The following is a 144,179-nucleotide window of genomic DNA, read 5'->3' on the forward strand; positions in this document are numbered from 1 at the left end:
ATCCACATAAAACGACGCCCTGTACTTCTAGAACTTTAAAACTCTTAGACTCAGGGCTACGGTGTCGCGTCTCAATCCACATAAAACGACGCCCTGTACTTATATAACTTTAAAAACTCTTAGACTCTGGGCTTAATACGGTCTGGCGTCTCAATCCACATAAAACGACGCCCTGTACTTATATAACTTTAAAACTCTTAGACTCGGGGCTTAATACGGTCTGGCGTCTCAATCCACATAAAACGACGCCCTGTACTTATATAACTTTAAAATCTTAGACTCTGGGCTTAATGCGGTCTGGCGTCTCAATGCACATAAAACGACGCCCTGTACTTATATAACTTTAAAACTCATAGACTCGGGGCTTAATGCGGTCTGGCGTCTCAATCCACATAAAACGACGCCCTGTACTTATAGAACTTTAAAACTCTTAGACTCTGGGCTTAATACGGTCTGGCGTCTCAATCCACATAAAACGACGCCCTGTACTTATATAACTTTAAAACTCTTAGACTCGGGGCTTAATACGGTCTGGCGTCTCAATCCACATAAAACGATGCCCTGTACTTCTAGAACTTTAAAACTCTTAGACTCAGGGCTACGGTGTCGCGTCTCAATCCACATAAAACGACGCCCTGTACTTATATAACTTTAAAACTCTTAGACTCTGGGCTTAATACGGTCTGGCGTCTCAATCCACATAAAACGACGCCCTGTACTTATATAACTTTAAAACTCTTAGACTCGGGGCTTAATACGGTCTGGCGTCTCAATCCACATAAAACGACGCCCTGTACTTCTAGAACTTTAAAACTCTTAGACTCAGGGCTACGGTGTCGCGTCTCAATCCACATAAAACGACGCCCTGTACTTATAGAACTTTAAAACTCTTGGACTCAGGGCTTAATACGGTCTGGCGTCTCAATCGTGATGGCAATGCCATACAAATTGTATGCATGTAAGGACCGGAAACTTCGATGCAATCTTGAGTTTGGAGTTTTCTTTGCCATGGGGCCTGGTATAGATTTGAAACCCACTAATGATGTGATGTTTTCTTTGCCAGGTGGCTGTATCCTCGTGCTGAATGAAGTCTTCTCGAAGAGCACACAGCACGAGAAGCGGCCCACGGATCTGCAGTTGGCGGGAGAGTCGCAGACGTCATACGGGTACTCGTTTGTTTTCTCCTGGATGGTCTTCGTTGTCTTCATCATCGTGGGACTGATATTCTTGTTTACGTCGCACAAGCGGAAAGCGGAAATGGCGGACGTTGATGATGTTCTGGCTCAAGAGGACGAACCGATGCAGTTGGGTCGTGTGTAGCAGCACGTGCAGCGTGGCCGAGTCTACAGGAGCTTTCAAAGACCCAAAGGATGGTGTGGTGCACGTGTCACTGCCTGAGCGTTTTACAACCTTAACACCGCACATTGGATACTGTCTATGGATCGCGATCGCGATCGATTTATATATAGGCAGGTCAAACAGCAGCAGTGAAGGGTGTCCAAGTTACCAGGAGATTTGAAGACATTAAACCTAGATCGTATGGGTAATGGTATACGAAAAGTACCATAAAACCAAATCAGGTTCTAAAATGAACCGTTTGGCTCTGCGTGTTATATTAAACATCCCAAAATGTTTACATAGTGTGTCAAATTATTTTATTTTATTTTTTCTCCACATTATTCCTTGCTGGAGGCAAATAATTCGCCACTGAGTTTCCCAGACCTACGTCAGCAAACATTATGTTGTCAGGTTCCTTTTCAATACATTATTGTTTGTGTTTCGTTTCAAAGGTAAATTTTGGTTTCCAGGCTGCATCAGTTTGGAATAATACTAGTATTTATTTTCTTTATATATGTGCAAATCAATCTTTCCACACATTTGTTGTCTATATTTCAGTATCACTTGAACGAACATTGTTTTAATTGTGTAAACTTTAATTAGTTGATGATAGACAGCTTAACAAAACAGAGCGAATGTAATATCACATACATAGGTACCCATAACCAAGGTGTAATTGTCTATCGATGCCAATGGTTTGTTTTGTTGAGCAGTCTTAAGCCAGTTGCGTGTTTAATAGTCCGAATTCTTCATTAAACCGGTACTGTTGTCAAATGGGCTTCGAGAAAACAATGAGAAACCAAATGAGCCAGATAGTTGTCCATGTTTCATTGGTTATTGGGCCAGGTCCATGAGACAATATTAAGAATGTGGTGCTTTTGAATCGTTGACCGACACAATATAAACATACACATACATTGATCACATACACATGCATGCACGCTGTCCTGGACATAGGTTTCAGCTCAACTGGGCTGTCTGTACAAGAGTGAGATTAATACGTATTGGAGAGACGTCGATGTGTGACCAGACCCCTTCCACCGACCTGATACTCCCGTCCAGTAGGTACTTTCTACTTCCAGTCTCGGAGGTTTGCGAAACGTTTTTAAAAACATTCTCTTTCGCGTCATTGTTTCGTTTCATTGTCTCAGAATGAAAATCGATCGTCAGGCTTTGCTGTACGTAAACACAAAATAGTAAAGAATGGTAAATCAATTTGCGAGAACATAATGTTTCTTTGCATTCCTGTAGGGTTATACATAGAGTAACGTTGTCGGATGTATCTATATGGATGTACTTGTTCACGTGTACTTTGAATACTTTCAGTAGAACGGCTTTGCTTTAGATTGATACATAATATTCAAACCTACTTGACAAAATGGTCGGTTAGTTCATTATTAATCAATATATTATGTACTGGTCATAATACCCTATTAACGTGTGTTTAAAGAACAGTACTATTAGGCTCACGTTCAATGCAATAGCAATGTTCGTATTAATACAGATGTCTCCGATTTCTAAACAGAACCAAAACCATTTTGAAACGGGTTGTTTCTTGGTTGACTGTTATTTAATATTGTTATCACACATATATATAATATAATCTGGTGCTAGACTTGTACGTAGACATCGAATGTTTAGATGTTTAGAGACAGATACCAGGTCTGATGTGAAGATACAGTTGTGAACGTTCACTACTGTCAGAAAGTTCTGTCAGTTGTGGACTTTCATTGCGTGTATTCCGGGTATATAATCCAGCAGCTCGAAGGTCGTTGTTATTAAGAGAAGGGATTGTTTCGTTATGGATGACTAGGGGATAAGACATGCTCCATGGGGCGATTTTCTATAACATGGTTTAAATCAAGATGAATTAATATCGCAATCATTTATATTAAAACTATCATACGGCATGGCGAGATCTTGAGCCATTTAAAGGTCGGGTTCCAAGTTATGAATAGTAAGTGAATTTCTAAAGTCGGGATAATGGTCAATACATTTCACAAAAAGGCATAGCATTGTTTCGACATCATTGTTTTCTTGTTTACTTACTAATCACTTAATGCAGAAATTACTACATACATTGAGATTATTAACAAGTCCAATACTGGCACTCATCTACAGCCACGCTATTCGCGTACCGATGTTAGTACAGAAGTCCCAAGACAAAGCACAGTGGTTATGTAGTACGGGGACCGCTCTATTGTCAGAAGGTTCAATGGTCCGAAGGTTCAATAGTCCGGGGTTAGGTCTATAAACCTTCGAACTACTGAACCTAGGGTTAGGGTTAGTGTTGAACCTTCGGACCACTGAACCTTCGGACTATAGAGCTGTAACCATGTAGTACAAACAATGCGCATTGTGTAGCGCGTGCATATCATCTTCTGTTTGCGTATTAGTAACACAAAATATTGAGAGGACATAAATGATTGGCTTTCGGTTGACAAGCTAAATCTGTTATCGCTCAAATTCCAACAGCAAATGTTGCACGCAGCTAAAACTAATATTTGTTTTCTATGCAAATTTGAGGTTTTTAATATGTTGAATTATACATGTACTAACTGTGTTTCCAACTAGTTCCATATTCATGTTTTATTGCCTGTAACTTGATACTTTTTGGGGTGCAACGTTTGGTTTTTGTTCTGTACATATTTTATTTTAATGATGTTTGCTTGTTTGTTCTCTACATTAAGAACATGTACATATTAAAATGTTGAACCTCTTTGAAAATAGTGCACGCTCTGTTTATTGTGTTGTAGATTTTAGAAACAATACTTGACTTGTAATGCTATCATTTATTCTGTATTCCATGTTTGAACATTGAAATACAAAGTAATGGTTGATATTGGTATGGGAAGATCTGTTTCAAGGAGACAAGGTGGTATGGTCCCTGGAAGGTTGGGGTGTGTGTGTGTGTGGGGGGGGGGGGGGTTATATCTTAGATGCAGCTCTTTTATCGGCTCCATGGTCACATTTAAATTCAGGTGGCGTCATGGCGGTGAATGGCTCTGGCCTCCTCCCAGAGGCTTTCGCGGTTTTCAACAAGCCATTGTTAGCTGAAACTGTAAACACATTTAGGGCCGAATTTACGAAGCCTGTTTTTCTTAAACGCAGGTGTTCAAGCATTGTAAATGTAGGTAGTTACAAACGCAGGTGTTCAAGCATTGTAAATGTAGGTAGTTACACATAAACAGGCTTTATAAATTCGGCCGATATTGTTTTATTATGAATTTCCGTGTACTGTTCGATGTTTAAGTTCTTCAAACGCCAGTTGTGTGTCTTACATTCTGGTTGAGAACGTGTTGAGAAATGACATAACATTGGCGTGTTACCAGTGTGCAAAACGCTTTCCACGGTGTTGCTCTCCACACTTCACTGAACGCGGGTCAGTTCTACATATTATTGATTTTACTCATTGTATTTTTGATATTTGTCTCAATATTTTTACGTGAAGTATAATCGATAAGTAATATATGTATGTATGTATATCTATGTAAATACGTAATTTTGTTACTGGAATAGCCAGGCCAATGTGTAATGTATTTCGGTCGAGGAAAGGAAGATTGTTAAACAAACTAGGGAGACAAGTATATGTGTTCTAAGGAAAGGAAAATATTACACTAGTTAGTCGTCTAATATAATGTTAACTGGTAATCAACTTCGGTTTAGCCTCAAAAGAATGACAGTTAGGGACGAAATCGTGAATTTTGTGATAGCTAGGAACGGAGAATAACCCAATGGCTCCACCGTAAAGGAATGACCTTAGGGTTTATTTTACGCTTCGCGTGGCAGGGGAGAATCCAAGATTTGTTTTGTGGGGGGTTGGGGGGGGGGGGGGGGGGCGCTGCAGTTCAGAAAACGGCATTCTCTGTGATATCAGTTTTGTTAACTTATTGAAACTATGGATGGGAAGTGTTAGTGGAGGTCTTTAAACCCCCAAAACATTTTGAGTCGGGAGAGGTGGCCACTGCTTTCCTAAATATAAACAAATAAATAATGCTGTTCATTTAAACGAATAAAATATAATGTGATATATTGCTCCGCTTAAAACTCGCCACAGTGCTTGTCTTTCTTTCTACCTTGGATTTTGTTTCGACTTTTTAATTTGAAAATCGATGATATAGATGTACATAATGTACTTACTATCCTACTGTATATCCATGCGAGAGTTGGCGTTCTACCATTGAAGACACTGCCCCGAGCTTGGAGCCACTGTTTCTCACTAATAGAGATTTAAAAACCAAAATTACATATTAAATTCATTTTGTTTAGAACGTCAGACTTTGTGTATACACAATGTGTTTCTGGCCATCCTGATGTTTGTAGTAGCCCAAGCTGGATTTTACCTCTCATTAATTTTATATGCACCAAAATATATACATATTAGGTTGTCAAATGAAGTTTGAGCTTCTACCAACATTACGACGACTGAACACATTATCTAATTTTAGTCGTTAAAAATGTAGAAAAATCCAGTCACTTTTAAGTATTTATTTTGAAGACAAAATAATCAATTTACCAACTGTTTATTTACCCAAATGCAAGGGCGAATTTAGGAAATATTTTCAAGGGGGAACCAAAGTCAAAATGCCACATATACTGAAAAGAACACCCTATCATACGCAGTCTGTCTACCATCCGTTAAATGTAATTTACTGAAAAATGATGTTTAAAGGTTATATTTGTGTACGAAATGATGGTCCTAATAATTCGTACCAGCCTGAGCCTAAACTTTTTCTTTCTTCTTTCTTTTTTATAACTTGTGTTTGGATTGGTGTAAAAACAAAAGGAAAAGTGTTTTGGAAGTAACACAAATGTTCCATTTTTATCTTTATTTTTTAACGTGAATCCAAGCTCAAATTAGTGACCAAACCCACATCTAATGGCGGGTAATACATGGTTTAGAAGGTCCTATTGTATTTAATGACACATTAATGAGGTAAAAATGTGCACGTCAAGGTTAATTTGGTAAATGCCCTAGATGTGGTACATGTTGAACACACACATACGTGCGCGCGCCTCATCTGAAAATGGCCACTTGCAACATTAAAATTGTATACAAATTGTTAAAATAAAAAGGTACTTGGGACGTGGAGAGGCTCCCTCTCCCTTTTGATCCTCCCTTGCAGTCCACAGAAAACGTATTCTTTAAATCTTAATATATATTTAAAAGTTGTGAGATTTGGGTGGGTTATTTATTGTTGTCTGGGGGTTGGAGGGGTAATTTTGGCATTATTATATTATATTTTTGGGTATAAATTATTGTCTTTTGTCTGATTCATCAAAACCGACAAATTTGTTGTAGGATAAAATACACCTTTATTCCACAGGACCGGCCTCGGTGGCGTCGTGGCAGGACATCGGTCTACAGGCTGGTAGGTACTGGGTTCGGATCCCAGTCGAGGCATGGGATTTTTAATCCAGATACCGACTCCAAACCCTGAGTCAGTGCTCCGCAAGGCTTAATGGGTAGGTGTAAACCACTTGCACCGACCAGTGATCCATAACTGGTTCAACAAAGGCCATGGTTTGTGCTATCCTGCCTGTGGGAAGCGCAAATAAAAGATCCCTTGCTGCCTGTCGTAAAAGAGTAGCCTATGTGGCGACAGCGGGTTTCCTCTAAAAACAGTGTCAGAATGACCATATGTTTGACGTCCAATAGCCGATGATAAAATAAAAAATCAATGTGCTCTAGTGGCGTCGTTAAATAAAACAAACTTTACTTTATTCCACAGTTTATTTCAGGCGATCTATTGATTTTTGTAATACGAGTTGTGACTATGGATTAACTAGATGACAATACTAAGACCATCAGACTAATCTTGTAAATCGTATCACGGACGTGTTTAGTTACTATTCGATAACAAGTACTGGAACATTCACACTGCTATGAATGTAATAAAACTCTGAAATGCGACAAAAACATTTGTCATTGTTATTTCTCTCTGTCAAATGTATTCTGAAAAGAACTCAACGATTTGGAAATCTGATCTATTTGTCATAGATAAAAAGATGTGTACAGCATAGGTTATAGACATATAAATTAATGTTTTTGTTTGTTTTTATGTGTTTTGCACATTGATTTTTATTTGTTAATTACATTGGTTACTAATACATTTGGATTCATTAAAAATAATCAGCATTTTCACAAGTACAAAACATACAATATTTCTTTTCCTTTAAAAGTGTACGATTCAGTTAGCTCCCCCCCCCCCCCCCCCCACGCCCCACTTGGGTTCGGTTTGTACCTCGTGACATGTAGATAACTGCGATAGCCCACTTAACTAGATTAGTGTTTTTCTTCGAAATTTGCTCTACTCTGCGTCATTTACATTGTTATTATTATTTCTATCTTCTTTTACGATGTGTAATTCAATCTTGCATGGGGGTTTTTAATGATGTTTTTATGACTGTGTAATTACCTTTTTTGTTTTGTGTTTAATTCAACCACGCATATTTTATCTGTTATTTTACGTGTAATTCAACCTTATATCTATTAAATTGAACCTTAAATACGTTTTACGTGTTAGGACGTGTAGTTCAACCTTGTAGGTTTCCTATATTGCTTCAAGCGTTAAGCGCAACACAGCATTGTACATTTTCTATTTTACGACGTCTGATTCAATGTTGTATATTGTCTACGTCCATATGTGTATTATGCAACCTTGTATATTTTTATGTTGTTTGACTTTGAGCACCGTGCAACCTTTGTGACTATTTCTTCCAAGATCTCTATTTTAATACCTTTTGATATTTATTGTTCTGTCATTTTACACATCGAATAAACCCGTCAATCGATATTCACAATAGTCGTGTTTTTGTTTGAAGCGTTAATGTGTTGGGTTTATGTCGCGTATCGACAGAAATATTTTACAACCTCGAGTCTTTGAGTATTTTCTTACTACTCACCTTGGGTTTTGACTCTGCACATCAGTTCTGTTGGTAACAAGATAACGTTTCAATACATTTTATTAAAACTAATATATGGTAAGAGTATACACCCATCTGTAAAAGCCACATATATTGAAATGTGTTAACCACCACCCCCCCCCCCCCCCCTTACATAAAGAGTATATTAAAGGGAAAACGTTTATATATATTTTTGTATGTAAAGGGAGGGTGGGGGGTAACAGATTTAAAGTTTGTCCTTTATTTTGATTGAATCACCGTAGTGGACCCATTCTCTGATTAGATTTGTTTGTCCACTCAACCAGTGTGCCACGACTGGTAAACCAAAGGCCGTAGTATGAACCTTTCTGCTTCTGGGATAGTGCACATAAAAGATCCCTTGCTACTATTGAAAACGTTTATCAGGTTTCCTCTCTTAAGCTGTATCCTAACCGGATGCGAGCAATTATTTTAGAAATCATTTATTTCAAACGCCAAGTATCCTAACCGCTAGTGACAGATGTATATTTGGAATAAATTTATATAAATTATTTCTAAAATAATCGCTCTCATCGCTAGCGCCGCTCGTGTTCGGTTATGATACAACTTTAAGACTACATGTCATAATTGCCAATTGTTTGACATGCAATAGCTGATGATTAATAAATCAATATCTTCTAGTGTGGGCGGGATTTAGATCAGTGCTTGCATCGCAGGATCGAACTACCTCGATGGATCCACTCAACTTAATATAAAATAGTTGTCTTTGAAAACTATATACCGGCCTCGGTGACGTCGTGGTAGGCTATCGGTCTACAGGCTGGTAGGTACTGGGTTCGGATCCCAGTCGAGGCATGGGACTTTTAATCCAGATATCGACTCCAAACCCTGAGTGAGAGCTCCGCAAGGCTCAGTGGGTAGGTGTAAACCATTTGCACCGACCAGTGATCCATAACTGGTTCAACAAAGGCCATGGTTTGTGCTATACTGCCTGTGGGAAGCGCAAATAAAAGATCCCTTGCTGCTAATCGGAAAGAGTAGCCCATGTAGTGGCGACAGTGGGTTTCCTCTCGAAATCTGTGTGGTCCTTAACCATATGTCTGACGCCATATAACCGTAAATAAAATGTGTTGAGTGCGTTGTTAAATAAAACATTTCTTTCTGTCTTTCTTTGAAAACTATATGCAATGCCTACCTACCCTAAATAATTTTCTTAAAGAAAATCGTTGAGCCGATTTACCTCCCCTAATATTTCTGGCTTTTGTAATGGGAACCACACACATTGTTCTGTTTGGCCTTAGTAGTGGATGTGGTCTCAAATAGCATGCGGTTGTCTGTGAGACTGTTCTCTATACTAATGTTGTGTAACGTTTCCTTGCATGGTTCTGGCGTATGTAAATGAATGAACAACAGAAGTCACAGTGTGGATTGTAAGTTGTTATTTCTAACTCCAACATGTAACAATAAGTTATGATTATGAAATAAAACTTGGTTATAATAATGTCACTCGGATCTTCCAATCTTCTTGTGCTTTGCCAGAGAACCAAGGCGTGTGAAGAGAACCTGTTCTTCCCGAGACTCTCGTCGATAGGTAACGGACACTTATTTATCAGACACATACCAAACACGTATCCATGTAGTGATCTATAGTTAGCATGGTGTACCCGTTAAGACTGACAAGTTTGTTTTGTTTAACGACACCACTATAGCACATTGATTTATTAATCATTGGCTATTGGATGTCAAACATATAGCCATTTTGAAACAGTCATAGAGAGGAAACCCGTTACATTTTTTTCATTAATAGCAAGGGATCTTTTATATGCACCATCCCACAGACAGGATAGCACATACCACGGCCTTTGATATATAAGTCGTGGTGCACTGGCTGCAACGAGAAATTGCCCAATGGGCCCACCGACGGGAATCGATCCTAGACTGATTGCGCATCAGGCGTACGCTTTACCACTGTGCTACGTCCCGCCCCCCCCCCCCCCCCCCCCCCCCCCCCCCCCCCCCCCCCCCCCCCCCCCCCCCCCCCCCACCCCCCCCCCCACCCCCACCCCCTGCCGTTAAGACGGCTGCAATACCCGAGGAAACTAAAATGTATGACGTCTTTGACTGCTCGTAAATTATTATTATTGCAGGACACTAATTGGTCTGATTGGCAGATTGCCAACTAAGTACATACTATGTTAATAATAAGATGGTAGACGTCAGATTATCAATTAACTAATTCTTACTGTACGTGTAAAAAATAAGTATATAAACTGTATTGTTTCAAAGTATAAACTGTAGCACTGTGACAATGCTAAAGGTTCAGTGACCCGAACGTTCATTGGTTTGAAAGTTCAATAATTTGAAGGTTCGTTGGGTTGAAGGTGTTCGAGAAAGCAGACACTATGGTATAAATGCTGTCCTGGGTAAAGATAAATCATTGGCCCAGCCTCTCCTCCACAGCTACACAGGATGTGACATATTTTTGCCTTCTTTGGAAATGAAAACGACAGTCGGGAGTCGGGTTAAGACCAGTAACCTGAAACGTGTTGACAGAGCAAAGAAGGTGTAATAATTCCAAAAGGGAAAGATAGTGGAAACCATTCCATCCACCCAGGATGTCCTACTCATAACACGTTGCCTTTTGATCTGTAATCTATAGTATAATACGCAAGTCCTTTTTAACAATTTCTAATCTTTTTCATCGCTTGTCCTCTTTTGATCTGCAATACCATTCGCCTTCTTGGCACTTAACAAGGATCTTTCTGTGCTCAGGTTTAGTCGACTACCGTACACACATCATCAGATATTGATACTAATGGTTTCCTTCCCACCAAATTATTGCTCACCCTTGTACTAATCCTCTCCCCTAATCTCTCCCTGTATGCATCTCAGCTGTTCAAAAGTACATTTAGAATTGATGTAGCATTAACAATGAGTGAGAATCATGCATTTTAATGCAGGTACTTGCAAGTTATTAAGAAATCCCTACACCGAAGGTTGAAGGGCATTTGTAGATCCTCCCTGGCCAACATTTAAAAAAAAACACGTAGTGATTCGTTTGCAACCCTATACACCTGTTTGGTAGTAATGCTAATATAAATAAATGTTGTTATCTAGATTCTGGCATTTTTGTTTAATTCGGGCAAAAACCAGCCTACCTTCATCCCCCCCCCCCCCCCCCCCCGTACAAAAATGGAAGCCCTTACGCCTTTGCCCCTCCCCAACTTCAGCTGTAGTGTATTTTATAATGAAATCCACGGACTGCCCGTCTCCAAAAAATCTGGGACTGATAACTATCAATTTGACACCGTACGCATTAGCTCGAGTCACCTCCCGCTCTACCCCTTATTGGTAATTCTGACGCTTAGCCATCAGAGGAAACCTGCTACATTTTCCTAATGCAGCAAGGGATCTTTGATGTGCATTTTCCCACAGACAGGAAAGCACATGCCACAGCCTTTGGCTAGTTGTGGTGCACTGGTTGGAACGAGAAAAAACGCAATCAGTTGAATGGATCCACCGAGATGGTTCGATCCTGCGACGCAAGCATCTCAAGCGAACACTAAACCGACTGAGCTAAATGCCGCTCCCACATTCGGATCAAGAAAGAAATGTTTTATTTGACGACGCACTCAACACATTTTATTTACGGTTATATGGCGTCAGACATATGGTTAAGGACCACACAGATTTTGAGAGGAAACCCGCTGTCGCCACATAGGCTACTCTTTTACGACAGGCAGCAAGGGATCTTTTATTTGCGCTTCCCACAGGCAGGATAGCACAAACCATGGCCTTTGTTGAACCAGTTATGGATCACTGGTCGGTGCAAGTGGTTTACACCTACCCATTGAGCCTTGCGGAGCACTCACTCAGGGTTTGGAGTCGGTATTTGGATTAAAAATCCCATGCCTCGACTGGGATCCGAACCCAGTACCTACCAGCCTGTAGACCGATGGCCTGCCACGACGCCACCGAGGCCGGTTTACATTCGGATCAATGCTTTCGACTATAGTATGAATCAATCAATCAATGAATCAATGAATGAATCAATGTTTAGCACAAAATCAGTTACTTGTTCTTTATGCAGCGCGCTAGTCTTGCTCACACAGATCTTTTTCACTGTTTAGTTGGGGATCCTAACTGCTCGAAATGCGAGATTTTTACTTCAACAAGACACAACTGACCGAGACTATGATAAGCCACTAATATCCAAACTGTCTATTATGCAATCTGTTTCGTTTACACATAAAAATTAAAACAAATGACAATACCGGGTACTTTTTTAAAATTTATAACATGATTATATATTAGAGCATAACAAATGAGAGTAAATGGTAAACAGAAACCACTGCTATGAATATTTCTGTGAACTGAAGATTTTAAAATTGTTAGACTGGAATATCAAATCCTCACATTTATGTCCATCTCTTACTGTTGGGTTTCTCTATTTTCATGTTAAAGGCTCGTATAGACGGGGTGCGTTGCGTTTCATGCGCCTGTTGCGTTTCATGCGTCTGTTGCGGCTTGCGGTTTGGGCATACCAGTCTACGCCACATACGATTATTTCATTGCGGCTGTTGCGGCTTGCGGTTTGGGCATACCAGTATACGCCACATACGATTATTTCATTGCGGCTGTTGCGGCTTGCGGTTTGGGCATACCAGTATACGCCACATACGATTATTTCATTGCGGCTGTTGCGGCTTGCGGTTTGGGCATACCAGTATACGCCACATACGATTATTTCATTGCGTCTGTTGCGGCTTGCGGTTTGGGCATACCAGTATACGCCACATACGATTATTTCATTGCGGCTGTTGCGGCTTGCGGTTTGGGCATACCAGTATACGCCACATACGATTATTTCATTGCGTCTGTTGCGGCTTGCGGTTTGGGCATACCAGTCTACGCCACATACGATTATTTCATTGCGGCTGGCCGCATCCAGTGTAGCCGCTCTCACTGAAACTAATGTAGTTTACATTTTACCCTGACCGCACGCACGCGCCGAATCCAGTCTATACGAACCTTTAGCCTATGAATAATTAATAAAAATATATCAGTTAAAATTTACTTTTAAGATATATTTTTCGGATTTAAAAAAAAAAAATTCACTTTGCGAGGTTTATTTTCTAATGACACACTATTTTAATATTCATGTACTCTGTGTACAAAACCAAAAATCCACATACAATATTTTTAAAATTCTGAAAGGTAGAAAACAATGGCCGAAGGCAAATGTTTATATGACTGTGTCTGTAGAGGTTTCTGCTATAGTTATGTATTAACCCGAGCCAGTGCTTCTACTTAATGTAATGCAAATGTATGGCAGTTTGTTTTACTGTCTCTGAACTGTTAACCACAAATACCGGATTGTTGAAACATTAAATGACTACAAGTTCGTAACGGAACCTGTAACCGGTTACCTTGTTGTTCGCAAAATATATTTCTTAATACTTTTTACTTACTAATATTATAATATAGCAGCACTGAACCATTTAGTCCACACACACACACAAATATTTGATTTACAAACTGGTTCTCCGATATACATATACTGATGATAAAATTAAGACTAGAATATAAACTGTTGACAGAATCAATGCTAGAACATATGTAATGCTGACAGAATCAATACAAGAGCATATGTACTGTTGACAGATTCAGTACTAGAACGTATGTGGTTGACACTATCAATATTAGAGCATACTCTATAATGTTTACACAATCGACAGTCGCATGTGTGGGCGGTTTCAGGGTCGAGACCGTCTGCTCAAAGAGAAATTTCTCCTTTTATATGTTTGTTTTCCGGGGAACATAACCCAACAATCCTCCTAGAAACCTCGCTAGACACAGTCTAAACCCCTCTCCCTCCCCTCCCCCGCCCTATCATGATTCCCTGCACACACGACTAATCAAGATAGAAAATAACGCGTAGTTGTGACACAGTATCGTGGTTTACCGAACAAGAATCACTGTTTACATTTTCCCTTGAGAACAACCTAAGATAAAATATTAATAGTGGAAACACAGCTTTCTTAGTATAATTACTATCTATAACAGTATAACCGGAGCCGCTTGTGTTCAGTTAGTCATAGAGTGTGGAGTGTAATACATATAATAAACACTTCTTAACCCGCACTGGTGTACAACAGTTACAATACAAATAGTTCCCCGAATGTCCGCAAAATGGATTCCTGGTCGTTGTGTTGGTGTTGACGTGTTCTTTCCGACAACGTCAACATCCCCGTCGCCGTGAACCCACGTCATGGTAGATGAGGCGTTTAGCCTAAAAGACAAAACCACAAATAACGGCTGAGTAATGTAAGGAAATCGCTGTGAAGAAAAGCTAAATGCTCTTTAATCAGCGGCTAGTGGTTGTACTTGTCGTAATCTACCGGCCTCGGTAGTGTCGTCGTTAAGCCATCGGACATAAAGTTGGTAGGTGCTGAGTTCGCAGCTTGGTACCCGCTCCCACCCAAAGCGAGTTTTAACGACTCAATGGGCAGGCGTAAGACCACTACACCCTCTTCTTTCTCACTAACCACTAACCACTAACAACTAACCCACGGTCCTGGACAAACAGCCCAGATAAACTAGGTGTGTTCCCAGGACAGCATGTTTGAACCTTAATTGGATATAAGTACGAAAATAAGTTGAAATGAAATGTGATAATCTTAACTAATTCCATTAACTTTATGCTGTTTTCAAACATACCATCTTACTTTGTTTTGCTGGGCAGTCAGTTAGATGATCACATTTCAAATTTTCAAAACATATTTAAGAACCAGCATATTTTAAAGGGACATTCCTGAGTTTGCTGCATTGTAAGATGTTTCCGACTAATAAAATATTTCTTCGATTATACTTACATATTAAATATATTTTCTTGTTTAGAATATCAGTGTCTGTATATTCAATGTGTTTCTGGTCGTCTTAATATTTGTAAGAAGCCCAAACTGGATTTTGTCTTCAGATAATTTCATACGTACGAAAAAGTTATATATTAGGAAATAAAATGAAATTTAACCTAGTACAAATATAAGAACGAACAGAAACACGTTTAATATACAGCCACTACTATTTTATGCAAAAAATATATATTTGATATGTAATTACAATCGTTAAAAAGTCTCTGTTGGTCAATGACATCTTACAAATTGCGGCAAACTCAGGAATGTCCCTTTAATAATATTAAATAAAAAAAAAAAACGACCTTGTTCTAAATCCACTATTACACGTAAAGGAAAATAGACAAGGATAAACGTATACCTGTTTCTAATCATTGGTGTGAATATTTGGAGAATAAATTGAACTGAATAAAGAGATTTTGAATAGAGGAATGTTTTTTAGTCTGCTATTTTGGAGAAAATTAAAAAAGAGATAGAACAGAATAGATGTTTAACGACACCCTAGCACGAAAAATACATCGGCTATTGGAAAAAAGAGACAGCTGCCGCCGCAAAGAATTAGCGAGGCACTTCACACCAGCCTTCAACATGCCAGTCGTGAAGCACTAATAAGACGCAGCCGGTGCACCACGACTGGTATATCAAAGGCCGCGGTAACGTGCTATCCTGTCTGTGGGATGGTACCAACCATTGCGACTGTAACTTTGTCCCACAATCGCTAACCTATCCCACGGCGCGGCTTAGCTTACCTTCGTCGTAAACTACGGTGAAATTTTACAATTGGTACGAGGCAGTTGTAAGCCACTAATAATAGATGTCAAATGGCCGGTTGATGATGACTTGATGCTTTTCTAAGAAAGGTACGGACTCATTTATGTTAATACTGATTTAATGTATACATAACACCCAAGTACGGATCCAGGGTGGGGGTGTCACAGGGATCGCGTAACCCCTCCTTTGGAGAAAGTTAAGGGTCACAAGCATGCTGTGACGCCTTAATATGTTCCATTCATGTTGCACAGTAGCTACATAATATTATATTAAAACAAATGTTTTACATTATTCAAAGCTCAACAAATTGTGAGGACGTGGGGTGTATAGGAATTGGCGTTTCCTGTATTTTATATTGTGGCTGGACACCCACACTGAGACGAGTAACCCACACTGACAGTGAGTCGTATTGTGGTGCGACAGGTACATATAACAGATGTTGGGGCAAAACGAGGGGTGATTGGCGGGAATCACCCCTAAAGCCCCACCCCCGGCTACGCCAATACATATTAATAAATAATAAAAAAAAAAAAACTGTTCGCTAGGATTTCTTCAGTTCAGATCAGTTCAGTTTATTACATCAATTTAAGTAAAATAACTGCTCCCAAAGAACTGCAAACATGGATTCAACAGGATGGTTGGAGTGGCACCCCTCCCCACCCCACCTCCAAAATTCTAAGTGTCCCGAAAACTCCAGTGTTTAGCGGACGAAGATAATGTTCAGCTTAATATTTTTTTGTGGGTGATTACTACACAGAGAGGCCTAATACATGTTAGTTTACTTTTTAATACTGTAGACGCCTCTTTTAAGCGTTGCATCCACAACCTTGAAAAAATCCTTATTTAAAAATTGCAAAATGACCACTCCCTCCCACCCATCGCCAGCTTGACAGCCTCGTTGTGACCTCGATTTCACGCCACTGATACACTGAAACTTCGCGTTCGATCAAAAACAGTGCGTAAGACCTTCACACGATAAATCTCATGTCTTATGCGTTCGGCAATTATCGCCTGGGAAAGTTACTTCGTGGATGTCTGATATTAACAAATACATCCGAGATATTCTGAATAATCGGTAACTAGCGTATTATTTAACTGCTTTGCACTGACTATTTTAATCGGTAGAGGGGCACTAGGTTGCTGAATATGTGCTATCTGTAAAACCAACGTAAGTCACCACAATTAACCTTAGCTACAATTGTTTCGTGGAACGGGGCCACAGAGCAAGCTTATGGTAGTCTATAGTGCCACTCTAACATTAAAATCGTTGATTCTTTCGTCGGTCTCGAACATCCACGAAGCAACTTTACCAGTTTATGAAGCGATACCGAATGCATAAGGCATGGAAGTTATCTCCCATATCTTCGTATATAGGTCGTACGGTCTAAAATACTTTTCATCGAAAGCCGAGCTTTATTAAAGGTATTGTACGTATATCCAGGCTTAGAAGATCCATTTTAACACGAATTAGTCCGTACTTTTTTATATAAAATCATCAAACCTTCATCTAACTGCCATTTGACATCTACGTTAGTGACTTAAGCTGTCTCGTATCAATGGTAAACGTTCACTGCAATTTACGAAGACAGTAAGCTATGCCGAAATCGTATGAAAACGTTACAGTCGCATTTACAACGATACTGGTGCTAAGCACGTTTCGTGGAACAAGGGCTTGATAATTGTATTTTTATGTAATCATGCGGAAGTTGAATCTTGTCATCGACAGAAACACGAAATTATTAAAACGAGTAGTTAACACATAGTACTAGTCATGGGGTATATTATTTTCTGTATCATGTAGAATTGTGTACGTACCAATTTTGTTGTTGACGTTGGTATAAGCATATCCTGGGTTGACATAACCTCCGATCTGAGGTTGCACGTAACCGACTGGTGTTCCGTAACCGCCGACTGGTGTTCCGTAACCGCCGACTGGTGTTCCGTAACCGCCGACTGGTGTTCTGTAACCACCGACTGGTGTTCCGTAACCGCCGACTGTTTTTCCGTAACCGCCGACTGTTTTTCCGTAACCGCCAACCGCATAGGGTCCTTTGCCGTAAGTGCCTTGTTTGTATGTACCTTGATTGTAAGTGCCTGTTGTGTATGTGCCTTGGTTATAAGTGCCTTGTTTATACGCGCCTTGGCGATAGATTCCTGGAATAAAAATGCATGTAAGTGTAAACTTATACAAACTGAGATATACAAATTACATCGCTAAAGGAATTTTGACTTTTCTAAATTAGTAATGTATAAGTCCCGGGCAGTACACGAAAAAATAAGGTTTACTTTGTATCCCTAAGTAATTGGTGAAATGATAACCTTTATCAATATATTGTAGACTAAGCCCAATAACCTTGGTATAGCCCTACTCTGAAAACAAATGTAGCCTAACATGGTAACAAGCTGAACATTTCAGAAAAAAATACATAAAACTATGAATAATTTTTTTTAAATCCTCTACAATCTCTCTTATTCTAGGAATAACATTTATAAAATCCCCTACAATCTGTCAGTTTGTCGTCATTTTCTTCATTTTTGTACATACCAAAATGATAAACTAATATAAAACTTGATTCAAAAGGCCAACTCAGGGCCGTCTACACTGTTATACGTTTAACATATATTCTGTTTCTTAAAAATATTTTAAAAAGTACCAAAACAAAATGTAAAACTACTACAGGGACTTATTTTTTAAAAGTGCACTAAGCGGATCGTCGGTTAAAGTTTGTTTTGTTTAACGACACCACTAGATCACATTGATTTATTAATCATCGGCTATTGGATGTCAAACATTTGGTAATTTTGACATATAGTTTTAGAAAGGAAACCCGCTACATTTTTCTATTAGTAGCAAGGGATCTTTTATATGCACCATCCCACAGACAGGATAGCACATACCACGGCCTTTGATATACCAGTTGTGGTGCACTGGCTGGAACCAGAAATAGCCCAATGAGCCCACCGATGGGGATCGATCCTAAACCGACCGCGCATCAAGCCAGCGCTTTACCACTGGGCTACAGACCGCCCTCACACGGACCGCCCTCACATGGACCGCCACCACACGGACCGCCCTCACACGGACCGCCCTCACACGGACCGCCATGAAGATGAAGATAAAAATAAGGAGTCATGCTTTATCATTTCAAAGAGAGAACGGCACATTGAGCACTTGGTGAAGAATCTGTTAAAAGTTAAAAGTTTGTTTTGTTTAACGACACCACTAGAGCACATTGATTTATTAATCATAGGCTATTGGATGTCAAACATTTGGTAATTTTGACATATAGTCTTAGAAAGGAAATCCGCTACATTTGTCCATTATATGCACCATCCCACAAACAGGATAGCACATACCACGGTCTTTGATATACCAGTCGTGGTACTTGAGCAAGATGTATCCTAATGGGCCCACCGATGGGGATCGATCCCAGAACGACCGCGAATCAAGCGAGCGCTTTACCACTTGGCTACGTCCCGCCCAATTTGTTAAAAGAGTATTTGTACTCAAATCTATAGTTTATTCTATTTGGTATCTTTACTCGACGTCCTTCTTGAAATGGATAATATTTAATTCAACCCTTTGCACTTTGCATTTATAAATGTAAAACAAACTTGACTAAAAGTATTTAAACTTTCAAAAAATACCATCCGTTTTAGTTTTCTTTACATCCCAAAAGGACAAGATAAAAGGTGAGTTCTAGCTTAAATATATCATATACAATTCTGAATATCATTACATTCCCCGAATTAGCCCGAGTATTCTGGTGTTCGAGAGCTACATGGACATGTGTACGGTTACGATCGCTCTCTCAGTCAGAGATTACTCTGTAGCGAAAAGACGGAATGGCTGACTATCACACGGTAGAATAAAGATTCCCACTCTAATACCACAATCAAATTTACGTTTGACGATAAATACCTTTTCATTGATAATTTTTGAGTTTGCCGATAACAAATAATTCGCTTATTCGCCACTGATTCCACTGAGAGACGGCTATGAAGCTAAACGTGTCGACGTGCGCTCTGAACGGCGACGGCGGCCGTCAAGAGGAAAGCAATATCTCCTGCAAGCCAGCCTGTCCAACAGATGACACCCACGGAGGAGGACGTAGATACCTGGCAACTGGCCTTGGGGAAACTTAAGGCTCAGTACCGGGACTACGTCCAGGGCGACACGACCGATACGGCGAAGCTGAGGGGCCGGTTTTGCAACCAGGACTGGAGACCGCTGCCAGACGGGATCCACTTCGATCTCCACAACATTCGGCTCCAGAGCTCAGCGACGGAACTCATCGTGACGCACCGGCGGCAGCAGACCTACCGACAAGCGATCCTCCTCTACGAGATGGACTGTTCAACAATCCACAGGATCGTCAAGACGATCTGCGGCGCCGGTTACCGCGTGGTCATCAGAGATCTGCTCTCTAAGAAGCAACTCATCCCATCGCTGACTGCAACTCCGGACATCGGCTCGCCGTAGTCGCCAACCTCTCCCCTAACGGCATTAACGAGGCCACTCGCGTAGACATATAGATCGGACTTTAAATTTTTAGACCTTCGTTCAAACTTTTATGTCGAAATTACCCTTTTTTAAATATATTATTAAACAGTCCGATCTTCTCTTCTTTCTCTTATTTATTTTTGGACTGTCCTTCAAAAATGCTCCAAATTATATAAATATTCGGCCGAGCAGTCAATTCATTTTATTTTTGGCTTGTAAATAATTAATTTTTTTCATTTAATCCTACTAAGTTCTTTACTAATTGCTATTTTCAAAATTCTGTCCATTCACTCCCCCCCCCCCCCCCCCCCCCCCCCCCGGTTAAACTAATTATCTATCTATCTAATTTCTTTTTGACCGCCCAATCTAATTTAGCGACCACATTTAATGAGTAGATTGTTTTAGTATTAATTATATTAATTAGAGATGCGCATCAAAATTTTAAAGGCCCACTATTTAATTTTTGGATGTAAATTTCAAAATTGCCCCCTTAATTTTTTCTGTCCCGGAGCAAGTCACTGGCTATCCAGAGACAGGCCCCGGGACGGACAAGCTCGAAACTCTAGTGGTATATGAGCATGTAAAAATTATAAGTTAGAAGTTATTCACCACTAATACACACAGTACAGGAAGAAACCCGTCAGCATCTACGTATTTAACCAGAACATTATTGAAAGGGGTGCTTAATGTCTAGTATTCGGGCTATCGCCGAATAGGTTAAGTTTGTTTATACGTACCAACTTTGGGGGGTGCGACTTGGACATAGCCATATCCCGGGTTGCTGTACACTCCAACCGGATGATTATAACCGCCACGAGTCCCCCTTCCGAACGAGCCCAGTTTGTAAGTGGTCTTCTTGAAGGTTCTTTTACCGTATACCCCCACCTTGTTGTACGCGCCTGTGTATTTTTTGCCACCACCCCACACACCTTTGCCATAGCCCGGTTTGACAACATAGCCAGGTCTAAGGCCATAGCCAGTACCCATACCATAGCCAGGTGCAATGCCGTAGCCAGGTTTACCACCAATGCCAGGTCCAATACCGTAGCCAGGTTTACCACCAATGCCAGGTCCAATACCGTAGCCAGGTATACCACCAATGCCAGGTCCAATGCCATAGCCAGGTTTACCCCCATAAGCATGTCTAATGCCATAGCCAGGTTTACCCCCATAACCACGTCCAATGCCATAGCCAGTAGCACCTTTATATCCAACTCCACTTTTAAATCCAGCACCACCACCCCACACTCCGCCAATGCCAGGTCCAATGCCATAGCCAGGTTTACCACCAAAGCCATAGCCAGGTTTACCCCCATATCCAGGCCCAATGCCATAGCCAGGTTTACCCCCATATCCAGGCCCAATGCCATAGCCAGGTTTACCCCCATATCCATGCCCAATGCCATAGCCAGGTTTACCACCAAAGCCATAGCCAGATCCAATGCCATAGCCAGGAACACCTTTATATCCAACGCCACCTTTAAATCCAGCACCACCACCCCACACTCCGCCAATGCCATAGCCAGCTTTACCGCCAAAGCCAGGTCCAATACCATAGCCAGGTCCAATACCATAGCCAGATCCAATGCCATAGCCAGGAGCACCTTTGTATCCAACGCCACCTTTAAATCCAGCCCCACCACCCCACACTCCGCCAATGCCATAGCCAGCTTTACCGCCAAAGCCAGGTCCAATACCATAGCCAGATCCAATGCCATAGCCCGGAACACCTTTATATCCAACTTCACCTTTAAATCCAGCCCCACCACCCCACACTCCGCCAATGCCATAGCCAGCTTTACCACCAAAGCCAGGTCCAATACCATAGCCAGGTCCAATACCATAGCCAGGTCCAATACCATAGCCAGCTTTACCACCAAAGCCAGGTCCAATACCATAGCCAGATCCAATGCCATAGCCAGGAGCACCTTTATATCCAACGCCACCTTTAAATCCAGCCCCACCACCCCACACTCCGCCAATGCCATAGCCAGCTTTACCACCAAAGCCAGGTCCAATACCATAGCCAGGTCCAATACCATAGCCAGCTTTACCACCAAAGCCAGGTCCAATACCATAGCCCGATCCAATGCCATAGCCAGGTTTACCACCAAAGCCAGGTCCAATACCATAGCCCGATCCAATGCCATAGCCAGGTTTACCACCAAAGCCAGGTCCAATACCATAGCCAGATCCAATGCCATAGCCAGGTTTACCACCAAAGCCAGACCCAATGCCATAGCCAGGTTTACCACCAAAGCCATAGCCATAGCCACGAGCACCTTTATATCCAACTCCACCTTTAAATCCACCACCACCACCCCATACTCCGCCGCCGAAGCGAGATACTGTGCTAAAGCCGGGCATGATGCCATATCCGATTCCACCACCATATCCAGACTTCATGCCATACCCAGCACCTATACCATAGCCAGCGCCTATACCATAGCCAGCGCCTATACCGTAACCTGCGCCTATACCAATGCCAAGTCCGCCAATATAGCCAGGTTTAATGCCATATCCAAATCCACCGCCATAGCCAAATCCTCTGGAATATCCTGCGCCATATCCAACTGGAAAGTCGTACATCACGCTGTCGGCAGGTACGTGACTTTCCACAGTTATCACCAACGCATACACGGCAACGAGAGTCACCTTCAGCATAATGGAGACCTTGAAGAAAGATAGAACAGTTTTGTCACTTGTCTTAAACTCTGATTATTACTATTGTCGTCGTTTTCAGTCTTAGAATGTGTCAACAAACAGAAAGGAAAACTCCGTGAATAAGAATCATATGAATATGTGTAATAAGGACGGGGTGCGCAGTTGGTATGGGATCGATTCCCGTCGGTGGACATATTGAGCTATTTCTCATTCCAGCCAGTGCATCATGGCTGATATTAAGGAAGAAAATGTTTTACTTAATGACGCACTCAACACATTTTATTTACGGTTATATGACGTCGGACATATGGTTAAGGACCACTGACAGAGGATACCCGCTGTCGCCAATTCATGGGCTACTCTTTTTTATTAACAGCAAGGGATATTTTATATGGACCATACCACAGACAGGATAGCACATACAACAGCCTTTGATATACCAGTCGTGGTGCACTGGCTGGAATGACAAAAATAAACAATGGGCCCACCGACGGGATCGATCCTAGACCGACCGCGTATCAAGCGAGCGCTTTACCACTGGGCTACGTCCCATTCCTGACTGGTATTAAATGCCATGGTATGTGCTATTCTGTCTGTGGGATGTGCATATAAAAGATTCCTTGCTACTAACGGAAAAATATAGCAAGTTTCCTCTCTTAGACTATACGTCAAAATTACCAAATTATTGACATCCAATAGCCGATGATTAATAAATCAGTGTGCTGTAGTGATGTCTTTAAACAAAACCAAAAAACGTTTATGCGTAACATAAGTATGGAATGTTTATTCTGGCAATCATGCGCTGCTACTAGCAAGCATTCTTCCACGTGTATGTGAATTAGTTGCCATTTGAAGACGTATATTTGCATGATGTGCTATACATGGAGCTAATATGTTCCAGCTTCAACTTTTAAAAGTGATACAGAGTGGGAAATAGTTAATCGGCGGTCATTTTGAATTGTGACGTTACCTGGCCAATAGAGGGCACTGCCAGGTTTGGTCCTATATCAATGTTTTACTCCACACATGGTGGCCCAGCTGCATGCAAAGTGGCATGTTAGTACCACAGTTTGCACTATTATACCATAGCTCTAACTACTCTAATAGGACCTGAGATCGATCTTTTACAGTTTACACATTATTGGTTTCCCTTTCTTTCAGTACTAGTGTTTTTTGAATGTGTATCTATCTTTCTTTCTTTCAGTTTATTATCGTGCTTATATCCAGTTATGATTCAAGCACGCTGTCCTGGGCACACACATCAGCTATCTGGGCTGTCTGTCCGGGACAGTGGGTTAGTTGTTAGTGGTTAGTGAGAGAGAAGAGGACGTAATGGTCTTACACCTACCTACCCATTGAGTTGTTAAAACTCGCTCTGAGTGGGAGCCGGTACCGGGCTGCGAACCCAGTACCTACCAGCCTTATGTCCGATGACTTAACGACGACAACACCGAAGCCGGTGGATGTCTATCATTTCATTTCAACTTATTTGTGTGCTTATATCCAATTAAGGTTCAAGAACACTGTCCTGGGCACACATCTCAGCTATCTGGGCTGTCTTTCCAGGACAGTGGGTTAGTCGTTGTTAGTGGTTAGTGAGAGAGAAGAGGGTGTAGTGGTCTTACACCTACCCATTGAGTCGTTAAAACTCGCTCTGAGTACGAGCCGGTACCGGGCTGCGAACCCTGTACCTACTAGCCGTATATGTCCGATGGCTTAACCACGACACCACCGAGGCCGGTTGAATGTCTATCAAAGGCCGTGTCACATACTATGGTAGCAGTGTACAGTTAGCTCCCTGGTGTACCCGCTTGTTGGTTTTGCAAATATCCATGTTTGAAGGCTAATTATTTGGAATAGGGAGTAAATCTTTAAGTTTAATGATAGCCAAGGAGTTATTTTTTAAAATGACAATTGGTTGATCTCCAGTAGTGCAAATGGATTAGCTGTAATGAGGCTTGGTATTCATACACCGCGATCATTTTGGGTATTTTCAAACAAGCTGATTTTGTGAAAAATGTAATGGCCAAACCTTTATTCAAATGAGGGTTTTTGTAAGATTTGATGAGCAAAGTTTCCATAAATATATATATGTGATATCCGCCAACTCCCGCTTGGGTGTGGTTTGCATGTGTGTGAACATTGTCAAAAATGCACCCAAAATCATGCAGTTTGTACGCATTATGATGAAAGTAACACAAACATTTAACTAAAAATATTTTAAATAAGTCCTCTTTATAATAATTATTACTCTCTTTTTAATTTCCTTAATACTAAAAATACCTTTATCTTTCTTTATTTTTAAACCATAGGTGGGCAATTAGGATGTCATGGGCGGGTATGCATAAGTCTCATCTGAAGATTCACAAATAACTGTGGTCGTCTACCTATAGTCGTTGTAGGTACGTGCAAATAAGAGTCACAGCGCCTCCCACACCCCAGACGTGTGCCATGCCACGTAGGACACCTGGGAGGCGCCGTTAATACATTGTGCTGCAGGGGACGGGACGTAGCCTCCCACACCCCAGACGTGTGCCATGCCACGTAGGACACCTGGGAGGCGCCGTTAATACATTGTTCTGCAGGGGACGGGACGTAGCCTCCCACACCCCAGACGTGTGCCATGCCACGTAGGACACCTGGGAGGCGCCGTTAATACATTGTTCTGCAGGGGACGGGACGTAGCCTCCCACACCCCAGACGTGTGCCATGCCACGTAGGACACCTGAGAGGCGCCGTTAATACATTGTTCTGCAGGGGACGGGACGTAGCCTCCCACACCCCAGACGTGTGCCATGCCACGTAGGACACCTGAGAGGCGCCGTTAATACATTGTTCTGCAGGGGACGGGACGTAGCCTCCCACACCCCAGACGTGTGTCATGCCACGTAGGACACCTGGGAGGCGCCGTTAATACATTGTTCTGCAGGAGACGGGACGTAGCCTCCCACACCCAAGACGTGTGTCATGCCACGTAGGACACCTGGGAGGCGCCGTTAATACATTGTTCTGCAGGAGACGGGACGTAGCCTCCCACACCCCAGACGTGTGCCATGCCACGTAGGACACCTGGGAGGCGCCGTTAATACATTGTGCTGCAGGGGACGGGACGTAGCCTCCCACACCCCAGACGTGTGCCATGCCACGTAGGACACCTGGGAGGCGCCGTTAATACATTGTGCTGCAGGGGACAGAACGTAGCCTCCCACACCCCAGACGTGTGCCATGCCACGTAGGACACCTGGGAGGCGCCGTTAATACATTGTGCTGCAGGAGACGGGACGTAGCCTCCCACACCCAATACGTGTGTCATGCCACGTAGGACACCTGGGAGGCGCCGTTAATACATTGTTCTGCAGGAGACGGGACGTAGCCTCCCACACCCCAGACGTGTGCCATGCCACGTAGGACACCTGGGAGGCGCCGTTAATACATTGTGCTGCAGGGGACGGGACGTAGCCTCCCACACCCCAGACGTGTGCCATGCCACGTAGAACACCTGGGAGGCGCCGTTAATACATTGTGCTGCAGGGGACAGAACGTAGCCTCCCACACCCCAGACGTGTGTCATGCCACGTAGGACACCTGGGAGGCGCCGTTAATACATTGTGCTGCAGGGGACGGGACGTAGCCTCCCACACCCCAGACGTGTGCCATGCCACGTAGGACACCTGGGAGGCGCCGTTAATACATTGTGCTGCAGGGGACAGAACGTAGCCTCCCACACCCCAGACGTGTGCCATGCCACGTAGGACACCTGGGAGGCGCCGTTAATACATTGTGCTGCAGGGGATGGACGTAGCCTATGGTAAACCGTTCGCCTGATGCGCCGTCGGTTTAGGATCGATCCCCGTCCGTGGGCCCATTCGGTTGTTTTTTGTTTTAGCCAGTACACCATGACTGGTATATCAAAGGCCGTGGTATGTGCTATCTTGTCTGTAGGATGGTGCATATAAAAGATCCCTTGCTACTAATGGAAAAAAGCAGCGGAATTTCCTCTCTGTATGTTAAAATTACCAAATGATGGACATCCAATAGCCGATGACTAATAAATGGTGTCAACAAACTTATAATCCTCTCCTTTAGAAGAATATATTTAATTCAATAATTTGATTGTTTATGCAAGTCCACAAGCCCACTGTAGGCATACATTGACATTTCGAGACCAGTTCAAATATTTAGCCAACACACTGGACAGAAAAAAACCCACGTCGTAATTCAAATACCAAATGTATAACATATCATTACGATTTAGATGTTTTGGAAGTTGGTTAGATTTGGGCTGTTTCAAATATTGGAACGAACAGAAATACACTGCATGGGATAACATATCATTACGATTTAGATGTTTTGGAAGTTGGTTAGATTTGGGCTATTTCAAATATTGGAACGAACAGAAACACACTGCATGGGATAACATATCATTACGATTTAGATGTTTTGGAAGTTGGTTAGATATGGGCTATTTCAAATATTGGAACGAACAGAAACACACTGCATGGGATAACATATCATTACGATTTAGATGTTTTGGAAGTTGGTTAGATTTGGGCTACTTCAAACATTGGAACGAACAGAAACACACTGCATGGGATAACATATCATTACGATTTAGATCAACAAGAACATACATTTAATTTGAGTACTTGTAAAGGCTATGTTAGTCTGAAGGACTTTACAATGACAGACAACGCATGGCAGACTCCTTAAAACAATCAAAATTAACTTTGATTTTTCTTTATGGGGCTTTGGTATAAAAATGACAGGTCTACAGTGGGAACTTAATCCTACGACCAATTACTCCTGGGATAAATGCTCTGCTTCTGAGCTATATCCCAACTCCAGTACAGCAGGAGAAGGTAAAATCACCAGCACAAGACAGAGCTTAGTGGATGTTAAGACAATTGAGACAGTATGCACTCATGAATCACTGTGCTATCCATTTGTGGAAGAAAAACAGTGTCTACCCCACCGGTAGCTGCTTGTCATGAGCACAGCCAATAGTTGTCAACTCTGTAGTTTTCACATGAATAATAAATAAAGACAATTTTCATCAAAAAGATGAAAAAACATATACACGGTCAAAATAAAGTATAGCATCAGACATAAATGTTTGTCAATCATATGTCAAATTAAAAAATAGCCTAAAAATGTCCACCCTGAAACTTTTTGAAATCCCCAAGAGTCCTTTAATGCCATGACTATGATGGAACAAATGCTGTGCCAGAATGGTACGAAGTTATTTCAAAACCATAATGCCCTTGCCCAAAGGTATCTCAGAAGATGTAATATGTAAATAACAAAAGCTGGAGCACACGGAATATTGCTCAACTTAAAAGGAAAACCGATTATTGGGAAATTGAAGTTGTCCCTTTTGTTATACACACTGGGGCTGTCTAGCAGGAGTCATGCTGTCTGTCATGGATCAGTTTAGACTCCGTGTGATGTACACAGTCCTGTAAGTTGGTTTTATCTGGTACTATGTTAAAGCATAACCAGTTTGGGATCTAGGGGTTATATATTGATGCGGGGGTGTCAACGCAGGGTCCAAGTTGCAAGTCATGCATCATTTCAGATTGTGTGTGTGATATGCATGTTTATTTTAAGCTAGTTTTATCTGGTACCACATATGTTGAAGTGTAACCATATTGCACTCAGGGGTTAGGTAGTGGGAGTGTGAGGCAGTACCAACGCAAAGTCTAAATTGGCATAGCCCAGACTGTGTTATTTACTTTTTCGTTGAAAGTTGGTTTTATCTAAAACCTCCAAGTACAACCCAATTTGCGGGCACATTTTGGGCGTATGGGTCCGTGTGCACCCTGATGTGTCTTTTACACGTGAGCTCATGTACAGGTTTGTAATGTGTAATATTTGAAATTGGTTTTGATTGTTGAAGTATGACCCATTTTGGAGGTCATATTATGGGTCCTCATATATGCAGGGTGTGGTCACCAGCAGAAATCACTGCGCATCTTATGCCACTACTTGAATGCCCAAATAATCAGCTATTGCTACATGTACCTTGTTCATTTGAGTTCAAGGGTTTGGGCTCTTGAACTATACAGCTTAGTTTGGAGAATAGAGTCAGTTTGAATCTGTAAGCATACAAACTGATTTGGTACCTCCAGTAGTTTTGCATTTTCAATTCTGGTATGTAAATAAATGTAAGGTAATGTGTTATTTTGGCTGAACATTTTAAATAATATAAGATCAATATACTTAGATTTATTTTGTTTTGATTTAATCAAATTAATTAAAAATTGTGATTCAAATCCCTAGAGAAAAAAAGAGGCAAGTAATGGAACACAGTTGGTGCCTATGGGGAAAACGTTCCTGTTTAAAAGTCTAATCCCCCAATTCGACATCTATGTTATTAACAATAAGGAAGTACAAAAGTTCACATATGTCTGTCTCAGTGTATATTTGTCTGCGCCAACTTGCGCCAACTTGAAACTGTCAAGACAAGGAGTAACAAAAGCGGCAGATCGAAGATCGTCACATCCGGATAACCCATCTGCGAAATCGCTTTCAAGCAGCATGTCGAACTGCAGCTATGGTCTATGGACTTCATGGTCCCATCACACCAGAAACAGTCCGACGGTCTTTAAGAGCAGGAGACATCCTCATATTGGACAAGGCAGCACCACCAGCGTCACGTAAAGTGGACCCAGCAACATCTTAACTGGAGAAGATCATAGTGGCAAATGGTTCTGTTTGCTTATCAAATGCGGATGGTAGGCTTTGCATATGGTAGTGTAGGGATGAACAATGTGCAGAAAGTTGTGTCCAACAGATGGGGTCTACGTATCATAGTGTACATGTCAAAGACGATGCTTTGCGGGACCATGTCTTACCAATGTTTAGAGCTAATCCAACAATTTAAGTTTTTATAACATGACAATGCGCAGCCACCCACACAGCTGGGGTCACAACTGCTTTCTTGGCACAGCACAGCGTCTAAATACTGCCATGTTCATCCCTTTCACCCAACATGGCACCTATTGAGCACCTCTGGGATGAGATAGGGCATGTTCAGTGGGGAATACAGCCACACACTATCCAACAACAAGAAGCATGTCTGGAACAATCTGCCACAAGTGTTTTCCAGATCATACTTGCTAACTCAACGAGGAGACGCTCAAAATGGGGGACATACGCGTTACTAGCGCGTAATCAAAACTGAAATTTATCACTTTGAGTGTCCTGACATTTTCAATTTTCATCCCTCCAACCACCCCCAACCCCCACCCCAATCATGTAAGTGTATTTTAGAAATCTTCACTTTATAATTGGTCTTTGTTGCTATGAATTGTGCTATAATAAACATGAAATAAAATGTATTAAATTTCTGTGTTATACGTATCTAGTTTTATTTAAGCTAAAATACTGTGGTACGTTTTCTATGCTGGTTTACCATTACCAATAATACAAATGTTTACTGTTTTATTTGACAAGTTTTGTTTCGCCAAGGTTTCTTGTTAGCAGGGCCGACAACGTACCAGTTTAAAGACGATATGTTTATTTTATTAAATATACTTCAACTTTATTTTCATCCTTAAGCCTGGTTTCGATACACGTTGGCGACCTACGACCAAACGGTGTTATGGTTCCCGTCGATCTGGGCTGTTTGTCAAGTACAGTAGGTTAATGGTTAGTTGTTAGTATTTAGTGATAGAGACATCAGTGTAGTTGTTGTAGGCCTACATCATGTTAAGCCACTAAAATTCTGTCAGAATGGGAGTTGGTACCGGGATGTGAACCCAGTACCGATCAGTGATGCATAAAACATAATTCATCATCGAAGGCCATATTGTTTATAGACACTGATTACAATTATACCCTTGTCATTCTGTAGGAGGTAAAGCTACTGAAGGTGTTTCGCTCAATTTATTATTGAAATCTATAAAAATTGTGTGGGTGGGTGGGGGTTTAATTACGGTTTGTGGTTATGTTTTTTGGATTGCAATTTTAAAGTTTTTTTATGCTTTGAATTTGTGTTACATGGTTGGTTTTATTATTTTATTATTTATATTATTTCTAGTTAAGATTTCAATCAGTTTAGATTACAGAACACTGATGCATTTGATTAAAATAGCTATACAATACGCTAACAATGTAGTGAAAAAAGTAACATGCCAAAATTTAGTACCCCCACCTTGAATAGTTTCAGGTGATGACATTGTATTAAAAAAATGCGTAGAAACCTTCTGCAGCTTACCGTGTCAGGTATACCTCAAACATGGGTTTTGGAGCTTAGACTAACACATTGTCAGCTTAACCATTCTTTGAACAAAAGATATATGCTAATACAAAAATAAAATGGTGTGTGGCTGTGTGAGTATGAATGTGTGTCGGAGTGATTGTGTGTGTGTGCGTGTGTGTTGTGCGTTTTCAGCATACATATATGTATACATACATACATATATACATATAGTATAATACATAAATAAATATATACATAGGTATCAAGTTTTTAAAACAATATAAATTTCTAGATTTCGACTAACCTGAAATACACCCACTGTGTTTGTCTTGTAAATGGCAGTGACACGATTTGAAGTCGTTTATATATATATATATATACACGGGCCACCTGCCACACGAGTGACAAATCTTCTGTTGGCGTGACGGCTTGTGTCTGAGTTATCGTCTCCACCGAGGACATGTTGCACAAGGATCTTTGGTCAGTCGCCGTACCTGTCATTAATTACACTATCACATACTTCATGTTCTTTTCATAACATAGCTCGGCAGCTGACCCGAGTAAACCAATCAGGTCAGTAGGAACCAGGGTAGGGTGGGGGGCTGGGCGGGGTTGTTTTTCTCCTATTCTATATAAATAAATGTAAAATATAGCTTGTGCTACCTTTTATTTTTAGAACAACCATCAAAATTGCGTCAAACTTCCTTCATTAAAATGCGCACCATTTCCCTTTGGCTTAATCCTACGGGACATTCCAAATTACATAGCACCATACCACCACCCGCCTGTTACTGACTACGGTCGGGCTGCGGGTGCTCCCTTGTACCTCCCTGTCCCTCCTTCACCCTTCTCAACCCTTTCCTGTCCTGGACGGAGGAACCGGCCGAGACCGGTACTTGTGCCCAGGACAGGCGTGCGCTACAAACACTAGAACAGACGCTAAATATCACTGGCAATATTGTCTCTTCGTGCTCTATATAACAGTAGTTCTACACTATAGTCAGGTAGTTCAAACACTAGAACAGACGCTAAATATCACTGGCAATATTGTCTCTTCGTGCTCTATATAACAGTAGTTCTACACTATAGTCAGGTAGTTCAAACACTAGAAAAGTTAAAGTTTGTTTTGTTTACCGACACCACTAGAGCACATTGATTTATTAATCATCGGCTATTGGATGTCAGACATTTGGTAATTTTGACATAACAGAGAGGAAACCCGCTACATTTTTCTATTAGTAGCAAGTGATCTTTTATATGCACTATCCCATATACAGGATAGCACATACCACGGCTTTTGATATACTAGTCGTGGTGCCTTGGCTAAAACGAGAAATAGGCCAGTGGACCCACCGAAGGCGATCGATCCCAGACCGACATTAGGCGAGCGCTTTACCACTGGGATACGCCCCGCTCCCCACTAGACAAGAGACTAAAGATTACTAGCACTATCGTCAGAATCACCACTTCATGTTCAAAGGGTTTTAGCAAATACGTTCGTGGTTTTTGTTTGACGAGATTTCGGGGGGGGGGGGGGGGGGGTCTTCTTTTTTCTAGTTGTTGCTTATTATTTAATTTTATTTTTGCTTTCCTATCTGGATGCAGTTTAAGTACCGTGTTGTAGACTTGTTTTTAAAAATAAAAAATTCACAGAACCCCTGTTTACATTTGTTATCTGTTCCAACCACAGATGAAGTGACAGGATGAAGTGACAGAGTTACAATACAAAATTAAACATTATCATTTTGGTATACAGATCGAAATTTTCATTCAGTATTTACAATTGTTACTATCACGAGGTTATTCGTGTATGTATGAATATTAATGATACAGATAGAAAAAAAACCCATGTATGTTATATAGCCCAAGTTCTCATAGTTTATAATTTTACACTAGACATGTAAATGAATTAAACAAAAATGAACTACACAAAATGTGTTCTGCAAGATATTTTCTATTATATTGTATCTACTTATACATTCATCCCCACCCAAACTCACCAACCACCACCACCACCACCCCAAAAAAAAAAAAAAAAAAAAAAAAATGCCACCAACAAACAAACTTCAAATATACATACATAACTACGCATACGCACACAGACACGCACACAAGTGTTTCATGAAGTAAATGAAATAAACAAGCTACAGGTGCAGACACCATAAGACGTCACAAATGAAGTATTATTGTTATATAAAACATATGAATTATTTGACTATGACTGGCATGGCTGTCCGTCGTAAAATATTAATATACATGTACATAACACCAAAGTAAACAACAGTTACAAATTGCATAATTTGTTCAGCTGTAATTGCCTGACCATGTCTTAGGTACATGTAGATTATGATACATAGCCCATTTAGTTTGAAATTTGTTGTGGAATACGAACCTAGCATACACCACCCATTAAACACGACGGCTTAACTTATGCGCTATCGAGTTGGGTCGAGCGAGCGGAGATGGGCCGTGTTTTATGGTACACCCCACCCCCACCCCCAATTCTAGCATACACCACCCATTAATACGATGGCTTAACTTACGCGCTATCGAGTTGGGTCGAGCGAGCGGGGATGGGCTGTGTTTTATCGTACACCCCTCAATTATAGCAGTCATCATCACTCAAGTTACGCCATCTCAAACGACTTAGCCGTGTCACGCAAACAAACGGACAGAAACTTGATCATTCACTGCCAATCATTTAAACAATGTATGCAATACTGTCATCGCCATGTGTTGACAAATAGACAGAGTGGGCAAGCCATTTTTCCCTACGTTGCATTTAATTAAAATACTATTTTTGTTATGGTTAAAAGACGAAGATAATACGGGCCTACATTTTGAATATTTAACATTTAGTCTATATACTTTGGGTCCTCCGCAAGGCTCATTGCTTTTCAGACGACATCGACTTCGCCGGTGATGACGTCATCATTGCATTTAGCGCAACGCAGGGCCGGGGATAACCCTGCAGTATACGCCCATTCCAGTGAATGTTACAAACTCAGAAATGAAGTATCTTGAAAACAAAATAAATAGTTCAGGTGCCAAAGCTGCATCATCGCTGATAAAGAAAACGAAAAAATCAATCACAAAATGTCCGTTAAAATACCAGTACATCATAATCAGTAAATAACCCAATTTCTTTTCATATCTACGGTACGGTACACTTGTTTGTGGACGAATCTGAAGAGAATCCGTAGTCTGTTCAATGCCATGTAATACGATTTGTAACACTTGACGGACATTTTAGAAAATGTAGCTACCTTAACGTGAAACTCTAATGGTAGCAGGGAAGTAAATCATAATACACTGTCCACCATATTAACGTAAATGCAAAACAGTGGAGAGCAAGAATTTTCCTGGGTGAATCACATAAATAGTAACTGGTGTCAATACTGTGTACTATGAACTCGGTTCTATCAACCTAAATCTGGAAAAAAAGCACCCCCTAACATAAGCGTACGAGACGGGGGGTGGGGTGGGGGAGAAAATCCTCAAATTCGGGCAAAAACAATAGAGAAATTCGGGCAAACTGAGCTGGCCTGAACATCTTTTACCATGTATTTTCATTATTCTACCCAAAATATTAGTTTGGCAGTAATGCTAATATGAATAAACGTTGTAATCCAGATTCGGGCACTTTTGTTTAATTCGGGGGGAAATCAGCCTGCCCCCCTACAAAAATGATAGCCCGTACGCCTATGACCACTAATTATTTGTCGTTTAGCGGCTGCTAGGAAGTCACTACACCCCAGGCTTGTATTCATACTCGGTACATAGAAATGGGTGATGGAAAATAACATCTCAATTAATAAACTTGTGAAAACCATACAGGTGTCATCCTGCCAAATATCAAATTTATTACTTGCCAATCACTGACATATTATTTTTTAATTTTCAAATACGGGTTGTATTTACAATGTACTACAACGCTGATTGGTAAATTTATTTCCCTACTACCTACTACCTAATAAACTCTTACAAAAAACGATAAAATTACAAAAACAAGCATTCTGAGAGTACTGCTGAAGCAAATTTTGGTATCTCTTAAATTCAAGAGCCATAACTCTGTGAAATCGCCATGACAGTTAAACTTGATCTGTAACAGTACTTGATAAAACTATATACAAAATTTCATCTCAATATTTTCAGGGCCTGCAAACATTTGGGGTTTTTTTTCGTATCTCCTAAATTTAAGGGTCATAACTGTGTGTACAAAAAAAAAAAAAAAAAGATAAATTGTCATTATGAAGCTATATCCAAAACTTCAGCTCAATATCTCAAGGAATTGTAAACACAAAACATCCAGAAAACTATATGTGGGACAGATGTATGGACATACAAACACACAAGGACGGAGATGAAACCTATAGCCCCCTCCGGTTGGACTGGTAAGGGACTAATAAATACATATTTTAAAGCTTCTATGCGTTTAACTTGCTGAATAAAATAATGAACAATGTCATGATGGATACAGCTGAAGTTTTAACTTCAAAAACCCTTGGAAGGAAAAATAAGTACTGGAAGTAGCAGATGACAACCGTTTCCACACATCAACAAAAAAACATGAATGAAACAAAAATCAATCTCGTCAAAAATATCTAAAATAAAATTTTAAAAAATAGATAATATTTAGTTGCTTACATGGGCGTATTGGCTCCCATTTGTTTAGTGGCGCAGGCTGATTTTTGCACGAATTAAACAAAAATGCCCGAATTTCGATAACAATATTTATTCATATTAGCTTATCTCCAATATAGGGTTACAAACGAATCTCTGCATTTCTACATGGAACTAATTTTGCGGGTAGAATGACGGCAATACATGGTAAAAACGTGATAAATCATGAGAAGTATACAAAAATTGTTTAAAAGATTTGATAAACCACATTTTACAGAAATGAGAGAGAAAATTGACTAAAAATGGCCCAGATTTTAAGTCGGAGTCAAAAATTATGACCTTTTGACCTCTGCTGACCTAATTTAAATAATTACATTGTTTTAAATTTTATGAATAGATAGTATAGACCAGTATTGTTAATATAAGGAGTCATTTGCTATTTTATCTTGTATATTGACTGAACTACAGACATTTTAGTTAACTCTACACCTAATTCCTTCATTCCTTATTAAAAACATCAACATTAAAAAAAAAATCGGAATAGATTTGGCAACTAAGAAACCACATTCCATAAGCTACATATATCAGGGTATTCAAACATACCCTCAGACTGTTTGACCTTTTCGGCTAAAGGCTGGTTTATACTTCAGTACGATCTGTGATCGTATGAATTTCATCCGATATATATCGTATTCAAAGGACTATTAAAAAAAAGTACTGTCGGAAATAGAATTAAAATTATTTTCGTCGATTATTTCTTACATATTAAACTGACAAATAAATATTTTGTAAATATCTATTTAATGATGCTCTACCTAATTTAGCATTTACTTGTTTGGGCGCTCATTGATGTTCAAGGTGGTGTTTACTCTTGAAATTAAAAGAAAAATGTCAGTAACAGGTAATTTGTGCACTTACTGGAACACACTATAAAAAATTTTGGTCAACGTGTCAATTTCATTGCTGTTACAATATGTGAGGGACTGTTTCTGATGATGGTTTACCCCTATCCCTCTCCAAAATTAAATATTTGTAGTCATTTATAAGTAACTTTTGAACAAAATTGTCAGGAAACATTATGAGTGATCCATTATACCGGTATTAAAGGTGCTATCTCACTGTTGCACAATGACAGCTATTGCTAATTTTTTTTTTTTTAAATAAAATTTTGATTTAACATTTAAAGAAGACACCTTTAACTGACCATAAATGATTATAGGAAATAATTTTATCTACTGGTAGAAAATACATTTTTATTGGAGAATCTTTATCACAGCTCGCATATAACTGTGATATAGTACCTTTAAATTGTTGCAACATAGTGTAAATTTCTAATGTACTTATATTGACTTTATATTCAATATATATGCTGCAATCCAAAATAATCAGTTAACTTGCAGTTTTAAATTAAAAGTTTGTTTAATGGTTAAAATGAAATTGACACATATCCATCAAAATATGTTATAGTCTGTTCTAATAAAGGTCACAAATCACCCGTTTACCGACATCTTTATATTAATTTCAAGAGTAAACACCACTTTGTACATCAATGAGAGCCCATACAAGTCAATGCTAAATTAGGTAGAGTATCCTTGAATGGGTATTTACAAAGTATTTACTTGTCAGTTTAAATGAAAGAAATAATCAAGGAAAATCATTTTAATTCTATTTCCGACAGTACTTTTCTTTCTTTTTTGTTCAGACTTCCGTTGAACCGTTTGGTTTGCGAATAGCCGCGATTCTTACGATAAATATCGGAGAGGCATTTATACTTTTCAAGTGCATGCGGTCGCCTATTTGCGTTTGGTACTTTCAAGATGGATGACGTCTTGCTTTTTCTTCGGAGGCGAAAGGCAAGAAAAGTGGCGTGCAGAGGAGGGGGTGGTATATTCGTCCACTTAACAGAACTAGACCATACAGTGGGGAGTTCCATTCTCTAGTCCGGGACATGCGTGTTTTATAAGATAAGCAAGTACACTTCAGATACTTATTATTAACCAGCATTATGAGTTTATTGCTGAAATTGGAGACAAAGATCCGTATGTAATTTCAAAGCAATATAATTGTTTGATATATTTTCATGGCGGGAAAATATTTTATTAAAATATACTAGGTTTTTCCTAAAATGTATAGGGCTATAAGTAGGTATATGTGGTAAATACTTTGCCATATCTGAATTAGTTCATTTGGAATGTATGTATTGATGTATGAATATCTATATATTGTATGTATGTCGAGGTTGACTATTACATACATAGATATTAACGCACTGGCGCAGGGGATAATTAAATCCTTTCTGGCCTCACAAATTGTCCCATGCCGTTGCTGGGACTCGAACCTGTGGCACCGATTCGCCCGCAAATTGCAAGACTAACCACGATACGCTCTGAGCTATCGAAACTTCCATATAAAAAGCTCTTTAACTCAACCATATGCATGGGGCCTACAATCTACGCGGTCGATCCCGCTTACGTGCATGAAACAGTGGGCAGACCTGGCACTGGCTAGTATATATTGATGTATGAATATCTATATATTGTATGTATGTCGAGGTTGACTATTAAATACATAGATATTAACGCACTGGCGCAGGGGATAATTAAATTCTTTCTGGCCTCACAAATTGTTCCATGCCGTTGCTGGGACTCGAACCTGTGACACCGATTCGCCCGCAAATTGCAAGACTAACCACGATACGCTCTGAGCTATCGAAGCTTCCATATAAAAGGAAGCTCTTTAACTCAACCATATGCATGAGGCCTACAATCTACGCGGTTGATCCCGCTTACGTGCATGAAACAGTGGGCAGACCTGGCACTGGCTAGTATGTATTGATGTATGAATATCTATATATTGTATGTATGTCGAGGTTGACTATTACATACATAGATATTAACGCACTGGCGCAGGGGATAATTAAATCCTTTCTGGCCTCACAAATTGTCCCATGCCGTTGCTGGGACTCGAACCTGTGGTACCGATTCGATCGATGTATGTATGTGTGTGTGTATGTGTGTATGTATGTATGTATGTATGTATGTATGTATGTATGTATGTATGTATGTATGAATGTATGAATGGATGTATGGATGTATGTATGTATGTAGGGAGCGGGATGTAGCTCAGAGGTAGAGCGTTCGCTCCTGGTGCGGTGGATAGTCGGATCGATCCCACATGGTGGACCCACGGGGCTATGTATCGTTCCAGTGCTCCACAGCTGGTGTAAGAAAAGCAGTGGTATGTGCTATTCTGTCTGTGGGATGGTGCATATAAAAGGTCCCTTGCTGCTAATCGGAAAGAGTAGCCTATGTAGCGGCAGCGGGTTTCCTTTCTCATTATCATAATGGTCCTTAACCATATGCCTGACGCCATATAACCGTAAATAAAAATGTGTTGAGTGCGTCGTTAAATAAAACATATCTGTATGTATGTATGTATGTATGTATGTATGTATGTATGTATGCAAGTATTTATGTATGTATGTATATATGTATGTACGTATGTACATATGTATGTATGCGGACAAAGAATAGCCCAGTGGTAATATACCTCGGCACGTTACTTTCGATGTCACGATGTTTGATAAAGGGCGATAGAAATGACATTAATTGGAAATACTTCCAAGTAGACTTTTGGTATCCTGGATCACCACTTCTTCCCGACATTTTCTTCTTCTCTCTGGCGAAGACGTCCCTCAGATTTCTCCATCTTGATTTCAAATCATTAGCGACGTATCATACAGATTAGGATATTTTCTAACTTCTTCTATAAGTTGCTCATCATCTGCAGCTCTAAAAAGACCTGTTTTTCTTTGTCGCTTCTGGCCAGCCATCGTATTCATTTATCGCATGAAATAACTCAAAGTTAAATGGTCCGATATGCATGCGATTGCATCCCGTGCGTATAATTTTTATCGCTGATGACGTAGCCAACACATGTCAATGCGTTCAGAACGATGACATTCCGATCTCCTTGCGACCTATGCGTTCGATACGTCGGATCGTACTTAAGTATAAACCAACCTTAAATAAATCTCTAGCTCTTGGGACTAAAGGCAGATGTGGAGGAAGTAAAAACAGAACATACTATACACCTCTTTTTTGTGCAATCAAACACAAAAGGAAAAAAATATGCAGAAACAAAAACAAACAAGAAACCCATATCGCCGCATCAATTCTGGAACTTTGGTCTGACCGGAAACCGATAATATTTTCTTTTGTCCTAAAAGTCAAAGATGGTAAAGAAAAACATGAAACCACTTCCGCGATATGGATAGAAAGTAACTCTCCCCCCATTGGAGTAAACATCGATGGGAACGAGTAGAGTTTAAATCATACTGGTCCCGCGGGCCAGCAATCCTGAGCAGATGTGACCCAAATTTATGATGCACACTGTGTGGCTATTTTCCCATGATACCATGAAACACTACACACAGTAGTTAATGTGTATTCCTCAACAGTTTGATAGAACTCACATAGATTTCATTGTCTCAGGATGTCCCAATAGTAGGACTAGTGCTATTTCCTGGGGATTAGTAACTTTTCTAGGTTACTAGTCCTCCAGACCATTGGAAATACTTCTTAATTTCCACCGCTAATTTATTACATACACTCATGAATCACTGTCAAAAGAGTATCAGGAGCAAAGGGTGAGCATATTCTGGCACCCGTCACGAGTACTGTCACCCGTCACGAGTACTGGCACCCGTCACGAGTACTGGCACTTTATTCACTTCATATAAAACAATGAAAAAAAGGTGCAAGAGTTTCACCTAAAAGATGAAAATGTAGGAATAGTTTAAAATATGGAAAAGCATCGTCAGTGATGCATCGTATTTAGTAGATAAAGCCTCCAAACTTCTACCATAAAATGTTCTGAATGGCCTCAGCAGACTCTGGGAAAATGGACTATGGAAAGTTGAATTTCTATGCATAGATCGAGGTATGAAACTGATTTGATACCTTCAGATGTTTCTTTTAATTCTTGTAACTTGTAAAATCAGTGAAAGGTAATTAACTTGTTATCATGCTATTATTGAATGATATAAGATCATCAATATAGTGGAAAGTAATCAGTTTTAGCCCGATTCCTTTGTTCCAATTCCAGTTGATATTTTGTGTCCAGGCTACACATTACTGTAAATCGTGTAACAAAGTAAATGTTTCCTTAATGAGAGTGTAACACGTTTATTAAAAAGACAACAGCAATTTATTTATCTGGTTTATTATCAATGACTTGGAAAACTGCAGACAACAAACTTAGGAACATTGATTCTTGTATTACGGCACCACACCACCACAAGTCGTTTCGTTACTTGCTGTAGCAGCTTAAAATAGACTGGTTTAGGAAATAGTTCCTCATAAAACAAATACTACAAAATTCTGATATGCTTTTTGAAATCTTCCTTTGATGTTTACATGTAGGTTGACCTCTGTAGTATTTAAATAACCCATTGGTTTTAAGTAATTTGTTGTATGTAGTACTAACTGATAACAACTGTGTAAGTGGTATGGTGCCACTTGTATAACAGCAACACGAGACGGTGATCTGGTATAGGGGCCATTAATTGTGGTCAACTTACATGTATGTTGCTTTTTTACACAGTACATGCCAGTTGAGAGCACTCCCTAAAATTGGTAGTCACATGACCCTCTCAACAGTGTTGTATTTTTCACCGAATATATTCTGATATAGAAATTGTATTGAACTGCATGGAGTAATTAATGGTGGTGTGTAACCATAACTGTTAAAAAATATATTGTGTCAATTATACATGTTTGTAAATATGGGAATTATATTAAGTTTCTAGTATTATCAAAGACAGCTAAAGCTTAGATCACATCAAACGACATAACACAACTTAACTGTCAATCGTAACTGTCGATTTTAGTCAGCCCAATTGCATCGGACACGACCATACATGTTTGGTCACAGACACCGGGCGTCATATAGTGTAAACGGGTCGTGGCTTGCAATGCGACAGTCAAGTTGAGTTGCATTGTCTAATGTGATCTTGGCTTAAATATAAAAGCAATTCTATATTATGAATTTATGTGCCTTCTAGAGCTGGGCGGTATTGATATTTCAGGTCCGGTATTGGTATTGGTATTTTTGGGGCGATTTACCTCGGTATTGATAAGGTATTCGGTATTGATACAATACCGATACCGATATTGAGCATTGGTATATTCAGATTTATATGCATGCCTGAGTTAAGTCTCACCCGCCAATTTCATCTAAATTAAATTAAATTTCATACACAAGGCCCACATTTCTCTCTTCTTTGGAGCTATTTTGTGTTTGTCAGATATATTGTTAGTACTTTACTAAATGGCAGATAACATGTTTCAATACCGAAATTTCAATATTTTGAAATTTGCTTGGTACAGCAAAATCGGTATTGACATGATACCGATACCAAACAGTATATACAGTATACCGCCCTGTTCTAGTGCCTTCTTTCAATCCTAAAACCCATATGTGATTATTTATACAACCCTAGTAAAATAACATTCTGGTCACAGTGCCAGATAGTGTTTCTATTTCCCTTGTTATAAATTCAATTGCCTGTTCAATTAGAATGAATCATTCACTCAATCATAGTATATTTTTATATTAGATATTTTTGATTGCACAAATGATATGTATATTTTGTACAAGAGTATATGCATTGTCACTCTAAATGATCCATTTAGGCTACATATTTTCAACAGAGTAAGATATTCATAAACAAAACAAGCAAGCATTGAACAGCCTTATGCTGCAGCAACAACTCTGACAGGAAGTGTGTTGCTTGTAACATTGGAGAGGAAATGCATACAAACAAATCTGAAAACATTTCTTTACGAAATGTGAACTGCACCGATAAAACAAACCACAATAACTACTTACAAAACTGAGATTCACAAAACGAGTCTTTAAATCCATTCTTATAAACTTGCAAATATATACAGTTTGGGTATTTATTTATCACATTTGGAATTAAAGTCTATAAATAAAACAAATTTCAAACAAGGAAAACTCTTCATCAAAATGCCTTTCCACAAATATTTTAATAAAATTGTTTCCAATTTTACTGGCAGACAAAACAAGCACACAAGTGAGCTACATGTAATTGCGGAGGACAGACCAGTCACAGGACAAATAGGATAGTTAATTAATACACCATGCAACAGGTCTACTCTTCAAGAAATATCACCATGTATCATGGAAGTCACCTTTTAGCCAAAACAGAAGAAATATTTTTAAACCACAGTCACTCTTCCCATTACAATTTCTTCCAATGTTTTAGTAGTAGCCATCTTCCTCAGGGGGAACTTGTATTAAACTGTCATTTTAAAACTGTAATAGGAATACACGGTAACTGTTAAAGAATCATGACAAAAGACAGTTAATGATCACTAGCAATTCTATGAAACCTTCATCACAAATCGAGAACCTAGAATCTGCAGTGACCAAGTCAATTAGTTGTGTTCAGTGTGTGTTTCACTTGTTTATGTGTTAGTGTATTAAAGAAAGATTTTATATGATACTCAAGATAAAGGAAAATTTTTGCCGTACAATACAAATTTCAATGTAGTAACTCATGATCTCATGGCATCAACACCCCCCATTATTATTTACTCACTCATTCAGTCAGTCACTCACACTCACTTCAATCTCATCAAATAATAACTGTGGTTTCAACATGTTAGAATTTTTTATTTTATTCATTGGTGTAGTCACAATTTTATATTGGGAAGATCACCCATTTTAAAAAAAAAAAATTGAGAGGAGGGGGGACGCAATCATAAGTTATGTACAGTGTTATGAGGCAAAGGAAAAATGAAAATATAAGAGACAGTGAAATAAAAAAACCAGGTGTGATTAGACTCCAACCCAGGCTATGCCAAGTGATGTTATTGTTCATGTTCATAGATTTCTACACTTTTATATACCAAGTACATGTACCATGATGATTTCTTAAACAAAGTATTTAAATACTGAGTGGATGCTCATGACAATATATTCATAAGAACACAATAATCAACCATATAAATGGCAGATCCAGGTGGCTGAGCCATAATCTGCTCAGTTATGTTTAACACATTGAATGGCCTCAAAAGCATGTTATGGTCATTACACCGATTTCTCCAACACTAACAACTAATAATTGATCCATTCTGGGCAGATCCTCTATGCAGATGAGGTGTATGCCCAAGACATGGTACTTTAAACCTTAATTGGATATTTCAATGGAAACCAAGTTACAATGAGATAAAATAAAATCAAGAATGCTTCAATGGGCATTTAAAATGTCTCTGGCTCTACACACTTAGTGATAATAAAACAAGTACTAACATGCACAGTTAATAAAATAATATGTCCATAACATTGCACAGTTTTAGTGCATCATATCACAATTGGCTTATTATTTTGGCACTTCCTTGAATTTTCCCCAGCCATGAAAACACTTTGTAAATTTTTTGGGTTCTTTGTATTTCATGGCCAAGAGAAGTCTGCGTTGTTTTCCTGGGTTCTTTGCACGCAGGTGCTGAATATAGACCTATGAAAGAATAAGAAAACATGATATAAATTTACATATATCACCATGTTCAACTTCAAGGATAAAAAAAAAAGCATATGTAACTTAAATAACATCATTAATAGTTAAAACTGAATACTGTAGTTTAGTATTTAAAACCATTAATGTGATTAACATGTTAAATTTACAGAATCAAACCAATATCATTAACTTTTATAATTTTTTGATGAAGAAAACAAAGAAAACAAAATCAACATAAAAAAAAATTCTTCAACTTTTTAAGCACAAAATGTTTAAAATCCAGCAGTACTATATTTTTAATTATATACAGTCAAACCTGTTTATAATGGTCACCCAAGGGACATGACAAAAGTGGCCGTTATAGACAGGTGATCCTTATATACAGGTTTGAAATTAGAACCCATATATTAAAACATGTCACAACTGTCGCATTTTAAAACTATTCCCACACTAGCTTGTTTATGTCATCATTGCCTATTGCTTTTTTCTGCCTTTTCTTTCGGCTGAAACATTATTGTCAAAATCAGCTTTCCTTTTTAAAATAGAATTAATCTGAGAATGTCCTACACCAAAATGATTGGCGATCTTTCGTGCACTTAAATTGCCTTTCTCAGATTTGTTAATAACGTTGATTCTCTGTTCTAACGTTAATGCAGTACGATTTTTCAGTGGAATTTTGCATGCAAACGTATTCATTAATACATTTCGGAAACACTGACATTGACTTGCAGAAGCTGAGAAGATATTTTGTTTAATCGAAGGTTATTACCCATGTGGCATGTTTAACTCATTTGTTTGTTTCCTGTCACCGCTAATCCTTCAGTGGAGTATAACCGTTGATTACAGCTGAATAAGATCATGAGTTATTAAATAATCCTAACACGGGGCATCTTTAATGATTGCCGCCTTCAGCAGTTCATGTTTATTTACCAATCATGTCTGATTAGAAACAATCTGACACTTAACATAACACCTCATTTGTTTTGTTTCTCAAGACTCAGTAGAGTGACCATACATACAGATGACATCATGTACAGCCAATGGGAAGTCGTCTACTGTTCAGTGAGGATGCTGAGAACCAATCGAATTACACCACCACTAACTGCGTGTCACAGAAGTTATTGAGTGCCCATTTGTTTTACAGTTACGATCAGAGAATTACAATGGAACTTTACTTTGACGGAAAATAAACCCAAAGCCACAGACATGGCCATATAAACACATTTAATTTATAATTTTTGAGATGATTGAAAAAGTAGACATAACCAGGGACAAAAAAATAAACCAAAAAACGTCTTCACGACAATAATCTTGTGACCGTTATAGCAGGTTCAACCTGTGATTTTGGGTGAAAAATAGTGACCGCTGGCCGTTATGGACAGGTGACCATTATGTACAGGTCAAATAAGGAAGGAAATGCATTGGGAGGGATTTATAGTGGTCGTTATAGGTAGGTGACCATTATGTACAGGTGACCGTTAGACCAGGTTCAACTGCACTCTTAAAAAAGAATCATATGAAATTACTTTATGGATATGAAATAAATATTGAACTTCTCAAGAGCATCAACTATTCATGTGAAAGACCAAATGATCAGTTACCAGGGTAATCAACAATGTCACTTAAATTGTAGTTTTGTCCTGTTTCTTATTTTGATGCCCTGCTGTTAAAAGTAAAACAAAAAACTTAATTACCTGTGCACTCTTGAAGGCTAGTTTAATTTCTACATCGCTCGTCTTCTTGCCTACCCAGAGGAACACCTGTTCACCATTATCAAGAATCATAACATCATCATCTGCCAGGTCATCCTGCAGCAAACAAATGACACATTGTCAAACATTCTTCACAAACACAGTGACATGCCCATCAGTCAGTATTCAGTAGAAAAAAATAAATACTCTACTATCTGTTTGCAGTATTTTATTTGTAACTCTTTTATTTCACCAAGAAACAAGTGGTGGTCAATTTATTCATAGTGAACAAGACAACAAGAAAAAATGTATTTGCATTTTTGTAGGGGGTTTAATGTGGGGTTTTTTTTTTTTTTTGGGGGGGGGGTGTTTTTGAGGGGGTGCAGTATTACACCACTTTGAAATAGATGCCATGATCAATAGTCCAATCACTAAAAGAGGTTGTGTGTGCACCTTTAGCTACAAAGAATTAGTCTAGATCACATAGAAGATAACAAAAACCTAGGATAAACTTTCTGAAAAATGGCAGAAACATAGATAATGGCATAACATGTACCAATATTATGTTTTTGTCATTAAAAGGTTAATGTTGATATGATCTTTTATATGCACCATCCCACAGATAGGATAGCACATACCACAGCATTTGATATACCAGTCATGATTCACTGGCTGGAATGAGAAATAGCCGACCATGCATCATGCGATCTCTTTACCACTGGGCTACATCCCGTCCACAAATAATGTAAAGATGTTTTAATAGTGTAAAGATATACATGTATTAATGGTGTAAAGATATACATGTATTAGTAGTGTAAAGATATACATGTATTAATGGTGTAAAGATATATACATGTATTAGTAGTGTAAAGATATACATGTATTAGTAGTGTAAAGATATTCATGTATTGATAGTGTAAAGATATACATGTATTAGTAGTGTAAAGATATACATGTATTGATAGTGTAAAGATATACATGTATTGATAGTGTAAAGATATACATGTATTGATAGTGTAAAGATATACATGTATTGATAGTGTAAAGATATTCATGTATTTATAGTGTAAAGATATACATGTATTGATAGTGTAAAGATATTCATGTATTGATAGTGTAAAGATACACATGTATTGATAGTGTAAAGATACACATGTATTAATAGTGTAAAGATATTCATGTATTAATAGTGTAAAGATACACATGTATTAATAGTGTAAAGATAGACATGTATTAATAGTGTAAAGATATACATGTATTAATAGTGTAAAGATATTCATGTATTAATAGTGTAAAGATATTCATGTATTAATAGTGTAAAGATATACATGTATTGATAGTGTAAAGATATTCATGTATTGATAGTGTAAAGATATACATGTATTAATAGTGTAAAGATATTCATGTATTAATAGTGTAAAGATATTCATGTATTAATAGTGTAAAGATGTATTAATAGTGTAAAGATATACATGTATTAATAGTGTAAAGATATTCATGTATTAATAGTGTAAAGATATACATGTATTAATAGTGTAAAGATATTCATGTATTAATAGTGTAAAGATATACATGTATTAATAGTGTAAAGATATACATGTATTAATAGTGTAAAGATATACATGTATTAATAGCGTAAAGATATACATGTATTAATACCAAACGCCAAAAATACTTAATATTATTTCTTTGATCATGAGTGTTCAGTGTCCTATGGTCACAATATACAGAATAAAAATTAATAATCAAAAATTAAGATCATAAACATGATCACGGAGTAGTTTGCATATATTATCTTTGTTAAAAACCGATAACTCCTTATCTTTTCAACAAATAGTCAAATATTTAAAATTTAATACCATTATATTTTCTAGTTAGGGAACCTACTTGTGAATGTCACACTAGTAAAATAATTAGCAGTATTAATTGCAAAACATACAGTGACCACTGCAGGTAAAATTTGTTTGCAGCATCAACAATTGGATGTCAAACATTTTGTAATTCCGACATATTGTCTTAGAGAGAAAACCATGTCCATTTTTTCATTATTAGCAAGGGATCTTTTATAAAGTTTAAAACACTAGAGCACATTGATTTATTAATCATTGGCTACTGGATGTCAAAATATTTGATAATTCTGACATTATAGTCTTAAGACAAGAAACCTGCTACATTTTTCCATTTCAACCGTAGACCACAGAATAGAGTAATGACAAATGCAATATACTCCCAGCATTTCATGCCCTGACTGGGAAATGTACTGCTTGGTCAGCTTGGAGCACATTAAAAAATGTCACACCTACCAACATACCATGAAACAATCTCCAGCTGCAGATAGTCAAAACGATGTACTACCATCCAAAAGATTGATACATCATAGTTTCATTTGACAGACTGAGTGCTGAGGATACTATAAACGGAGCCCGATACACTTTGTTCACATATAGGCGTGTAAATAGAGACCATTCTGCCAACACTGAATCTGCTTTTATGAATTCAATACACTCCGCATTTGATATTAGACAAGACCACATTTGGAGATAGACACCAATAAAAGACCTGGCATCTGGCAACACTTGGCTAGGTACAAAGAAATTAGTTTTTTTATTAACACAACTAGAACACATTGATTAATTAATCATCAGCTATTGGATGTCAAACATTTAGTAATTTTAACATAGTCTTAGAGGAATCCTGTTACATGTTTCCACTAATCGCAAGGGATCTTTTACATGCACCATCCCAGACAGGATAGCACATTCCTTGGCCTTTGATATATCAGTCGTGGTGCATTGGCTGGAACAAGAAACAGCCCAATGGACCCACCAATGGTGGCCATGTACAAAAGAATGCTTCTGTCCGGTGGTAGGCATACATGATGGAATTCGCTGACATGATAAGGCATTGGTGCTAAGCGGTCTACAGAGGACACTACAAATGCAAACAGGTTTTCTGTACATGTGTGGCTTTGATCAAGAGAGGCAAGTCATTCATCCATACAGCCTAATACATGTAATCTAGCATTCATATAGCCTGATGGAATCATGCCCACATTAACATACATATGAATCTTGCATAATTGATGCTGTATGGATCATCAAGAATTAAAATAATTTAGTTTTTACAGTTTTCATGTTGATAGATCATCTTACTATTAGGTAACTTTCCCAATTATGTTTTTAATTTTTGAGGTTCAATGATGGAAACAGTTAAGCATAAAAATAAAATAAAATATTATTTAGGGATATGTTGTTCTTTATATGACATGGAAGCCAATTTTTAAAATACAACCAACTCTTTAGTAAATAAATATGCATTTATTAGCTTTTTTCAGTTGCAGTGCTGTTGTCAGTATATTTTGCAGGAGCCATGAAACTATTAATGTGCTATATCTAATTACGGTTCAAGCACATCCACCATGTGCACAACACCTGACCGAGTCCTTGTTATATTACAGGTCTTAGGCCAATACAGATAGCCTTGAGCCATACACCTGTCTCACACCTATCGCATGGCCAATATAAAAGCACCCATTTAATAACATAATATTAACAACTGCCCCACTGCTAAGTGCATAAAAGTCTGAAATTCTAGACATAGATCTAAAATTCTCTCTCTTGTATAAAACCTTTTGAAATGCAAACTATTCAAGGAGATCCTAAAACAATTACTTTGTTAGAGCTATTTAATATATTATTAAGACAAAAAATATACCATCACTGAATACTTTCTCATGATTATCACTTATTTCCACCAAAACCAATAATAATTTAAAGATGAGGAATGCATTAATGCTTCGTTATGTTTACTATTAAATATAGAGCACTGTTACAAACCTGACAGAAGTCTGCACACTTTTCTGAAACAGTGAAATATCCCTTTTCATTGGAGCATCGGAACAGTCTACAGACTTCCATGAAATCAGCATCCTGAAGTGATATAACAAAACATAATATAGCTAACCCAAGATAATAGTTTAAATCTTAAACAAACCACTGCCTTAAAGCCTGGGTCATATGACTCAACTTCCGGTCAGTCATATGATGGTTGATGTATTCAAATCAAATGTTCATGTATGTATTATCTTAGTAGTTTATATTATACCTTTTCATGGGGTTTCTTGCCTCCAATCCCAACCCAGAAGAAATTCTCTGGTTCTTCATCTTCGTTGATCATTTGTATCGTATAATCATCCTTAAACAAAAAAATAATAATAATTAAAATTAATTAAAGATGTTAAATGACGAGAAAACTATCATAATTTGTGGAGTCAGCATGTCTCCAACAAACAATTATATTAATGATCAAATGATAGTTGCAACAAACAAGCCGTTTTAGAAAAGATTTGTAACAATCACTATTTTAGACTGATTACAACACAAACCTTGTACATGAGATAGGCAATTCAACAAACAAGTATATTAATGATCAAATGATAGATGCAGCAAACAAGCTGCTTTAGAAATATTTGCAACAATCACTATTTTAGACTGATTACAACACGAACCTTGTACATGAGATAGGCAATTCAACAAACAAGTATATTAATGATCAAATGATAGATGCAGCAAACAAGCTGCTTTAGAAATATTTGCAACAATCACTATTTTAGACTGATTACAACACGAACCTTGTACATGAGATAGGCAATTCAACAAACAAGTATATTAATGATCAAATGATAGATGCAGCAAACAAGCTGCTTTAGAAATATTTGCAACAATCACTATTTTAGACTGATTACAACACGAACCTTGTACATGAGATAGGCAATTCAACAAACAAGTATATTAATGATCAAATGATAGATGCAGCAAACAAGCTGCTTTAGAAATATTTGCAACAATCACTATTTTAGACTGATTACAACACGAACCTTGTACATGAGATAGGCAATTCAACAAACAAGTATATTAATGATCAAATGATAGTTGCAACAAACAAGCCGTTTTAGAAATATTTGCAACAATCACTATTTTAGACTGATTACAACACGAACCTTGTACATGAGATAGGCTATTCAACAAACAAGTATATTAATGATCAAATGATAGTTGCAACAAACAAGCCGTTTTAGAAATATTTGCAACAATCACTATTTTAGACTGATTACAACACGAACCTTGTACATGAGATAGGCTATTCAACAAATAAGTATATTAATGATCAAATGATAGTTGCAACAAACAAGCCGTTTTAGAAATATTTGCAACAATCACTATTTTAGACTGATTACAACACGAACCTTGTACATGAGATAGGCTATTCAACAAACAAGTATATTAATGATCAAATGATAGTTGCAACAAACAAGCCGTTTTAGAAATATTTGCAACAATCACTATTTTAGACTGATTACAACACGAACCTTGTACATGAGATAGGCTATTCAACAAACAAGTATATTAATGATCAAATGATAGTTGCAACAAACAAGCTGCTTTAGAAATATTTGCAACAATCACTATTTTAGACTGATTACAACACGAACCTTGTACATGAGATAGGCAATTCAACAAACAAGTATATTAATGATCAAATGATAGTTGCAACAAACAAGCTGCTTTAGAAATATTTGCAACAATCACTATTTCAGACTGATTACAACACGAACCTTGTACATGAGATAGGCTATTCAACAAACAAGCCGTTTTAGAAAAGATTTGTAACAATCACTATTTTAGACTGATTACAACACAAACCTTGTACATGAGATAGGCTATTCAACAAACAAGCCGTTTTAGAAAAGATTTGTAACAATCACTATTTTAGACTGATTACAACACAAACCTTGTACATGAGATAGGCAATTCAACAAACAAGCCGTTTTAGAAAAGATTTGTAACAATCACTATTTTAGACTGATTACAACACAAACCTTGTACATGAGATAGGCAATTCAACAAACAAGTATATTAATGATCAAATGATAGTTGCAACAAACAAGCCGTTTTAGAAAAGATTTGCAACAATCACTATTTTAGACTGATTACAACACAAACCTTGTACATGAGATAGGCAATTCAACAAACAAGTATATTAATGATCAAATGATAGTTGCAACAAGCCGTTTTAGAAAAGATTTGCAACAATCACTATTTTAGACTGATTACAACACGAACCTTGTACATGAGATAGGCAATTCAACAAACAAGTATATTAATGATCAAATGATAGTTGCAACAAACAAGCCGTTTTAGAAAAGATTTGCAACAATCACTATTTTAGACTGATTACAACACAAACCTTGTACATGAGATAGGCAATTCAACAAACAAGTATATTAATGATCAAATGATAGTTGCAGCAAACAAGCTGTTTTAGAAAAGATTTGCAACAATCACTATTTTAGACTGATTACAACACAAACCTTGTACATGAGATAGGCAATTCAACAAACAAGTATATTAATGATCAAATGATAGTTACAGCAAACAAGCTGTTTTAGAAAGATTTGCAACAATCACTATTTTCGACTGATTACAACACAAACCTTGTACATGAGATAGGCAATTCAACAAACAAGTATATTAATGATCAAATGATAGTTGCAACAAACAAGCCGTTTTAGAAAGATTTGCAACAATCACTATTTTAGACTGATTACAACACAAACCTTGTACATGAGATAGGCTATTTCCTCGGCTAACTTGGCTTCTTTGTGATCTGCTTTGCTGCCCACCCAGATGTACACGACACCTTTCAGGTCCTCACTGTCGAATGGAACCATTAGAAGGTAGCTGTGTAAAAACATAACAGTCAAAAGTATGCAACAAAAATAAATGGAACAGTTGTGAAATATATCTTCACCTGTAAATAAGGTTTGTCCTCCCCACAGCACCACCACATCAAATTGTTACTATAAATGGTACCTTAAGTCAAGGGTTTGTTTTCTATCAAAATATTACAATAAAGGGAACATTTGTATGACTTTACATGACAGACTGATTTTTGACACAAGAACTAGAAAGTTAGGATAGTCTCATAAGTTGAATAGCTTATGCCCAATCTTTTTGTATGTGCAATAAAACATGTTATCAATCAAACTAGAAAGTTAGTTTTTGCAAGAGCTATACTTCTTTACTTTACAAAATGTGCTATTTTATCAATATTCAGTTTGATATCTTAACAGTCTGTTGATAATTAAATTGATCAATCTGTTAACAGTTACATGTTGTCTGCAAAGGTCTATACAAACTATACATGTATGTTTTTAGAACATGATAATAATATTCATCAAAAAATAACAATTTCAGCAAAAGTGCAATATATTTTACTGTCTTACCAGAAACAAGAATTCAGTAAACTTGCATCGGTCTCAATCTGAAAACCAAGTAAAGAGAAAATTAATCCACTATTTGTAAAAGTCTGTAATTGAAAACAGGTACCTGAAACCTAATATTTTAAATGCACAGATTGCATATTCCTTTGATGAATTTCAGTCAATGAGTAGGACACACACTGTGATAACATATTAGTATTCCAGAAAGTATAAGGTCATTTTAGCCCCAAAATGATGACAAGTGTACAATGCATGGTTTTGAATATAATATGTCAAAAAAAAGAAGAAAGAACAGTGAGAGAAATATTTGATGAAGTTTAACATGTTTGACATTTGCAGGCTATGGGTTGATATGACATTTCCCCCACAAAATAATAAGAGCAGCAAAGGATTATAAAATCACTGACATCACTGAACAAACTCCATGACAAATTGTGACATATTTAATATACTTTACCTGGACACAGCGTGTTGCAATTGGGCTACCATTGGCTCTCAAATGGTAAAACTCAGTGCTTCGTTTGTGGATCTCGCCTGCGGTTTTGTTTTTGCGTTTACCACGACGAATGATGAACTTTCTCTTGAAGTGAGAGAGAAACTTGAGATTCTCCTGCTGCTGGTGCTGTCGCATCACTTCCAATTTGTCTCCAAATAAAGATTCAAACTTTTTCTGCAAACTGGAATAGTCATAAAGTTAGAGTGAAACACGGTTCAATCTTCTGCCATTTGTCTGGAAACATCACTAAGATCAACTATTACTAAAAACAAAACATTTATAGAGGTTAACAATGAGTTATCGCTAATGTTCTTATATCAAGGAACATTTAGTTTTCCACATTTTGTTTAGCAACAGTTTGTAATCAATTAGAAAAATGACTAACAAGTATATTGTACTACTGTAATTCAAATTAATACTGTGAGATATGGGGGTTTTCACGAATATTTTAGTGCAATATTGGAATCTGCAATATGTATTTACAATTAAAATAATATATCTGTATAAATTTTGCAACTTAATCAACAATCAGGGCTAAAAATCCTCCGATTCTAAACATTTTCAGAGAAGAATTTTATCAACAGTGTTAGTTTATAGAATTCTGTGTCATATGCTACTAACTGTATACAACTGTGTATCAGTGCGTCCGGTGATTCGGCGCACTTGGTATTTTGCTCAAGTATACTTAGGAAGTTGTCATGTTGTCGGTATTTTTAACGAATTAAAGTTCAAATTCCATTTTCAATGTTTAATCAAGTATCAACATATTTATTGTTAAGGGTACAATTAATTTTTTTAAAGAATTATCCACAATTTTATCATAATTACAAAATAAATAATTCACCTGCTTTCGTATATTTAAACACAAAGTAGATCAGCCTTATTAATATTAAGAATGTTATAACCAGTCTAAAAACACCTTTCCCGCATTTTTAAAATGATAGTAAACGGTATAAAAAAAAAAAATGGTTATTTTTATTTAAACTGAAAAGGAAAACACAGACAAATGCAAACTAAACAAAAGTTTTACACCTTAATTGACAGTCATTCCAGTTCACAATTGTCACATTGTTACCAAAAAGAAAAAAAAAGCGAAATAAGATCCATGTGTGTGCACAATCTACCCGAGAGAAAAAAATCCATGTATGCATCTTAGCCATGCATGGCAATGAACATGTATGCATCTGCAGTACTGTGCCATTCAAGAGATGGGTCATGTGTGATCCTTCATTTTAATAGTAATATTTTTTAAAAGACAAAATAAAAAAGTACTCAAATAATCCTATGACAAAAGTGTAGCCTTTAAAGTGACAAAGTGAGGTCATGGGCGGTTTATAAATAGCGGGTTACCGATCCACATCTACTGCGCCGAATCACCAGACATGCAAATCGTTTTGAATACAAGGGGGCTGTCTACATTTATGGACAATTTTTAAATGTTTATTTAATACAGACATAAAACAATTTGTAATGTACCTCAGATTATGCACTGCTTCATTGGTGAGAGACACATTTTATTAAGTATTTCACAATGTTCACATAGAAAATAGTCTTTGAATGCTTAGGTGCGCCGATACACCAGACAGCACTGTATGGATAAAACAAAAAAACTTACTATTTACTGGAAAGAAAAACCAATTTGATAGTAACAGTCTATCCAACTTTAAAGCAAAAAACAAAACAAAACAACCCCCACCGCCCCTCCAAAAAAAAAAAAACCTGTTTGTTTTTGTTGCTTTTTTACAAAGAGGTTTTTTAGTTTTGGTTCCATTTTTTTCTTTATAGTCAAGTGTGTTTTTAGATGTCTTATCAGCTAATGTTCACAAACTATTTGATTTGTTTATAATGTGGCCATTTGGTTTACCGTGAACGGCATAAACCAGTCGGGAGGACGTTTTTCCACTCGATCTGGCTGAACGCAGACCATTACTTTTCAAAGATTGCTTATTCGTAAATAGCGCATGGGATACTTTTGCCGATGTATCTTGCACATTGGTTCAATGTTTGTATGGATATTACAGAAACACATTTCCACAAATGTCAAAAAAGATGTATTGATTAAAAAGAGCAGGTCAATCAATAAAATACTTACATGCTCCTATACCACGAAGGTTTCGAGCTTGTCTATCCCAGGTTCGGCCACCAGATGCCAGTAGTCCAACCTGGGACAGAACAATTACTGGGGCAATTTTGATATTTAAACAAACAGGGAAAAAGAACTTTACAATAAATAATTTTGTGCGTTATTTTCCCAAACAATATTTAATATACAGCAAACAACTAACAATTTGTAACGCAATTTTTTTTTTTTTTTAAATATATTAATTAGCCCTCAAAATAGGGGTGGCAGGTGACTAGGAGGTTAGGCTTCAGCCACAGGAGGTTTGTAGACATAGGGGGATATGTTTTACTTAGGGGTACCCATCGTATTGGGGACTTACATGTGGCCGAAACCGGGGAAGGCTCTCCAAAGGGGGGGGGGGGGGGGGGGGGACACGGAGGATTCCGAGAAGTGGAGCCAAGGGGCGGTCAACGTCCTTCCAAATCCCTAAGAAGAGGCAACTACGGCCAAAACTGCAGTACTGACACCGCCCTAACCATCTTCCGGAAAAGAGTATCATCCACCCACCCAGCACCCCCCCAGGCCCCCGTCCAACCAACCGTCGTGCCCTCCAGTCTCGGTGCCCCCATCAAAACCAGCAATAGGCCCAAGGGCCAACGATGCTACCAGAGAAAAAAAAAAAAAAAAAAGTGTATTTACACAGGGAAAGTTAAAGGGACGATTGTCTAGTTTTTGTTCTTCACTATGGCATATGTTTTTTAAATATTAAAGCCGTTTTGATAACTAAAAGAATTTACCAATTACTTAGATTTTATTGTTTAGATTACCCATTTCCATACATTCGAATTGTTTTTTGTCATCCTGGTGTTTTTTAATTTCTTAAAATTTAAATCTGATATCGTTTAATCCCGAAGAGACTTCTGAGTAAGTAACAATAATTATAGTTGCCTTGACATTAAATGAAACCGGTCCAAGGTATTTCACCCTTTTTAATATAAGAATGCCACACTCTGGCTTCAATTCATTCGGTCTCTTTACCCAAATTTTTTTTAGATTTTTTTTTCAGTCACTTCTACTAAACTTACGATTGCGGCAAGACATGGCGCCTGCTCTCTCGAGTTACCCCCCCCCCTGGGGGACTATAGCCAGTTATGGTGTGTACTGGAATATGTAAAAACGTACACCGGGCCATTCCAAGTCCAGGGTGTACGGTGACTCGGTCATAATCCACCGAGGAAGAGAGGAAGGAGGAAGACGGACGCGCCAGATGATGGCCCGGGGGGGTGCAAAACCTAGCTCAACAAGCCGGCGGAGGCCCCTTACGTTGGACATTCCCTAGGATCCACCGCGCACCCAGAGGATCCATTAAATTCCTATTCCTACTATAAAACCAGAGGTTAAAACCATAAATAAGCCCAGCCGGAACCCATAAAAAACACAGACCTATTTAAAAGAGCACAAACTGGTAACTCAGCTTCCGGGACTCCTGCGATGCCACCTCCACCTAGGAAGATTGCCACAGTCGAGTCCCAGGCCCGAAGGGTAGCCGTTGCCAAGCGGAAAGCGATTGCGTCCCCAGGAGACCAACCAGTCAAGCCAGGACCCCCGACACAACCGCCGAAGCCTGTTGTTGTTGAAACTGAGGAGCATTGGTCACTCAAGGCCGGCAAATTACCAACGCGCTACTCCAGTTAGTCAAACCAACATCGAGGACGTGCGGAGCTTATTCACACAACCGAAGCTCAGCGCCTTCATGCCGCTACCAGCAAGTCCGACAGAGGGAGACTTTTGTGTCCACGCCGTCACAATGCGGGATGGCCAGGGAATCGGTCTCACCGTACGCCCAAGTGGGAGCTACAATCAGGCACTGCTACTCCCAGAAATGGACAACCCGACCCTCCATCGAATCATCAAAATCATCGCCGGGAAAAGAGTATCGAGCATTAGCCATATAGCATGATCCACATTACCGGCAGGCATCCCGCTTAGCGCTCCACATCTAACAATGCCACACGGCGGCCGCCCCCCATCCCTCCAGCAATGGCACTGCCAATCCTTTGAACACCTTATGAGTAACAACCTCTTTTTTGTTTAGTTAAACTTTAAACGTTTTGGAAGCAGTTCAAATTCTTATGTTTATTTTTTTATAAGTAGTCTAACACATTTTACTTTGGCGCCCGTTCAATTGCTCAAAATCACCTTAAAACCTTTTGGCTGAGCAGTCTTACCTACTTTGGGTTAAATTTTAGAGTCCAGACATGTTTTGGTATGCAGTTACTCTTCATAGACTTAGGTAAAAAACAGGCTTCACCGAGGAATCGAAATTCAGCCAATCAGAGCACGGCTCCCACTCGGTGTACTTCAAGCTTTATGAAGTGTCTGCTATTTGGTCCGCGCTCGCGCTGACCGTACTAATTGGCTTTCTTCCAAATTCCGCCCACTTCAAACTTACCCCCCCCCCCTCCTGCTCCGGAGTTAGTCACTGGCGAAGTCAGAGGCTAAATCCGTAGTGGGCGTGCCTGAACCTCTGTGGATAGGGGCACGAGAAAATAGTTCCCACTCCCATTCGGTCTGCCACAGGTTACCAAAGTGTGGGTCAGCTATTGAGTTTATTTCATTAAAGTTATGTTCCACTGGTACACTGACTACTGGGTCCAGCAAACACCTTTTAGCTGTCACATAGGCCAACTCATTACCAGTTATGCCAATATGAGCTGGGACCCATTCCATGGCTAGCTCAATTCCTTTATCCAACAATTTATTATAGCTTTTGACAATTTTAGAAATAATTTCGGGTCTGACACTATGGGCGCCATTGATTGCCTGCAAGGAACTGAGACTGTCAGAGAAAAGAACATATCTGCTAGGGCCATTATAATTATGATATCTTTCAACCCACTTCAGGGAATACAGTATGGCCATGAGTTCGGTGGTATAAACTGATATATTATCCGACAGCCTAGCCCTAATAGCTATCAGATTTTTATTACTATTTTTAACAATAAAGGCCATCCCTGTTTTACCAGTGATTGGGTCCTTCGACCCGTCTGTGTATATCTGAACCACATCCGGGTAGAGTTCTTCAACCACTGCCTGAAAAATTATTTTCTTGAAATTAAGATTTTCTGTTTTAATAATATTTTCCCTGACATGGTAATGAACCCTGGGGCAGCCTGCCTGCCACGGGAAAGTCGGGTTAATCCCCAAACTAACCAATGGAAGGCCGACTATCCCAAAGTCATTAGCAAACTTATTAAGATATGAAATAACAGATATGTCCCTATCTCTGTTAATATTTTTAATTAGTACAGGTTTAAGTTGGTTGACAGGAGAATCAGGCACCAGACTACGTATTTTGTTGATATATTTTAAACCTTGCCTGATCCTCCTAAGGGCTAATGGCATTACTCCCAGCTCAACAAGAACACTATCATATGGCGTACAGATAGCACCCCCAACTATAATTTTGAGAGCCCTACCATATACGCTATCAAGTTTCCTGAGCTGGGTCTGGCTAGCACAGCCAAAGGCCTGTGCGCCACATTGCAGTCTGGACACAATGAATGCTTCAAAGATCATAAGCAGAGTTTTTCGATCTGCGCCCCATGGTGTGCCTGATAGTACCCTTAATAAATTAAGGTATATAGTACAGTTACCAGTCACCTCAGTAATGTGCTCCCCAAAACTAAGATTGTGATCAAAGATTACTCCATGAAATTTGACTGATTGCACATGATTAATGATCACTTCGTTAAATTTTAGTTTAAGGTCACAAATCGATTTAAACTGCCTGTTCTTATGAAAGATGATACTTTTAGTTTTTGCTATGGAAAGGGTAACACCCCAAGCTCTGGACCATAGGGCTAAGTTATTAACATCTACCTGGAGATCTTTTTGAAGGTCCTCATAATTATTTGAGATTCTCCAGAAGGCTGTATCATCTGCAAAGAGACCGATACTTACCTTAGATTTAATACTTTTGTGTTTTGTGATAAGCACCTCGGCCAAGTCATTAATAAAAATCGCAAATAGGGTGGGTGCTATCACTGAGCCTTGTGGGATACCGTTTTCCAGTGTAAAGATTGGGGAGAAAAAACCCATTAACATTAACTGCAAATGTTTTCTGCATTAAAAATTGTGAAATAAAAGTGAACATTGCACCTTTTACCCCCATTTTATACGCTTTCATTAACAAACCGCTTCGCCAGACCATGTCATAAGCCTTTTCTATATCCACAAACACTCCACCAACTTTGTGTCCATTCCGCATGGCATCCTTTACCTCGGTTTGAAGACGTACAATATTGTCGGTGGTGGAGTGATGTTTCCTAAAACCACTCTGGAAGGTAGACAACAAACTATTTACCTCCAGAAAGTGGATAAGGCGAGTGTTTACCATAGATTCCATGGTCTTGCAGACGCTTGATGTTAATGAAATTGGTCTATAATTAGTAGGGAGGGAGAGATCCTTACCCACCTTGGGGAGTGCAAACACTTCTGCATGTTTCCACTCAAGTGGCAGGTATCCCTCACTCCATATTAAATTAAACAATTCCAAGAATAATTCTAGAGTTTTGGTGGGCATATTTTTCAGAAAAATATAACTAAAATTATCAGGGCCAGGAGCCATGGCCTTTCGGCCACCAAAAGCACTAAGAAGTTCTTGGAATCTAAATGGTGCATTATACGGTAGGTCATCCTTCAAGGAGCAGGGTTTACGAGGGATCGGACTATTCTTTTCAATAGTAATTTTCCTATCTTGAAATTCTTTATTATAATTATTAGTGGAAGAATTATTTCTAAAAGCAGCTCCTAAGATATTAGCTTTATCCTGGTTAGTTTTACAATTAACATTATTCTTAAGAATTGTTTTAATATTAGATGGCTTCCCTTTCACCCTTTTGATCTTTGACCACACCTCTTTAACATTAGAGTTCCTGTTAAGCGAACCACAAAACTGAGTCCATGAGGCTTGTCTAGTTTTACTAATACTGAGTTTAAGTTTATATTTACTGTCCTTAAAATTATTAATATTTTCTTCAGTATTAGCTTTCCACAAAACATTTCTACATTTATTTCTAATTTTCTTTAGTTTATTAAGTTCCTCAGTCCACCAAGGGACTGGGTTATGGTTATTTTTAAAGGAAAAGACCGGAACAGATTGCTTGGCAATATTTATAATAGCTTTAGTTAAATTATTATTAAATTTATCAATATTTAAATCTCTAATCTGCTCATGATCTAATTCAGCACACAGCACACACTGTGACCAATTTGCTTTACTAAAATTCCATTTAGATTTATATTTAGTTTTATTAATCCATAAATCTGAGATATTGTATTTGGTTTTAATTGGAAGGTGGTCACTACCCAGGTCATCAAGGACCTCCCACTCACAACCTGCAGCCAGAGTGCTCGACACCAAGGTAATGTCAAGACAGGACCAAGTATGATAGGAGGCCGAAAGAAAAGTACTACTTCCATCGTTTAAACAGACTAACCCTAATTTTTCAATAAAGGTATCAACAGTACGGCCTTGAAGATTGGTAACTTTAGAACCCCATAATTTATTTTTACAATTAAAATCCCCTAAAATAATAATTTTTTTATCATAGTTACCAATCGGTGCCAGAAAATCATTTAATTTATACTTAGTACCGGAAGTAGTAGGATGTACATAATAATTAAATATATTAATATCCCCAGATTTAGCATGTATGGTTACTCCTACCGCTTCGATTCCTGTATGACCCCTGGTTATCTTAATTTGAGAGTGGGAGATACCATCTTTGACAAAGGTAGCCACCCCCCCCCCCCCCCCCCCCCCTCCTAGTACTATTGTCATTCGTAAAAAAGAGTCCGGTGTAACCTGAAATTTTGTATTCAACGAATAATTTAGTACGTTTAATTTTATCTGTAACATTAGCAATCCATGACTCCTGAATGGCAATAATATCTATGTCTTTATTAAATTGTAAATATTTTTTAAGCTCGGGTCCATTTGCACGCAGGCTCCTGGCATTCCATTGTAAAATGGTAAGCCCTAGATGGTCAACCTTCTTATTATTATTGGTGTTAACACCGTTAACACCACTATTATTAATATCAATATTATACTTATTATTAATATGTAACGACATAATGGGGGACGGAACAGTACTAGTTGGAGAAAACCATAAAAAGTTAATCCACACTAGTGTTAGCTCGCGTCTCCAGAACAACAAGATCCCTGGCCTTATACCATGAAACACTATGTGTTTCAATGGCAGCTGAGTTAATCTTAATGGCCAGGTGATCATTCAGGACCCTGCACGCATCTCTAGATGCCACTACAATGTCATCTAGAAATAATTTTTTAATTGGGGCTTTTGGAATGTCCCCGAGGCAGCGCCGGTGTAAGTTTTAGATTTGGTAGACTGAGTGGCATTAGCCACATTCAGCGGCTCAGTCTTTGTAGTCTGTCATGCGCCAGTTACCAAGGCAGGACGGTGAGGGACACCGGCCTGACTACCCATAGTAGACATCGGAGCAACCACTCTCGCCATAAGGCGGACCGCTCTCCTGTAATCAGGGCACTCCTTAAAGTGAGTGCAGTGATCTCCCCTACAGTTTGCGCAAGAGACAGGTCTAGTGCACGGACTATCGGGGGTTCTTTTAGGGTGGGCGGCCCCACACCTAAAGCAAATGGGGTGCTCCCGTGTGGACCTACATTTTTTCTGGGTATGGCCCCACCTCTGGCATTTGGCGCACTTAACAGGTTTTGCCTGATAGAGGTGGAGTACATGTTCCACCCCCTTTACCTGAATAACCCCGGTTCCGGGGGGGCGGGCGAAGATGATGTCCAAGTAGCCATTGTTCCATACCGTGGCATTGGTGATGGACATGTTGGGGTTGGCCGTTCTGATAGATTGGAGCAATGCAGTGCCCTGAACTCCCCTCATATCAGTTTTTACTATCCTCCTAAGAGAAGAGGGGGGAGGCTTGGCTCTACCCTGTTGAGTTAACCTTCCTCTAGTTAGTTTGATAGGGGACATCATTTGTAGTGGGTGTGGAAGGTGGCCGCACCTGGCTCGCTCCCCCACCCTCTCTCGTCGGCTTGACTTTTCTGTAAAAATCAGACACCTCCCCCACCTTTCCCCGGGGTCCTGGGGCACCCGACCCAAGGGGGGGAACGAGTCCATCTCCATCTCTACAGAATCTAATTTTGTAGGCAAACTCGTGTTGCCTTTAGTGGAAGCTAATTCCACCCTCCGTTTGGATCTAACACGTTTAGCGGCGAGGGGTGGAGTGACGGTTTTAGTTTTAAGAAAATCCCCCACGGTGGGGGATTCAGCAATATTAGAGTCAAAAGAATTTGCATACCGGCGCTTTCTCATATTGTGGATAACTTCCTTGAACCCGCCACTGTGGGGGTCCCGGGCTTGTATCTTGGCGACACAACCATCCCAGAAGCCGTACGCTTTTGTAAAGTACTGGGACTTACTCCCGTCGATATCCGGAGTTGCAGTACACGAAGTATTGCCCTCCGAAGTCTCTCCGGGAGTTACCGAAGTCTGCTTCGGATTTGGTCGAGTAACCACGCCGGTTGGCACTTTGACACGATGCGTACGTGCAGAATTACCAGTTCGCTCGAAAAAGGAATCGAAACTGGCTTCCGCTATCGGAGCGCGGACGCAATCGTAGCCCTGCACAAGTGGCTTATTGGCAATCGGAATCCCCGTTTCGACACCTTTTTGACTGTCAACAATGATAGCGGTGTCGGCCCGGGGACTAAAGGATTTGTTAATGCTGCTATGTATGGAGCCTGCCAGGGCCAAGCTCTGACCAGGGCCGGTTCCAAAAGCCTGCACATAATTACTTTCCAACAGTCTATTTGACAAATTATTATTATCTTTGTCCCTGGGGTAGTCAGTACACTCCTTAAGCAACACAGCAACCTCATCGCAGCTATCAGGGTGGGGCCTCATGCTAAAAACTGACCCTAGGGCTGCAAAGGGAACGTTATCGAATGCTTGAATGAATGTTTGACCGTTCGCTAATCTAGAGTAGAAAAAAGCAGTTTCTTTAAAAACACCCACGGGGGCTTTACTCTGTAAATCTCTAATGGTAGCCTGAAAAAATTCGAAATCGTAGGGGGTGGGGTCAAAGTTACCAAACATCACTCTCCTCAAACCCGGCACGTTTTGAATTCTTTTTTAGGAGTGGTTGCATTTAAGTTTAGCTTAGTTTTAGACTGGTTATGAGGAGCAGGAGAAGAGGCACCACTGAGGGCGGTGAAGGGGTTGCTGGTTGGAACGGCATAAATATTACTGTCAACACCACTGTTAAGCCTACTCTCACCTTGTTTTTTCATCTGTACAGCGACTCCCAGCCGAGCAGCAGGTATCTTCCTCATTCTGGGTTCTTCCACTATTCCCAGGGGTGGGGTCGGGGACCTCAGTGAGGCTGGCTGCTCGGCTGAGAGTGATGGTGACTCAGAATTTGCAGCACTTACCTCACCCCCATCAATAAAAAAGACTGACTTATTTAATTCTTTATTGTCATATTCTGGCTCCGACTTCTCACTGGTCACCCCCTGAGCTGTTTGAGACCACACATAATACTGACTGGGTGGGGCTGGTGATTGACAAATTATCACCAACCGAATTTGTAATACGGCTGCATTCAAGTTCCCGGTCAAACTGAATCTGGCGGGCGAGACTATCGGAATCCTCCGTGTGTAAAAACTCATTCCCCCGGGCAGGTATCTATCTACCTTAAGGGGAAGGCCACCATCAGGGAGTGGAGTGTCGCGTCTGGGTCGCTTCGACGGTGTAGAGGCGGAACGCGGTGTTAATTTTTCTACCATACCCGTGTCACCTGACGTGTCCCACGCCAGGGACCTCTGAGCAACATGTTACACGTCCGGCAAATCTGACAGATCCAACCCCCCCGAGGGAGGAAGCGACTGACAGATTGGCCCTATCAATAGCATAAGTAGCTGCGACATGATTTAAACTGTTTAAACTCCTGTCCAAATTGGCAATAACCCTATCGGTAGCATCATATGACATGATTGGAACAGGAGAACTAAAATATCTTTATAAACACGTGTTCACACCCGGCACATATCTGGCAATACTTGCCAAGGCCACTACACAATGTAAACAATAGAAAATAGCCCCGAAGCTATTTACAAAGTACACAACAAAACAACAGACTTACAAACTTGTACACACTTGCGGAAGACTCCTAGCTGATAGTAAACAATAACTTAATTTGTAAATAATATTTTAAGTTAACAATATGGCTGAATTTGTTGCCACTGTTTACAAACCGCCATTCTCGCCGGCCGCCATATTGGAAAAGAGCAGGTGATTCAAGGTTGGAACATAATATCAGCCAACTGACATAGAAATGTCTGATGTATTACTAATTTTGGGAACACTTAATTACTGTCTGTTGTTATTATGTAAGAACTGAACAAACATTTTCCTTTCGGTTCTCTTCATTGACAATTTGGGCCAACCACCGCTTGGCTCCAGGCCAGACTAGTCTCGATAAACCGCTATGTTTCGAACATGCACACATTCGAATGCATGCTACGCGTTTGAAGCCAGTTTAAACTGAAGCTTGATAACCAGACTACTTTTTTTTTTTTTTTTTTTTTTTTTTTTAAATTCAGGAACATTTTACTCACTGATCATTCAATTTAATTAATTTTTGGAAATATTTCATGCGAATCCAAACAGATTCGGATGTTTTATGCTTGCACGAATCCTGGCACCAATCAGATTCGGAGATTCACACGAATTTTTAGCCCTGACAATGTATGCAAAATTTATATGCATGCATTACTTTCCTCTGTTTAAAGAGTACTTAACATTTTAGAATTGTGTAGTGATCTCTGAAACTTGCAAACTGAATTATGACAAAAACTGAGTTATAATGTTCCCTGTTATCAACTCCAAATCAGACGCTTCAGTCAATAATCTCAGTTATACACACTTTCATGTTACTGTAAAAACAGTTAGTTTTATTTACTGCATGAACATAGTGTAAGAAACCACTAAAACTAGAATGTTTCTGAGTTGAAATGATAACCGACCTCCGAGGACTGGTATAGCAAAGCCATTGGACTTAAGGCTGATAGGTACCGGGTACTGGTTCCCACCCAGTGTGGGTTTAACGACTCAATGAGTAGGTGTAAGGCCACTGAACTGACTTCTCTCTATCTAACCACTAACAACTAACCCAGATAGGTGAGGTGTGTGCCCAAGACAGCATGTTTGAAGCTTAATTGGACATAAGCATGAATAATATGTATCATGGGTGAACTAGTTTCTGTGAGCATAAGCATTCGATTCTAAATCATATCAATATTTACAAAGAGACAGTTGCTTTTCAAATAGCTACCCTTTTATTAGTATTTTTATGCTTCAAATGAGCACTAAACTGGCCTTTATGTAGCAAAGATCACTGCACATAGAGTAAAAAAATTGTAGCATGCATCAGCAGTAAATATTGTTAACTACGTAACCTGTTTCAGTGAGTGAAACATTTAGTGGTATAGCTTACAGCCAAAACTTTCTAACACAAAACTTTTCAGTGTTTTATCAAAACATGTATGTTGTTCAACAAAACATATATTTATAATAATTTATAAAAAATATTTTAAGACAAATTACAAAATGGAGTCCTCGAGAACCAATGTTAACAGACAGCATTTTAGAAAAACGAATATAACAATTCTGATGTCTTGCAATTTGTGTTAAAAGTTGAAGAAATGAATAGTTATAATGGTAAAATTGTTTGGTTAAAAAATATAAGCTGCATTCTGAGTTTTAATAAACATATAAACAGATATCCAGATTTTTTTTTTTAATATTAGCATCATTTTGAGAACTTAGGACATGAACTTAGAAAAGGGTTTTTTTGGCTGTTGTTAACAATTATTACAAAAAATTCTATGTTTTTAAATATCCCGACTTTTTCAGTGTTGTTAACAAATCTGACAGTTCTTCAGTTTTATCAATGCTGACAATTTTTCATTGTTGTAAACAAACCTAACAGTTTGTCAGTGTTGTTAATGCTGACAGTTTGTCAGTGTTGTTAATGCTGACAGTTTGTCAGTGTTGTTAATGCTGATAGTTTGTCAGTGCTGTTAACAACACTGCGAGTATTTCCCGATGAGAAGCCTACCTGAAGGTGAATGTGAGCCAGCCCATGTTGGAGGCGTCGCGGCCCTGCCAGAAGTAGACGATACAGCGGATGTCGTCCTCGGGGGGCTCGTCATCCTCGTCATCCTCCTCCCCCTCCGGCACCTCCACCGGGACCCAGTACCGACACAGAAATACATAGCAGTCCTCAGTGTGGAAAATACCTGCAATCATACACAACACACTTTTGGTTAACCAGAGTCGCACCCTAGTCTACTGACCACGTTTAGAGCAACGTGGCAATAATAACTGATACTTTGAAATAATAATTTTTTCAAGAAAACAATACAATGATGTTCAAAAATAAATAACATTCATACCATAAAACTCCTTTACAACATTATTGCTGTAGAAATTATAGGTGTGATTAGCTTGGTGTTTTTATGTAAGTAAAAGCTTTCTTGAAAGGATATGCTGTGGATGAAACAAACAGCTTGGCATGAATATAGAAGGTGAGAGTCCAGACTCAAAGCTCAGACTTAACAGCCTAGTCTGTAACAGGCCATTTAATGATTTTAGCAGGCCCGACAAAAATGTAACAGACTCAGATATCAAAATAGCAACATATTACAGGGTATGTTTGTATATGTAGTCTACAGAAGATGTTAATTAATTTTAAGTATCATCTCTGATTTTATAGTTTTCAAATAATAAAGTATATAGCAGTTCAAGATCGTGTCTAATGTTTATTTCAAAAAGCAATCATGTTCTTCTATAATAGTCTGTCCTAGTCTGTACATAATTTCTATGTGGGTTGATGAAAGAAGAAACAAAAGGTCTTTTGAAAAAAAAAACCCACAAAAACCCTCACTATTTTTGTGTCGGTTGAATGCTCTCTTGAAATGCTTGTGTCGCAGGATCGAACCACCTTGGTGGATCTATTCAGCTGATTGGATTTTTTCTCAGTGCTAAAATTATGTAATGCCTGCCAATACACACCCCTCTGTTTTTCATGTTATTATGGCTTAATTTGACCACCATTACTGTTTATCTGTCTGCATTTAAGTTTGCTTGGTTTGGTAATAAATGGCCCTTTAGCAAAATAATGGGCAGGAACCGGCTTTCCTATGTTAATTTTGTACCCTGCTGAATGCAGTTGTTCTACTTTTCACAGCATGCAGATTTTGAAGCGACTACTGCTACTGTGTGTATACGGGCGGGAGGGTCTTTCTGATACAGAACATACAATGTCTTCTACAGGCTGGCACCCCAGAAACACATCTCAAGTGGAACAGTTCATCACTTACCGTGTTCTTCATCGGGTAGTCGGACAAACTTCTTATTTTCAAGTACAAATGATTCCATTCCATCAAGGTCTTCATTCCAATCTAATGACAGCTGTGTCTAAACAATAAACCAGAATGAATATACTACAAACATATAAGCTTATTATCTCACTTAATTAAAGTTCAACGAGTTATCACATTATAAATTAGCTGCACTGATGTATGTCTACCTACAAACTGCAGTTTTTATAAAACATTTATGTGAGGTCAATGATTAAATAGTATTTAACCTGGCCTTAAGGGCTTATACCCTTCTAGCCTCCACGCTTCCAATCCTCCATTCGATGTGCTCAGGGGAAAGGAAGCTTCAGTCAGGAGACCACAACAGAAAGCAAAGGACTCATTGGAAGATTTTAGCCATCACATTTGCAGTTAGAATATTAGGACCAGACTACTATCCTAGGGGAATATGCTATTGTTTGAGGTCAGGTTAAGTAGAAAAGCAATGAGGGGTGCCGCTAGGCATCACGAGATCCAATGTAGATAATGAATGTTAATGTGTGTACTGACCGCTTCCTCCTCTGTCATGGTCGGCTGTCTCGGCAGGAACAGCGCCGACAGGTCGGTCTTCAGCTTGTCTCGTTCCATTATCACCTGAAACAATCAATCAATCAATCAATCAATCAATGTTTAACACCCCAGCAAAACAATTCACATCGGCTACTTGGTGTCAAACAAAGGTAGGCTTATCATCTGTAACAATTAATGAATGAATGATTCAATCAATCAATCAATCAATGATTCAATCAATCAATCAATTAATGACTGAATGATTCAATCAATCAATTAATGAATGATTCAATCAATCAATTAATGAATCAATCAATCAATCAATGATTCAATCAATCAATCAATTAATGAATGAATGATTCGATCAATCAATCAATTAATGAATGAATGATTCAATCAATCAATCAAAGGTTTACGACATCCTCGCAAAAACACTTATCAGCTAAACCGTCACAGTCACTCCAAATTAATTCTATTACAGTGTAGATTATTATATATACAGAATGACAGATGTAATACAAAAGAGCAAAATGTCAACTATATGAATCATTTTCAAACATGGATGTCTCTTAATTTTGCTTTCATCCTGTATAACTGTATTGTATGGAAACACAAGCTGGACAGGGATCTGGAATAATCAGGTGAACTTCATTATGATGATATTAGATTTGTAAGAATGTTTTCCTCTTGTTACAACATCTTTCACAACAGTGACAATTAAAGTTTGTTGCTAAGGTGCAGGGATGCTCCTGGTGGAATGTTTTAGTTGCACTGTGGACATAACATGGATTTTAAACTACTTTATTTTACATGCTGAGTGACAGCAATGAATTAATTATAAAACAAGTGCATCATGGAGAGAACACATCCCTCCTGTCAAATAATACACAAAGATGTTCAGTCTTCTTTCACAGATAACATCAGAAATGTTCACACCTATATCTGGCCTTCCATCACGGTGTTCGGAGGTTGGCAAAAATATACAAATGAAATGTTAAAAGTGTTTTGTACACTAACTTCACACTTGGCCCACAGGCTGTTCCAATGCATTCATGCAGAATGACTTACTTTCAAGTCGGCTCCTCGCCGTATCACCGACTCGGAGGTTCGTGTGTACCGTGCGTTCATGCAGAATGACTTACTTTCAAGTCAGCTCCTCTCCGTATCAACGACTCGGAGGTTCGTGTGTACCGTGCGTTCATGCAGAATGACTTACTTTCAAGTCGGCTCCTCTCCGTATCACAGACTCGGAGGTTCGTGTGTACCGTGCGTTCATGCAGAATGACTTACTTTCAAGTCGGCTCCTCTCCGTATCACAGACTCGGAGGTTCGTGTGTACCGTGCGTTCATGCAGAATGACTTACTTTCAAGTCAGCTCCTCGCCGTATCACCGACTCGGAGGTTCGTGTGTAGTCAACAGGAATCACGTCATCCCATCCAATAAACTTTGTCTTGAAGATCTGAGGCTCTCCCCTGAAACACAGCAAAAGAAGAACATTACACCAGAATTTAGTTACAACAGACCAAATACTACAGCCAAAACGCAGTTTGGAAATTCTTTATATATATATATCACATAAAAAAAAATATTTCAGAACAACAAAAACAGCTGATAGTAATAAAATAAAATGACACTGTCATTCAAAACCTCTTCCTTTTGTAACTGAATTACCAGTTATTAATACTGTTATATTGAAGTGATCCATGAAGTCAGTGGTATCTGTCTCTTTATTTAAGATAATTTAATACAGTGATGAGAATCATACATTTAAATCACTGTATGTATTATTACTGTACTGGTTATGATTGTTGTCATTTAAATTTCATAAATGTTTATGTCCGTGGAATACTATGCTAGTTGATGAGCTGACAACTGATAACCTTTGGCGTGGAGTCAGGGTGTGCGAGTATGAAAGTGCCCAGTGATTGCCTTCTGACTGCTACAACTATGAGACCTACCCCTCCAAGCATCGAGTGACTGACGTGAAGTCTGGACGTTCAATCATTGCGTGCAGTTCCTGGGACAGCTTCAAAGCAGCTGCACGAATCAGTCGTGTTGACTTCTTCCCAATCCTTGAAAATAATTTAAATCTTTTACAGAAAATGTTTTAAATTGTGTTATAAAATAAGAAACTATACTATGTTTATACCAATTTTGTGAATGTTGTTTTTAAAAACACATTTAACACCAATTTTAAGGTTACAGTTTTAGTGAAAATTGGGAATGTATAATATTCGTGTGCTTTTTAAAGATATGTTTTCTGGACTTAACATTCTAAAAACACTTCAAAATATACTTGTTTTCCGGTTTTTACAGATACTAACATAATTTAGTGTCAATTACTGTGTTTCTTTGTTAAATACTTGTGTGTCTGGTGTAAATTAAAGCTAACTTAATACTTAAACATACTAGTCAAAATACTTATTTATAGTCTGCAATGACACCTTCAAACATCTTTGGTAATACATTAATTATGTTATATTGACTAAATTATTTTTAATTTCCTCAGAAAAAAATATTTGATTTTAACTTATCATCAAAGAAGAATACCAGTTGTTATTGGAGCTGCAATGATATGATGATAGAGTGTTGTATCAAGCTACAACATCCACAATGATATGATGATAGAGTGTTGTATCAAGCTACAACATCCACAATGATATGATGATAGTGTTGTATCAAGTTACAACATCCACAATGATATGATGATAGAGTGTTGTATCAAGTTACAACATCCACAATGATATGATGATAGAGTGTTGTATCAAGCTACAACATCCACAATGATATGATGATAGAGTGTTGTATCAAGCTACAACATCCACAATGATATGATGATAGAGTGTTGTATCAAGCTACAACATCCACAATGATATGATGATAGAGTGTTGTATCAAGCTACAACATCCACAATGATATGATGATAGAGTGTTGTATCAAGCTACAACATCCACAATGATATGATGATAGAGTGTTGTATCAAGCTACAACATCCACAATGATATGATGATAGAGTGTTGTATCAAGCTACAACATCCACAATGATATGATGATAGAGTGTTGTATCAAGCTACAACATCCACAATGATATGATGATAGAGTGTTGTATCAAGCTACAACATCCACAATGATATGATGATAGAGTGTTGTATCAAGCTACAACATCCACAATGATATGATGATAGAGTGTTGTATCAAGCTACAACATCCACAATGATATGATGATAGAGTGTTGTATCAAGCTACAACATCCACAATGATATGATGATAGAGTGTTGTATCAAGCTACAACATCCACAATGATATGATGATAGAGTGTTGTATCAAGCTACAACATCCACAATGATATGATGATAGTGTTGTATCAAGCTACAACATCCACAATGATATGATGATAGAGTGTTGTATCAAGCTACAACATCCACAATGATATGATGATAGAGTGTTGTATCAAGCTACAACATCCACAATGATATGATGATAGAGTGTTGTATCAAGCTACAACATCCACAATGATATGATGATAGAGTGTTGTATCAAGCTACAACATCCACAATGATATGATGATAGAGTGTTGTATCAAGCTACAACATCCACAATGATATGATGATAGAGTGTTGTATCAAGCTACAACATCCACAATGATATGATGATAGAGTGTTGTATCAAGCTACAACATCCACAATGATATGATGATAGAGTGTTGTATCAAGCTACAACATCCACAATGATATGATGATAGAGTGTTGTATCAAGCTACAACATCCACAATGATATGATGATAGAGTGTTGTATCAAGCTACAACATCCACAATGATATGATGATAGAGTGTTGTATCAAGCTACAACATCCACAATGATATGATGATAGAGTGTTGTATCAAGCTACAACATCCACAATGATATGATGATAGAGTGTTGTATCAAGCTACAACATCCACAATGATATGATGATAGAGTGTTGTATCAAGCTACAACATCCACAATGATATGATGATAGAGTGTTGTATCAAGCTACAACATCCACAATGATATGATGATAGAGTGTTGTATCAAGCTACAACATCCACAATGATATGATGATAGAGTGTTGTATCAAGCTACAACATCCACAATGATATGATGATAGAGTGTTGTATCAAGCTACAACATCCACAATGATATGATGATAGAGTGTTGTATCAAGCTACAACATCCACAATGATATGATGATAGAGTGTTGTATCAAGCTACAACATCCACAATGATATGATGATAGAGTTGTATCAAGTTACAACATCCACAATGATATGATGATAGAGTGTTGTATCAAGCTACAACATCCACAATGATATGATGATAGAGTGTTGTATCAAGCTACAACATCCACAATGATATGATGATAGAGTGTTGTATCAAGCTACAACATCCACAATGATATGATGATAGAGTGTTGTATCAAGCTACAACATCCACAATGATATGATGATAGAGTGTTGTATCAAGCTACAACATCCACAATGATATGATGATAGAGTGTTGTATCAAGCTACAACATCCACAATGATATGATGATAGAGTGTTGTATCAAGCTACAACATCCACAATGATATGATGATAGAGTGTTGTATCAAGCTACAACATCCACAATGATATGATGATAGAGTGTTGTATCAAGCTACAACATCCACAATGATATGATGATAGAGTGTTGTATCAAGCTACAACATCCACAATGATATGATGATAGAGTGTTGTATCAAGCTACAACATCCACAATGATATGATGATAGAGTGTTGTATCAAGCTACAACATCCACAATGATATGATGATAGAGTGTTGTATCAAGTTACAACATCCACAATGATATGATGATAGAGTGTTGTATCAAGCTACAACATCCACAATGATATGATGATAGTGTTGTATCAAGCTACAACATCCACAATGATATGATGATAGTGTTGTATCAAGCTACAACATCCACAATGATATGATGATAGAGTGTTGTATCAAGCTACAACATCCACAATGATATGATGATAGTGTTGTATCAAGCTACAACATCCACAATGATATGATGATAGAGTGTTGTATCAAGCTACAACATCCACAATGATATGATGATAGTGTTGTATCAAGCTACAACATCCACAATGATATGATGATAGAGTGTTGTATCAAGCTACAACATCCACAATGATATGATGATAGAGTGTTGTATCAAGTTACAACATCCACAATGATATGATGATAGAGTGTTGTATCAAGCTACAACATCCACAATGATATGATGATAGAGTGTTGTATCAAGCTACAACATCCACAATGATATGATGATAGAGTGTTGTATCAAGCTACAACATCCACAATGATATGATGATAGAGTGTTGTATCAAGCTACAACATCCACAATGATATGATGATAGAGTGTTGTATCAAGCTACAACATCCACAATGATATGATGATAGAGTGTTGTATCAAGCTACAACATCCACAATGATATGATGATAGTGTTGTATCAAGCTACAACATCCACAATGATATGATGATAGAGTGTTGTATCAAGCTACAACATCCACAATGATATGATGATAGAGTGTTGTATCAAGCTACAACATCCACAATGATATGATGATAGTGTTGTATCAAGCTACAACATCCACAATGATATGATGATAGTGTTTGTATCAAGTTACAACATCCACAATGATATGATGATAGAGTGTTGTATCAAGCTACAACATCCACAATGATATGATGATAGTGTTGTATCAAGCTACAACATCCACAATGATATGATGATAGTGTTGTATCAAGCTACAACATCCACAATGCAATGCATTGATTTAGGTCAGCCATACAATACATACATGTCTTCAACATACTCACTATAGTCCTCGAGTAGGTATCTTTTCTGTTTCACTTAAAATGTATTTTGAACTACTATAAATATCAGACAACAGGTAACACATTTGTTCAAACTTGTAACTTAATCAAGACATTTTACGTAATATGTAATTAATTTAACAGTTACAAAAAATGTAATAGTCAAAAACATTTTACACTGCCTACAGGGTTCTGTACATTTAAGTAGCGCAATACATAATGTATGACAACCCACTTACAGTGTCTCGCCTGTGGATATGGTAAAATTTGATCTGCTTAGCTGCAAGCATCAACACATTTAAAACTATGTAATTAGAAAGGTTGGCAAGCCCTAATGTATGTCATTAACAGCACTGCTCTGGGTGTGAATATGATATATACACAAACACTAATATACACTATACAAATGAGCCTACCACACGAAGACATCAGTCTTGCAGTCGAGAATGTAGACGCACTTTGTATCAAGTAAGGACTGAACGAGTTGACCTTTTGGAATTTCCACTGAGAACAAAAACAATTGAATAATCATTTTAAGAAAATTATAATATAATATTAAGACAAGCAAAAACTGTCAGCCATATTAATCAACCTATTCTAAAGTCCTGCCATTATTATCCAGTCAAGTGGGTTTTAGGCAGATTCTTCTCTCTTTTTTGCAGCAAACTATTCTCAAATGTTAAAAAGAGAAGAAACCAGGCATTAAGAATTTTTTACTGTTACATCATACAGGCAAGATGAACCTATGTAATACATACACCATCCTGTCTGAGCACTCAATTTAAGAAACAACGTAACATTCACCTTAAAGGTTTTTATTATAAATGTTTTGCTCCGACATCACATCGATATAAAAATACAACATTACATACACAGAATAGAATTATAACAAAAAACAATATTTATATGTACTAAAAGTCAGTAAGGACAATATTGATTGCATTTACTGGTAAGATTTATTATGTAACCACCAACCTTGTGGTAATTCCAGATAGCCTTTACCAAGTCCAACTCTGTAGAGTCTCGGTGGAGCTGTCTCAAACCTAGCATGCACAACCTCCTGTTAACAAACCAAGCATACATTCAACATAGCAGTTACATAACAATAGCCAGGTCATGGCAAAAAGACCTGTTATTTACAAAAACTGACAGCTATAAATTGTCCTATCAAGATAAAATATGTAAATTGTCTAAACATATTACATCAGATTCTGTAATACATGTCTTATAATCTGAAGTTAAAGATTAAAATTGAAAAATATAATTAAGTCAACAACCTATTGTTTTGGATTTGTACACAAAACATAAAGATCTTGCAATTTTGGTAAATGGTAATTTTTTAAAATTACAATATTTTTTTTCAAACACAATCCCATACATTTGTATTCATAAAACAAAAACATTCCAATAGTAATTTACACAGTTGTCAAGCATTTTAATCATGGAAGTATTAGGGACAAGTTTATTATATTGTAGACGTATTCAAAGTGATATCAATTCAAATTCAAAAACAGTTATGTGATGTAGCTTTTAGATTATCTTTACCCCTATCAAAATAATGTGTCAGTTTACATGTCAACATGTTTTTATTATTTTTCATAAAATTACGAATGATAAGTTTAAAAAGATGGTATTAAAAACTTGTACCATCCATCAAATGTAACATAACTAAAAGTTAATGTAAGATGTGTTATATTTATTGTGTACAAACTAACACAATGTTCAAGTTAGTATCTGAAAACTGACAGACCGCTGGACAAATAGGTGGATATTGACATTAGTTTTCTATAAGGGAGAGAAATTAAATACAAGCTGCCAACGCTGCTGCATATGCCGGTATCTGCTTCTGCTGTTGCTGCCGCCGCTGTTGCTACCACCACTACCACTGCTGCAGTATTCATTACAACTGCCATTGCCATTGCTGCTATTGTCCCTGTTGTTGCTGCTGCTACAACTGCTATAGCTTTTAATGATATTTACAGCTCAGAAACAAGTTCTGTTTATGAAGGAAGCTATTGCACATTAATAAAGCCACACAACTCCACACATTATGAGGTTATAATTAAAGAGATGGTCGTTTAGAATATCAGTGTACAATGTATTTTCTGACCACAAAAAAAAGCTACCATACAAACATCAGGACTGACAGTACATACATTAGACATGAGCCCTGTCTTTACAAAACTTTTTTGAGTCTAGACTCAATCTTTAATGAAGTCACAGGCATACAACTTGTATCATGTTAGTCTCAGACTGTGTTAGCATCTCAAGTCTAGATTCAAGTTTTATAAGCATCAGGTCACGTATTTGAAACAAGAAAATGTATTTATTTTGTAGTTAAATTGGTGGAAAAAAGCTCTGGAAGCATCTAAACAATGGCAGCAAACTGAGGTACGTTTGTATTACCTTTGTACTAACAAAACAGAATATTCCTCATTCACTAGCAATCACACTGAAGTACAGCTAAAATTGTTATTTCATTTTGCTACAACCATACTAAAGATGATAACCAAACATGCATATCTAACAAGCTCAATTTACCAGAGTCCAGTCTGCATTTCTTTTACTATACATTTTTTCCCTAGCAAATAACATAGGCAATAATAAAATGTTTTTGTTTCTGAGTAATTGTTACAGTTTCTTAGTTGAAACTTTGTCATTCATTTGTTAAAGTTCACATTGATTTCAAATTGTTAGTTTCATGGTTTAAACTTCGTCATTCATTTGTTCAAAGTTCTTGTTGATTTTAAGTGGAATTGCTTATTTTAAAATATATATATATATATTATTTGGATAAAAATGTTGTGGTCAATTCCTTAGTATAAATTATATTTAAAGGTCTTCAATAAAAGAAAGAATTTGACCACCATGACTGACAAGAACTCCACTTAAACACAATATATGCAGCCATTCCTTGCTAAACAAACAATTGTCTTAAATCTGTACAGCATCTTCTATAGTTTGCACTCAGACATTATAAACACTGCCAAAAGAAGGATACATTAGTTTAAATGTATCACTGGTTTCCAGCACTGTTTAAATAAAGCAAACACTAGATTAAATTAACTGTATGTAATGAATCAAGGAGTATTATTTAACCATAATCAATAACAAATATACATGCACAAATAACAGGCAAATGAAAATATTCCATGCATTTTGCTCCACGTGTCAGGTTATTTTAGGAATACTGGAAATAAGTTAACTAAATTCAGACCATTATATATTTAATTTTAAGCATTAACACAATACACCTGTTGTTCCCAGTATATTTGTTTCAAATTATTCTAGTAAATCCTATTGTTTTGGTGCCTAAATCACAGCTTTTCAAAAAAAATTAATTTAAATAAGTGTTTTTAAACCCAAACATCTGCTACCATGATCTTCATTATTATGAACTGTTTGGTAAAGTCAACCATTGTTGTCAGTGTTGATGTAAATATTTAATCATGAAAATAGAAACATGAGAAAATCTTGTTCATGTGAATGGATATATATTATTTCTGTGGGTACATGTATTTATAATATTTTAGAACAGCTAGTGCAGTCCAAAAAATGACTAATTCAAGTTTGATGTATATGTGGCCAGATGTCCAGTATTTATTGCCATTATTGTGAATCATCATTAACTGACATCAATGTGTACTGGAAACAAATCACAATGTATATCTCAATAATTACATTTCCGTTACATTCAGTACAATTTAACGTCATCCCATTGATCCAGCCCTACAAGTTTGATCATTTCTCATTGAGCATAAAAATAATGTTGTCACTTTTTATTAGTACTTTCACTGAGCGTTACTGTTTAAGAAGCAACAAATAATAAAATTAAAACGAACTTTTAGTGTTATTATTAGTATGTTTCAAAGTTAATTATACATACTGTCTGTTATTTCTTTTACGTTTATCTGGGTATGAACAAAACAAAATCATCCGCAAATTTATGTGAGAACTTATGTGATTCATGCAGTTTTCGGATTAATTTTTTTGGTTCATACCCAGATGAACATAAAAGAAAAAACAGACAATCCTTAAATATTTAATGATATTTGTTGTTGGTGTCATAATTAGCTATTACTTCAATAAAAATTATATATTCTGCCGCTATTGACAAGCTAAAGTATTCACACAGCAAATATGCATTTTCAACTCAATTTTCTCAGTTATTAATTAAAATAAAAATTAAGTAAAAATCTTAATGGGAACAAAGCTACTTCATGTTATTCTCAGTAATTCTGTTAGTATTTTTCAATCTCTGGGGTGCTCAAAATGGTGGTAAATATGAATTAGAGAATGCAATAAACAGTGTGTCGACTTGCCACAATGTTGGCGAGATATCTCAACTGCAGAATTCTGAAGGATAATACTATAACTTATAATGTTATCTTTAGATTAACGTTAAAGTTTGTTTTGTTTAACGACACCACTAGAGCACACTGATTTATTAATCATCGACTATTGGATGTCAAACATTTGGTCATTCTGACATAATCTTAGTAGCAAGGGATCTTTTATATGCACCATCCTACAGACAGGATAGCACATACCACGGCATTTGATATACCAGTCAAGGTGCACTGGCTGGAACGAGAAGTAGCGCAATGGGCCCATTGATGGGGATTGATCCCACACTGACCGCACATCAAGCGAGCGCTTTACCTCTGGACTATGTCCCACCCCTTGAATAAAGTCATTTTCTGCACACAGTGAAGATATAATCACATCAACACTAACATCATGCATAGCATGCCAATATTGCTGGATGAAGTGACAGACAATGGGCGCAATGTGGCCAATGTGGAGATGAGCGGACCAGTTAGTAGGGGTGTGAGCGGTGAGTGAGACACGCAGCAGAACCAAGCATCTGCTCAACAACTAATTACGTCTTCAGCGCCTCCACCATCGTCAGAGTCAATCTCAAGCCGGGTAAGTATACCAATCGTATTCCGCCCAACTCTATATCTTTTCTTTTTTCGCTGTTGTTAGCACAACAAAAATAAAAATTGCAAAAATAGATAAGTTTGTTAATTTGGTATTAATTTTGGAGATCTATTGCTATAATATATTAAATCATTTAGTACAATGAATATAAAATTAAAAAGAAACGTTTCTATATTAAAGATAAAACACACACTTTTCTATATTAAAATATTAAGTAAACTCAATAATCTATTTTAGACTGCTAGAATAAAGTGTAAAACAAATGATCAAATATTTTTTATGACAAAAAATAATGTATATAAATGTTTACATTTAACAATAATTGTTATTTATTAACAAGAGTCATGCTATAAATTGTTAGACAAACAGATTTTCTTTTAGATCACGAAAAAGTCAAAATCCATATAAAAACACAGAAGCACAAAACTAAAATGACTTTTTTTTTAAGATGTATTCATTGAATGTTGTTAGTATACTGGACCCAGATTAACAAAACTTTGTAACTTTATGTTTATAGTTAACAGTCATACAAATATACTGTAAAATGGGTATTATTCGCAGAGAAAATTTTCACAATATCGAACACATCCATCTTGTGGTTTTAATTTTTGTGGTGCAGCGCCAAACAAAATTAACACAAGAATAGACAGAGATGTACTTAATAGTAAAAAAAACTTGGTTCACCCAACGTGTTATGTGAAAAACTAAATAGAAAAGTGCTGGACTTGATAAGGAAAGTTATAGATATCATAGAAGGCACTGTAACAAAGTTTGATAGAAACAAATTACTATAATATGAAGGTCACGTTGATGTCAAAATAATCCTGGCAAAATCAATGCTCGACAGGGTGGGACTTATGACAAAAAAAGAAACATAAGATTTGAAGAAACTGCCAGAGGATTTGACAGCATAAAGTTCAACTTTGTGAAACAGGTGAACGACTGCTGACAAAATTATCACATTCCACGCGACATGTTGATCCACTGGGTTCAGACAAGTGTCAATCTCATACAAGGAATGGACCATGGACAAAAAAGATAGTAAGCAAGTGATCATAACCAGCACCGACGACAAGCGACAAATTACATCACTGATGGCCATGGCAAGTTGTACTGCAGTAAGACGAATCAGTGTTACCCTGAAGTGGAATTTCTAAAGGGATGAGGCCTTCAGCATACCAAAAACCACTGGAGTAATGCAGACTCAATGATTCACTATGTCGATACCATCATTGTACCAATTATCGAGAGAAAACAACCGGAGCTCGGTTTATATACTGAGCAGAACGATTTGGCCATTTTTGATGTTTCTAAGAGAATGTCAGAACAAGACCGTGCTAGATAAACACCAGCCTGTTTCACTGACTGACTGCAGCCACTTGACTTGTCAGTAAGCAAAGATTTCAAGGACGAACTGAAGGACTGTTTTCTGCAGTGGTATTCAAACAAAGTCACCAACAAGATTTCCACAGATGAAGATGATGAAGGAAAAATTTATTTTTTGAATATTTCTGTTGATTTACGAACCAGCCACATGAAGCTGATCAAAGACAGGTGGCTGATTTACGTTCAGGAACAAGTGTACCTAAAGCAAGACATGCTGGTCTATTTTAGGACATTAACAAAACAAACTTTTATTTGTTCTGTAGCAGTATTTTTTGCTTAATGTTTTGCAATATTAGTAGTAAAAAGTATTTTGAGTAAATTTACAGGGTTATTCTTGTTTCATTTTGTTGGGGTGTTTATGTATTTTTCTGGTAATAAATGTGTGCAGTTAAATTAACAACGCGAAAATTACACACACACACACACAGACAGACAGACAAATAATACCCATTTTACAGTACGGTATCTATTTCACATAGAAAATTATGTCACTATGGAAGATGAGTGACAGCAAGGACCAAAGGAAATTATTTAGGTATATTTCGAAATCCATTATTTGTCCTATTTATTATCATGAAAATACTTTTTCATTTAATTATTTTGATTAAAATTTCTACCAAAATCATGAAATGTTTTAACTTTTTCCCAATTTGTGATTTTCATACAGTATAATAGATTTTCAGTCATAAATTTATGTTCATGTACAAATTACGAAAAAGCAATCGTTATCATTATATTTAGTTTGAAATATCCTGATCCATTTCTCATAATTTTATAACAGATACCAAACACGTGTAAACATCTGGCTGCTAACTGTAAATGTAAAGTTACAATGTTTGTGAATTTTGCACCACTTTTGTGTTAATCATTAATTCACATTTTTCTTTTGATTTAAGTTTTGTTGTTCATAAATTTTTCTGGATGAACAAATGTATTATTTATTTAATATATTTCTACTCAGATAAGTTACTTACATTACTGAAATATGCAGAGTCTTTCTGCAACCAGGTAATTAACAACAAAACATATTACAAAATTACTTGAAATGTACTCATCTATGAAACTACTGTACATATTGGTGACATGATATAGTTAGCCCAAGACACCCTGACAATCCATATTTGACTGGGTCTTCTGTTTTTGTTTTACATAGCTATATACTGCTGGACAAAAGAGTGTAAGATATCAATTAAATGTGATAACAAATTTGACAGATATGCCAAAGGCTACATAAATAAAATGGATCAAGTTTGGTTTTTTACAGTTTTGTTTATTTGACATATTCACATTTACTAAGTGTTAAATGATAAAGATGGAATTTATTGCTTGGGTAAAAAGAAAAAGTTAAAAAATGAAAGTAGATCTATAACTGCAAGTAAACTATCTATAAATGTTTTTACAGAAATATTCTTAGAGGCAAAAATAAGGCAATGGGCATTTCACTCATATTTTCCTGTAGAAATGTCCTATCATATATACTGATACATTGGTAACTATTGTAACTGTAAGAGAATATTGTTCAAATCGCAAAAACAAAATGGAATAAAATGTGTTTTAAACAAACATTACAATTTCGGTGTTTATTTTGAAATGAAACAACATGTTTTCAGCAATACTTGTTGAGTGATAGTGAAGAAAGACAGAAAGACAAGAAAACAGTTGTTTTTATAGAGATGAGTGCAGGCAACACATGCAAAACAATGTTCATATGCAGTGCTGTGTTGTTGCAACAAACACCAGGTTAGGTTTTGTGTTTCAAACACATTTTAGTCCATCCCCCACCCCACCCATCCTACTTGAGCAATATTCTTTCAGTTACATTTATGACAAATATGTCATTTGTTCACAAACAACATATATAAGACATTTTTATAAGAAAATATTCAGTGAAATATCCACTGTTATTTATGCCTCTTAGTACATGTTAGGATTATCAAAATTCAAATAAAAACATTATTATAACGAGAAATTTTGACGGAAACAATACTATATAGTAAGATAGTCCTACAAACTGTAAAATTTTAACATCCATTTTTCTCTTTTTTACCTTTCTATTTACCGATTATCAACATGCCTATGGCACTGGGAAATTAACTTTTGTGAAATCCATCCATTTCTACAATATCATACCGTAACACTCAAGTCTGCAGGAGGACCTCCAATAAGGCGCCAGAATTCTGCTGATTCTTGATTCTGGGCTATCATGAATATCTCTGCTCTGTTTTTCCTCTCATTCTTGTTAATCTTCTCAGCTATTAATCTAATCCAACAATGAGAATCTTAGTTATCACACACAAACATAGACTTAATATTCTAATATCATGATGCTAACATTGTGTTGCTTCAAGACAGTAATATATGCAAGTACTCTAACACGTCACATTTTCCCCAGTTGATCAGTGGATGAAATAGAGCGATGACTACACAAATTTAACATCCTTTGCTGAGATTGGATGTTCTGGAACAGACTCAAATATAGACCTAGAACAACATGATCCTTGAAACCTTCGTTGTCTTCTTTATTGAGTAGCACACCACTGTCAAGCATGCACCTATGTTAATGATGATGACCAGAAACACTGATCTTGTAACTTAACTTTTGACAACACCTCTCATACAAGCTATACATGTACATGGCGTAAAATTTGGCACAAAAAATGCTGTCGTTCGTCTGTCGGTTATGCAAAGTCAATATCAACATAAACGACGGATTGTTCATGCAAAAGCTGTAATCGTTCGTTAGAAAACTCTGTGCAGGGGGAAATCCCTGACCTAGATGTACGTCATATGTGCTTGATGGTAATGTTCTAACCAGCTTTGCTATCTTTTAAGTTAGTCCTAGCAAACAAATTTATGATAGAACATTTGATGGAAAGAAATGTTTTATTTAACGATGCACTCAACACATTTTATTTACGGTTATATGGCGTCAGACATATGGTTAAGGATCACACAGATATTGAGAGAGGAAACCCGCTGTCGCTACATCATGAGCTACTCTTTTCAATTAGCAGCAAGGGATCTTTTATATGCACCATCCCACAAACAGGGTAGTAAATATCAGGTCCTTTGAGATACCAGTGGTGGTGCACTGGCTGGAACAAAAATAGCCCAATGGGCCCACCGACGGAGATCGATCCCACTACGACCGCGCATCGAGCGAGTCTTACCACTGGGCTACATCCCGTCCCGAACATTTGATGGAGAAAAGCTACAATAATCGCTCATCTTAGATTCTAGTTGGAGTATCGTTGCCCATTAACCGTTTCATTAAAACCACACAAACAACGTATTTTGCACAAGAATATATACCACAAGACCACATAGCGGTCAACTGGTATGTTTTTGCACAAAATAAATTAGTGGAATAAACAGGGCGTGAAAAACAATGTTATTAATTTAACATCATATCTACATTTTCTTAAATCAATACTCCTTTCACGGATTTACTTTAATGTTTAGAATCATACTCTGCAGAAATCTTGTGTAATGTTTCAAATAAGAAAGACACTAACAACATTAAAAATAATAAGGAAATTCCCTATTTAAAAGTTCCAGTCCAGATCGCACATATGTGCAATACAAAATAAATATATCACAGATACATGTGTGTGTAATACAAAATAAATTTATCACATTGTTTGAAAATGTCTTTATTACTATAGTAAGATTGAATAGGTATGTAATAAATATTAGTGTTAGTTACTCTTCTGTTCATATCATGTTTACTAAATAGCAAATTAATGATCTGTGAGTTAACTTAATGTAGAGCATACTTCCTATGTTTAATTATCATACCATATATAGCAAATTAACAATGCATCAAATGCTACATTTATTACAGCCTGACCTTGTTTTGGTACGGGTGACTCCACTCGCTTTCTTGCCCACCCAGATAAAGATCTTGAAACCAGCATCCATCATAAACACAAAGTTAATATCCAGCTGATCCACTGACACTGGGCACTGGATAACAAAAACACAAAATTAGGATCTAGCTTATCCACCAATACTGGACATTTGAAAACAAAACATAAAATTAAGATTCAGCTTAGGCCAAAAAAAAAATAGGTGTGTTTCCGATTAAATCCCCAAAAAAATTAGGGTAGGTAGGTAGGGTTGTTTTTTGGGGTTTTTTTTTTAATTGAATACTATCATAATAATAATAATAATAATAATAATTATTATTATTATTATTTATCATCATTATCATTATCGTCGTAGTAGTAGTAGTAGTAGTAGTAGTAGTAGTAGTAGTAGTAGTAGTAGTAGTATTGGTATGCACTGTTTGTGTATTTCCTTAAATTAATGGGACATTTGTATTAATTTCGTTGTTCTTAATTTAAATACTTTATGCAAACATTTAAGATGCATTAATAATAAGACCTGTTGATTTAAGTGAAGAGGAGAATTAAGCTGAATTGATACGATTATATGTAATCGAAATAACCTGTACCAAGGCTATGTTCGTACATTCGGTTACTTCCGTGACTGACCAAGCTGTTCGGTGGTAGCTAATCAGGGGAAGGAACTCTATTTCAAAAGCTTTTCCATAATTTCTCAATGTTTTTCAGAAGGGAATTACATGTGCAAAATGTATCGTATAATAGTACGTAAACAATGTGCAAGGAAGGAAATACTCTTGTTTGGTGATGTTGTCCTCTTTTATTTTTACTTCTTTTTTTTTCTTTTTTTTAGGTTTTTTTTCAGTTTAAGACAAAAACAAATTAGGGTCGGGGGGGGGGGGGGGGTTGGTAAAACTAGGGACGGTCGGTCGACCGGAAACACGCCTATTTTTTTTTTTTGCCATATCCATGGATAATGGACACTGAAAAACAAAAACAGGATCCAGCTTATCCACCGATACTGAACATTCCAAAACAAAAACACAAAATTAAGATTCTGCTTATCCATGGATATTGGACAATAAAAAACAAAAACACAAAATTGGGATGCAGCTTATCCACATATACTGGAAATTGGAAGACAAAAGTTAAAGTTTGTTTTGGTTCACGACACCACTAGAGTGCAATGATTTATTAATCATCAGCTATTGAATACAGTTAATCTACTGATACAGATACAGTTTAAGAGAAATAATGTAACATTAGGATCCAAGGGATATATATTAATAGAATCAAACACCGTTGTGAGGTATAGATAAGGCTATTCCAATCTGAGGGACAAAACATTTTGTCCCGAGGGTTGGAATTGCCTTATCTATACCTCACAACGGTGATGGATTCTTTTCCTTGCCCATTTAATTACAGTAACAAAACATTAATTTTGTAAGATACAGTCTGCTTATTGTAGAATGATTCGTATACATTTCACCTGCAAACTCATTTAATCATACGCGGGAAAATATAGTCCACCTTATGCAACGACATAAATATGTAATGTTCAACTTACCAATAAATATAAAGTTGAAAATATTAATTTGTTTAAATATTTTTAAAACAATGATACAACGTGAAATGAAATTTTAAAAACTATGAGTTATGACATCAATCATCGTAAAACATGAGTTATAACGTCACGCGTCGTAGAAATCGTCTAGCCCTCAAGTCGGACAGATTTATCTAGCCCTAGGGTCAGACAGATTTATCTAGCCCTAGGGTCAGACAGATTTATCTAGCCCTAGGGTCAGACAGATTTATCTAGCCCTCGGGTCAGACAGATTTATCTAGCCCTAGGGTCAGACAGATTTATCTAGCCCTAGGGTCAGACAGATTTATCTAGCCCTAGGGTCAGACAGATTTATCTAGCCCTCGGGTCAGACAGATTTATCTAGCCCTCGGGTCAGACAGATTTATCTAGCCCTCGGGTCAGACAGATTTATCTAGCCCTCGGGTCAGACAGATTTATCTAGCCCTAGGGTCAGACAGATTTATCTAGCCCTAGGGTCAGACAGATTTATCTAGCCCTAGGGTCAGACAGATAACCCTGTCCAGTGGGCAAGAAAAAACTTTATTTATATACATATTTATAACTTCAGAAATATCTGTTTTCGTTTGCAATTTAGTGCAAATATTTATTGTGTGCAAGAATACATGTCACAAGACCACAAAAATGGAAAGAAAGTAATATTTGTTTCATGACGCCTAAGCATGTTTTAAACTACAACTATTTGGTTGAGAGACAGATAAAAGCCAGTACCACTATATCAGCTTAAATATACACGTTCCTACACACACGAAAATACATACCACAGCCTTTGATGTACCAGACACAGGGCACTGGTTAGATGGAAAAACAAATTGAGTCCACTGTCGGCAATCAATCATGTGACCTATCACACCTCATACAAGCACTCAACCATTGAGCTACATTCCGCCCCTTCAAACCTTCATTAATAATTCTTAGTTTTAAAAATAGCTTTTTTGAAAATCAAGAGCCGAATTTAAAAAGGCCCTTTTCTCTTACATGTATTAAAATGCTTAAACACTAGGTCCTCAGACACTGTGTTTAGACACACTAAAAAGACGTGCCTCTTTTATGAAGATCACAGGGTATTGTGTGATAACAGCATGGATACACCTCAAATTGTAATGGACATTACCAACCGCCCTGCTTTATTACTGTAAGTAATTCTGTAAAACCCTTGATTAAGTAGACTTTCCCATCTAAAATCACAAAACTGACCAATTACATCGTCCCAAAGAAAAGAAAAATATCACTTGGGTATCATGAGTGGTCGTTTTTGCTCAAACATGCCCTACCAATAGGGCTAATAGTATGCATTTTTTCTTTGGATTTTAAAAAAAAAGAAAAATACTATAACTCCATTTCATTCTATTGAACCTGAAATAGATTTACTTAAATAGTTTATAATACTATCAAGTCATTTATGTTGTTTTACAAGTCAGGTTGATGAAAGCGAAGCGCCTTGTCATAAATTATAGCGTTTGTTTACACTGTGCATAGAGAAGATGGACACAGCTGATGTCACTTCACCCCAAGCTATACCACCGGACGTCACAAAAACAAAACAAAATGGCTGCCCGCAGTTAGCAGGAATAATCATGTGTTTTATTAACTCTAAAATTACGCGTTTTTACTTTGTTAAAGTGTCAGTATGTGTTGGTGGTCCAGGTATGCATCTTTCCAATACATAAGTCTCTTGTTTGAGTTGACCCTACCTTTAACATACACAGTCAACCAATAACGTGAAAGTAAAAAGTAGAATTAATCTATATTAGGAAACAAGTGAATTTAGCTTGTGTTTCCTTTCATTAATGTCATGTACTTACCCTTTCCATATGCACCGATAACTTCCCACTTGCTCTGTACAACCTTGTTTCATAACCCTAAAAAATAAGTATTTGTTAGAGAACACTATTGAAACATGAAATATACAGGTATTCATATCAAGTAGAAAAGATACTTATTTCAAACACAAGCATCTTTCAAAACATCAAATGTCATTACTGTAAACTGGGATTAAGTTTTAGTTTTGGCAGGAAATCAGCCAGCTGCAAGAAACTATACTAGGATTTCCTGTACTTAACGCCCATGCGAAATGAAGCCCAGGGGATTAAAAATGAGAGATTTTACCATATTTAACCCCCTGAGTTTAAATTTGAATAATAATAATAATACAGGATAAAGCAGATATCCGACGTCATTAACTAGTTCTTCTCTATATTACCTTTACCTTGCAGACTATAAAAATTAAGTGGAAAAGCTATCATTTCTGTTATTTCAGCCACATTATACGATGACCTAACGGTCAAATGAGCTATTTTATAATGTAGCTATGAGTGTGATGTCACATGAGTGACGTCAAAAATCATATCCTGCTACTATATGGATATGACTTTGCTTTATCTGTCATATTATTCTGTCAATAGACAGTGGTTGCAGGATAAAATAAGGAAAAATGTCAAGATGACTGTGTGACAAAAATGTACAGATTTTGTTCTCACCGCGTCTTCAACTGTGTAGAATCCACTGGATGTTCGTCCACCCTCAATGTAAGAAATGCCATTAGGAAAAAGATCCAGAAAATCATCACTCTCTTCATGCATTTCTTCACGGATCGTCCGACATTCGGCTCCCAGCAGATTTCGAAGATTTACAGCATGGATTGCAGAACATGCCTTCTTGTCAATCTGCAAATGCCATTTTAAAGTAAATACACACGTGGATGCTATGATATTACATTCCAGTTCAGTGATTAGCATTAATGTGCTGTAGCTTAGTTGTACAGTGGACTGTCTAAACCAGATTCATTTGTGACCAATAAAATATGCCCATTTAGACAGAGTTCGGTGCGAATTACGGTTCTTGCAATATAGTGGATCAGAAAATACCAATGTAAATAAAACATCATTTTAACCAAACATTTGACATCTGTAAAAGCAAGGCCAAGCAATGCTTGTTTTAGTGATTGGTATAAACCTGAAAGATATTTGCATTTCTAAGAAACCAATCAAAATCATGATAAACAAAATACGATGGGTCGTCAGTGAGAAGCGGGCTGGGACACAAGTTCGGACCCATTTTTTGGTCGCTCCACCATTGTAAATTCAGTAAGACAATGCCAAACGGAAGAGATATTCATATTTATGTAGGTATTACTTTTGACAAAACAACAGATCAGTATGATACAATGCAGGTATTAAAACATAGAAATACTAATCTAATTTATCTTCCTACCTACATTTCATAAACACTTTCTTTAGTGACCTAATTACTGACTCAGAGGAATTGCCATCTTTGTTTGAAAGGTGACCACTGGTAGACAGGGGAGGTAAGATCGCGTACCAGTGTAGACTGAGGTAATTACTACATAAACAGTTCTTTTGTCCAGAATAGACAGCATCCGGTGTAGGCAGTTTTATTCCTAATAAATTAACAGTAGCTGGACAGGACTTTAAAATGGTGCCAGTTTACACAGAATGTCGATTTACACAGATGCCAATTTGGACAGAGTCCACCGTCTTTGAATTTACTGAACATGTAACATTACCAATGTATCTAAAAAAAACACTGTTGGCACAAACCTAAATTCAAGCTCAGCAAATCAGAAGATAAAATGTTTTAATTTCCCATGACTAAATATGAATTAATTTTACAATACAACTGTTAGTGATGTTACATATAATCTATCTTGTATTCTAGATATTGTAAATTGATTTTTTTTTAAATACATTGTACTAATATTTATTTATTTCAAGTGGGTGCAGGTACAAGCTTGTATATGGATTATCCTTTAAGACAAGTGAATGTTGATAAACTGACCGTTGCCTGTGATCCGATCCAGTACCAAAGCCTCCAATTGAGGCTGTTGCTGGAATCTATGAAGGTCTTGAGGATAATGTAGCAGTCAGCTTCATAGAACTTGCCAATTAAAGCTGAAATGCAGACAACATCATGTTAAAAAAACTGCTTACCGTATTAATATCATGGTATTAAATATTGAATTCTGTTGAAATCAGGCAATATGCTTAGGTCTGAAAAACTATAAATTAACAAGCCTTAAACTAAGTTAACAAGCCCTAAACTAAGGCAGCTTTCAGTGGTCCCCTGATTCTGTCACCAGCAAATAGATTTGTACAACCACCAGCAATCAATAGAGAGGTTTGGCACGGCCCGCTGTGTACTTTTCCGTGTGCGTTTCAGCAAATTTTCATACTACATCATCAGTTTATGTGACATATGTATACAAATATGTTTTTACGACAAAAAGCTACACGGTTACACAATTCATGATCATTGATAATTAGTTAGATATGTTGCACATCCATACATTTGTGATTTAGTTTGTGTGGAACTAAATCTAAGGGTTTTATTATACTTAGAAGTTGCATCGTCGAAAAGGTTTTGGAAATTTATGGTTCATATCCTTCTAAAGAATTTTGTTTTAAAAGTATGTATCCAACCCAGAGTGGGGATGTCAACAGTCACAAGGAACACTGAATAGAGTCTTTGTCTTATTTACTTATTGTACTGAAACAAACTAATGTCAAAACGTCAGCCGAACCGGATTACGTGAGTGATGTAACCTCTGTGTTACCCCGAAACTGTAGTGAAGTGTAAATACCTAACGATGTAGTAAAAACATGTAAGAGTCTATGTGCACAATTAACAATCAAATTATTTATTGACTTTAGTCTTAAAACATTCATTATGTTATTTGTTTAATGTTAAAGGTTCTATGTCAATGTTGAAGCTTAATGTTAAAGGTTCTATGTCAATGTTGAAGCTTAATGTTAAAGGTTCTATGTCAAAGTTGAAGCTTAATGTTAAAGGTTCTATGTCGAAGTTGAAGCTTAATGTTAAAGGTTCTATGTCGAAGTTGAAGTTTAATGTTAAAGGTTCTATGTCAAAGTTGAAGTTTAATGTTAAAGGTTCTATGTCGAAGTTGAAGCTTAATGTTAAAGGTTCTATGTCAAAGTTGAAGCTTAATGTTAAAGGTTCTATGTCAAAGTTGAAGCTTAATGTTAAAGGTTCTAGGTCAAAGTTGAAGTTTAATGTTAAAGGTTCTATGTCAAAGTTGAAGCTTAATGTTAAAGGTTCTATGTCAAAGTTGAAGCTTAATGTTAAAGGTTCTAGGTCAAAGTTGAAGTTTAATGTTAAAGGTTCTATGTCAAAGTTGAAGTTTAATGTTAAGGTTCTATGTCGAAGTTGAAGCTTAATGTTAAAGGTTCTATGTCAAAGTTGAAGCTTAATGTTAAAGGTTCTAGGTCAAAGTTGAAGTTTAATGTTAAAGGTTCTAGGTCAAAGTTGAAGCTTAATGTTAAAGGTTCTATGTCGAAGTTGAAGCTTAATGTTAAAGGTTCTATGTCAAAGTTGAAGCTTAATGTTAAAGGTTCTATGTCAAAGTTGAAGCTTAATGTTAAAGGTTCTATGTCAAAGTTGAAGTTTAATGTTAAAGGTTCTATGTCAAAGTTGAAGCTTAATGTTAAAGGTTCTATGTCAATGTTGAAGCTTAATGTTAAAGGTTCTATGTCGAAGTTGAAGCTTAATGTTAAAGGTTCTATGTCGAAGTTGAAGCTTAATGTTAAAGGTTCTATGTCGAAGTTGAAGTTTAATGTTAAAGGTTCTATGTCAAAGTTGAAGTTTAATGTTAAAGGTTCTATGTCGAAGTTGAAGCTTAATGTTAAAGGTTCTAGGTCAAAGTTGAAGCTTAATGTTAAAGGTTCTATGTCAAAGTTGAAGCTTAATGTTAAAGGTTCTAGGTCAAAGTTGAAGTTTAATGTTAAAGGTTCTATGTCAAAGTTGAAGCTTAATGTTAAAGGTTCTATGTCAAAGTTGAAGCTTAATGTTAAAGGTTCTAGGTCAAAGTTGAAGTTTAATGTTAAAGGTTCTATGTCAAAGTTGAAGTTTAATGTTAAGGTTCTATGTCGAAGTTGAAGCTTAATGTTAAAGGTTCTATGTCAAAGTTGAAGCTTAATGTTAAAGGTTCTATGTCAAAGTTGAAGCTTAATGTTAAAGGTTCTAGGTCAAAGTTGAAGTTTAATGTTAAAGGTTCTAGGTCAAAGTTGAAGCTTAATGTTAAAGGTTCTATGTCGAAGTTGAAGCTTAATGTTAAAGGTTCTATGTCAACGTTGAAGTTTAATGTTAAAGGTTCTATGTCAAAGTTGAAGCTTAATGTTAAAGGTTCTATGTCAAAGTTGAAGCTTAATGTTAAAGGTTCTATGTCAAAGTTGAAGCTTAATGTTAAAGGTTCTATGTCAAAGTTGAAGCTTAATGTTAAAGGTTCTAGGTCAAAGTTGAAGCTTAATGTTAAAGGTTCTATGTCAAAGTTGAAGCTTAATGTTAAAGGTTCTATGTCAAAGTTTCTTTTGTCAGTTGACCACCACCACACTTTAGGTAAAGTTAGTGTGTGTTGAATGTGTATGCCTAAAACAGTGATGTCACAAGTTAATGCGTGTGTCACACTCTCAAGATTCCATCTAAAAATTAAAAAAGTATACTACTGCCAGTAAATGAAATTATTTAGTTGTAATTTTTATAGGCACATAGCTGAAGATATAAACTTTATGTTTCAAAGAAAATTTTTTATAAAAATTAGTAAATATTTTTTGTAGAAACCTCTATTATTGCAACTTTGACATAACACCTTTAACAGCCATTAATTTAATACCTTCTTCCACAATATTTGGTAGAAAGTTCTCAATCTCCCAGCAAGACAGTCCTGAAGTCAAAGTAAAAACAAATATTACAAAATAACTACAATAAATATATTGTTATTAATAGATGTTATAAAAATCTAACAAAAGTTAAAAGTTTGTTTTGTTTAATAACACCACTAGAGCACATTGATTAATTAATCATGGGCTATTGGATGTCAAATATTTGGTATTCTGATACATAGTCATCAGAGGAAACCAGCTACATTTTTCCATTAGCTACACGGGACCTTTTATATGCACTTTCTCAGATAGGAAAGCAAATACCAGTCTTTGACTAGTTGTGGTGCACTGGTTGGAACAAGAAAAAAGCAAGTTGAATGGATCCACTGTCGAGGTGGTTCAATCCTTAGACACAAGCACCTCAGGCAAGCACTCAACTGATAGCTAAATCCCAACCCCAAAATCCAACAAAGCATTAAGAATAAATGTGTATTGCCATTACTGATATTGCAATGAATTTAAATCAGTTTGACAAATTCTTATTAGTAGGTTTGTTCTGTGAACTATGTTGCATTTTACCAATTACATTCATAACAAGAGGTACATAGGCCTAAACTGTCACCTGTGTAAATTGATAACCCCATCTACCAGACTAATTGAATGCACAATAACCATTTTCAGAAGCCAATGACAAAATTCATTAATTTGGTTCTCTATGGGTCGAGGAAGCTTCCAACCAAATTTCATTATAAATGACCTAGTAGTTTGACGAAATTAGTTCAAATGCATTTCTCTGTACAATTCTAGTAAACTTCACCCCTCCTCAGGCACAAACAGGCTTAATTTTTCTCTTTTGGTTCTCAACCCTCATTCCTGGCGAGGGGGGAATATCACAATGATCAGAATCACCAATTTTTTTTTTTTTTTTGTCAAGTCTTGGCACAAAGAGAAGGAGAATTTTTTAAAAACGGTTTTAGTTTTCCCCATATTGGGTCCCATCCCTCAGGCCCCTAGGGACGGTCAGAATGACCAAATTCACAAATTCGTTTCTGTGTGTGCTAAGGAAGTTTTCCACAAAATGTTTTTGCAAATGGTCAAGTAGTTTTGAGAATAAGTCCAAAATGTAAAAATGGATTGCAATAGGTCACTTGACCTGAAAAGCTAGAAAACATGGAAATACATGCTAATGCATATGTACCAAGAGTGAAAGATGTTAGAAAATGTACCTCTCATAGAGCACCTTTTCGTAACCTCTAGATAGATAATAAATATTTCAATGCAAATACCTAACAATTTATGCACACCAGTTCAGAACAAGAAGCCATATATGAATTTGACTAAAATATTTTCAGTATTGGTCTGAAACATCTCTTGTGGAATTGATATTGATTCAAAACATGGAATCTTCAACTAAACCAAATTGTATTTGTCTGCCAAAAACATTTTGACCAGTTAAAAAAGTCATGTGAAAACACCTTGTATAACTGACTAACATGTTACCTGGTATCTGACCTACATCTTCATCATAGATCTGACTGTAATCCAGCTGAGGCCGCATCAAATGTTCATCCCACCGTTTTGGTCTAAACAACAAAAGTAACCATAGCAGCACTTCAAAAACATATTATTTATTGACATAGTTTTAAATAAGTTCATATTCATAAAATCAGGTTTTATTTGATAATAATTAAACGATGTTTTATTTGTCCTAAGGTGTTGTTTAGGGGATAATCATGTTGTATTTGACCATTTGCGAATGTTTATGCTGGTTTTACAGTCGCAAATTGAGTTTTACTAGTGACGCGCAGAGCAGAGACGATAAAACTGATATCTGCTAAATAAATGGATGGATTGATGGATGCATGGAAAGATAGATGGGTAGTTGGGTGGGTGGATGGATAAGTAGGGGGTGGGTGTAAAACCAGCATGAACATCCGCAAATGGCCAAATACAACATAGTTCAATAAATGCATTTTCTTTTTAAAAATCTTTTAAATAATAATTTTTCTAAATGAAGGCAGCATTAACAAAAATCTGGTCACTACTAGTGTTTCAAGTCATCCGTCTTATAAAATAATTATAGTGCAAGCAGATTTTAAACAATATGTTTTTTACATGTAATACAATTGTGAACACACGACATCACACAAATGTTTATAAACAGAATTTACATCATAAAATTTAGAGGAGCACACATTTTGCTTCAAAAAAAGATTAAACATTGGTATTTTAAAGTACGCACGTCCAACTAAACAGTGAGAAGTAGTGTATGATTATGTAAATAGGCTCTTAGGAAATCCTCCAAACTTCCGACAGGTTCATGATGGTTTTACTGCCGCAAATGGATTTGATTAGCCAATTAAATTTCGCATTATATGCAGTGAATTAGAATATAAATTAGTAGTCACTCATCAGCATTTTATATGTCAGGATTACATCTGCAAAAATGTTACTCTATAAGTTATATTTAGGAATATAAAGTATTTGAGAATACTGTTCAAAGTTTAAAAGAAACTGTAGTAGCCCTAACCCGAATGTTCAAAGTGAACAAACAATCAGGACCCAGTGTTTTGGCAAAGAGAAAATTGCAAGTAAAATACTCAGCACTTTATACAAATTTTAATATTAAAATTTCTTTAAATATTCTGCACTAAATTAAAGAGTCTCACTTCAAAGGTTCTTTTGAGTCGAGGTCTTGACTGTCTTTTCCCTCTGCTTTGTCCTTAGCAACATCACGCATACCCTGAAAAAAACATAACTTTGATCGATATCGATATTTCTCAGTCAAAACTAAAATAAACTAAGCTTAGAGAAAAGACAAGTTAAGATTTAAATCTTTAACAACACCACTAGAGCACATTGATTAATTAATCATCAGCTATTGGATGTCAAACATTTGGTAATTCTGACACGTAGTCATCAGAGCAAATCCACTACATTTTTTCTAATGCAGCAAGGGATCTTTTATATACACTTTCCCACAGACAGAAAAGCAAATACCACGGTCTTTGACCATTTGTGTTGCACTGGTTGGAACTGGAAAAAAAACAATCAGTTGAATGGATCCACTGAGGTGGTTCAATCTTGCGATGCAAGCACCTCAAGAGCACTCAATCGACTGAACTAAATCCCACCCACCAAATCTGAGTAAAAGAAAGAGACGTCCAGAATGTAAGAACGAAAAAGAAAAATGGAAGAGGTGATCACAAGAACAGATACCAGGTCATAAGAAGATTCTATCCAATGGTAAGCTGTTCGATATTCAGACGAGTCCATTGTCAAAGGGGAAACTGCGCTAATTTGAAATGTTAGGTTATAGCATGAAAAGAAAACAAACACCTCAACCTTTTTTGAAAAAGTTAATAATGAAAATGAATAAGTCAATGGTGAACACCCCTATTTTAACAATGATGGCTTCAATGCTGACATACCTTTAAAACCTTCTCACTTTCCTGTCCATCCCGCCGCCTGCGTAGTCGAAGTTTTCTAGCAATTGGGTCACTCTTATGACCTGCAGATTAGTTTTTAAACAAACACTTTAATCATCAGTAGAATCTTCATTTATCTCAAAGTGATAGCAATAACTATAGTAGTAACAAATAAAGCTTTCTTAACAAGAATTCCATGAAATTAATTGTCTTGCCGAAAATAAACCTTTTCAGTGCATTGTGACGACTATCGTCAAGTGCAACTATACTCTTCAAAAGAAGAAACGCAAAACCACATTGTCGTAACATTTGGAGAATTGATTTAATTATTGAATGGTGAGTCCGATAATTACCAAATGTTGCAGGATTGTTCACAATTCACTCTAGTCCATTGTGAGTAAGTGATAGGACACACCACCAAGGTCAAGGTCATCTGGAGTCAATACCGGGTGTGGCCTCTGCGTGTGTTGACAACTGCCTGGCACCGCCTGCCCATTGAAGCAACCAGAGTACGGATGACGTCCCGGGGGATGGTGGCCCACTCGACCTGCAAGGCTGCTACCAGCTCGGGCAGGGTCTGGGGCTGTGGTTGTCGCTGTCGGAGGCGTCGGTCCAACTCGTCCCATAGATGCTCAATTGGGTTCAAATCCGGTGATATCGATGGCCAAGGAAGGACATTAATGTTGTTGTTCTGTAGGAAAGCCGTTGTGAGACGTGCTGTGTGAGGCCTGACGTTGTCATGTTGGAACACTGCGTTGGCGTTGGCCATAACTGGAACGATGTGTGGCCGGAGGATCTGGTCAATGTAGCCCTGTGCATTTAGGTTGCCCTGCACGTGGACCAGGTCAGTTCTGCCAGTGTGTGAGATGGCTGCCCACACCATGACACTACCCCCGCCGAATCTGTCCACTTCCTGCACGCAGTTTGCCGCATAACGTTCACCACGACGCCTATACACGCGACATCTTCCATCATGACGTCGGAGCAGAAATCGGGACTCGTCACTGAACCACACCTGTCTCCATCGCAGTTGAGGCCATTGTCGATGAATCTGGCACCACTGCAGTCGGAGTCGACGGTGTTATGGTGTTAAGATGACGCCTCGAACTGGACGTCTGGCACGAATTCCTACCTCACGTAGGCGGTTCCGTACGGTCTGGTCGGATATCCTGCGCAAACCTGGTATTGCTGCGGCTGTGGAGGTGGCAGTAGTCAATCGTTTCCGAAGGTGGCGTACCCGGATGTAGCGGTCCTGCCCGGGGGTAGTGACCCGTGGTCGACCGGATCTAGGGAGGTCACGTGTTGATCCATGTTGCTGGTAATGGTCCCACAGTCTGGAGATGGTGCTTGGGGACACATGGAATGCCCTGGCAACGGCCGTTCTGGATTCGCCTGCGTCTAGTCGGCCGATGGCATTGTTTCTCTGCGGTTCACTGAGACGTGGCATGTCCTGGATTGTCAACTGTCGGCCAGATACAGAGGCCAGGCAAGCGAACACCCTGCACTTTTATACTGTCGGTGTTCATGTTGCACGTGCAGACAACGCACGTGCAGTGGTGACATGGTTTGCACATGGCTGCGTTTTTGCGAATATTCACATTTTGGAACTTTATTGTACAGTAGCTGCGTTTTATCGAATGTAACCATGGGAATGTGTTTGGGACATGCAATGACCTTATATTCACAAAGCATGAACCGGTAGGAAACATAAAATCGGAGTTATAACCCATTTGTACCCTTTTGCGTTTCTTTTTTTGAAGAGTATATAAAGCTAGGACTTATAGTTTGTGAGAAACTGTTCTAAATGCGAAAGATGTTTAATACAAAATTTTAATGCAGAAGTTGACCACTGTCACCACTGTCGTTAAAAAAGTAATACCTATGCATCTCCTTTATAATTAGTAAAGGAGAGACAAGACCTATTACCCTTGGTGACTAATTTAGTAGATATAAACAGAACAAAAGGTGATAACATAATAACTGTGCATTAATAAGTGATGCTAAAATTTTCCAACAAAAAGATCAGTCCAATCCACTGAGTATGCACCAGATTAAGTGTTACTTTTATGACTTACATATGGAGTATGCACCAGATTAAAAGTGCCAGTTAGATGACTTACGTGAAGGCTGCTCTTCGCTGGAGGGTGCCGGCGCTGCCCCAGCCAGTCTGAGCTGTGTGTTGAGTGAGAAGTCAATGTTGTAGTATGCCAAGTCTTTCTTCAGCTCTACTGGTTTTGGTGGCATCACTAGGTCCGGATTCTCCCGCACATCCAGCGTCTGGATGAGTGTCAAAATCACCATTAGTGGCATGCAGACTCATGAACACAGTACTAGCTACCTTCTAAACACAAAGTTCTATGTTACATATTAGCTGTGAACACCAAAACATCCACACAGCATTCTCACACTATTCGGGCACTCAGTTCATGTTGATTATTTTGCCAACACCTTTGACCTCAGATCCTGGGGGAAACACTGGATAAATCATAAAAATTGCTTGAAATTAATGATGTTGAAGTTTAAAAATTACTCTATGCAGTTTTTATGAATTGCTAATCATAACAACATTTATGTTATACATTAACAAATTTTTTCTATTTATGCAAGTTTTATGAAACTGTTTTTTAAATATCACCAAACTAGAACCCAAAACTAAGACCACCACCAAGGTTTGCTAAAACTAACAAATAGCAATGCAGTAGGGCAGTGGTGAAGATAACACAAACAGTCAAAATACCTCTAGTTCTGGTAACAGATGAAGAATGTTCGGAAGTGTCACAAGTCGATTGTTTATAAGAATTAACTTCTTCAGTTTTCCACATCTGAAATAAAAACATGCACTGATTAAATTTATTCAGGAAAGTAATTCTTTTTCAGAACATTGCATATCAGATAGCATTTTACATGTTAATGTTTTTAGCATCACGTTTAAAGATATTTCAATGTAGATGTAAGAAACTTTATTATACATTATTACAAAATTGAATATTAAGATATTTGATATACATTTATGATGCAGTCAAACCAGGCAGTTAGTCAGCAAAAAACAAAGGGACATATTTCCATACCTGCACAACCCTTCTGGTATCATTTCAAGGTTGTTTTGAGCAGCACTGAAAACTTCCAGATTATGCAGTTTACCAATGTTTGCCGGAATGCCTTCAAAATCCAGCTGGTTACAGTTCACATACAACTTTTTCAGTGATACTAGCTTGTGAAGTGACATCTAAATAGAAAGAAGGACAAGTAAAATTAGATGAAAGCTTTCTATGTTCAATGGCATATTCAAATATTGTTTTGATTAATAATAACATGATAATTGCAATAAATGATGAAAATAAAGAGGAAAATATACTGTCACTACTATAATAGCTTTTAACATTTTAATAGCAGGAACTCGAAAAAAAATTATATTACCTAATAAGTGGGATGAAGCCCAAAAGTTAAAAATCCATTTCAAATCTAGTTAAAGTTATACCAAATTAAGTTACTTCCATCACTAAATTGTTGGGGGGTTTTATATACAATCATAGCATCTAACTATATTTATTCAGTTATAAGATATTGTGTGTTTTACGTCTAGAACATTATATACTCTTCAAAAAAAGTAGGGGAACTCTAATAACAATTTACAATTGCCAAAATTGTAAGGTATATTAGCTGTTGGGAATGGTTATATGATAATAGTGAATTAATTGAGCAAATTAGTTCAGTATTACAGTAGCTTTTATGACCACCTAAGATCTTGAAGGACGATTGGGGTCAGAATTGAAGTTTGAAAGTTACCGTTTTTTTATCAGTAAATTGCAAATTCAAACAATAAAAATGACTAAAAACAAAACAATAACAACCGTATGATCAACAGAATGAAAAAGATTGACAGAAATAATGTTCCACAGTGATTAATCGACCTTCTTGGAAATTGTCAAAATCGAGAATGACACTGCACACGCGTGTACGGGACAACTGCGTGATACACGTGCAAATTATGGAATGTGTTTCGGTGTGTTGATAAACAGACCTGAACGTTCTTTACTAGGATGTCTGTGGTCAAGACGTATGTTTTAATATTTTTTCTTGAAGAGTATATATTAGTCCAAAATAAACAATAAAATGTGATTTTGCCGTGATTTAAATTGTTAATGGTAAACTTACAGGAAGACAGATTAGTTTGTTCCTCGAAAGATTCAACGTCTCCAGATTAACCCAAACATCTGAAAATTAAAAATAGTTTTATGAGAACAGAGGATACAAAGGTCATGAGTGAAAAAAACTGACACACATTTATAACAACAAACATTCCAAGGTATTAAGTGTTTTGTCAACTATAAACTGATTTGGTGAATAAAGAAAAAATAACTTGTGGTGCAACAGTCAGAATTAATCAAATTCTTTTTTAAAAATTGAAAAAAGGTTGTTTTGTTTAACGATACCACTTCTTTAAAATATAATAATAAAAAAATTATGCCAATTAAATTTTCTAAAAGATTTATTTTAATTAATATCTTTAACATGGATCGAGTTGAACACCCATTGATGCAACTATAATCAAGTTTTACCGATCTAGGGCTTATTGTTTGTCAGTATCAGATCTCAATACAAATGTCACGATGATGTTGCAAAAGTAATGCCTAAATCTACCATCTTGGCTTCATCAGGGCAAAACAAACATTAATTCAAAGTTAGTGAATACTGGAATCAACATGGTCTTTATGCCCTTCAATGCATTAAAGAAGATAAACGTAATTATGATTATTTGTTTCTCTCTTAGGAAATAGGATAACTTAAAGGCACACATCTTGCTTTTCAAAGAACATTCTATAGTGGAAATGATAAATCTGTTCATTCAAGTTGGAGTGAAATCACGTGATACATCAATACATTCCATGTTTCTCACCTATCATGAGAGATAACTCTTGTATACAATTGTTGCTGAGATTGAGTCTCTTCAAAGATATCAGTTTGTAGAGAGCTTCTGGCACCCGGGGAAGATCATTGTGTGACAGATCAACATCTGAAATTACACAACTAAGAAATCAATGGAGGGAAAGACTAAATTATTCATATAACACATGTCAAAAAGAATTAACAAATATTTAACGACACCCTAGCTTGAAAAACACAAGACGTTTGAGCATCAATCATAGGTGCATGTATATGACAATCAGCATCAACTTAAAAACAAATATTCTAAAATTATTAATAAAACTCAGTGTGAACAGCTGTGAAAAAGTCACATTCATAAGTCTAAACAAGACAAACACAAATGCTATTGTCAGATCAAGGACAAAAATGTATAGAGCTGTGGTAAACATACCAATATTGTCTTAAACTATCAACATAAAATGGAAAAGATATTTGAAAACCGTATCACAGATGTTTATTCAACTCATTATAAAACTTGTACACCACTTTTAAGTAGACCCATGAGAAAGTTGCACCCATGCACCACAATGAGAAAAAGCATATGCAAGGGAATGAAAACAAACATTCTTCACTGTTTAAACATAACAGCAACAACTGGTTGGTCTTACAAAATGCAGTGTACCTTGTAAGTTAGTCAGAGTGTCAAGTCCAGTTGGGAAGTTGGCAAGCGTGCGCTGTGTGTTTCTCATCTGAAGCGTCTGCAAGGCAGTAAGGGCTGGAAGCTGTCTGCAATACAAACACAAACAACAGTAAACAAGATGTCTGACCAGAAAGTGTTCAATCTTCACAGATATACCAGCTTCCATTATAAGTGAGGGTTTTTTCAATAAATCCAGTTTGACTTGATATAAAAGGAAAAAGAAAATTGTTCTGAAAACAACAAGAGTTTGGTTTTGTTTTATAAATTGCACAAAAAATTAGAATTTTTTTTTATGTCCATAGCACTTTCCTTTTCTTTTTATAACTGACAAAAAAAACTAAAAAATTCTATGGTGGCTAGGATAAATTATAGTTCAGAATTTGAATACTGAGAGCAAAATAACAAAATCTATAATAAAGAACTTGTAAAACAAATTTTCAATAACGGGCATAAGTGTATTATTCTATTTCTTACATCCTGTGAAACATTGAAATGATAAAAGAGTTATTTTGTTGCGGAATGTAATGAATGACTGTGCATGAATACAGACTGGGTGTTTTATGAACATACACTGGGTCACTACCAAACAACTACTGCTCTAATAGTTCATTGTTTAATGAAAAAAAGTAAACCATTTCCAAATTGCAAAGTTGTTGGAGGAAATATGCTAAAAACATTAAACGAAATATGTTTTAATATATTTTAAAGAACAAACAATAAATATGAGCAACTAAATAATAGTCAGAACACTTGAAGACAATGTAGAACAAATGACATCACAGACTTGTGTCACGGTGTCCTTAGGAATGATATGGTGTCAGTTTCAACTAACATAAGGCAAAGTGGCTTCAGGTCACCCTAGTCATACCAAATGAATAACCAATTACAAGTCTCAAATGTGACCTGCAACATATGTTGGAAGCAAAAATTATCTACAAGGGTGATCTCTCACATGGGTGAGTAAGAGGAAATGGAAAAGAATTAATAAACAAATGTTTCATGACACCCCAGCACAAAAATACACCTCATAAAAGGTAAGGAAATGGAAAGCAAGGCACATTTCAAACGAATGGCTTTTTGTGTCTAACATGGTTATTTCGACATCTGGTTGTCTAACATTTGTTAAGTGTTCTGAGAATGACAACAGAAAGTTTTGTTTTGTTCTGTTTAATGACATCACTAGAGAACTTTGATTTATTAATCATCGGCTATTGGATGTCAAACGTTTGATAATTCTGACAGTCTTAGAGAGGACATTTTTCCATTACTTTCTATGCACCATCTCACAGGCAGGATAGCACATACCATGGCCTTTAATATACCAGTTGTGGTGCACTGGCTGAAGCAAGAAATAGCCCAATGAGCCCACGGACAAGGATCGATCCCAGACTGACTGCACATCAAGTGAGCACTTTACAAGAATGACCAAACAAACAAACAAAAAACAATACAAAAAACAATACAAAATGTTTATTGGTACAATTTAGCACCAGTGTTTTACATGCAGTTTTCCAGAGTATTGCGCCCACCATTGTCTTCATTACACAAGTCAGGGAACTGACCAAGGGAGACCAACACAACACACCATCATTTCTCACGACTTTCACAGCCATAAAAAGAAACAAACACCTTTCAGTTGAGCATGCTAATCGATTCAATAAGGTGGACATACCGAAGCTGTTCTGTGAAACTTGAGATCTAACTCAATAAGGTGGACATACCGAAGCTATTCTGTGAAACTGGAGATCTATCTAACTCAATAAGGTGGACATACCGAAGCTGTTCTGTGAAACTGGAGATCTATCTAACTCAATAAGGTGGACATACCGAAGCTGTTCTGTGAAACTGGAGATCTATCTAACTCAATAAGGTGGACATACCGAAGCTATTCTGTGAAACTGGAGATCTATCTCAATAAGGTGGACATACCGAAGCTATTCTGTGAAACTGGAGATCTATCTCAATAAGGTGGACATACCGAAGCTGTTCTGTGAAACTGGAGATTTATCTAACTCAATAAGGTGGACATACCGAAGCTGTTCTGTGAAACTGGAGATCTATCTAACTCAATAAGGTGGACATACCGAAGCTGTTCTGTGAAACTGGAGATCTAACTCAATAAGGTGGACATACCGAAGCTGTTCTGTGAAACTGGAGATCTATCTAACTCAATAAGGTGGACATACCGAAGCTGCTCTGTGAAACTGGAGATCTAACTCAATAAGGTGGACATACCGAAGCTGTTCTGTGAAACTGGAGATCTATCTAACTCAATAAGGTGGACATACCGAAGCTATTCTGTGAAACTGGAGATCTATCTCAATAAGGTGGACATACCGAAGCTATTCTGTGAAACTGGAGATCTATCTAACTCAATAAGGTGGACATACCGAAGCTGTTCTGTGAAACTGGAGATCTATCTAACTCAATAAGGTGGACATACCGAAGCTGTTCTGTAAAACTGGAGATCTAACTCAATAAGGTGGACATACCGAAGCTGTTCTGTGAAACTGGAGATCTATCTAACTCAATAAGGTGGACATACCGAAGCTGTTCTGTGAAACTGGAGATCTATCTAACTCAATAAGGTGGACATACCGAAGCTGTTCTGTGAAACTGGAGATCTATCTAACTCAATAAGGTGGACATACCGAAGCTGTTCTGTGAAACTGGAGATCTATCTAACTCAATAAGGTGGACATACCGAAGCTGTTCTGTGAAACTGGAGATCTATATAACTCAATAAGGTGGACATACCGAAGCTGTTCTGTGAAACTGGAGATCTAACTCAATAAGGTGGACATACCGAAGCTGTTCTGTGAAACTGGAGATCTAACTTATTACGGTGGACATACCGAAGCTGTGCATGTATCAAAGGATTGTTGCTGAGAATCAGTGTCTGCAAGTTAGTTAGACGTCGCATCTGAGGTGGGAGGGTTTCTGTAAGGTAAACAATGATAACCATTACAATAATACACAGATCTAAATTTACGAAGTCTGATACACTGCTGCTAAAACCATAAAACCATAACAATATAGACATACACTTTTTCTAATGCAGAATGATTTTAACTGCACAAAACAACTTTTATGCCAACTTAAAAGTTCACTAAAAATGGGACCACTAAGTCTGCCCAATCCCCAATGTTACAAAAATCAGCCACATGATGTTAACAAAAATCCATCCAAAAATGATTTTAAACACATACAAGAGTATGAAGTCATGATGGGAGTTTGAGAATCAAACTTACCCAGGTTGTTGTTACTCAGGTCAACAAAGGTCAGGTCAGTTAAGTTAATAAAGAGTTGATTCGGAATCATTTCAATCCTGCAACAAAATAAAGTAAACATGTAATACAAGAAATATTATATAGACCAAAAATATCTTTATTACTATAAGGTTAAAGCTACAATGTTACTTTCCTACCCTAAATCATTTACTAATGACACAAAACACAAAAACACACACACTATCCTCCTGCTTATTGACTTACTAATGACACAAAACACAAAAACACACACACTATCCTCCTGCTTATTGACTTTCTCTCAAGAAGAAATAACTATATGTTCGAAACTTCTCCCTTGCTAAAAAAAAACTACAGTGTTTAATGAAGACAAATATTTTTCACTTAGTGGCATGCACCAGAATTTGGATGATGTCAGATTTTTGTAAGAACTTTTTCTACATAACTGGCCATTCAGAATCTCTTTGGGATTAGATAATGAACACAAGTAATTCTTTGTTTACAGATCAGATTCCAATATTTAGATCATGAACACCACCAATTGTTTGTTTCTTGATCAGATTTCAACATTTAGATCATAAACACCACCAGTTGTTTGTTTCCTGATCAGATTTCAACATTTAGATCATAAACACAACCAATTGTTTGTTTCCTGATCAGATTTCAACATTTAGATCATAAACACAACCAATTGTTTGTTCCCTGATCAGATTTCAACATTTAGATCATGAACACGACTAATTCTTTGTTTACAGATCAGATTTCAACATTTAGATCATGAACACAACCAATTGTTTGTTTGCAGATCAGATTTCAACATTTAGATCATGAACACAACCAATTGTTTGTTTCCTGATCAGATTTCAACATTTAGATCATGAACACAACCAATTGTTTGTTTCCTGATCAGATTTCAACATTTAGATCATGAACACAACCAATTGTTTGTTTCCTGATCAGATTTCAACATTTAGATAATAAACAAGACCAATTGTTTGTTTCCTGATCAGATTTCAACATTTAGATCATGAACACAACCAATTGTTTGTTTCCTGATCAGATTTCAACATTTAGATCATGAACACAACCAATTGTTTGTTTACAGATCAGATTTCAACATTTAGATCATGAACACGACTAATTCTTTGTTTGCAGATCAGATTTCAATATTTAGATCATGAACACAACCAATTCTGTTTCGTGGTCAGCAGTGAAACAACTTAGACGAAGTCTCTGGAGTCCCCTGTCAAGGGCCTTAAAGTGCAAAATTAAAAGATTCATACAATAAAAGGAACTTAATTGGAACGTGTTTGCTACTTTTAATAACTGGAAGTTTAGTTAAATATTCACACAAATTTCCAGTGATGTTTAATTCTCCAACTGTATCAGTATTTCAAATTTAATAAAATATGCCTCCCATTCTACCTAAAAACAACTTTTAAAAAACCCACCCTCACACAGACCTTTATCACAGCTCTATTTTTCTTTAATTGTTTCATTAAAACAAAGACAGTCATACAACTACTAATCAATTCTACATGTCCAGTGGTTGCAAAACAAGGCATCGCACGTCGCATGCGACGTTTACTACCCTCATTTCCGGCGTCTATTTTCGCCACAGTTGCTCAGACTCCAGTTCATATTTGCTTGGTTCTTGTCTGAATGTATAGCTCGGCTTCTATGGGTTAATTTCTTCAGGAAAACTTTGAGTTCCCCACGAATACAGTGTCCATTACTGCTCATTGCCTTTGTTTTTAAAATATATTTTGTTTTGATTCATGTGCACAGTAGACCCAGTGATTTTTCACGATCGCGGAAACGGACATAAAATCCCATTATGAAACGGAGTTTACATTTGGAATTACGATTTCCGTAAAGTTAAAAAAATTAATACTATTTTACTATTGCCACACGCTGTAAAACTGACGATTGACCCGTGCGCAGTACCACTGGCAAACGCTAGACTGGATTATGCACTTCAGGGTAAACCAAATGGTCACATTGGGAACCAATCAAATACTTCTCGAACGTTAGCAAAACGTTTGCTAGCTGAACTTGGGGCTGGTTTACTGCTTAGTCTGTTGCGCCTGCGCAGATGAGACAGGGTTTTTTTCCAGGAGTAAATTTAGCCAGAAGTTTGTCGCTAACGCTTGCCTTGGAAGACAGATTTTTACACTACACATTAAACTGAATGACCATTTCAGGAACCACCAGTCAAAATATGTTTGCAAACGTTTAGCAAAAAAAAAAAACCCAGCTGGCTGAACGTTGCACTGTAACTTTATTTTCGCTGTGTTATGCGCACACTTCAATTTGCAGACGACGTTAGACTGTCAAAGAGATAATAAAATAAATGTTTACGTTTTGTGAACCCTAAGCCTCGTTGAATAAAACAGTGCACTTAATTGTTGGACAATCATGCTTTAGGCCTATGTAGTTATTATCATTGTAGCCTTTGCTCCTGATGTGATTTTCGCTACTAATATGTAGGCTTACTTTGATTTAATGAGGAATAGCGACGCATGTCGACACCAGTCACTGAGTCAATTTTCGGACAATTTAATTTGTCACAACTTATGTTAGTTCAATTGTTAATTACATATTGTAGTCTGAAACGGAAATGAAACAGAATTTACAAAAACATGAAATGGAAAATAGCTTTTTTTTTCTTTTTTAAACGGAAAACCACTGAATCATACTTGTTCTATTCTTGGGCCAACAATTTCACCAACTATATACATTACAAGTGGACCACATTGCACACTTCTGTGGTAACAGACTCCAGCCCGTAGAGCACCTCCCCCCCCCCCCCCCTCCCAGTGTGCCCCTATTACTGAGTGTCTGTAGCTCTCGATATACCCCCAACTCCTACTCTGTCAGTTCCAACGCCTACTAGTACTTCGTTTTGCAACCGCTGATGTCTATCCACAAATTAGTATTTATTTATCTTATTTATTTATTTTTCACTATCATTTATATCATATTATTACATAATGAGAATATATCTGTATTCTTATTGGTCAAAAACCAGTCACATGACCGTCCGTAAATAGTGGTATTACCCTGAGACGGTCTCACCAGTCCATCAAAAGTGATATTGCCCTGGGAGATTTAACCAATGAAAATGAAGATGAGACAAAATTCTATCCAATTAATGAGTAGGTAACGTAATGCAACGTCAACTGCTAATAACGTTAATGTAAACAAGCACAAACTTGTGACAAATCGCTTTGCTGTCCTTCAACAAAAATATAACATCTTTAGTCATACTGAGTTTAATTCCGCAAACACGACAAAAACAAGGTCAGTAATCGTTAAATTGTGTATGGAATGTCTCGCAGATTTAGAAACGTACATGATACATCATGATATATTATTTTGCTTTTAATATGATTTTTGACACTCTTGCTGGTTATAATGTCTCGAATTTGATTTTTGTCTTAGTAATGTTTCAACTGTTTATTTCCGCATTCCACTGCGTGTCATACAACGTCATAGGATTACGTGACGTCACTAAATCCCTTCGTTTTAAGGCATTGCGGGAAATTATGTGTTGGCATATTTCGATTCTGATAAACAAAGCAGGAATGTACGAGTCTTATGGATGACATTATGTAATAAAACACCGTTGGCCTCGGTCAATATCAATTTCTTCGGTCCATAAAATATGATATTGCCCTCAATGACGGTCAATAATTGATAAATATACAACTTCATTTGAAATACCTGGTATTTACAAAGTCAAATTTTTTTATTTACTTATATATTTATTAATTTTCTTTCTTTCTTCATTTCATTCTTGTATTTCTACTCTTCACTATCATTTATATCGGAGACATACAACATCACTTGAAATAGCTGGTTTTTATTTATTTATCTTATTTTATATCTTTCTTTTATTTTATTTTTCACTATCATTTATATCATGCACACACATACAACTTCATTTGAAATATTTGGTATTTACGAAGTTGAATTTGTTTTTTGTTGGGGTTTTTTCCATAGAAATGAGTTAAAGATATTTGTTAAAAGGAGTACATATTAGAAGTAAATACAAACAAATATATAACTAAATTAGTCTGGCCTTACTGTAATATGACAATAATTAAGATAGTATGATGTATGGGAAAGAAAACTTACTCGTTGTAACTAAGATTTAGCACTAGTACAGATGTCGAATTCTCCAGCTCTGGTGGAACCTCTTTCAACTGGTTGTGACTCAAATCCTGTGGTTTGGTTTTTAAAAAAGATAAAATTACTTTACATGTATAGCTTGCTTCTTCAAAATCTTACAAATGCTATAGACACAAAACTTTTTAATAGTGTATTTCACAGAAATATTTCAGCATAACAATGCAGGTAGTTACATTTTATTATTCTTTATGCAGCTCAACAGATGAGAAATGTTCTGCTAGAGAACAAATATTCAAATGTATTAACCTTAATGTTCCTACATAATAAAAAGTTAATAATTTAGTTTGAACTCAGTGATTATGGCCATTATAATACATTATATCAATCAGAAATAATCAGAAATTATTAACAACATACATGTATTTGCCAGGGAATATTTTGTTTTCAAAATTTTGATTAGTAACAGTTTGAAATTTGAAAATTTATTTTACTAACAATATTTTAATATTTTACAGTTCTATGAAGATTTGTGAAAACTGCACTATGAAGTGAGATGTAATACTTAACACCATGTTCCCTGCATGTACATGTGTATAACAGGGGACAATATTTCAAAATTGTAGGCAACCGACTGATTTTTCGTTAACTTTAATTAAATTTTGCATAACTGGTGAGGTCTGTATTATAATGACATTCAAAATGTTTGGGTTTTTTAACTTATTTTAATATGACATGACTTTTTCCAATTTAAAATTTTGGAATACATGAATAAAAATCTGGTGAACCTAAGGTAGCAACTTTGAATTTTTTAACAACAGCTGACCACGTACACAACTGACATACGGACAGAATGAGACTGCGTGAAATATTGTGCCCTGCTGTAAGTGATAATGGTTGGTTAGGTGTTTCACACGCTTTACAATGCTACAGACCACCACTGACAGGTCCTCCATACAGAACAAGCCTTTAGGAATACCCGCGTCAGAAAGCTTGTTGTAGCGGCAGTTCAACTTGGACAGTGCAGTGAGTTTGAGGATCCCATCACCCAGGTTACTGATGTCATTGTGGATTAGAGTCAGGTCCTCCTACAAACATACAAACCACATGAATAAACACTACAGAAAATTATTAATCAGTTTACATGATCACAGACTCGATTTTAACAGAAGTTACAAACAAGCAATGAATAAATAAACTACGATTCTTGTTTTTAAACTGCAATATTGTATAGGTCTCCATTATCCATTAGATCATGTCACATAATCCACCATTATCATCATATTTGAAAAACAGCTTTGGATAGGTTCTACCATTCACGAAAAAATTATTTCTCATAAAGTGTGAAATCCTGTTGGCTGTTGTACTTGTTTCAATTGAAGCTAGTGAATGTCATTCAATGTCATAAAGTTAATACAGTCCTATAGGTCAGTAATATCATCAATAAGATATGCTAAATGTCAAAAATGTACAAATGTAATTCTTACCGTTATTTCACTTGACAGTACTATTAAATCAATTTTCCACAGATTGAGATACATGTACATGTATACTATAGTACAAAAGAAATTGCCAATTTTATCCTATTCGTCTTACAAATGAAACTAAAAAAATAATTCTCTGGTACTGATTAACTACACAGTTGACTGACAACAGACAACGAAGTCTAGTTATTATCATTGTAACAAGAGGAATATTTTGCCCAGTGACGCCTGACCATTACCAGTTTCTGAAGGTTTTCCAACTCTGTAGGAAACTCTGAGAGCTGAGTCCTGCTCAGTCGCAGCCATCTCAGTCCAGTCATATTCTCCAACATGCTGGGGAATTGGTAATTCTGAAACAAATACCACTATCATATTTCATACATATGTACTTTAAACATTATTAGCGGGGTGGGAGGGAAAGAGGCAACATTTTATGTCACGTAATATTATGTCTTGGTATTGAAAAATGTTTCCCACCTTTTAGTAAAGCACTAACAATATATCTGACGAATGCAAAATGGGTTGGGTATAAATATGACAAGAGCCTTGTGTATTGAATTTAATTTAGGAAGGAAATGTTTTATTTAACGACGTCTGACATACGGTTGAGGACCACACAGATATATAGAGGAGAAACCTGCTGTCACCACTTCATGGGCAACTCTGTGTGTGTGTGTGCATGTGCGTACACCCCTCCTCCTTCCTTGCCACCTTCATACGCCACTGGTATATGTACATAGATAAAACTCTTTTTTTCAAATGTGCGTGTTAGTCTGGGTTGTTTTTGGTTATGTGTGTGTATTGGTGTGTGGGCTTGTTTTGTAGGCTATTGTTTATTTGGGGGCAGATTTGTTGTTGTTACTGGGGTTTTCTTCTCTTTTTGGGGGGGGGGGGGGGAGGTGGTAAAATTGTTTAGGTGAGTATTTTTTAAATATTAGGTTTTTTGTTTTGCCTGCCACTTATGCTTATAATCATGTATAGAACAATGTCTGCATTTTAACATTTAACCTTAAATAATCAGCATGTAAGACTAACATAAAGTACTGCTACTATAGGTAGATGTTTTCAGTTAAATTATATATTTAGCCGTTATTACAGCAAAATTTACACTTTATAAATTATAACGCAATGTATATAGGCCTAATTAATTTACAGCAAACTAAATATTTAGTCAAACAGGCGCATGTGCAGGAAATTGTGTAGAGGAAGTCTAGACTGGCTAGTGGTGTTTTTAGGGGAGGGGTCAGGTCACGTGTCTCCAGAAATACACTGAAAAAACTAAACAAAGCATAATATAGAACGTGAGGAAGGGGACTGTTCTGATCAGAATATTACATATAGTCCATCCCATCCTACAAAAATTTTGTTTTTGTAAATAATTTAAGTTTGGTTTGACGTAAAAATAAAAATATGTTTTTTGGAAATAACAAAAATATACTATTTTTGTGTGTAATTTAGAAAACAAGAAGCTCAAAAATAAATAACTTGTAGCAAATTCCATAGTATGAAAAAATGTGTTCCCCGTGGGACGTACTATAAACATATGTTTCTATTATCTATTACAACTGTGTTACTGTCACACACAATTCATTAAAACTGTGTGTTTGTATATTTAAATGAAATTATGATAATTAATGCGAGGCGAAATTGCAGCTTTGAAAACAAAAAATCAAAAATTTCCATGCAAGAAAAACAAAACAATCAGGGTGTGTGACAGCTTGCTAGTCATCTCCTATATTTAACACATGGTCAGTTATAACAAAACACAATTTCATCAACCTAATTTTTACCTGTATCATTCTTTATTTTTAAAGCATAGGTGGGGACATTTATGATGCCAGGCACTGGCATGTATAAATCTCAGCTGAAGATTCATAAACAACTGTGGCCATCCCTGAAGTAACCGGAATGCGCCGAAGTGGTTAGTAGTTAGGGGACGTAACTCTGCCTATTTTTTCTTACGAATTTCTAATAGAGGCTACGTGGTTGCATGATAAGTGACATTAACAAACCAACTAGATCAAGAGATGTTAGTATGGAGTCGTTATGGGCTGTCAGTGAAAATTAATTTGGTAATTATAGTAAATAAATGTGAACTATAAATATTCATAAGTGAACAAATGGAAATACTTCCGTACCCCATTCCCTATTTGGGATATGGAATTAGCCATATCATCTGGGTATTACATTATACACTACAAGCAATGTAGTGCTATGCCTGGATTCGAAGTCCAGACCATCGGTACTGTAGTCGAGTACTCCAACCACTCGACGACGCAGTGGATCAACAAGTGAAGTTTACTGCATTTAATACTTATAAATCTCATAGGGTGTATTTTAACGGAATGAACCGAATGTCTACAGAATAAAATGAAGATTTAGTCCCATAATGCCTCATTCTGTCTTCTGCACCCTTGTGGAGGAAATTTTATACAGATTAGTCAAAATGTCTAATTTTTCAAAGGCAAAACATAGCGATACTGGATTACAAAATATAAACATTATGTTGGTTTTATAGAACAAATTGTTTTAAAAGGTATTGTATCCTAGCGTCATAGGTTTTTGATATGATAAGCAAATAATTAAAATATAATAAAAGCAATACTTCGTACATACAATAATACTTTACCTTTCTCAAGTCACATTAGTTTATTGTGAAAAACGGTGATAATCTCTCATGAATGCCAACTTTTTCTCCCTCAAAAAAACTTAGCTGCTAAGTTGTACATGTGTTTCCGCTATATTTTGACAAACGTCATATGTTTTCGATAGTTTCATTGGTTGAATATTTTTGTCTATATGTTATGATAGTGTAGGGTCTATACTCCGTGCAATAATTTACATCATAATTCTTTTTTGAAAATAAAATCATGAAATGTTTGTAACTTGTAAAAACTATTGAATAATTTTCAGACCAATAAACAGTGTTCACTGAAAACATATTTGCATTATGTTTTTGTCATAGGTTAATGTCTAATCCTCTTGTTATACGTATCAACGGTACCAAAATTCGAATTGCCACCTTAAGTACTCAGACAGAGGTACATGCAGAACCATATATTTTCAAAAACTCTAACTCCACCAAACCACCTTGATTTGTAGTAAATGTAAATGTACATGTAAACATGCCCCCACCAGAAATTGCTGAAAAGAACTTTGCTGTGAATTCATGACATAAGAGGTAACCCAATCAGCCTTCCATAAATTTTATTGATCAGTGTAATGATCAGGTGGCATGTGTTGCAGATGATAACTTTGCAGGGATTTGTGATACCTGGATTTCACTATGTTAGACATTTCATTAGTACCAAAATATAGCATTAGGAACAACTGATTGCATGCACAATTATGAATATTTATAGTATTTTAATCAAAACATAAAGTTAGCAGCTTCACTTGAAGCTTTTTTAATATTGAAAAAAAAATAGACACTTCGTTGTTTATGTTCAGGTTGACAGCACTTGACATAATATCTCGCGATACATGACTTTACACACAAAGTATCGAAAACATATGTCGATCGAAACTGTATGACGGTACGATATATAACTATCACTAACCCTAACCTTAAACAAATTCTAACAAATATTTCTTTAAAATTGTTAGCGGGGAAAAAATAAGGACAACTTGCAATAATATCTGCCCAGTCCCCCCACCCTTTATTATTTTTAGTTAGGGTTAGGGGTTGGGGTTAGGTTTAGGGTTAGGGTGAGGGTTACCGTTAGGGGAGGGGGTACTAGGCGGATATAGCAGGAGTATACCACTTGATAACAGTATCGGTATTGTGTCAATACTGAATACCGTACGGATGTAAATCACAAAAAATAGCGATACCGCAACTCAAATTTCAATACCGCCCAGTTATAACTATTATCATCTAAAAGGTGGATTCCCAGTCTGGAGTTCCACGCGGTAAGACGTGTTTGTTTCGCTTGTGCACACTGCACGTGCTTTCGTGTGCTCGACTTGGGGGTCCTTCATTTCATTGTTTTTGTCAGCGAAATGACGTTTACTACTGGGATGTATGCGGCCATTGGAACTGATTGAACGCTGGAACGCTCCTCGTTTCGACAGTCTGTACCACCAGGATGGATTCTTTTTTTAGCGAGATTCCTTGCCTCCACGCCATTTCTCCGTCTGTCGACTTGGGGTTTTTCGTGACTCGTATGACGGCCATTCTGCAGAATGCCACGGTTGTTCACATTTAGTCTCTACATGTCTGAGCCTGTCCTAGCAGCACTGGAAGATTGACCGCCCCACTCTAAGAAGAAATAGGAAGCGGGGTCGGCCCCTACTACTCTTTTTCTAGACTTTACCTTGCTTTATAGTGATACCATCTCGTATCCTCTGGAGTCAAGCCCGTCCGCACCACTATACCAACCCATGACGACTGGACTATATGTTATACTCTCTCTCGTTCAGACGGATCCGGCTTCTCAAGATCTGTATTTCAGCACAGCACTAAACCTTCAACGTCTATCGACTGTCAATATAGGGGTTTTCTTGACGGGATGCAACCCATCTCGTCCCTTTAAGCTGTGCACCCAAACGGCCTTAACGAGGCCACTCGCGTGGACATATCGATCAGACTTTAAACTTTTAGATCTGCGTTCAAAATTTTATGTCGAAATTACTTTCTTTTTTTTAATATTATTAAATAGTCCGATCCTCTTTTCTTTCTCTTATTTAGTTTTGGACTGTCCTTCTAAAATGCTCCAAATTATGTAAATATTCGGCCGAGCAGTCAATTCTTTTTTTTTTTGGCTTGTAACCTTTTTCTTTTTTTTCATTTATTCTATTAACTTTCTTACTAATTGCTATTTTCAAAATTCTGTCCATTTTCACCCCCCCCCCCCCTCCATCCCCAGTCAGGCCACCGATCTTATCGGAGGTCGGACTCGGGATGGGCGTGTTCGAAACCCTAGTGGTATATGGGCACGTTAAACTAGTTATCATCATCTAAAAGGTGTTCCATCACTAGTACACTACAGCTAAAAATAGATCTATCACTGTCACTCTTGCCAAATTCTGAAAGCATCTACCGATACTGAGTTATCAATATGCACATGAAACCATATAAATTGTACATTCTAGTTAAAGCGTCCTTAAATAAAAAATGCCAGAACTACACATATCCTTATGGTGTTACCTTGAAGTCATTTCGAGTTAAATCAATTCCTCGGACGAAAGGAAGAACTCCAGTCGTCGCCATTTTTGTTCTTCGTTTGTACTTTCCTCCTTTGGTACAGACACTAAAGGTCCCAGTGGAAGAATTTAACGTCCACTAATAAAACTCACAAAATAAGCATATCAACACTTCCTGGCAGAACACCAATAAAAATTGTGGCACCTCATATTTAATCTACGTCACATACTATTTAAGAGATTGTATTAATGAATGTTTACTTTGTACGAATATATGTATTTTGTGAATGTTAGACCCGAGCCGTGATTACCATCATAGACTAGGTAGAAATAGAAAGCTAATTAAAGGGGGAGAGTAAAGAGAAAGATTGGTTAGTTAAAATAACAAATTGCAATTGGTATTCACTTTCAGGTGAATTGGTGGCCCTTAAAAGGGCCGGTTTATATACAACACTATTGTCGCCTAATAGTGTTGCGAATGCAGAAGAAGTACTTCCGCATTCCACGAGGTCCAAAATGAACCCCATCCGGCAGGTAATCATCAGGATAGTGCATCAAGAGGGGCACTACGTCTCGCTTGACTAATTTCCGCAGCCGGCGATTCACCGCATTCCGTATAGTGTTAAAATGCGCCATAGTCATGTGAGGGGACTTCTTGAATACTCCCCGCTTACATAGCTCCAGGAAGCATACCCGGCCTGCCCCATTTGCTAGAAACCGCTCTCTCGATGATACCAGCTGTAGCACCACGCTCTTCGGGTCGGTTTCAGGTGTCAAGTCGTTGCCTCCCAAATGGATTATCACTAAATCCGGCTTATAGCCAAGGGCCTCTGTTAGCAAATCCTCTGTCCATAAAAACGGCATTCCGCATCTACTTTCAAATCGCCACCGGTTTGTTGCTCCAATCTCCTTACATAACCACTGCCAAAAATAGCAACTCAAACCATGATTAATTTATTAATGAGTTATCAAGGTCAAGGTCAAAGGGTTTTACGTGCACATTCAGAGCAAGCTGTTGTAGCGCACGCCTGTCGTGGGCACAAGAGCCGGCGTTGGCCGGCCTTTCTGTCCAAGACAGGAAAGGTGGGGGGGGGGGGGAGGGACCGCCTGCACTGGCCGGTGCAAGGGAGCACCAGCAGTCCGATTGAATCGGTAGCAGGCGGATGGGGGTGGTGGTGCTATGGAATTTTGAGTGGAGCGATTTAAACCAAAGAGAAAAGGTGCGCAGTTTTGTTGATTAATTTTGGCGCAATTTTGAGCGGTCGGTCGAAAGGTAAATGTTTGAGCTAGTGTAGGTTTAGGAATCGAGTGTAGCTCGTTAGTGGTTCGAGAGTAGCTCGGTATTTATCGACCTTCATGATGCTGGTTGTTTCCCTAGGCTGTCCATAGGGTCCTGAGAAGGACCTGACCTATTCTGGTCGTGGCATGACAGCCCAGAGGAGACTCGTGCAATTGTGTAGACACTGGCAGGCAAGGCGTATTGTTCCGGGGTGGTCGAAGCGCTGGTGTTGGTTTGATCTTTCGTTTCCTCCGCAGTGACACCAAGTACATTTCCCAGCAGCAAGTATTGGGGTTTGGGGTAGGGGCGGCCGATATTCTTTGTTCGGCCTCCCCTGGGTGTATTGCAATTGTGTACTCGGAGCCGGTATTCTTTTTCCCGGCTCCTTATTAGAGCACGTGTTGGGCCATTATAATGTGGGGCGGATGCATTGTTATCATTAGTCAATGCATCCTGTGTACTGTTGCGGTGAGCATGTTGTCTGTGTGTAATCCTGGTTTGGTGTTAAGGTTGTACCTATTGCCTTACGTCCCTATTCTAGTGTATCCAACGGTCATCATGACCACCCCTCCCCCCCTGCCTCTGTGTAGTTTGGTTAACACAGTGGCTGGGGGGGAATTAGTCTATTCTAGATATCTAATTTGAAGGGCACGCCCTTGTAGTATGTGTATTGGTTAAAAAGCCTAGTGCTTAACATATTTATTTTATCATTCAATGAAAGAGCGAAAGAAGAGAGAGATAGTTAGTTGATTAGTAATGAATATTTACATACATCACAGTCATCCTCTCTGGCATGCTAGGGTAGTAGTGGCTTATTAATTTGGTTTCCCTCCCCCGCAAAAATTAACAAAGTGATTATCGCTATCTATTGGTAACTGTATACTAAGTTGTTTGTGGGCTCGTTTTGAAGAGTAGTTAATAACCTGTTGTATTGACATTAATTTATTCAGAAGTTCGCTACCTCTTCACCTTAGGCCACTTACAGTAGAGTGCATCGTGTCCGAGTTCCAAATTGGTAGCAGCTCTTACGCAAGGGCTTACGAGCAAGTGGTTTTGAACATTCCCTATATATAATCTATTCACACAGGTTTATTTTATAGTTTTGGTTTGGGGGCCTGGCCAATTTGCCAAACATGGTTTTATAATAAATTTATAACATGGTATATACATGAATCTATTCGGAAGTTCGCTACCTCCCCACCTTTGGCCATTTGCAGTAGAGTGCATCGTTTCCTAGTTCCAAATTGGTAGCAGCTCTTACGCAAGGGCTTATGGGCGAGTGGTTTTGAACAGTCCCTATATATAATCTATTCACACAGGTTTATTTTATAGTTTTGGTTTGGGGGCCGGGTCAATTTGCCATACATGGTTTTTTAATAATTTCATAACATGGTATATGAATCTATTCGGAAGTTCGCTACCTCCCCACCTTTGGCCATTTGCAGTAGAGTGCATCGTTTCCGAGTTCCAAATTGGTAGCAGCTCTTACGCAAGGGCTTACGAGCGGGTGGTTTTGAACAATCCTTATATATAATTAATTCCCACAGGTTTATTTTATAGTTTTAGTTTGGGGGCCGGGTCAGTTGCCAAACATGGTTTTTTAATAATTTCATAACATGGTATATACATGAATCTATTCGGAAGTTCGCTACCTCCCCACCTTTGGCCATTTGCAGTAGAGTGCATCGTTTCCGAGTTCCAAATTGGTAGCAGCTCATACGCAAGGGCTTACGGGCGAGTGGTTTTGAACAGTCCCTATATATAATCTATTCACACAGGTTTATTTTATAGTTTTGGTTTGGGGGCCGGGTCAATTTGCCAAACATGGTTTTTTAATAATTTCATGGTATATACATGAATCTATTCGGGAGTTCGCTACCTCCCCACCTTTGGCCATTTGCAGTAGAGTGCATCGTTTCCGAGTTCCAAATTGGTAGCAGCTCTTACGCAAGGGCTTACGAGCGAGTGGTTTTGAACAATCCTTATATATAATTAATTCACACAGGTTTATTTTATAGTTTTAGTTTGGGGGCCGGGTCAATTTGCCAAACATGGTTTTTTAATAATTTCATAACATGGTATATACATAAATCTATTCGGAAGTTTGCTACCTCCCCACCTTTGGCCATTTGCAGTAGAGTGCATCGTTTCCGAGTTCCAAATTGGTAGCAGCTCATACGCAAGGGCTTACGGGCGAGTGGTTTTGAACAGTCCCTATATATAATCTATTCACACAGGTTTATTTTATAGTTTTGGTTTGGGGGCCGGGTCAATTTGCCAAACATGGTTTTTTAATAATTTCATGGTATATACATGAATCTATTCGGGAGTTCGCTACCTCCCCACCTTTGGCCATTTGCAGTAGAGTGCATCGTTTCCGAGTTCCAAATTGGTAGCAGCTCTTACGCAAGGGCTTACGAGCGAGTGGTTTTGAACAATCCTTATATATAATTAATTCACACAGGTTTATTTTATAGTTTTAGTTTGGGGGCCGGGTCAATTGCCAAACATGTTTTTTTAATAATTTCATAACATGGTATATACATGAATCTATTCGGGAGTTCGTTACCTCACCACCTTTGGCCATTTGCAGTAGAGTGCATCGTTTCCGAGTTCCAAATTGGTAGCAGCTCTTACGCAAGGGCTTACGGGCGAGTGGTTTTGAACATCCCTATATATAATCTATTCACACAGGTTTATTTTATAGTTTTGGTTTGGGGGCCGGGTCAATTGCCAAACATGAATCTATTCGAAGTTCGCTACCTCCCCACCTTTGGCCATTTGCAGTAGAGTGCATCGTTTCCGAGTTCCAAATTGGTAGCAGCTCTTACGCAAGGGCTTGTAAGCGAGTGGTTTTGAGCGAGTGGGTTTTTTTTATTTTTTATTTTTTATTTTTATTTTTTTCATTCGTTACCGACCCACCTTTGACCGCTTGCACCAGAGTGCCTCGTTACCGAGTTGAAGGGTTACAACTCTGGTGTAGGGGTGTACAAGTGGGTGGTTTTGAATTTTATTTATAACTCTGGTTTGGTGGACTGGACGAACCGATAAACTGCTTTGAAGGTTTTATGCTTTAGGCATTTATCCGGGTTTAGTAGAAAGTTGGGCGTTATACGTTTATTATGGTTGGCTTCGGTTATTGATTTTAGCATTAGTTGTCTCTGGGTGGTGTGTAGCGTGCAATCCAGGAGATAGTGTTTCATATCTTCCCGGGTGCCACAATCACATTCTGGTGTTAGTTTGGTAAAGGAGCAGCTATTAAGTTTTGAAGATTGTCCTAGGCGTAGTTTAGTGATTAGCTTATCCACATATGTGTTTTTGTGTTTAGGTCTTATGGAGTTGACTAGAGGCTTGATGTTATAGTGCCATGTGTTATTAGTTAGGTCCCAGTTAGCTTGCCATTGGTTTATGTAGTGTTTTTTTGCTTTTGACATTAACTCTGTTATTCCTAAAGGTAGTGTGGTAATTGTGCTGGTAATTGAGAGTGCTGTTTTTGCTCCATAGTCGGCTACTTCGTTACCAATTATCCCTACGTGAGCTGGGACCCATTCGAATACTACTGTTAGATTAAGTTGGTTTAGTTCGTGGAGTACTTTGTGGATGGTTGCTAAGATGTCCGGCCTAGTAGATCTATTAGTTTGTAGAGATTGGATTGAGCTAAGGCTATCAGAGAAGATGACGCTTTTAGGGTATTGTTTATTTCTAATCCAGATTAATGCCTCGTAGATGGCTGTCAGTTCTACTGTGTAGACTGATAGGTTGTCTGACAGCCTGGCGTATTTAACAAGTTTGGAATGTTTTGTAGGATATACATGTACACTAGAGAAGAAACGTATACAACTTTACATAATTAGAATAGGAAAACATGTTTATCAGGATAATATTAAAGTAAAAATGCATTTCTAATAATAGAGTGACAGTTCTTATTAAGTGTTTAGAAATAATCTATTTTGTATTGTTAACTTGTTGCATTAGTGCCGGCCAAATTTATATGGTTTGATAGATGAAGCTTGGTTACTAATGCTATTTAATTGATTAGCCTACACTTTTGTTGAACATGTATTTATATAACTGTTTTCTATTTTGTTAAATATTAGGGCTATACCTGTGGGGTATACACTACTTGTATATTGATTTATAGATCCTGGGGATAAATGATCCTATATGGAAACCCCAGTGTTCTAATTTACTTATAATTAATTAACCCTATTATTAAAGCCCTTCAGATCCTGAACCTCGTCTTTCTTATTTATATTAATACATATTACCTATATTCATATTTGAGGGTGAAGGTAGAGAATCTGCTTTCTCTGTACCATACGACCATAAAGTACACCCCCCCCCCCCCCTCCCCCCTTACATTTGGTGTCAGAAGTGGGATCTGAAGGCAAATAGAGTTATAGCCCCAATATTTAGTCACAGGTGACAGAAGATAGAAGCCCCCACACGGACCAAGACTTGACCAAGGGACATGTCACAAGATTAAAAAAGATTCACAAGATTCCCAGGATTTCATGGTGTAGAACAAAAGACGAACAGTTCACTTAAAGCTTGATACTTCGCAGCCAGGAAGAAGAAAAACCCCAAACATTTGAACATTGTTTGTTACAAAGGACAGAACCCTGTTGATGTTTTATTTAGTACTGAATAATATATCTTTGTCTTTTAATTAGGATGTCAGTATCATAGTTTAAAGTTAAAAGTTAAAATTGATTAAGTATTAATTACATCTGTTCCAACCCGAATTATTCTAAATTTGAAAAAGCATATTTCTTTAAAGTAAGGGCTTGTAAGCTTAAACTGGTGCAAGAGGTGTTCATATGTAGTCTTGATACTGGATCCGTTGAGAAACATATAGGTAAGTAATAAATAGGGAAGTATTAGTTTATGGTAGGTCCCTTCTTATGAAGACTAGACTTATTATTTTCAGGGGATGCTTTTATCACTTAATCAGTCAACGTAAAGGTTTGTGGTGGGACCTTTTTATTCCACTCCCTCGTTTTTTTCTCCCTTCCACTTTATCTCGGACCCCCCCCCCCCCCTTGTTCTAAGGGAAGAAAAACAAATTATATTAAGTTACTATGGCAAACGAGGATGCAGGTGAGTATGAGTCTCTTAGACATGATTTTGAGCAACTTGATTCTCAGTTCAGAGATCAGGCCAAAGAAAATGAAACTCTTTTGGACACAATTAGGTATTTGCGGAATAAGCATACTGAAAGAGAATCTGCCAGGTTTGAACCCACTCCACCATCACGTCCTGAATCACAGGTAATTTTTTTAGCTCAGGAACGTCACATTGGTCGGTTCCAGGGAAAACCTGGATCAGATATTTACTTGGAGGACTGGATTCGAGACATCAAGTCTCATATTCAGTCCCGACATCTAATAGGTGAAAATTCTCTACGTTTCATCAGAGAATATTTAGCAGGTCCAGCTCGGATGGAATTAGATGGGCATGCCGATATTGCAGATCCTGAAGATATTTTCAAAATTCTTCGTAACGTTTTCAGTGACTATGGCAATGATCAGCAGAAGCGGTTGCGACTTTTTGGTCGAAAACAAGAGTCTGACGAGTCTCTTCTGACCTACAGCCATGAGTTGATACGGTTGTATCAACATCTGGAACACGAACAACATTATCAGGAGCAGAAAGAACAAAATTTGGCAGCCATTTTTGTTGAAGGTGTCCGAGATCGTCTATTGAGTCGGGAATTGACAGATGCTGGCCAATCCCAATGACTCATTCTTCAAGCTGAGGGATTGGGCTATTGACTGGCACAAACGTGGATCTAGGGATCCATCTATTCGCCAGACCATGATTAAGGAAGCTGTAGGGTGTGCCTGTCTTCCACATGAAGCTCAAATTCAGGCAACATCGTCAGAGAGTATTCTCTCAATACTGCAGCAACAAGGGGACATGCTCCGTGAGCATATGAAGGCACAGAGAGAGCAGAATGATGCAGTTCTACAGCTTCTGCAGAGAGTAGACAATTCTCAGCCGCCCCAAGGAGCCACATTGACGGGTACTCCATCTAGTATCCATGAGTCTCGACCAAACCGGCAGCCTCCAATCAATGCGAATTCAAGGCCTCTACAGTTCCTACCACAACGGGGTCGACGCTATACTCAGGTACACAGAGGGCGGGGTTGCTGTTTCTTCTGTGGTAGCGAGGGTCATTTCCAAGTGGACTGCCCTAGGCAACGCTATGGTCATGGTCGTGGGTCTTTAAACGATTAGGGCCTGTTGTAGAGAGTCAAACAATAGGCTGTCAAAATGTGGAAGTAGACTCAATTCTGCGGAAAGCTATCGGCAGTTGTCCAGAAGCTCTTATTAAAATGGGTAATGTAAATGTTAGATGCCTTCTAGACACTGGTGCAGAGGTTTCCACCATCACGGAAACATTTTACAAAACCAATTTAAAAGGTAAGGTAGGAGAGCTGATTGACCTCTCTCCATTCATTAATGTTTCTGCTGCCAATGGTCAGAGTATTTCTTTTAAAGGTTATATTGAAGTTGATTTATGTGTGTTAGGTAGAACGTTTCCTCAGATGGGATTTTTGGTTGTAACTGACTTAGCCAGTTCCCCAATGTCCTTGAGGAAAAGCCATTTACCTGGGGTAATAGGCAGCAATGTTATGCGAGTTATTCAGGAGAGACTTAACTCAGGAAATGGGTCCTGATTTCTTAACCAAACTTCCCCAGGAAGTGGTTAACAAAGAATGGGTCCATGTTTTAGCACTGTACTGTCAACGGATGTCTGCCGTAAGTGTTAAAGATGCTGGCAACATGGAAGGAAACCTTGGGTTTGTCCGTGTTGCTGGTAAGAAACTTGTTAGGATCCCAGCTGGCTCCAGGCAAGTTATTACTGGGTCAACAAGACGGTATCCTAGAGGTGTTCAGAAAACAGCTGTCTTGGAAGAATTAATGGAGGTAGATGGTAATCTACCAAATGGTATTGTTGCAAGTCCTAGACTTGTATCAGTAGCAAATGGATTGACTCCGGTTGAAATCACAAATTTCAGTCAGGAGGATGTGTATTTACAGCCACGTACCAGAGTGGCTATGTTGAGCATGGGCACAGTTGTTAAACACTTACCAAAAGAGCCACTTAATGTGGGAGTCCAAAGTGCAGGTACGAGTTTACCAAATGTCCAGAATGATGATTTTGGTTTTGAGAAGTTAGATATTGGAGACAATTTAACTTCTGCCCAAAAACAGAAAATGAAGGACTTTGTCCACAATTATGATGACATCTTCAGCAAAGGTGATCATGATCTGGGATATTGTGATGTCATCAAACACAAACTTGTCACCACAGATGACACACCCTTCAAAGTTCCTTATCGCAGAGTCCCACCCAATCAGTGGGAAGAAGTGAAGGAGTATCTGGAGACCCAGATAGCTGCTGGCATCCTGCGTCCCAGCACATCACCCTATGCATCAGCTATGGTGCTGGTCAGGAAGTCTAATGGAAACTGAGAATCTGTGGTGACTTTCGACTTTTAAATGCTAAGACTGTTAAAGATGCCCACCCACTACCACGGGTAGAAGAAGCACTCGAGGCACTGAAAGGAGCCAAGTATTTTTCTTCAATAGATCTGGCCCATGGATTTCTTCAGTGTGCTATTGAAGAAGAAGATATTGCAAAGACGGCCTTTCGGGCAGGTTCATCTGGTCTCTTTGAGTATACCAGAATGCCAATGGGTTTGTGTAATGCTCCAGCTACCTTTTCCAGGCTAATGCAAGCTTGTCTGGGGGACCAAAATCTTCTCTCTTTGATCGTATATCTTGATGATATTCTTGTATTTGGACGCACTTTTGATGAAATGGTCCAAAGACTGGAAATGGTTTTTGATCGTCTGCGAAAATTTGGCCTCAAAGTCAAACCAGAGAAATGTCATCTTTTCAAAAAGGAGGTGAAGTACCTTGGTCATGTTGTATCTGAGTCAGGTATTTCTACTGACCCTGATAAAATTTCAGCAGTTAAGGACTGGAAGACACCTAACCGAGAAACTGAACTGAGGTCATTTCTTGGGTTAGCCAGTTATTACCGGAGGTTTATCAAGGGATTTTGATTTATATGTTATCTGGCTTATCTGGTTGGTTTGGTTTGTTTGGGGTTTTTCAGAGTTATTGAGCTGCCTCGTCGCTTTTTGGAAGTGGTGGCAGCGATTATCATGGGCCATGTGCCGGCTAAGGCAATTAGGGCACTGAATGGGTCGCGTACATGGGGAGTTTAGGGAGCATCTAGGGTGTCTTTGGCCGCACCTGTGGCATGTTGGCAGTTCCCGGTGTTGTCTGCATTTGGTGGCTCCGTGGCCCCATTGTTGGCAGTGGTGGCATTTAGAGGGTTTTATTTCATATTCTTGGAGTTTATGCCGGCGACCTAAGATGTAAATCCAGTTGTTTGGGGTAGCTTCTGCAGTGATTAATAGGTAGCCGTTGGTCCAAGTGGTAATTTCCTCTATTTTAAGTTGGGGGTTTCCAGCCTGAAGTGCGGTTTTGGTCGTTTCTTGGGGGGGGAGTGGGTGGAGTTTAACCAACCATTTGTTAGTGGGTTTGGTTGGTTGGCTGCTCGGTTGGTTGGCACGGGTCGCGGGCGGTGGGTTATGGGGTGATGTCAGGGTAGGGGTGGGTGCATGGGGGGTTGGGGTAGGGGTTAGGTTATGGTTTGGGGTGGAAACTAGGGATAGCAGGGTCTCGGTGGTGGTGGGTTCTTGAGTTGAGCTGGCGGTAGGGATGGGGGTTGGTGGTGTGGTGGTGATAGTTGGGCTGGTGTGGGAGGTGGGTTCTTGGATAGGGGTGGGTGCTGGGGTGAGGGAGGGTGGGGGGATGGCGTTTGAGAAGGAGATTGAGAGTAGGGGGGGGGATAGTTTTGGAAGTAGTGGTAGTCGCTTTGGTATTGGTTTTGCTGGCTGTCCTTTTTCCTTGTTTGGTGGTCTTATCTCTATTTTGGGTGGTTGTTATCGTTTTGTTTTTTAAGAAGCTTATACTTTTCGCCGGGGTTCGTTTTGTTTTCTTTTCGTTTGTGTTTATGCGAACATAGCTATCTTTATACCCAACTGTGATTCACAGCAGAGCCGTTAATTGGAGCAAACTAATAACCAATCAGAAACCAGATAAGACGCCAATTAGGACACCATAATAACGACAGCCCATTGGCTAAGTTTGAATCCCCCCTAACCAAAATACCTTTAGAAAATGACCACACGGTTTAACCAGATAAGAATTTAATATAATATTGCTGTTTTCTATTTTCAGTTAGCCACAGTGTGTGTATGGGGGGACTCATAACAACGTATGGAGTGTTGTTGGAATACCGCGTCGCGTACACCGGGTCACGGGCAACCGTGACCTTGGTGTACGGCGACCCGGTTCCAACCAAGAAGAGGAGGACGAGGAAGAAGAGGAGAAACCCGCCAGGAACGGTTCAGGGGGGGCCAACCCCGGTGGCTAAACCACCGGCAGCGGCTCCTTCTGCTTCGCCGTTACCTGCAGTTTCCACCGAGAAGAAGGAAGAGAAGCCAGTTTCGACCGGCCCAGCTCCCACTTCGGAGGCGGCCCGAGTTCACGAGGCTAGTGTAACTAGAACTCCGACTCGATCCAGCACTTCGCCACGTCATACTCTGGATAGCATTGATGTGTCACCAATTTTACCGGTGTCACCAATGGCTATCCCGGACCGCCAAGGAGCTGTTGGAAAGCGCAAGGCAGAAGTGGCGACAACCGTTACCAACATCAGAACACCACCAAAACAACCTCCGCCACCACCTGAAGGTGCAGAGTCCGGTGAATCCATGGACTCCTGGACTCTGCACGGGAAACTTGATCGCCGCTTCTCCAAGTGCGCTGTAATTGACGTTCCGGACATCAAACGTCTCTTGGCAGTACCTCGATGTCGGAACTTCGAGGACATCCCGAACGCTGAAGGCGAATTTGAGATGCACCCAGTGACCTTCAAGGATGGGCGGTCGGCTGTGAGTATTACCCACCATCTGGACAACCGCTACAGCCAGGCTCTACTGTTTGCAGAAATGGACAACATTTCGATTCATCGCCTGATGAAGAAGGTGTTCAACAAACAGTATCCTGTGATCACTAGACTGCTAGCGAAGCCGGATATACACCAGCTGATCCCCCATCTGGACACCAGGGTTTGGCTCTCCTCCCCCTAGTCAACCTTTCCTCCGTGAGTACCAACCTCTTTTATTGGGCTAGTTAGACTTTAAACGTTTTGGAAGCAGTTCAAAATTCTTATGTTTATTTTTTTATAAGTAGTCTAACGCATTTTACTTTGGCGCCCGTTCAATTGCTCAAAATCACCTTAAAAACCTTTTGGCTGAGCAGTCTTAACTATTTTGGGATAAATTTTAGAGTCCGGACATGTTTTTGGATGCAGTTACTCTTTGTAGACTTAGGTAAAATACAGGCTTCACCGAGGAATCGAAATTCAGCCAATCAGAGCACGGCTCCCACTCGGTGTACTTCAAGTTTGCGAAGTGTCTGCTATTTGGTCCGCGCTCGCGTTGACCTTACTAAATGGCTCATTCCGCTGTTAGATCGCTACGAAGCTGGACGTTTCGTCGTGCGCTTTTAACTTGCCCCCCCCCCCCCCCCCCCCCCCCCCCACCTGGGGGGACTAATGGCAAACTTCGGAATGCTTGTGGAGTTCCGCGTCGCGTACACCGGGTCACGGGCGACCGTGACTTTGGTTTACAGCGACGCGGACTCCAGAAAGAAGACAAGAAGAGGAGGAAGGAGGAAGGAACGTGCGCCAGGGGCGGCTCAGGAGGGAACAAAGCGGGCGGCTCAACCGCCAGCGGCGGTCCCGTCTGCGTCGCCGCCCCCCACTACAACTTCGCCGAAGAGGAGGACGATGCCACCAGCGGAGACCACCTTGGACGCTACGGCAGGCCTACTGAACACCGCCATGGCTCAGTCGCCGCCACCGCCACCTGCGTCGACTTCCACGCCTGCTCCGGTGCAGCGGTCAACTTTACCGACCGCTCCCGTTGAGCAGGCAAGGGACCCTGTTGTTGTTGCGGCGGCGAAGCGCAAGGCCACTACACCTGCCATCCAGCCAGACACGGACAAGCCGCCGAGCCGACAACGTACACCCCCAGCCCAGCCGGAAGACGCATGGAAGCTTCAAGTCAAGAAGATCAAGCCAGCGTTCCGGCATTGCGTGCAGGGGGACACCACCGACCCCGGCAAGCTGATGGGGAAGTTCCTCAACCAGGCCTGGAGACCACTGCAGGATGGTACCGAGTACGAACTACACCATCTCCGGACCAAGGAAGGCCACTCGGGACTCGTTGTGACCCACCGGCGCCGAGACTGCTACCGACAAGCGATCCTGCTACGAGAGATGGATAGCCAGACCATCCACAGGATCGTCAAGGCTATCTTCGGCGCCGGCTACCACCAGGTCATACCAGCTATTATGGACAGGAAGCACGAAGTCCCGAACTTGACCACCGGACCCCTCATCAGCTCGCCGTAGGCGTCAACCTTTTTCAGGACACATAGATTGGACTTTAAACTTTTAGACCTCCTTTCAAAATTTTATGTCGAAATTACTCTCTTTTTTTTTAAATATTATTAAATAGTCCGATCCTCTCTTCTTTCTCTTATTTATTTTTGGACTGTCCGTCTAAAATGCTCCAAATTATATAAATATTCGGCCGAGCAGTCAATTCTTTTTATTTTTGGCTCATAACTTTTTTTTATGTTTTATTATTCTACTACTTTTTTTTTTTTTCTCTCTTTACTAATTGCTATTTTCAGAATTCTACCCATTTTCAACACTAACCCCCCATCCCGAGTCAGGCCACCGATCTTGTTCGAGGCCCTAGTTATCTAATTTCTTTTTGACCGCCCGATCTAATCTAGCGACCAAATTTCATGAGTAGAATTATTATTTTTAATTAGAGATGCGCATCAAAATTTTAAAGGCCCACTATTTAATTTTTGGATGTAAATTTCAAAATTGACCCTATTTGTTAGGTTATCCCTGTCCCGAGTCAGACCCCCGATCCTATCGGATGCCGGACTCGGGATAGGCGTGTTCGAAACCCTAGTGGTATATGGACACGTTAAACCAGTTACTAAGCTAAACTAAATGGCTTTCTTCCAAATTCCGCCCACCTCAAACTTACCCCCCCCCCCCCCCCCCCCCCCTCCGGAGTTAGTCACTGGCGAAGTCAGAGGCTAAATCCGTAGTGGGCGTGCCTGAACCTTCGTGGATAGGGGCACGTTAATAGAGTTTCCCGTCCGTCCCGCCACAGTGTGCGTCACGGACACGGACTTTACCTGTATATAATGCACTTATATATTTCTTTGCCAATAAATGGAACCCTCTTTATTTCTTTTACGAACTATGTATATATGTTAAAGCACTGCTTTTTTAACCAATATACTACACTATAAGGGACAACCCCCTTCAAATTAGATAGATAAGCTAGAATAACTCCCCCTCTGGCCTTGTATTTCATTATAATCCAAGGCTAAGGGGGGGAGTGGTGGCTCTGAAAAGACGTTGGTTGCATTACAATCGATTAGGATGCTAGGACAATAGGAACAACCTAAACACCATAATAGGGAATACATACAAAACAACATGCTCTGCAACAGTACACAGGGTGCATTGCCTAATCATAACAATGCACCCGCACCCAGTTAATGGCCCAGCACGTACTCTAATAAGGAGCTGAACAAAAGAATATCAGCTCCGAGTACAAAAATTGCACTGCACCCAGGGAATGCCTGAACAAAAGAATATCAGCCTACCCTACCCAAACCCCAAAAAGCTGCTGGTGTGTACTTGGTGATTTGGAGATGGAGGAATAACAACGGCTGCAAGACCGACACAACGATCTGGACCCCCTGAAACGGCCGCCTACCTACCGGTGTTACCACATTGCACGAGTCTCCCCTGGGTTGTTATGCCACGACCAGAAGCGGTCAGGCCCTTTCTCAAGGCCCGATGGGCAACCTAGGGAGACACCACAGCAACACCTAGGTCTAATTAACGAGCTACTCTCGATATACTAAAGTCAAAACTTATACTAGCTCTACTACCCTTTACAATTTAGACTGACCATTCAAAATTCGCGCCAAAATTCCTTCAAATCAAAACTGCGCACCTTTTCTCTTTGGCATATTAACTGCTCCATTCAAAATTCCATAGCACCACCACCCACCCCCGCCTGCTACCGATCCCGGTCGGACTGCTGGTGCTCCCTTGCACCTGCCAGTGCAGGCGGTCCCTCCTCCCCCCCCCCCCCCCCCAACTTTCTGTCTTGGACGAAAGAGCTTGCTCCGCAAGCACTTGCCCCCACGACAGGCGTGCGCTACAACAGCTTGCTCTGAATGTGCACGTTAAACCCTATGACAACAACAACGAATGTTTACTCCGTCATATTTACTGAAAATAGCAGACTTTCCATTTTGGGGATACCCTGCACTGGTTCCAACATCTGTATTCTGCCTAACAACTGAATAAAAATTAAATGTATTAATGGTTATTTGCACACACCGGCCATCGGACATAAGGCTGGTAAGTACAGAGTTCGCACCAGAGCGAGTTTTAACGATTCAATGCAGAGATGTAAGACTACTACACCATCTTCTTTCTCTCACTAACCACTAACATCTAACAACTAACCCATGGTCCTGGACAGAGTCTGACATCCCAGATAGCTGAGGGTGTGCCCAGAACAGCGTGCTTGAACCTTAATTGGATACAAGCACGCAAATAAGTTGAAATGAAATTTACACAACCAGCCTCGGTGGCGTAGTGGTTAAGCCATCGGAACCAAGGCTGGTAGGTACTGGGTTCTCATCCCGGGACCGGCTTACTCCCAGACCTATATATATGTTTGTGTACCCATATCTAACTGTATCGGATCTTTGATGAAGTTGACTGCGCAGAGCTCGTTGCCTATATATACATCAAAGATCCGATAGTTAGATATGGGTACACAAACATACTGAAAAACAGGCGAGGATGAGTGGAGGGGTGATACCTAGGGAGTTAGGGGTCGGACCGTCGCGCCCTCGTTGCTGAGGGAGGTCCGGGGGCAAACTGAAAAAAAAACCCACCGGTAGGGGTGGTCGACCGATCCCTCCCGACCCCCCCCCCCCCCGACCCCCAATTGACTACGTGCCAGTCAATGCCCCTTTCTTAGGGCGATCCATTTTTTTTCTTATTTCGCAGGCTTTCCCTGGATGTATCATATTTCAACCAGACTGCTTGTTTGAAAGAAGCAACAGCAACCACACCCACGACTACTAATCTAAACAAGAAAAATGGCTATTATAAATTACAATGTGAACACCCCAAAACGAAAAACATTGATTTAAAAAAAAAAAAAAGGTTTTTATTACAGTAATATCACTATCCATTATAAATTGATATATAAAACTGGAGAGGGGGGGGGGGGGCTATGGTGTCGACGCACACATTTATTTCTACAACACTACACTTATAAAAGTATATAGTTATTTCAGATTTACTTATTTTAAAAATTCCTGTCAATATTGGAGTGTTTACCATCCTTTGACTCTTGATGCTGAATGTTTTTGGGGTGCACACCATTTTTTTTTATTGTTGATGTTGAATGTTTTTTTGGTGCTCACTGTCCTTTGGTTGACGTTGAATGCTTATGGAGTGTACCCCATCGTTTGCTTAATCATATTGATCCTTTGATTTTTGGTGTTGAAAGTTTTCGGTATGCACACCATTTTTTGACTATTGATGTTGAATGTTTTTTGGGGTACGGACCATCCTTTGGTTGTTGATGTTGAATGTAATATTTTGATTGCAGCTGTTGAATCTTTATCGAGGGTATCCCGTCGTGTGGTTATTTATATTGACTATTGTTTTGTGGCTGTGCACAATCCTTTGATTGTTAATGTTGAATATTTTGGGGGTGCGCACTATCCTTTGATTGTTGATGTTGAATGTGTTTGGGGTGCGCACCATCCTTTGATTGTTGATATTGGATGTGTTTGGAGTGTGCACCATCCTTTGATTGTTGATGTTGAATGTGTTTGGGGTGCACACCATCCTTTGATTGTTGATGCTGAATGTGTTTGGAGTGCGCCCCATCCTTTGAATGGTTATGCTGAATGTGTTTGGGGTGCACACCATCTTTTGATTGATGTTGAATGTTTATGGAGTGCACGCCATCATTTACTTATTAGTATTTTTGTGGGTACACACCATCCCATGATTGTTAATATTGAATGTGTTTGGGCTGCACCCCCATCGTTTGCTTATTGATATAGAATATTTTTTGTAGGTGAACACCTTCCGTAGACTGTTGATTGTGAATGTTTTCGGGGTACGCACCCGTCCTTTGATTGTTGATTTTGAATGATATGTGGGGTCCGCACCTGTCCTTTGATTGTTGATTTTGAATGATTTGTGGGGTATGCACCTGTCCTTTGCTTGTTGATTCTGAATGATTTGTGGGGTACGTACCTGTGCTTTGATTGTTGATTTTGAATGATTTGTGGGGTACGCACCTGTCCTTTGTTGATATTGAATGTTTTTGTGGTGCGCACCCATCCTTTGGTTGTTGATGTTGAATGTTTTTGGGGTACGTACCCGTCCTTTGATTGTTGATTTTGAATGATTTTAGGGGTACGGATCTGTCCTTTGATTGTTGATTTTGAATGTTTTTGTGTTGCGCACCCAACCTTTGGTTGTTGATGTTGAATGTTTTTGTGGTGTACACCCATCCTTTGGTTTTTGATGTTGAATGTTTTTTGGGGTACGCACCCGTCCCTTGATTGTTGATGTTGAATGATTTTAGGGGTGCGCACCATATGTTGATTGTTGAATTTGAATGATTTTGGGGTGCGTACCATCATTTGATAGTTCATGTTGAATTTGTTTGGGGTGCACCCCCATCATTTGATTATTGATATAGATTTATGTTTTGTGGGTGCGCACCATCCTTTGGTTATGAATGTTCTTGGTGTATGCACCCGTCCTTTGATTGTTGATGTAGAATGTCTTTAGGGGTGTGCACCCATCCCTCGATTGTTGATGTTAAATCATTTTAGGGGTGCTTTGTTGATTTTCAATGATTTTGGAGTGCGCACCGTCATTTGATAGTTGATGTTGAATGTGTTTGGAGTGCACCCCCATCATTTGATTATTGATATAGATTCTTTTTTTGTGGGTGCACACCTATCCTTTGGTTGTTGATGTTGAATGTTTTTGGGGTGTGCATCCATCCCTTGGTTATTGATGTTGAATGTTTTTGGGGTGTGCACCCATCCCTTGGTTATTGATGTTAAATGTTTCTGGGGTACGCACCCATCCCTTGATTGTTGATGTTGAATGTGTTTGGAGTGCACCCCCATCATTTGATTATTGATATAGATTCTTTTTTTGTGGGTGCACACCTATCCTTTGGTTGTTGATGTTGAATGTTTTTGGGGTGTGCACCCATCCCTTGATTGTTGACGTTGAATGATTTAAGGCATGGCACCATACTTTGTTGATTTTGAATGATTTTGGGGTGCGCACTATCATTTGATCATTGATATAGATTTTTATTTTTATTTTATTTTTTGTATTTTTTTGTGGGTGCGCACCATCCTTTGGTTGTTGATTATGAATGTATTTACGGTACGCACCAGTCCTTTGATTGTTGTTGCACACCCAATCTAATTAAAATTAGCTCCACTATTACATGTGGATCTAAAGACAGCCAGTTGGAGCTCATGTCCACCAATCAAAACCTTACTTGCAGAATCCTGCCAGTGATTTAAAACTAACAACACTGCGTAGTCCCCAATGTCCAGGTAACATTTCGTCTGTAAATAATAATTTAAATATTGACCAATCACACTTCGCCTTTTATAACGTTATTTGGGAGCATACAAATTCTAAAAATATCGGGCGAGTCTATTTTAGTGGCCGCAGTACAGCGAACCATACCAATACGTACGGGGTGGGTTATCTGTCTTCAATTTTACATTAAAAATTATTTATTTATTTATAAAATTTAAAAAAACCTAAATCAGTCTTCAGTTTTACATTACAAATTATTTATTTTATAAAATAAAACATGTTTTAAGGCATTCATAATTCACACGAAACATGTCGTATACCCTCAGGATAATTCGGAATGTTTTCAAATTATTTTTAAATCACTGGCAGGATTCTGCAAGTAAGGTTTTGATTGGTGGACATGAGCTCCAACTGGCTGTCTTTAGATCCACATGTAATAGTGGAGCTAATTTTAATTAGATTGTTGCACACCATACTTTGATTGTTGATTTTGAATTACTGTAAATCATGTAATTAATATGTCATGATATTATTGCGTCCGTACATGAGTGAACAAAAATGCGTATTTTTATTAAAAGTAAAGTTTGTTTTATTTAACGACGCCGCTAGAGCACATTGATTTTTTATCTTATCATCGGCTATTGGACGTCAAACATATGGTCATTCTGACACTGTTTTTAGAGGAAACCCGCTGTCGCCACATAGGCTACTCTTTTTACGACAGGCAGCAAGGGATCTTTTATTTGCGCTTCCCACAGGCAGGATAGCACAAACCATGGCCTTTGTTGAACCAGTTATGGATCACTGGTCGGTGCAAGTGGTTTACACCTACCCATTGAGCCTTGCGGAGCACTCATTCAGGGTTTGGAGTCGGTATCTCGATTAAAAATCCCATGCCTCGACTGGGACCCAGTACCTACCAGCCTGTAGACCGATGGCCTGCCACGACGCCACCGAGGCCGGTGTATTTTTATTAATGCGTCGGTTAAAAGTCCACATCACATAAAAACCAGTTCTGTTGTTATTATATTGTTTGGACTTCATCTTTCATGTTAAAAAAAGTCAGTAGTTGTTTTCACAGCTACTACATAACCTGAAGCTAATCGCATGGTGGGTCGACCAAGAAGCCCTAATTACTTAAAGTAGTGTAATTAGTATAACTACACCTTATTGTTAAGGGTATGCCTCGCACTTTTGAGTGGTGATTGCTTCTAATTAATCCACCAGTAGGAATAAAAGGTAAACGTTCGCTATTGCAGGTTTGTCTGGCCTCCCCTGCCCGCCTGCCACTCGCCGTGGGGGTCCGGCCCGGATCGGTGGTGCATATCTTCACCCGGGTGTTGGACCGCAAATCCGGATTGAGCGCGATGCCCACCCCAATCGTTAACCTTTCCTCCAGGGCCTAAAATAAGTTAATAATAAATATTATTATATTTAGAAAGCCCGATAAAAAATTGGTGTCAACTAAATACTTCTTTTTTAACCTATAATATCACTTTACTATTTGTTTTTTGGCTGACACATTGAAATTAAATGTTAAAGTCCCTGATTTAGTGTAAGCTTCCAAATTAGTCCCTTATTTTACAACCCTTCTGCCCCTGGTCGAATCGCTGGCCTTGCCAGGGGTGAGACCAGGGTGAGACATGCCTGCCGTAGTGGATATAGGCATGTTAAAATTGGTGTCAAGTCAATTACAGGGCACAATTCTCGGAACCGGCGTTACGTCACACGGCCTAGTTACCGATCATCCAGGGCCCGTATTTTCGAAGCAATCTTAGCCCACGAAATCGTAAAATCATCGTAAGCTATGACGTCACTATGGCGTGTGTTGTAGTGACGTCACACCCTACGATGGTTTTACGATTTCGTAGGGCTAAGATGGCTTCGAAAATATGGGCGTGAAGCAAAGCCTTAGTGATTACTGGTTTACATAGAATAAAGTTATCATATTAACTTTTTACATGTCTTACATATTGTCATTTATTTTCTGTAGCTAACACATAGTTGCAATACGTCTTATGTGTATTATAACAGCTTGGGTTGCCATATAAGAGAAACGAACAACGGGAATCTGAATTAGTATAATCTATATTTAGTACCGATGTGTTTCCGTGTACTTTCAATGTCGAGGGGACAGGGCAGGTTATTATATAGATGTATTGGCAACAGTATAATGTTCCACTGAATACATTCTTTTATTCTTAAAACAAAATACAGTTTCTTGAAATAATGAAATGCTTTTGTTTTTACAGATTGCAAAATTACCACATGATGTTGCCCTTCCTTACCGGTTGAATGCAGGGCAACAAAAAATAGCAATAATAAAATATAGCCATCCTCAGACCTTGACATCTAGGGGGAGCAATATCTCTCTCTACTTACCCATCACACCTGAGATTAGTTCAAGGAGAATAATATATAGTTTCCTTTGGCATGTGAATTTATTTATGTAGCATCAATATGGTATTATTTTAAATTGCCCCCCAAAACTACATTAGGGAGCAAATAATCAGTTCCCTCAGTTATTTTCATGTCGAGGTCTACAACCTAATGAAACGTAAGTGTTACCTCATCGAACAAACATGCAAATGTTTTAATAATAGGGTTTAACCTGGTATATTTTGTAATAAAACACAAAAACTTACCTGAGTAAATAATGGTTAATATATATATATGTATAATATTGGTGTTGTTTTATATCTAGTCACAATGAATATTGCAGATATTTTTTTGTTCAGTCTTGTGCTGTATTGGAATTGTTATTGCAGTTCAATTTAAGTAAAAGTAATAGTATACAGCTGGAGAAAGGAAGCAAATATGGTTATTAATAAACTGATTTATATCGGTATGCCTTCTATTAGACTACACATATTTAACCTAAGTTGCTTTTAACCCGGGTTAAATTACCTCATGTAGATGCACTTATGTAGCATATTCAAGGAAAATATATGAATGAGATAGTTAAATGCTATATTCTCCATGTCAAACAGTGTTTTCAAAATGGAAAACAAATATCAGATATGGCAGTTGACCATTCATTTTATTGCAGGTAATTTCTAAAGCAGATTACACACACAAACACACACACTGAACTGTAGAATACCATGAAACTACATATATATGTAAAAAGGTAAGTCCTCCAACTTGAACAAGTAAAATTTACAAATGTACCACAACCACCAAATTACATTGATCCACAATAGAATAGGTTTTTATGTATTTTTAGATTTATGTATATGTATGTGTAGTGTTTTCCCTAGCTTGTTTTAGCACGGTGCAGCACCATGCCTCAATAGTCTAGCACCATCTTGCCTTAATCAGCACCATGCTGCCCTGAGATTAAATAAGCCATTTTCGCTAATTAATTCTAAAATTGCCTTTATAAAACACCCAAAAAGGTATTATTAATTAATAAAATATGCTGTTTACATCTTTTGCCATTCATTTATTAAAGCAAGCACATAAATTACATTGTTTATTTCAATTAATTTTTGTGTATTTTTAATGAAAAAAAGTTCCCCGAAAATGGCCCGAAAGTGTTTGGTCTACCATGCCTTGACAAATTTCTAGGGAAATTACTAATGTGTGTGTGTGTGTGTGTGTGTGTGTGTGTATATATATGTATGTATGTATGTATGTATGTATATATATATATATATATATATATATATATATATATATATATATATATATGTATGTATGTATGTATGTATGTATGTATATATATATATATATATATATATATATATATATATATATATATATATATATATATATATATATATATATATATATTATGTATGTATATGTATACACATACATATATAGATATATATACACACACACATATACCCAGTACATATATATATATACACACACACACACATTAGTGATTTCCCTAGAAATTTGGCATATATATATATATATATATATATATATATATATATATATATATATACTGAAACAAAGGCACACACATTATTTACCCTAAGCACCAAAGTAAATACTAAACACACGGGGGGGGGGGGGGGGGGGCGACCTATATTTTCTTACTGCAGGCCTGCTACAGACACATTTGCAAAACAAAAAACAAACAAAAAAGTTTAAACAAGAATTTAGGCCTATATTATAATTATTATATGCGTGTAATTTAGCAGTATAAACTTCTATTTTAAAATTAAAAAATAAATTAGATGTAGTAGCAAAATAAATACAAGTATAGATAATATCCAAGCAACTAAGATTAAACGAAAAATAAAGACCACACAAATTTAATGATAAAGGAATAATATCTTTATTCAATAACTGGATGCATCGTTTTGTTGGGGTTTTCATGGAAGACGGTGGAATTGTGTATTTTATTTACAGTATAATGTGGGATTTTTATCACTGCACATGAGTTTAACCATTTTGTTTGCTAAATTAATCTCTGTTGGTGTCAACAAGCAACAACATTAAAAGTCAACGTAGTCACATTCTGTGAGGGAAGCCATGGAATTCCATCAGGTTTGTCGTTTTAATGACCCTACCAACAAGCGGCGCCTAGTCTCTTCTTTTGGAAATTTGTAAAACGATATTTTTTTTAACACCATGTTATGGTTTATGCAGCCAACTGCACAACATGTGTTAGGCATCGTGACCGTTAACTGTTGTAAATGATCGACCAAAGTTGCCTCATTTCACTATCAAACTAAGGAGAAGCTTCATCGCGTCACGTGATAAACAATGGCGGCCAGGGGTCGAAGTACCCGTATGTTCGGTTACGAGAATATTTCACGCGAACGCAGACGTATTATTCTAACAAATGTTTTAGACTGATTTTATACACTTGATGCGCAGCACAGGAATAGACGTTAACAAATGCGATATATTGCAACAGTGACACCTTTCGACCAGTCTAAATTTAAATGCTATGTATAGAGTCGAGCCAAATGGTTTGAAGAAATACGCATGGATTGTTGGTTACGGTTATATAATTTTCTACTGTTTCATTTTTACAGGAATATATTTAGTAATAAAATTTATTGATTATAATTTTACAAATGTTCAAAACAGTTTAAATGTATACAGTAATCCGAAGTGTAAGAAAATTTGAAAAATACTCACATCGCAAAATGAGCTTTTTAAAAACCAAACATTTGGAACATCACTTTATTATATAAGGGACCGTAACAAAAGTATATTGAAGCCAGAGAGACTAAGTCACTTAGTCTTGATTCTGACCCCCCACCCCCTCAAAAAGATTAAATGGGCAGTTGACTTTGGCTTCATCAAAATTGACGTTACAGAACAAGGTTTGGAAAAGACCAAAGGAAGACAGTAGTAATATGAAAGATACAAACAGTATTTATTCATGAATGCACATAGTGAAACAATGTTTTTAAACAGTGATATGAGGCCAACCAAGGCACTCTGAAAGGCTTTGTAACTATTAAACTATACATCCAATGACAATATGCCCATTGGTATCTTTCATCAGATGCCAATGACATAAGCTCCAAGTTGGCCTATTTCTCAAGTCATATTTTCCAGCAATTTAAGATAATTTATGCTTCTTTTCTCTTCTTTTTTGCTGTTGCAATTGCCGTTTTTCGGCTCTATTCCAGCGCTTGATGTGCAAGGTAGAGATTTTTTAAACAACTTGTATTGTTGTTAATATCTTGATGCAGAGTTGACTTGTTCCTGTCAAGTCTCTTTTTGTTAATTAGAAGTTACAATATATCGTGAAATGTTTTAATGCGCTGTTTATTGGGAGAAAATATCACACCCACCCGCGACACAAATTTCGATAAGTGAAAAAAAGGGAAGTGACTCTTATTAACGAAAATCATCCTAAACACGCTCAAGATGTATAACAACAATTGTTTGTTTGTTTTTTTGTTTTGTTTGTTTCATTACTTTATTATTTATTAGTGTTACACATGATTGCCAAACCACTTGTCATACTAAGAGAGCTAACTCTTTACGATCGTTACAACGGCAAGACCTGTGTGGTACCAACATGGCCGTTATAACGAGAGTTGACTGTAATACATACCTAGCCACCTTGATATCCTGGTTTGCATGGGCAGTAGGTCGACAATAAATACCTTGACCAGTGTTTTGAAGCCTTTTGGGTTGTGTTTGTATGATGATTTTCAAGTTCAAAGCAAGTGAAGCCAAAAGTGATAAAAAGACTAAATGGAGATGTTGAAATCGTAAACCCCCTCCCCCCCAGACTAAGTGACTTAGTCTCTCTGGCTTCAATATACTTTTGTTACGGTCCCTAAACGCTATGATATTCCAGGAAAGTGAAAATAGAATGGCAACATCGAAACGAAAGAAAGATTTTGAAGTATTCACAAAAAGACGTTTAAGAAAAATAGTTTTTGTATTTTGTTTCATCTTTATATTATAAAAGTTTTATTTTATTGAGAAGTATTATAGTAAAATCCTGCAAAATGTTTGTATTGGGAATGAGTCTAAACAAAATGCATCAAGTTATTATTGCGTCGATGTGTTCTCCGCATTTTTCGCATTAATTACTTGCTCGGATTAATTTCATGATTTACAGTACTTTGGGGTGCGCACTTGTCCTTTGATTGTTGCTGTTGAATGTTTTTGGGGTTCGCACCATCCTTTTTAGACGTTGGTGTTTTTGGGGTGCGCACAGTTCTTTGATTGTTGGTGTTGAATTTGTTTGGGAGGTGCGCACCATCCTTTGACATTTTCTTTAGTTTAGTTTTGAGTGCACACAGTCTGTTGACATCTTTTGCTTGTCTCTGAAACACAAAAAGAATAAAATATTTTAAACAGTATAAAAAGAAGAAAACATTTAAGATGTATACATATATTATATAATAAAATAATGACAACAAAAACGAGATTAACTAGATAGATTTAAAACTAACCCTGACGATGGTTTAACGGTGCATATGACGTCATAATGCTAAACCTTCCCACAACCCCAAGACGTCAAAATCGGAGATGAGGTTAAAAATAGACTGATATTTTTTTAGGTATTACTTTTTATCTCAAAATGAAAAACCAGCACAGTACGTAGTTCATAAAAATAAATCTGTGCGGCGGACGTCTATTTTAATCAACTACAGTAAACATTTCCTGTTCTCGTTTTATGACGTAGGTTAATTATCCACAAAATTGGGGACAGCCAAACTGAAAGCCATGGATGTATCATGATTTCAACCAAACTGGTCGTTTCATGGCATGGAAGAAACAACAGTACCCATGCCCACGACTACTAATCTAAACATGAAAAATGGCCATTATAAATTACAATGTGAACACCCCAACACGAAAATCTTTGATTAAAAAAAAAGAGATTCGTTTTCAAAAGGTTTTTATTACATTAATATTATTATCCAATATAAATCGATATAAAACTGGTGGGGGTGGGGGTTGGACTATGGTGTCGACGCACACATTTATTTCTATAACAAATGTGTAACTCGACACTTATAGTTCACGAAAATGTATAAAACATTTAAAAAATATATATATATTTGCTTTACAAATCATTAAACATAAATGAATAAAAACTTGAAAGAATTATATACCCTGCACAGTTTCTTTGATTGCTGATGTTGAATGTTTTTTTTGGTGTTCACTATCCTTTGGTTGACGTTGAATGCTTATGGAGTGCACCCCATCGTTTTCTTAATCATATTGAAAATATTGTGTGAGTGCGCACCATCGTTTGATTGTTAATGTTAAATGTGTTCGAGGTGCGCACCCATCCTTTGATTTTTGGTGTTGAAAGTTTTGGGTATGCACACCATTTTTTTATTGTTGATGTTGAATGGTTCTTGGGGTACGGACCATCCTTTGGTTGTTGATGTTGAATGTTATCTTTTGATTACAGCTGTTGAATCTGTATCGAGTGTAACCTATCGTGTAGTTATTTATATAGATTATTGTTTTGTGGCTGTGCACAATCCTTTGATTGTTAATGTTGAATGTTTTTAGGGTGCGCACCATCCTTTAATTATTGATGTTGAATGTGCTTGGGGTGCGCACCATCCTTTGATCGATGTTAAACGTTTATAGAGTGCACCCCATCATTTGCTTATTAATACTGAATATTGTTTGTGGGTACACACCATCCTATGATTGTTAATGTTGAATGTGTTAGGGGTGCACCACCATCTCAGGGTTGAAAATTAATATGAAAACCATGGTCGCCAGCAGGGCCAGTTAAAGAAAAACCGTAGATTGTGGATTATGAATGTTTTCGGAGTACGCACCTGTCCTTTGATTGTTGATTTTGAATGTTTTGTGGGGTACGCACCTGTCCTTTGATTGTTGATTTTGAATGTTTTGTGGGGTACGCACCTGTCCTTTGATTATTGATTTTGAATGTTTTTGGGGTGCGTACCCATCCTTTGGTTGCTGATGTTAAATGTTTTTGGGTACGCAACCGTCACTTGATTGTTGATGTTGAATGATTTTAGGGGTGCGCACCCGTTGATTTTGAATATTTTTGGGGTACGCACCCATTCTTTGATTGTTGATGTTGAATGTTTTGTGGGTTTACGCACCTGTCCTTTGATTGTTGATGTTGAATGTTTTTGGGGGTGCATACCATACTTTGTTGATTTTGAATGTTTTGTGGGTTTACACACCTGTCCTTTGATTGTTTATATTGAATGGTTTTGGGGTGCGTACCCATCATTTGGTTGTTAATGTTGAATGTTTTTGGAGTATGCACCCGTCCTTTGATTGTCGATACTTTAATTGTTGATTTTGAATGATTTTGGGGTGCGTACCGTCATTTGATAGTTGATTTTGAATGTGTCTGGGGTGCACCCACACTATTTGATTATTGATATAGATTTAATTTTTTTGTGGGTGCGCATCATCCTTTGGTTGTTGATTATGAATATTTTTGGGGTACGCACCCGTCCTGTGGTTGTTGATGTACAATGTTTTTAGGGGTGCTCACCCATCCCTCGATTATTGATGTTGAATGATTTTAGGCGTGCGCACTCGTCCTTTGATTGTTGATTTTGAATATTTTTGGGGTACGCACCCATGCTTTGATTGTTAATGTTGAATGTTTTTATGGGTGCTCATCCATCCTTTAAATGTTGATGTATAATTAATAATATGCACTCCCCCAGTCTACATTACACGTAGGCTATAATAATAATTTTTTTTTAGTGTTTTTGATGTTTGTATGACCAGTGCACTTTGTAAAATTTTGTATAAATCTCGGTGGTGAATCTAGACGAGGGTATATGATCAGGGGCGGATCGAAATGGCCAAAACGTTCCTGGATCCGACCTTGCAAATATACAGAATAAAAATAATAACTCATCATGTGTGGTGATCGGGTGAATCCCACAATCTCTTCACCCATCCCTTGCTTCCAAAACTTCCGATTAATATGACAGGAATTATGTGTAAATAACATTGCAAAGCTTTGTCTCAACAGGTTCATATTTTAGAACTAAAACATCATTACTTCAGACCCATCCTACCCAGGTTAAGTGCCACCTTGTATGTCCATCATCATTCCCGTATTCTTTGTTCAATTCAGTAAAGTAAAGTTTGTTTTATTTAACGACGCCACTAGAGCACATTGATTTTTATCTTAGCTATTGGACGTCAAACATATGGTCATTCTGACAGTTTTTTCGAGGAAACCCGCTGTCGCCACATAGGCTACTCTTTTACGACAGGCAGCAAGGGATCTTTTATTTGCTTCCCACAGGCAGGATAGCACAAACCATGGCCTTTGTTGAACCAGTTATGGATCACTGGTCGGTGCAAGTGGTTTACACCTACCCACTGAGCCTTGCGGAGCACTCACTCAGGATTTGGAGTCGGT

At 38.0% G+C, this 144,179-nt stretch overlaps 3 protein-coding genes across 4 annotated transcripts in view; 1 reads left to right on the plus strand and 2 right to left on the minus strand.

The window, feature by feature from the left end:
• The window catches only part of LOC121379038 (epithelial membrane protein 2-like), a 60,169-nt gene extending 53,382 nt beyond the window's left edge, over positions 1-6,787 (plus strand). The window contains exon 4 of the mRNA XM_041507481.1: positions 1,064-6,787. Within this exon, the coding sequence (XP_041363415.1) occupies positions 1,064-1,320 (257 nt within the window). The 3' untranslated portion in view covers positions 1,321-6,787. The remainder of the gene's footprint in view (positions 1-1,063) is intronic.
• A 7,345-nt stretch (positions 6,788-14,132) lies between these two features.
• On the minus strand, positions 14,133-23,085 carry LOC121379872 (glycine-rich cell wall structural protein 1.8-like). Its single transcript, XM_041508532.1, has 3 exons — positions 21,150-23,085; positions 17,724-18,062; positions 14,133-14,515 (listed from the first exon to the last, which is right to left on the minus strand). The coding sequence occupies exons 1-3, from the start codon at positions 23,074-23,076 to the stop codon at positions 14,511-14,513; spliced, it is 2,271 nt and encodes a 756-aa protein (XP_041364466.1). The 5' UTR covers positions 23,077-23,085; the 3' UTR covers positions 14,133-14,510.
• Positions 23,086-41,109: 18,024 nt separating this feature from the next.
• On the minus strand, positions 41,110-116,341 carry LOC121379905 (protein flightless-1 homolog). 2 transcript variants are annotated; one of them, XM_041508576.1, is made up of 36 exons: positions 116,263-116,341; positions 111,353-111,463; positions 110,565-110,717; positions 109,639-109,724; positions 105,502-105,578; positions 105,106-105,190; positions 102,233-102,336; positions 101,582-101,698; positions 100,840-100,898; positions 99,753-99,910; positions 99,422-99,506; positions 98,805-98,961; positions 96,688-96,767; positions 95,926-95,999; positions 94,757-94,839; positions 93,268-93,318; positions 90,420-90,532; positions 89,102-89,287; positions 88,427-88,483; positions 85,024-85,139; positions 83,304-83,433; positions 79,730-79,822; positions 75,819-75,903; positions 75,260-75,347; positions 70,932-71,045; positions 70,337-70,445; positions 68,973-69,056; positions 68,424-68,520; positions 67,160-67,340; positions 53,878-54,097; positions 53,424-53,461; positions 52,755-52,878; positions 50,243-50,332; positions 49,975-50,067; positions 46,142-46,255; positions 41,110-44,447 (listed from the first exon to the last, which is right to left on the minus strand). In XM_041508576.1, the coding sequence occupies exons 1-36, from the start codon at positions 116,323-116,325 to the stop codon at positions 44,313-44,315; spliced, it is 3,810 nt and encodes a 1,269-aa protein (XP_041364510.1). In that variant the 5' UTR covers positions 116,326-116,341; the 3' UTR covers positions 41,110-44,312. The 2 variants fall into 2 exon arrangements, with proteins under 2 accessions (XP_041364510.1, XP_041364511.1); XM_041508577.1 differs by lacking the exon at positions 79,730-79,822.
• Positions 116,342-144,179: the final 27,838 nt, after the last annotated feature.

This window comes from Gigantopelta aegis, chromosome 8 (assembly GCF_016097555.1).
Source record: "Gigantopelta aegis isolate Gae_Host chromosome 8, Gae_host_genome, whole genome shotgun sequence".
Classification (NCBI taxonomy): domain Eukaryota; kingdom Metazoa; phylum Mollusca; class Gastropoda; order Neomphalida; family Peltospiridae; genus Gigantopelta; species Gigantopelta aegis.

What these genes read in the sequence shown, in the direction of transcription:
- LOC121379872 (XM_041508532.1), bottom strand. Translation starts at nt 23,076, where the DNA reads ATGCTGAAGGTGACTCTCGTTGCCGTGTATGCGTTGGTGATAACTGTG. An exon ending in AGTCGCACCCCCCAAAGTTG is followed by an intron (nt 18,063 to 21,149) that starts GTACGTATAAAC and finishes TTTTTATTCCAG; the next exon opens with GAATCTATCGCCAAGGCGCG.
- LOC121379905 (XM_041508576.1), bottom strand. Translation starts at nt 116,325, where the DNA reads ATGGCGACGACTGGAGTTCTTCCTTTCGTCCGAGGAATTGATTTAACT. An exon ending in CCTGAGTAACAACAACCTGG is followed by an intron (nt 105,191 to 105,501) that starts GTAAGTTTGATT and finishes TTTACCTTACAG; the next exon opens with AAACCCTCCCACCTCAGATG. An exon ending in TCTACACAGTTGAAGACGCG is followed by an intron (nt 88,484 to 89,101) that starts GTGAGAACAAAA and finishes CTTATTTTTTAG; the next exon opens with GGTTATGAAACAAGGTTGTA.